General features: G+C 40.5%; 2 protein-coding genes across 2 annotated transcripts; one reads left to right on the forward strand and one right to left on the reverse strand.

The window, feature by feature from the left end:
* Positions 1–11,586: 11,586 nt before the first annotated feature.
* Positions 11,587–38,689, forward strand: SLC18A2 (solute carrier family 18 member A2). Its single transcript, XM_021545198.2, has 15 exons — positions 11,587–11,795; positions 13,564–13,915; positions 21,192–21,250; positions 23,328–23,411; positions 25,705–25,797; positions 26,194–26,283; positions 26,389–26,432; positions 26,507–26,567; positions 29,692–29,787; positions 32,581–32,659; positions 32,900–32,951; positions 33,366–33,429; positions 34,482–34,601; positions 35,135–35,268; positions 37,121–38,689. Exons 1-15 carry the CDS (start codon positions 11,675–11,677, stop codon positions 37,229–37,231), a joined length of 1,560 nt encoding a protein of 519 aa, XP_021400873.1. The 5' UTR covers positions 11,587–11,674; the 3' UTR covers positions 37,232–38,689.
* Positions 38,690–39,779: 1,090 nt separating this feature from the next.
* Positions 39,780–91,588, reverse strand: PDZD8 (PDZ domain containing 8). Its single transcript, XM_031505283.2, has 5 exons — positions 90,690–91,588; positions 74,655–74,777; positions 70,575–70,677; positions 45,434–45,596; positions 39,780–44,373 (listed from the first exon to the last, which is right to left on the reverse strand). Exons 1-5 carry the CDS (start codon positions 91,571–91,573, stop codon positions 42,179–42,181), a joined length of 3,468 nt encoding a protein of 1,155 aa, XP_031361143.2. The 5' UTR covers positions 91,574–91,588; the 3' UTR covers positions 39,780–42,178.
* Between the last annotated feature and the right edge of the window lie 52,591 nt (positions 91,589–144,179).

Raw genomic sequence — 144,179 nt, forward strand, 5'->3', positions numbered from 1 at the left:
TACACAGGAAAATGGAAGGAAAAATGATATAAAAGGATGTAAAACTTTATATAACTTTAAACTATATATAAACTATATACTAGTAATTATAGTATATAACTATATAACTTATAAATTACAATAATATATACACCCAAATATACTATTTGCAAATATATACAAATATAATATATACATCCAAATATTTTGTGTGTGATTGGCTTTGTTTACATAGGAAAATAGAAGGAAAAATGGTATAAAACTATGTAAAACTCTATATAACTTTAAACTCTATATAAACTATATACTATTAACTATAGTGTATAACTATATAACTTATAACTTTAAACTATTTATAAACTATATATAAACTTTAAACTATATATAAACTATATACTATTAACTTGAGTATATAACAATATAACTTATCACTTTAAACTATAAATAAACTATATATAAAATTTAAACTATTTATAAACTATATACTATCAACTATAATATATAAGTATATAACTTATAAACTATATAAACTTTATATAACTTTAAAAGAAGTTATATAAAGCCAGGATTGTATGACAAAAAGACACTCCATATCACAGAACCTTAATTTTACATAAGTTCTCTTTGCTTTTCAGAAAGGCAAAAATGTTATAGAGTGAAAATGTAATACCTTTGCTGTCATGCATAGAGGAATCCCATCCCTCCCTTTGCAGAAATACTCTCCTGCTCATGGGCTGCTCCCTGGATAAAGATGGATGTACTGAAGGTTTTTCATTGCACTGTTCAGCAAATCACATTTTTTGATTTCATGGCTTCAGTGGTCTTATCCATTTTGTTATATTAAAAAAAAAAATCTCTTGTTGCCAAATGAAACCTTTTTAATGCTGTCAGGGAAAGCTCTGGCTTAAGCTTAGTTTTTCCAGTCCATGGCTTCTCAGCTTGAGGAAATGCATCTTTAGATTCAGCACTGGCTCTGTTATTTGGAGTTAATTTTCAACACCAAAGTCCTGACTCTCTCCCCCCCAGGACCCTGAGAGGAAGATTGGTGCTCCAGGGACTGAGGGGAGCCTCACCTGAGAGCTGCTCCACTCCCCTCCCCAGGAGAGCCCTTGCTGCTCTTTACTCACCCGTGGGAAGCTGATGGCATTCTGCTCACTGAGACCTTTCCACATGCCAGACAGCACCAGTTCCTTGGAATTGCAGCTGTTAATTCCTGGTTTTTAACCATCTGACACCAGGCCAACTTTGCTCCTCTGTTGCATTGCTTGGATGAAATAGCAAAAATGAAGGCATGTGAGAAAGAACAGATATTCTCTTGAACTGAAGATCCATGGAAATCCTCTGTGGATCCTCCTATGCCATTGAGGGCTCTGCTAGGACTCCTGTGGCTCTGAGAAGCTGTCACTAACACATCAGAGAAGTTTTGAGCCTTAAAGGTGGGATCCCACATGGAAATATGCAGCAAGTTCACCAATGGCCAGAACTTTCTTCACTGCTTGGATACCTCTGGCTTATATTTGCTTTCTCTTTTTCTGAATGCATTTAACACAGCTTCGTGCTTTTATTTCTTGTGTTCCCTTGGAAAATGTCCATAAAGACACCAGGAAAAGCTCAATCAAATATGCTGCAATATAAATGTCCATTTGCAATGTATACATGATATAGTTTTTTTTTAAGTAAGATTGAAAACAAAACTGCAGAGCCCAGTTTATTAATATATTATATCCACACCTACACATAAATACATGTGTTTATACATCAGTGTGACATTACATGTCTGTGCTCATGGACCCCCACACATACTACACAAAATTATCTATCACATTAAGACTACACAAGACTCACAAAAGCCTGAAAAACTGAAAGAAAACAGAAGGAAGCACAGCCAGTTTTTATGGCTTCTGACAATAAATAGCAACTTTTATTTTTCACTTTAATAGCACAGGCCATGCATTACATCTATGGGCAAACCCTCTTATAGCTAATGGAGATATATCCATTAACAACATCAATTTACTCTCCTTTCATTTCACGGTTCTACCAAGCAAAATAAAATATGAAATAAAGAAAGCTTTATGCTAAGGGAAATGTAATTTTGAATTTGAATTCATTGATCAGGAATGAATAATTTGCCCCATGTTTTGGGGTCATTAGTGTGGGAGATAGTGCAGCGCAGTCCAGCAGAGTCTAAGTTTAGCAGTGGTATTTCTCATAGAGCATGAAGCTAATTAGTCCCTCTGAAAATTCCTTCTCAATCCCTTGTGGATTTCTTTCTGGAAAACCTCAGAAAGTCAATACAGAAGTTTCTTTTAATGCTATGCATCTCTAGTTAACCCTTTATTTTTCAGTGTAGGACCAGGACAAGTGTGGCAGTCTTGAAGGTTGTTCACAGTTGTTACAGTGATAAATACACACACTTTTCTGGGCTTTAGTATTGCAGCCATTAATAAGGAAAAAAAAAGGTGGGGAGAGGGTTGTCCTGCTTGGATTTTCTGTTGCTAAAACCAATGCTGAAGAAAAGAGGCTGTGTAAGAACCCCAGGATTTGCACCTTCAGGCTGCAGGCACCACCAGCACATGAACATTGGTGATAGATACGTCATGGATTTCAGTGGATCCCCAAAGAAACCAAAAGCTGTACTCCCAAAAAAGCAAATTTTACACCAGTTTTCTGCTGTTTCCTTCACTTATGATTCTTCCCTTCCCTCCTCTCCTTCTATCCTGCCCTGCTTCCCATGTCCATCGTTGCTTCCGCCACCTCAAAGGCTTTTGGAGAACAACCCTTATGAGGACATTTCTGCCAAGAGCCCAGACCAGGAGTTCCAGCCCTGTTGTAAACTCAGTCCCTCAGAATTTCACAATTTCCTTAGCACTGTCATGCTTCCCCTTCAGCTGAGCAGCTGCAAAAAATTACAGGCTCTGAAATCTCTGGGTATTGTTCCCTGTGTGAGTGGTAGGGATCTGCTGGAGCCAAGTTCCCTTCCATATGTGCAAACTGTTCTCCCCATGAACACTCCTGCTAACTCTGCTCTAACCAGCCACTGCCAGATTATTTCTAGGCTTTAAAAAGATTTTCTTCAACCAAACACATTTAGGATTTTCTAATAGCAATTTAAACCTAATCTGAGAATGTCTGGAAGTGGAAAATGACTTCTACATGCTGAGGATAGTGTTCCATTACCAGTAATTTATTGTCTTTAAGAGCATCACTGGAACATTTATTGACACAACAAAACACAGACATTTCTGGTTTATTGTAAAATCTCATTGTGCTCAGCCATTTGTGACTAAGCACAGCAGTGCAATTTATACTCCCAGGCAGGGCTTCCTATTTTTCCAAGTGTGTTTAGACTCATATGAAGATTGTACAGTCCAAGGGACAAAAAAAAAATCTCCTGTTGGAGACCAGTGTAAAACCACAAGCAGTATTGGTGGAAGAAAATCAATTAAGATCTTTAGGAAGGAATTTGGCTGAAGAAATTTACTGCAGCATTTTCAGTTGTGTATGCTGGTATCTAAGAGGTTATGACTGGTTTGTTGAAGCAAAGAATCTCAGTCATTTTAGATTGTAAAAAATGTTTTTCTGTGTTAAGAATTCAACAAGCTCATGTAAGATATTAACTTAGTACTTGTATCTTCATTGACTCTAGAACAGATATTTCAGAGAAATATAATTTCTAATTAAAAGTTACACAAAAGAGAACTGTTTAAAAGTTTGTTGGGTTTTTTTTAATAAATATTTATAATTATTGCTAAGACATTTTAGATCCAGTCCTGCAAAGTCAAGGATTAAACATGTGGGTAACTGTTAGGACTGTCAGAGTAGAAATCTTTGAATTTCATCCATTAGCAGTGGGTAAGAGAGCAAGTCCAGGGATGGTTCTAGGTGTCTAAGGAGATCTTGATTGAGTCACACATGGCTGAGAGGTGCAGCTCATGCACCCCACATTTCACTGACTTTCTACTGCATTGTTCAGAACAGCCTCAGAACTGTATTTTGCAAGGATTCAGAACTGTTCAATGTCAATTTTTAACCTTCAGATATTTCAGAGGCTCTCGTGCATTTTTATTTTGAATATATTTATTCTTTGGTACATTTCACCAATTATCTTGACCTCTATCACCTACTAAAAGAAAAGCCCATTGACTTCTTAGGTTTGTCTGGAATTGCTCCTACTTGCAGATGCAGGTGGGAGGCAGAAACCTCTTTTTCTGCCTGCCCCTCTTTCCTGTAAACCAGGATATTTCATGTAAGGCCTTGTCCTGTGAAACTAATGTGATTTTCTCCAGACCAGGCAGTTAACATTTTTCATTCACTGCACTTCTATCTAACATATTGCATAAAGCTCTGAAGAGATTTCATTTATGCCAGCAATATAAATAAGGCCACACAAAAGCTTTTTGTCCCCCAGCTGATATAATATCTTTGTTCCTGCATTACAGTTGTTTGTTTTCTTGCAAGCTCTGAATGTTTCTTTGTGCTCTTATCCCATAATTATTTCATTAGGACCCACGAGGCTGCTGCCTCAGCACAGCACATTCAGCCCAGGTGTTGCTAAAATTATAATCTATGGGAGGCAATCACAGTATTCAGCAGCCTGCAGGTCACACCTGCTCAGGGTGGTTGGTTTGTTTTTCATTATGAATTTTCCACAGGGTTTATTCCAGGATAATACATTTAGATGTAGGTCTGGCAGGCAATTCAAGGATTTTAGAGTGGATTCACTTTTCCTTATGGATGGGATTTGCACTTAAATGTTAATTAAGTAAGGCAACTTTTTGAAGCCCCTTTCACTGATGACTGTGTATTTGAGGGACTCTACTGTGACATCATAATTCCGTAAAATGGCAGATGAACCTTATTTTATTTCATTATTTTATTTTATTTTATTTTATTTTATTTTATTTTATTTTATTTTATTTTATTTTTTTTCACTTAACTTGCCCTTTAAAAAGATAAAGTTGCAGCTTGGTTTAACATTTTTAAAGCCAGCTGCACTGAAACTGTGTTAAAGAACAAGGAACATCTCCACAAGAATTCCCAGGGTAAGTGGTTTGTGCACTATTACCTGAATTACTGATCTTTATGTACATGTGTCTGTAAACACAAACTCATTCTGCATTCTTATTGCTAAAAATTTTTCTTCATAAAAGGAGTTCACAGTTTATGCCTGGAGGGAACTCTCTTTTATTGTAGAGTCACCTAGAAGACACCAGTTTCAAAAGACATGTAAGCAGTCAATATAAACACAATTCACATCCAATGACTGAATTCCTCTGAGCTCCAGGGATAAGAGGGACTTTTTTTTGTCCAAGGCTTTTTAGTTTCAGACAGATTTCTGAAGAAAATAATTAGATTTGTAAAACTGAGACCAGCATTTCTTCCCATTGATCACAGAGCTAAGAGGGGCCTCAGGGCTGTGTTCACTCCAAAGGGAAAACCAGCTTGGAAAGAACAGAAACAACAAGGTGTAATTTAACCTAGTTATTTTCCAGCTTTTAATGTGCTTTGCAGAGCCTCTTTTCTTGTCAGATGAAACATGTCAGAGCCAGATCTCTCCATCACAAACCTGTGCTCAGTAATACCAGAGTACTCAGACAAAGCCTGCATGGAAATGCTAACAATATCTTCCCTGGTTATCTTGCAGGGTGATGGTTCTCCTGGACTGCTCATGAGGACAGAAACATCAAATCCTCTGCCCCCTCCAGCTCTTGGTAATGTTTGCTCTCAGGAATGAAAAACATTCTGGGTGCAAGAAGCCAGCAGAGAAATGCTGATGTTGTGGGGTGTGGGATGGATGGGCACTGCCTCTCCTTCCTCTCCTGGTGCTTGAGGTTAAATCCTCAAGCACATCCCAAAGATGAGGATAAACCTGGCATACCAGGCAGCCATTGCCACTGATGAAACATTCCTGGTGTTTATTCTGTCATGGCTTTAGCTACCATGTATGTGTGCAGACAAATGTTTTCCCATCTATAGCTAAACACTCTTTTCACACTGTAACTCGTTTAAGTATCCCAGGTGATGTGTTTTCCTCAGGGGTTTAGACAGGGTTAAGTGGTGTTTTTCTACTCAAGCAGTTCCCCAAGTGCAGAACTGTAAAATGCTTTTTTCTAATGTGGTTAGCAGAATACTTTAAAAAATAAATTTAAGAGACATTTTACCATAGAATACAATTTTCTAAATTTGAAATGCATTGAAAATTTCAGACCTTCATTGAAACCCTCACAATATCGTATTTTTTGACTAGTTTTCAGTGTGAATTGTACAAAACAAACCTGAAGGAGCACCATCTCAGACTACTACTACTATTTTGGGTCAAGACTATGTATGAACAATATTTTAGAACAAGTGCCCTAACTTGAAAATATTTTAGAATAGTGTCCTAACTTCTTTACTTTTGAAGAAGTTAAATTATTTAATGTGTATAGATAGCCTATGCCATTATGTATACAAGTCCAGGATTTTGCCCATGACACACACATATATATATATTTGTATAGTCCACCAAAAGCATCACAATGAAGAATCACCTATTCCTGTTCATATTTTCATCTAGGTGGATGGGGAAGTGTCTGCCCTGCATTCTGACATTAAAATTAATATTGTTTCTATTCAAAGGGGAACAAGTGATATTTTACTCCTTTTTAGCAGAGACACAGGAGCTGTTCAATCTCTTTTCTTCTTCCGCACCCCCTTTCTCCACCCTGAGCCTTTCCAGCTTTAAAAATTACCCCCTCAGAGCATGTCAGACCTGGTTATCACACACACAGCTGTTCAGCCAAATAAATGTTTAGCATTATTGATGAATTGGTCAGTGATTCTCTTAAAAGCAAAATTTCTGCTTTTTTTTCCCCTCTCTCCTCTGAACATTACATGCCATAGTGAGTATTGTATATATAGAAATACACATTCACACATACACTTTCTGTGGGTTATAATTTCTGCAGATTAAAATACAATGCACACCCTCTGTGCCTGGAGAAGAGGAGATGCATTATTCAGTGGAACTAAGTACCACACAGTCCCACTGCAGAGTAATTAACAGCATGACTGTCGGGCACAGAGGGGGAAAAAAGGTCTGCAAAGAGCTGCAAAGGATAAAAAAGCTGGCTAAGTGTATCACTTGCTATTAGTAAAACATAAGCTGCTAGGTATGGCTTCCAACTTAAATGGTAAGAATTATTCATAGCAGGAATTTCCCCCTAGTAGCAATAGCTGCAAATGATTAATTCATACAGAAAGCTAAGTTAATTATGAAGTATTGCAAATTAAAACTCCAAGCACCAAAAATAAATGGAAGTCTTAAAAAGAGACAGCTTTAAAAGGGATTACTTTTCCTAAAGAAGCCAGCAAGATAGTACATTTCTCAGACTGGACTGTGAGAAGCAGGAGGGCTTTTTTCTAAATTTCAACATTTAAGGAACCTGTAGGCAAATGAGCAAAATTCTACTTCTCCCTGGTGCTTCAAATGGAATCATAGAATGCTTTCAATTGGAAAGGGTCTTAAAGATCATCTCATTCCAAAGATCATCACCTTCCACTTGACAAGATTGCTCCAAGCCCCATTCAACCTGGCTTTGAACACTCCCAGGGATGGGAAGTATTTATAAGTCCTGAAATTTTTTATTTCTAAATAAATATATGCTTTTGGAACTAATTTCAGAGTTTATTTACTTTAAAATTTTCTTATTAAAAGTTTATTTCATATTAATTTCTTATTAAAATTAATGAGGTGATCACATTATTAAATATTATTCTAATAAGCATGTGTATAGTTAAAGAATCAAAGCAAATAAAATGTAGCTGACCAGCATTTTTCAAAGCATGAAAGCATTTTTGAGCATTTTTGCTCCACTGTTCTGTCGAAAGCTAAAATAACAAACTTGAATAAACAACTCCCTGGCGTTCCTTCTCTCTTTTTTTTTGACAATTTTTTTATTCTTAATTAAAATACAGAATAGCAAAAACTTGAAATCATCATCAGCAGATTTGGCTGTGATCCTATTCCTTTTCTGCTCGTTCTTCAGCAGACACAGAGATGGCTGGTTAAAGACAAGTGGGAATTAGTGAAGGAATCATTCTTTGCCTGGATGCAGTTCACACCTGCAGAGCAGCACGCCTGGCAGGCTGTGCCCTGCTCCTGCCTGGGGGAGCCACAATTCCATCAGCTGCCTGGGTAAAGCAGAACTATCCATGTACCAACAGGCATCTTCACATGCAAATGGATATTTTTGAGTGCTCTTCTGTCTACCCATGCTAAGGGCACAAGCATGGTTCTGCATTTCTATTCCAGCATATTTTATCAAACAATCAATTAGCTGAAGGCAAGAGGAGCCAGGAGAGCAGGAAAGGGGGGTGGTGCAAAACTCCAGCAAAGTGAGCAGATATTGTCAGTGTGTTGTAGCACCACAGCAAGAGAGGGGTGAGGAGGAGAAATATGCCACAAGAAAGGACTAAGAGAGGAGGCAGGAGGAAGGGAAGGTCCCCCAGTCATGCCATTGATGCTGAGAGATAGAAACAAATTGCTTCTACAGTCATATCCCTCTTTAGGAATGGTTAGAAAAGCCATTATTCCTCTCCATATCTGCTTTTTGACAGGTGACAAAGCAACAGCACTTCTGTCAATTCACTCTCCTGTGAACTGTTGGGAAAAAAGGATACCCAGGCCCACACTTTCCTGGTAGAATATTGCTATTGACATTCCACTGACATGCATTGCATATTAATGCTGCTTCTGCTGCTGACCAGAGCTGGTGCTGCCCTCCTCCTACTGCTACCCATGCAAGCTGTCAACTAAATAATGTCACTTTTTGATTAAGTGCCTTCAGTATCTGACACTCAAAAGATGAAACATTTCTCCTCACTTCAGTCGAGTTGATTGTATTTTTCTATTTCCTCTGAATATAGAAGTCCTGTTTTGGAAATTCAACTTCAAATGTGAATGTGTCCAACTCCTGAAGCTGCTGGTTAAAAAAGTTTAGCAATCCCAAGCCAATTATAAGCCATCATTCAAGAATCAATAACATATTAATAGATTTGGGAGATATTTGTCATGTGCTGACATAATGGGTTCTATATAGAAATAATACATGGGGGACATGTCAAATAAAATCAAAGCTACCTGCATGCAAACAAGAGAGTGCTGAGCAGTCAGCAGATCCTCTCCCACTTTCCATTTTTTTTTTTAAATCTGTGTATATATACAGCAAATTACCCGCTGTCATGAAAATTTATTCCCATTCCCAAGACCTGTTAAACTTCATCCAGAGACGGGTTAGGACCCAAGAGAGCAATTTAGGAAATAAACATTTATCTCCTACTATTACTGACATTGGCAAAATTCCAGTGTAAATGTCTTTTGTTCTCAGTCTGGGTGTTTACAGCATGAAAAGGCTGCTGCCACAGAGGCACCAGCAGAAGTTTGAGCACTTTTCTAAGAACCCTGTATCAGCAGTGAAATCACATCTCACCAAAGATGGAAACCACTAAAGTGATTAAAATGCACTGCAGGCAATGTAGCTACAGAAATAAATGACCTGTGTAGCGAGGATGGCATTCTCTTCAGCATGACATTTGGATCTGGGGCTGCTGAGCTCCTGAAGAGACTTCCCTCCCATTCAGTGGGTTTTTCCAAAAGTGAAGCTCTGTCAAGCAAAGAACAGTTCACAAAGTTCAGTATTTAGTGACTAAAAGAAAGTAGTGTGCTATGTGATATGAAAGACAAGTTTTACAAAAGTGGAAACTTTTGTTAGAATGTGTTTCTTGGCCAGTTCAATGTGGTTAACCTCTTTTTTAATATAAATTGAAAAGAAATTGATAAGGCTGAGTCAAACACTTAGAATGCCATGAAGAGATGACAAAAAAATTGACAGGAGGCCTCATGGTGGTCTTTAACAACTTCATGAGGGGCAAATACTGCTCTCTTCCCTCTCATCATCAGTGACAGGACTCAAGGAAAGGCATAAAGCTGAGTCAGGGGAGGGTTAGGTTGGATATTAAGAGGAAGTTTTTGTCCAGTGGTTGGTAAATCACATGGAACTCTATTTTCTTCATGGTGGAAAAAGGCCATTCTTTATTCATTCCTTTTTTACACAGTTTTGCAGACCTCGTTTGGGACTCTAATTGGTCAGTAGCTTTCTTGCCAGTTACTTTTATTGGTTAGTAACAAGTTGTTATTCTGCATTGACTGGTCACTCAAACCCTTGGTGTGTACCTGTAGGGACAGTTTGTGAAAGAGTTTTCATTTTTCTATCTAATGTATAAAAACAGTTTATGCAGGTGCAAGTTATTTTTTAAGAAATTATTTTAAAGTTTATTTATTTTATGCAGGTGTTTGTTTTTTTTTTTTTTTAACAAGCTTTTAATAGCTTGTTATGTTAATGAATTGCTCCCAACAGGATTGCTTTCACATGGGAACTTGCAAAATGCTAGCTTTGCAAGTTGATTCCAGGAGACAGGCTTGATTTTGTGAAGCCTTTCTTTATGATTTTTCTACTTTACTGCAGCAGCTGGGCACTCAGGCTCCACAGGACAGTGGGCACAGCACCGAGGCTGCCTGAGCTCAAGAAGTGTTTGGACAATTGCACACAGTGGGACTCTTGGGGTGTCCTGCACTGGGCTGGGAGTTGGACTCGATGATCCTGGTGGGTCCTTTCCGATATTCTATGATTGTATGAAATCCCTAATTTTAGGCAGCTGTTCTGTGTGGCTCGCCAAAGGCGGCACTGATGTGCTCTGGTGTCTGAGCAGCAGCTTTGCTGGGCACACAGGGGTTCCCTGGGCACATCCCCTTGGGCACACAGGGGTTCATTGGGCACACAGAGGTTTGCAGGGCACATCCCGCTGGGCACACAGATGTTCTCGGGGCACACAGAGGCTCTGACATATCCCGCTGAGCACACAGAGCTTCTGGCACATCCCGCTGGCCACACAGAGGTTCCCTGGGCACTCAGAGGTTCTGGCACATCCCGCTGGGCACACAGAGGCTCTGACATATCCCGCTGAGCACACAGTGATTCTGGCACATCCCGCTGGGCACACAGAGGTTCCCTGGGCACCCAGAGGTTCTGGCACATCCCCCTGGGCACACAGAGCTTCTGGCACATCCCGCTGGGCACACAGAGGTTCCCTGGGCACCCAGAGGTTCTGGCACATCCCCCTGGGCACACAGAGCTTCTGGCACATCCCGCTGGGCACACAGAGGTTCCCTGGGCACACAGAGGTTCCCTGGGCACCCAGAGGTTCTGGCACATCCCCCTGGGCACACAGAGGTTCTGGCACATTCCGCTGGGCACACAGAGGTTCCCTGGGCACACGGAACTTCTGGCGCGGCCCCGCAGCTCCGCCCCGGCTGTCCCGGAGCATCCCTGCCCGGCGTGTGGGGACAGAGAGGGGAGAGCAGCAGAGGGGATTCCCTCCCGTGCCCCGCACCGCTGCCAGCGCTCCCCGGGCTCCCACGGGGACCAGAGGTGCCGCCCCTCTCTTCCTCCTCCTCCTCCTCCTCCTCCTCCTCCTCCTGCCGCTGCCGCTCCTCCTCTCCGCTGCTGCCGGGGCCGCGCCGGGAGCGCAGCGCGGAGCGGGGCTGCAGGAGCGCGGTGCCGCCGCTCCCCGCCCGGTCCCCGCCGCTCCCCGCCCGGTCCCCGCCGGTCCCCGGGTCCCGCCGGCCTCCGTGTGTCCGCAGCCGGGCCGGAGCATGGCTTGGGGCGAGCTGGGGCTGCTCCGCTGGCTGCGGGAGAGCCGCCAGTCCCGCAAGCTCATCCTGCTCATCGTCTTCATCGCGCTGCTGCTGGACAACATGCTGCTCACCGTGGTCGGTAGGTGACATGGGCTCGGGCTGCTTTGCCTCCCCCGGCTTCTGCCAGGAATGATGTCCGGCGGCAGATGTGCTCCCTGAATGCCTGATTAATGCTCTCAAACCCGGCATTTTCAAACACTGATTAATTTTGGTTTTAGCCATGAATTCTATCCCAGGCGTTGCAAACGCGCCGCAGTGGGCATCAAAGTCTTGCTTTATTTCCATGTTAATTGCAAGATAAGGAATGGTATAAAAAGGTCTTAATAACTCCTTTTTTTCTCTTTTTTCTTATTTTTTTTTTTCCTGCTAAACGCCACGAACACTTTGTAGAACGACAGATAACAGTATTTTTAGCTCATCTTCGTTTTTCCTCCTGTGGTCATGCAACTGAAACAACAGGCTAGATAACATTGGAGATGCCTGTTTCCTTGTGATAGTTCCTGTTTCCCCCACATTGGTCTTAAAATGATAGGTTAATAAGAAAACTATCTAAGTCACTTTTAAGAAAAGCACTTCCATGAGTTAGTTTAACAAAATAACAAAAGTTTTGATCAAAGTCTAAGATCCAACTTTTAACGGCTTCAGTGGCACAGTGTCAAGATTCAGAAATCTACTCGAATAAAACAATTTAATATTTTTCACTGGTAGACTGAAAACTCCTCATATTCAAATGTTCATATAAATTGAAAGAAGATGGTCCAGAGAAACCAGTGGCTCGTGGATGTGCACACAAACACACAGGAATGCACATGGTTCTCCTGGAAGTGACTCGGTCTGTGCAGAGCCAGCTCTCAGGTGATGCTTCAGACTCAGTTTCTGAATCAGACTCCTGAATTTCTTGAAGAGGTTTCAGCTTAAAAGTTGATGCCACAAGGTAGACCTTAGTTAAAAAATATATCTATTTTTAGCGAGTTGATGTTGGATTTTTTTTTACATTAATATACTTCCTTATAGGATTAGTAATATTTGATTGCTTGTTAAGTAATATGTATGCTAGATGCCCTAGGAATTGTTATAGTTTGTAGATTTGAGGTGCTGGACTTTTTCAGGACAAAATGCAAGATGAGAAGGGCTGATGCTGTCACTTATATTAAAATTAATGAACCTGACATCTGTTTTTACAAACTCTGAAATCCTAATGTCTGAGATACATATTGATGCAATTAAATTGCAGCCAAGATCCTAAAACATATAAACATGGCTCCTTTTGGATGATATTATCTATGTAAATTTTAAAATAATGAGACATGAAAATATTGTCTCTTATTGCAAATATGTCTATTATTTCTGATTCTTTGATATAGGTCTGTTATATTTTTTCCTTCTTCTGGCTAGTACCTATCAATATTTTGGTGGTTTATTTTAGAAATATTTTATATTGTATTTTTTATATTTTGGTTTAATAATCATTCCAATTCTCATTATTCACACTTTTGGAGCCTAATAAAAGGACTTTGTAGCCACATGCAACAAAGAGGTTTCAGACATGGGTTTTGACACTTCTAATATTTTACTTAATGATGTATGCATAGAAAACCTTATGGGAATCTTATGAAAACTGGCAAAAAATTAAGAACAACGTAAATTAATTTTTTGTTTTAAACTGCACTTCTGAGTTACAGGTTTGTTTTTTTCTGGTAGAAAATTTCTTTTCCAATTCTGTGTTTCTGAACGTGCTCTGTAGGAAAGCCTTGTATTTCCTGATCAATGGCAAAGCAACAGCTCGGTGATTCCATTTACAAATAACCTGATAGTAAGATGCCAATGTATTCTGTTTGTTTTTCCAGTGCCAATAATTCCCAGTTACCTTTACAGCATCGAGCACGAGAAAAATGCCACAGAAATCCAGACTACTAAACCTAACCTACCCTCAGCCACCATGGACAGTTTCCAGAGCATCTTTTCCTACTACGACAATTCCACAATGGTCACTGGAAACGAATCTGACAAGACACAGCCTGGGGAGCTGCATCAGAGCCAGACAGAACAAATGGTTGTGAGTGTCACTGCTTCCCCCTCTGACTGCCCCAAGGATGACAAGGAGCTGCTGAATGAAAACGTCCGGGTGGGTCTCTTGTTTGCTTCAAAAGCAACAGTGCAGCTGATGACCAACCCCTTCATAGGGCCTCTGACCAACAGGTATGTCACTGCTGCTGCACCAGCACTGAGGGTTTCACCCTGATCTTTAAGCCCAGGTTAGTGTTTCAAACAGGGTTTTCTTAATTCTCTTTTGGATTGCTGCCTTCTTGCTTTTTCTGGAGGAATACTCCAGTGAAATACATTTGGTGAGCAGTTTTAAACGCTTACAGCCTTTCCAAAATAGCTGCACATCAGCCATCAGTATCACACACATTTCCTCCAGCTTCTGAGACCTTGGGTTTGTATAGAAACCTTTGCTGAGATGGTGTTGAAACATCTCCCATCTAGGTACAGGAGAGCAAAAGACACTGCAATGTAGTATTCACAAAGATTGTGGATTGTCAATATTCCTGTGACACCCACATTAGGCAAAGAGGATACTGAAAGTGTAGGCAGGGTTCAGATCCCTTCCCTGCTCTCACTGAGGTGAGCAGCTCTTGGTGTGTGGTGGCTTGGAGTTGTCTGAGGAGAGAATCAGTGGGAAAATTGTGTGAACTCCAGGGAAAAGTGAACAAATGTCCAACTTTGCCAATGCCATGTTCATCACCAGGTTCAGTGGGTCCCACATTCCCAGCACTACATGACTCTGCCCAGCCTTCCAATTGCTCCCTCTAAATTCTTGCAAATATATGATGCCTTGAACCAAATATGTTTAAATGGGACTTCACAGAAAATTTATTTGGGCCAGGATCAAGCTTATAAACATCAATAACTATGACTTAAAGCCCCTCTCCAAATCCAAGTACTGATGATATTTATATGAAGATTAAAAAGTATATATAATATCATTTAAATTTTTGATGTTAATAATACATTTGATTTCACTGTTAGCATTTTGTGTAACTGCTCCCCACAGAAGCAGCCTCAGTCCTCCCAAACAGACTATGAGATCAATCTCTGCAGGAAATAAACTCCAAATTCTATTCATACATATTTCTTATGTAAACTGTTTTCATAGAGAGTTATTCCTTTCAGAAAATAGCAAGCAGCAGAAACTTGTACTTCTAGAACACTTTTCAAGCAGTCAATGTCCATCATAGGTGACAATATTTAAAACAACCAACACACTACCAAAAATATGCCAGATAATTCAGGTTTTGAAGCCAAAACAACCTTGTTTAGGTTTTATAGTGTGTATATATATATATGTATGGTGTATATGTATATACACTATATATATATTTATAGTCTATACATATACTATATAACCTAATAGATACATATATAGTCTAAATGTTTCCTTTCAATCTAATAAAAAGTATCCAGCTGAGGGCTAAGCAGCATTTGGACTCACAGTGTCAGGTATTCCAAACCTGTGTTTGATCTGTGGAACTGATCTAAACACAAAAGCTGTAAATGAGAGAGAGAGTTTAATTTCTCCCTCATTTCCCCTTAATTTCCCCTTATCACCAATACATAACACCTCCACAGATGTAAGTACAGCATCACAAAATTACTTTTGCACAAATATTGCTGCAAGTTGAGAAGGATTTTTCTTTCCTGTATTGTTTAGTGAGGATGTCATAGCTCCTCTGCAGGTAAAGTAACATAACATCAAATAATGTTTTTATAAGAGTTCTTTGGATGTGTTTCCAGGTTTTCCTAACTGCCTAAATGGTTGCCCCATTGATATTTACTATTTTTCTGTTAGCACCAGCATTTCCAGAGCCTGCCAAAACAGGAGAACGGTGTGTGGCCACACCTCTCCCCTGGAGCCAGCTCCTGGGATGTGTGTGATGCATCCCTGGTTTGGCAATGAGGCAGGAATGTTCCTGCAGCATCCCCCTTTCCTCTTAGGGGCAGGGTTGGCACCACACCAGTGTGAATTTGAGTGCTGGGAGCTGAGGTTTCCTCCTGGAAACATCCCTCAGGTTTTTGCCTGGGGCAGGGTGTGTGACTGCAGGCACAGGGACAGGTTTGTTTTCATGAGTGAGAGAAGGAAATTCAAGGAACAAGTCATCCCATCATCCCCTCATCCACATGACCAACTCTTCTCTCACACAGCTGAAGTGAGCGCCTTAGTGGCAAAGGGGCCATAAATTAATTTTAGGGTTCACTGTTTTTCTTTCATGCAGTATTTGTATCTTGGTACTGGTATCTGCCTTTCTTCTGAGAAATGTTTAGTGGGAAATATCAGTTAACACATTTATCAGTAGAAGTTATTAGATACCCTTCCCCTCTTAAGCTGACAATTTCTAATAACGATGATCAGCTAAAATTTGTGATTGTATAAATCAAACAGAAAATATCTTGGTAATCTATAGAAATACTCTTCCTTACCACTGATAAGCTGTTTCATCACTGGTAAGTTATTGCCTTTATTACTTCTACAGAATTCCCGCAAAATATAAAAGCTTACATAGAAATGATTGCTTGTTTCAAGATCAGTGTGCACAGTTAATTAAAATGCCCAGTAAGTTTATTTTTCAAATAAGTAGCACACTGTGTACAGTGATTTTTATTTTTCAATCAAATATAGCTGTTCAACAGTGGTTTAGAGTTTTAGTCAAGTGCTGGTTTTCACCAGGAACTGGCTTTGAGTTTGTACAGCCAGCAACAAGATGTTCTACTCATATGATTCTGCAAATAATCACTATTTTTTAAGGTTCTGAAAGTTTGGAGGCCTGTTTTCCCTTCTTTTATAATTACTGAAAGTATCAATTTGCAAAAACAAATCCCAGAATTGGTTTTATTCAAGGCATATGTTCTGTAAAAACCATTTCTTATTTAAAGCCCAGCTTTTTTCATGGAACACCAGGCACACCTGGCTCAGAGAACAGGTTTGCAGTTCCTGAAACAATACAAGTTCCCTCTGCCCTAACAAAGTCCTGACAGAGCAAACACTGGTGATGGCTTTGCCATAGGAAGTCACCAGCAAACTTCCCACCCTGGCACGGTTTCAGGGCAGAGCTGATAAGATTTTGTGGGTCAGAAGAACACGATGTTTTTCCTGGTGGTGAAATTGGTAAGAAGCTATCCACAAAGCACAGCATCTGACACAGGTTTCTTTGTGAGGAGGATGCACTGGCAGGGGGAGAGTGAAGGCTCTGCCTAAAGCTGTCCTGTGGAGAGAGTGGGCAAAGGGCTGCCCTTTGGAACCAACAGCTTCATCCACCTGCACTGGCTCAGGTGCCAGAGGAGCTGTGGCTGCCCCATCCCTGGAAGTGCCCAGGGCCAGGTTGGAGGAGGCTCTGAGCACCCTGGTCCAGTGGAAGGTCTCCCTGTCCATGGCAGGGGGGTGGAAGGTGATGGGGTCTAAATTCCCTTTCAACCCAAACCATCCTGTGGTTCTCTGCTTGACCCCACTGCTTTTATCAACCTCTCACCAAGCTCTGTGCACCAGGCTGTGAGCCCAGCTGTGCCAGCCTCTCAACCAGCAGAGCCATTCAATGCCTCTGCCATGTGTGTCCCCTTCTTTTTTTCATTAGTCCGAAAAAAAAATTGTAGTTTTAACCTTGTTCCTATTCATATCAGCCTCAAAAACCATTAAAATGATTAGCCATTTTCACCATCACCCTCCTTTTGACACCATCCTGGCTACAGCTTTGAACTCCTTAGCATGAGAGAGAAAGGGGACCACAAAGTGTTTGTGCCCAAGACACACACAAAGAAGGAAGCAGAGGAATAAATAATGTTTGTAACTACATATTTACAGTTCAGTTCCTGTGTGAGCTTTCCTTTCAGGTTTTGGCAGGAGGCTGAAGTGACCTGTTCTGTCTGCCCTGGTCACTCTGTCCCTCTGCCTTCCCCGTGCTCCAGCATGGGGGTGGGAGTGCAGGGACCACACGCCCTGTCCCTGCTGACCCTACGTGTTCTTTCTGAGCTCCACACATATTCAGTGCTTCGTTGGTTCAGAACCTCAAGGAACATATTCTTGCCATAAATCCTCCCCAGTCTTCACTGCCAGTGAAGAAGAGAGCCAGAGTTCCAGGCAGGACAGAGCTAGCAAGGGGTGCTCACATGGAGCTGTGTAACAGCAAGGTTGGAATCAGTGGATTTACAGCACTAATTGATAATTAGGCTGTAATAATCCACAGCTGCTCACCTGGTCAATGTAACCTTTATTGTGCTGTTGCACAGGACAACAATCTGCTGTCTTAGTCTAGAGTAATCTTGTTAGTGGGTATAAATGGTTTCCTGAGAGCCCTACAATCTGAAATGGAGTTCATTTGGGTGTTCTCCATCAATGGCAGCCTTTCCTTTCCCTCCTTCAACTAGTGACTCAGACTTTTCCAGAGACCAGAAATACTTGTAATAAGCACTTTTAGCTGCAAGTAGCCTTGGTGAGACGTGCTGGACTCTGCTTCAGAATTGCTTGGAGGGTTTTGAAAGCAGTACCCAAGAAAATTATATGTTTAGCCATAGTAACAAGAAAAGATAAGAGAGAAGACAGGCTGTAATATTCTTTGGTGCTGCAAACATGCAGAGGAACAAAATGCAGAGGTAATTGTGATGGAGGATGCTATGTCATGGCTGAGGAAAAACTGCACATTCACTTTTCACCTGGCAAGAACATGAATGGCCCAGAACCGAGGGGCAGAATAGGCTGCTACAGGCAGTGCCTCTCCTTTTTATGATTATGTTGTGTAGGGCACTTGTTCAGCAAAACCTCCCAGTCTGTGCCCTCAACAGCTGTAGAACAGACAGGCAATCCAGCTGCAGGTTGGACATTTGTGGTAGCACAGCTGCCAAATAATTGTGCTGCTAGCTCAGGAGGAGCAGGGCTTGTTGAGATTGCCCAGGGAAGGACAACCTGCATATCCAAGGAAATGTCAGCTGGATGTGAGAAAGCCCAAGCACGGCTTCTAGAGGTTCAGCAATTCCATGCAGAGGCAGCACTCCAGAATTGTGCATCTCCACATTTTGGGGGATGCTCTGGGCAATATTTTCCTTCCAGAGTATTTTAATGACTTGTTTAGCTCCAAGCTTCTCCTATGTGTCACTTTCCATCTTGCTGTGGCCCTGTTTGTCCAAGGAAAAGGAAGAATAACATCTGCAACTGCAAAAATTAAGAACAATGCTTGAAAAGCATTACATTGAGCATTAGAAGTGACTTCCAAAATGCTTGTTTTCTTCCTGCCTTCAGCCACCAGAAAGTTCCCTGGTGTAGGAAGCCCATTGGAAGAGTTGAAACCTCCTTTATTTAGCATGATGGCACTGCTCTGTGTTTAATTTGTGAATGTTTGTGGAAGATCTCACAGCTCATGTCTCTGATGTAATGAGAGAAATGTGGACGTGGGAGCCAATTTGGATGGCATTTCTCTTCATGCAAATAACTGAATATTATTTCAATGTACTTGTAGCAGAAGCAAATTGCAATCTCACAGGCCCTGTGTCAAATCTATGAATTGCTTGATTCCTGTACTGAAATCAGAATTCTCTCTCACAGTGCCCATCCTAGATACGTCTGGGATGGCCTTGAAAGACCCAGCCCTACTTTACTTTGCAGTGGGAAAAGCCATAAGGACATTCATCTTCTTTCATACCCCAGAAAAATCTGATTATGCCCACCATCATCAGTATCCATACCTGCAGGGTTTATTTTTTTTTCTCAGTGCTTTCTTTAATTAAAAAAACTCAAAATCAGAGCATTGTGATCAAACTCTCCGTGGCCTGTTCTACCTGGGCCCACTAGAAAGGGAAGTGCTCTGAGGCAGCTAAGAAGTTGGCAAGAGGTAATTTTTTATTTCCTCATGCACACAGAAACACCAGGGGAGACCAGCATCCCATCGTGTAATGCCTATTACACACAGCAAGGGAAAGGCTGCCTTAGAAAAAATCATTCACTTTAAATAAAGCAGACAAAAAAAAGTATTGTTCTTTTATATATCATGTGTGACAGTGCTGGGAGATTAAAGTTATTATCCTAAGGCCACAGGGGAAGTTGTGATAGGGATTTAATTTGCTTTGGAGACATCAGTTCAGGTAAGTTGCACATGAGTGACCAATCTCTGCTGTCACATATTTACAACACCCTCTTACAGATTTCAAATAGGAGAATCTGTGCACTATGTTTTTATCATATTTTAATGCAGTGATGATTTAAGGCAAAATACCATGTGAAAGCTCATTTTATTTCATTCACAAGAATGATACAAACGATGAATGTTAAGCTCTGCACTCTAGGGAGTATTCCATTATCAAAGGTCCTTGATTGTATAAAAATATTAATACAAAACAAAAGCTTGGAATAATTATATTGGTTTGTCTATTTCATGACTACTGTTATTAAAAGGGCCATTTTTGACCCTTCCATTATTTGATTGATCTGTTTTAGCCAATGCTGAACCATTTAAATGCACAACACTGTCAAATCATTGGAAACTGAAATCCTTTGAAAGTGCTCCTCTGAAAAGCAGGATCCATTGTTGAAGAATTTGGCCACTAAATAATGTCCTGGCACATACATTTGAGATGCACAATCCTACAAAAAATGAAACTGTGAACAAGGTGTGCTGGACAGAATATGCACACTGTCTTCAGAGCTACCTAGGTTTTGACTCTAGGGTAGATTTTTATTTGCGTGAAAAATAATATACTGTGATTTTTTTTTTTTTTTTGGTGGTTGAATTTTCAGTTTTATCTGCTCAAAAAATGTAATTGCTTCCCAGCCAGGAAGTTCTTTATTTCCTGGAAACTTGAAAATACTTGGAGAAACCAGGCATTTCTACAGACTGTTTAGAGTCCTAGTGAAGAAATGGGCTGATGAAGAAAGCTTTGATCAGCTCCATTTCTACTCCTAAACCCATGGAAAGCAAAAGTATTATTCTCAGGCTCTTTGGGACTCTTCCAGTGCTCCTGAGGCAAAACTCCCAGAAAAGCTGATGACAAATTTTTTCCAGTAAAAAAGCCATTGGCTTGACTATGTCTCATTATAATTACCATCATTGTCTGATGAGGATGGAAACAGATGAGCACTGAACCACGACTGGGGTATTTCAGAATTCAGCACACTCAGGGAAATCTTCCCTTGGCATATCTTTGGAAACCTCATGGAGGAGTTTTATTGGGAAAAATTAAGTCAGAATGAGAACAGGGCAGTCAGGGCAATCATGAGAAGGATTTTTTCCCAGGCATTTCAGATAAAATGTCTGCTGTGTCAGATGAAAAGAAATTTGTAATGTGGACAAATATGGCCATGTGGTCCACAATAAATAGTTCAAAGCCTGCCAAGAAACTACAGGTTGGGTTTGTGTGGTGTGTGAATTCATGTAAGACTAACTCAAAACCTCAGTGGGACAACCTCTGAAATGTGAATACTCATTTTGTTTTCCAGAATAGGCTACCAGATCCCCCTGTTTGCTGGCTTCTGCATCATGTTTGTTTCAACAATCAGTAAGTGTCACATCTTACTTGGTCTGGCCCAGGCAGGCACAACTTTTAAATAAATGGTCCATAATAATTATCACTAGGAATTCTTCTTGTTGATGTCTGGGGACTAGTTCCCAAGGAAAATTTGAGGGAGTCAGCTCCACGTTGATGGTGGTACTGATGAGATTGAACAAGTGCTCTCTTGGGAACGTGCTCTGAGGAACCACAACCCTTCATCCCACCTCAGCGGGTCTCTTCCTTAGCTGAACCTTTCAGGCTTTTCTGAGCTGGAGCAGTGCTCAGACAGTTTTGAATAGCCACAGGAGAGCTGCCCTGCCAGGCCCTGCGCAAGCAGATCTCATGGGGGTTTTATCAGAAAGATGGTGAGGCTGCAGTGGCTGATGAGTCAACAGGATCTCAGCGTCCCTGAACGTCGCCGTGGGATGTGCAAACAGGAGATCTGCCTGCAAGTCAGCTGAGATAACTTGCCTGCTCTAATGGCAGTGATAAGGCTTCAGTTGCTGTTTTATGTTTGGTTTCGGCCTGACATTTAAAGCTGTGGCCCAGACAGAAAGAGTACAGAGAACATCAGAGTTCATTAGAAGCCTGTGAGGATCAGTAAAAGAATCGTTTTTGCCTCGGAAGGCAGGTGTAAGGATGTATTAGAACAGGTGTAAGATGCATTAGAGCCTGTGACCAAAACTAGGAAGGGGACAAACAGATCTCCAGGTCCACTGTACATAAAAGAAAGAATAATGAGAGGTTTCCCAGTGGAGATGTGGATGGCACATCCCTGGAAGTGCTCAAGGCCAGGTTGGAGAGGGCTTGGAGCAACCTGGTCTGGTGGAAAGTGTCCCTGGCCATGGCAGGGGATTGAGCCAGCTGATTTTTAAGGTCTCTTCTCACCCAGAACATTCCATGATTCTATGATCTTAAAACTGTATCACCAAGGGGACTGAAGTACTAGAGAAGATGACCTGGTCTTAGAGCCGCTGACAACTCTGTGTCTTAGGAACAGAGTTAAATATTATTTATGTTAGATAAATTCTGGTTGGGATGTAGATAAGAGTAGGGAGCCTAAATGAGAACTGCTGATCTGCTGAAACCCTTTTTTCCTTTATTTTTATATTTAAGTGTCCACGCAGTAGGGAGTTTGTAAAATGTGGTGAAAAGCCCCAAGACCACAGGACAGGTGGGAGGAGTGCACATGGATCCCATGTTTAGCTGGTGCATAACACCTTCCTGCAGCTATAACCTGCCCTGCAAATTTCCTTAGTTGGCCAAGAGATGGGAGCTGAAAAAAAAGCCCTTTATAAACTTACTGTAGATTTAATGACACTGACAACAACATGGCCTCTACAAGCAGAGACGTGGTTTGGTTTCTGAGAAATTCCTATTTTCCAGCATTGTGGGTGGGAAATTTAGCCAGGCTGACTGCAGCATGCAGGGGCTCTGTCCTAAAAGGCTGAGAATGAAACCTGGGGTTAAATCTCTTGGGAAAAGAAATAGTGGCCCATCCATCCTCTGGTGCACTTCCTCTGCTAGTGGGAGGAGAAGGAGCTTGCTGAAGTTTTTGAATGGGGGGATCTGGCTTCCCTGCACCTTCAGCCAGCTGTGCTCCACACATCTGGCAGCACCAGGGGAAAACCTCTCTCCACCCACTCATTGCTGGAGGAAACACTGGTGAGTGTGTGTTACAGCCTGCCCTCCCCACGTCCTGGAGCTCCAGACTGGGCAGCCTTAAATGAAGCAGAGTGGAGAGGTGAGGCTGGAAAGAAAAGTCTTGTTACTCCTCTTGTGTGCAGCTGAACCTGAGCAGATGTAATCAAATCCTGAGTAATTAGTTAAAACTGCTTGGGCTCTTGCATCCTGTGTTACCTGGAGGCTCAGACACCTGAGAGCAATTCAACACTGACACATCTAAATGCAATAAGAGAAAATAATGCAGTTAGCATTGAAAGTGGCACAAGTCACTGTAAATGCTTGACTAAATTGTAGGAAGTTTTTGTGATAGTTTCAAGAAATCTTAACTTTTTAACCTAGTTATAGTTAACCTAATTTTAAAAATTACCTCTGTTTTAATTTTTTTTTTTTCCTGCAGTGTTTGCCTTTTCTGGAAGCTATGCACTACTATTTATTGCCAGGTCCCTTCAAGGAGTGGGTTCCTCATGTTCTTCTGTGGCAGGTAAGAGATAATAGAGAAAAAATGTAGATCACTTTCAGTCTTTTTTTAGTTAAATTTTGTCACCACATTCAATAATTAATACAAAAATATTCAATTGAATCCTCTTTTCTTTTTTTCTGTCTCTTTCATACAAAGTAGCTCAAAAGCAAATGCCTTTTAAGACTTCCTTGGTATTTGGGTTGCAGTAAGGTAGAGCACTAAATGAACTGCACTCTCCCTGGGATTTCTGCACCTGTGTCTTCAACACTTTAAATTCATTTTTAGCCGCTTTAAAGGTCACTGAGAACTTATGTTGGTACTTATTACAGTTAGAACAGCAGCTCTGTCTGTTACAGAAATTTCTGTTATCAAATGTTGTTTTCAAGGGCTTACGATGCAGGCTGCCAGTTTGGGCTCAGTATATCCATACCACATTTTTAAACAAGTAGGTGAAATGGAATATGGGCTTTCAGCCCAAATTATTTGAGCATTCTTGAGGCTGAGGCTGGAGAAAATACATTTTGTTCATGCTGAACATTCCAATCTTGGAAAAATTTCCTGCAAGGGCAGGAACTGACATCAGTTAGGGTTGCAAGTCAAGCTTTCCCAAGGGAAGACATGCCAGAATCAAAATTATTGTTCAGCTGCATCTCAGTCCCTGTGCAAGGGGGCACTTGAGCTACGGGCTCCTAGGTGAACACAAGACTTTTTTATTTCTCAGCCAATGAGCACAAAAGAGCAGAAAAGGCCAAGGCACCTTCTAGTCCACCCCTTCCTGAAGGCAGGATCAGCTGAATATGTCATTCCTCATGCACACTGGACAGGCAGGACCTCAGAAGCCTCCAGAGCTGCCGTCAGCATCCAGCTCAGTGCTTAAGTACCCTTATGTTCAGGAAGGTTTTTTCCCCTGGTATCTCATCTAAAGGCTCTTTACTGCCATGTGAGCTTATTTCTGCTTGCCATCCTTCAGAGAACACAAAGAACAGTTTCCTTTCTTTATCTTCCTGGCTTTCCTTCGTATTGCAAGACTGTTATCACCTCTCCCATCAGTTTTATCCTCTCTGGTTTTGAATTGGAAGCCCTGCAGGTATTATTCTGAGCCCTTACTCACCCCCTGCACGGGCTCCAAGCAGCCCCAGATTTCTCCCTGTGCTGCACCAGAACCAGCCCCAGCTCTGGGGAGAAGCTCTGACTCCTTTCAGGCCACCAGCAGAGAGAGTCTCACACACATCTCCCAGCAAGGGAAGTTCTGTGTGCCACTGCTGGCAGTCATTCATTCCCTCCCCTGCCTGTCTGTGCAATCGTTCTCATCTATGTGAGAAATTTGTGTCACTGTCTTCTCATTTCCCCCTCTTCCTTTTTTTCCAGAATATTTCCCCAAACCCCACATTCACTGTGAATTCTAATGCAGCTCTCTAACAGCTCTCCAGCTGTTCATGCAAACAATTTGATGTCATCCACTCGTTTCAATAACCCTGGTAATGCACACAGGACCTCAGCTCTTTTGATGATGGATGGTATTTACTGATTGATCAACCATGCAATCTATTGTTTTCCTTCTTTGTGTAGCTGCAGAACTTATTTATTGAGTCCTATGTGAATCTTGATTTGGAAACAGAATTATTAATTTCTATAAGGACTCTTCTGCAGCATTTACGTCTGCAGTGTCTGAGTGCTCCACAAAAAGACAAGCAAATTAGGCTTCATGTCTCCTTTTGTGAAATGAAGGCTCATAATCAAGTGCAGATATAAGACATGTGAAGATAAAGGTCAAAAGGATCCTTTAATTTTTTGATGCTGAACTTGAAATACTCATTTACAAAGCAATCAGCTCTGCACAATACCTCATACCCAGAGCACTGTCCACAATTGGAGCTAAGTGGTCACCAGACCTTTGTGCACTCTGAGTAAAAATAAATTATGGTGAACACTTGTCAAAAGCTCTTTGGAAAGCATCATCAAAAAGCTCTGTGACAAAGAGATGCATAAAGAATCTAACAAATAAGGGCATCACTAAATTACCTGACTAATACTGCACAACAGTATGGTCTTGGTGACCATGGATGGTGCCAAAAGCATTTTTGCTTGGAAGTTAATTCTATGGGAAGGGAGTATATGTGTGTGTGTGTGTGTGTATATATATATGTACACACACACAAAAAAAAAGAAAACCCAAACCCTTGGTCATTTCTGTATAATTATTAGTAGGTGTGGCAAATGATGACCATAAACTGTAGCACACAGATGCCTAATTTTGTGCTGTGCTTTTTTTTTTTTTCCTTTTGTCTCTTTATTTATTTATTTTTAATTGCAGGGATGGGATTGCTTGCCACTGTTTATACGGATGACGAAGAGAGAGGCAACGCAATGGGAATTGCACTTGGAGGCCTGGCTATGGGAGTATTAGGTCAGTGAGGTGGAGGCTCTGCTGGCAGAAGAAACCATCCCCCAGCCATCCCAAAGTTTGTTCTTGGGACCTCTGAAAGCAGCAGGAGGGTGTCACTGGGTGCAATGGGGTTGTGCAGCCTCCAGACTGGATTCATGGTGCATGTGCAGAGCAGCTTTTCCCACAGCAGCCATTCCCAGTGTGCACACACACACCAGTCTCTGAGATGTTTGGGGTTTGTTTACGTTGCACATTTGGGGAATGAAGAATATGGTTATTGCCACGATCAGTGATCTCTGTGGGGCTTTTCAAACTGGGTTTTTGGTTGCTGTGTGCCTGTAGCAGGATGCCCAAACACTCGCAGGGGTTTTGTTCAGAGTCAGAGTGTTCACAAGTGTCCTTTGCTTTCCTTGGCAGTGGGCCCCCCTTTTGGGAGTGTCATGTATGAGTTTGTGGGGAAGAGCTCTCCTTTCCTGGTGCTGGCAGCCCTGGCTCTGTTTGATGGAGGTCAGTAGATCCCTGAGTCAGTATCACCCTGAGGCACCAACCTTTCCTGATCCTGCCATCCATCCCCTCCTGGAGGAGAGTTACAGCATGGATTTCTTTTCACAGCTGTTCAGTTACTTGTTCTGCAGCCCTCCAGAACACAGGCAGAAGTGAGTACTAAAGTAAAACACTGCAGGAATGGGTGTCACTTTGCCTTTCCTAATCCCAAGCTTTTGTTTTGCAGAGTCAGAAGGGGACACCTTTACTGACACTTTTGAAGGACCCGTATATCATTATTGCAGCAGGTACCAGACCTTTTTCTTCCTTCTTTAAACCAGCCATTGATGTCATTCCTGGCCTCTTGGCATGTCTTGGGTTGAGCTGCTTTAACAGCATTGTCATTTTCTGGTTTGCTTTGCATAAAGATCTAAGAATGTGTTGGTGATACAGGATGAATGTACCAACAGAAGCACAATAGGCAGAAAATTTGAAATAAATGTGTCTTTCCAAATGAGAGGCCACTAATAACTTCTAGGTGCCTGCTGGGGCAATGAGATGTGGCCGGGAAACTTCCTGAGAGCCAAGTGACTTGGGCCAAGGCTTTCAGAGTGAGGGATTGCCAGCACATCACAGGCAGGCACAGGGAATAACACTGAACTTTGTTTCTGTTTGAAGAGGGAGTAAGTTTGGTCTCTTGAGCATGAATTGTTGTATTTCAGAAAAGGTCTGGTGGAATGGTGAATGGTGTTTGGTATTATATGTATCTGTTTTCAAATGAGCCTTTCTGTCTCAAGAGAAGTTTTTCTTTTTGCACATTTTTGTTTATTCTGAATTCTGTAATTAAGCCTGGCCCTTTCTAATGTTGACAAAATACCTGGAAACAGAGAATTATTTTCACAGTTCTGTTTCTTCATCCTAACTTGCTTGTCTAACAGAACAATTCTTCCAGGCATTTCTGGAAGTTTTCTGTTCCTTGCTGATTTTTAGGCAATTATCATAACCTTAACTCTGTGACTTGGTTGAGCCGTGACTTAAGTTATACAAATCCTTTTGCTTGAGAAATTCTTGGAGCATGAAAAATCCACTGAATAAAAGTATTTTAGGGAAAAATATAGCAGTGACAGTACTTGTAAGAGGTCAGGTTTGTGCTTTGACAGTGATGCTGATGTTCTTTAACCTCAGCCCCTCCTCCTTGCTTTATTTCCCTTGCAGACCAAATTTGGTTTTGTCAGAGCTGAATGCCAAATGCCCTGGTTTGTGTCAGAGGTGCTGCTTCAGAGTCTGTGCCATCAGTAGCCACTGCCTAGGCAGAGGAAATGTCACTGACATGTTTTGTCCCTGCTGGTGAGAGCTCAGGGAGTGAAATCTGTGCCATTCCTGAAGCCAAACCTCACTGACAGGGATTACAGGAAAAACAGTGTTAGCCTGACACAGCTGCATGCACAGACAAGTTGGTTTAAATGATCAGATGCAAAAAGCAGAGCTGAGGCAGGTATCACCTTGGGAAGGCGTGGGACAGCTTTTCACTGGGTGCCTGCTCTGTCCCAGGAAAATGCCAGTGATGTCTGTGCCACTCTGCCAAAAGCTGGGGGGGCTCTTGGCTGTGGAGATGGGATTCAGCTGCCAGGATGCACTTTCACACCTTCTGGCCAGCACAGGGCATTTAATGTCATTCAAGGAAGAAAAGATGTAGGATACAAGGCACTTTAAAAAAAGGTCAGCTCCATGCAAGACTGAGGAAAAAAATAATGTATTTTCTTTTGGAGAAGCTTTGCTGAGGTAGCAGGCTCTTGGATTTTGCCCCAGATTAGAGCTCAGGCTCTCACTTTTCCCTTGGGGCACATTCTCTAGGTCTGAAGCACCTTTATCCCCATAATCCTGAGCACTTTGGTAAACTCTGGTGGTGCTGCCTGGCCTAAGGAGAAGCAGGTGCCACAACCATGTGCAAGCACACCTGTGAGGTTTGCTCACCTTCCTTTGTGAGGTTTGTTCAGAATAGAACCAATCCTTTGCTGTTTAAGCTGTCTCAGTCAGAATGGTCCTGCTTCCTCTGCCTGCACTCAGTGCAGCCTGAAATGTTTTTTCCAGCATCAAAGCAGCTGCTTGAGCGTGGCTGATTTTGGCCTGGGAGAGCCCCAAGGTGTTTAACTGGGGCTCCTTGCACCAAGTGGAAGGGTTGGCTTCTGTCTTTAGGGCAAAGCAGTGCTGAACTGTTGCTCCTTGCCTGGGGAAAGGAGAGAGCCAGCAAGTTCATTTTAGGAATTGTGGATACACAATCTAATATATTCTGACAGGTTTGAGCAAAGAATGGCATCAGTGCTCATTTGGTTTTGAACCTTGTGATGAGGAACTCCCTCCGAGAGAAATAATGCTTCTCTGACCTCTGAAAAATCCAGCTTATTTTAGGGAAAAAAAAGAGTAAAATTTGTATAGTAAACGACTGAAAGAATCTAGAATATTTTCCTGAAATTCAGAGATTGTAAATATTACAGAGAAAGGTGGGAACACAAGTTTGAGGCTGTCACTTCCAGCAGTGATTCCCAAAAGCCATTTTGTAAGGGATTAGCAGAGGGGACATGTCCTGTTGCCCTGCATTAAGCTTTGAGTGCCTGAGGGTCTTTTGAGTAAGCCTGAAAGGCATCTTGAACCCCAAGAAATACCATGGGGTTTCATAATCCCTCCACTGAGGCTGAAGTGCAGCACTGAGGAGGGATGAACACAACACAAAGCCACTGGAGCCTGGCTCTGCAGGCAGCAGTGCAGGGCTGAACCAGCATTTCCACCCCTTGTTATCCTTTGTGCCTGGGTTACTGAAGGTCCAGGCACTCAGAAGAGATTTGTAGGTATTTGAAATTCATAGGGCTGTGTGAGCTCAAAGTCAAACCCATGTTTGCTGCTCACTGCTGCCTGTGGGATCTCGAGAGGAAATTCCCTTTTTTGGGGAGCAGACCTCCCTGTGCTGTATCTGGGTATTTTCAGGACCAAGAGCTCCCCATCCTGCCATGGGAGGTAGGTCTGGTCTCTCAGATGAGAGGCACAGGGTCAGAGCCTCAGCCTCTTACACAACAGGGCTCTGCTATTGCCCCAGGAGACCAGGTAAAGACCAAGTGGTTGTAGTTTTAGTTAATCATTTGTACAACAGACCTCGTGAACTTTCCAAATGTCATCAAGCTCACTGCAAACTTTCACATTATGAAGCAGCTTAACCTTTATTGTAGAATTTCTAGAATAGAAACATACAAAAAGCTAGCCTTTGGTGATTTTACATTGTGTTCTATTTAATGTTAATCACCATCTGACACATGAAAAATAGGGCTGTAAAAAGTGCAATATTTTATGTAAAAGCATTCATTCTTTGCATGGTGTTTTATTTATAGTCAAAAGAAATAATTACTACTATTATTTTTCCCCTCCCCTTCTTTCTTTAAGGGTCAATCTGTTTTGCAAACATGGCTATTGCTATGCTTGAACCAGCTTTACCCATCTGGATGATGGAGACCATGTGCTCAAAAAAATGGCAGCTTGGTAAAGTACAGTGTATTATTTGCATCTCTATATTTTGTCTATTGAATGTCTGAGTTCTGGTCCTGTTAAAGATTATTTGCTTCAAGGGGGGTAATTTTTATGGTTTTTTTTTTTTTTAATCTGTAAAGTGCCAGCGTTTAAACCTGCACAATTACAAACACTGGTATGTAAGAAAAATACACTGGGGTGATGTTATTGCAATAGAGGCTCCTGTAATGGGCTGCACTCACATTTCAAGGAAAAACAGTTGTAGGCAGCCTCAGGACTGGTGCTGATCCAGCTCCACTGGGAATGCCAGCACTGCTCTGGCAGTGAACATTGGCCAGGGCAGCTGCAAGGTGCCTGTTGAGTCCCAGAGCCAGCCTGGCAGAGCAAAACCATTTGTTCTCTGTTCTCCCTGTGGGAATCCCCCCTGAGTCCCCAGCCTGAACTGCCCCGAGCAGGCACAGGGATCTGCAGCAGCTGCTCTGTGCTCTGGCAGCACACCCTCCTTGCAGCCCAACACGTGGGACAAGGATGGACTGCTGCTTAAAGTGTGCCCACAGGGACAGCAGGAGCACTTTCCCTTGCATTTGATAGATTTGGCTTCCCTTAGTGCTTATTTAAACATCCCTTTCAACAGAAAGCAATGGGGAGCCCCTGCTTGGACCTCGTTGGGACTTTTAGCAGGGACACAGCCTTGGGAAACCAAGTCCATAAACATGGAGCATGCCTCACGTGTCCACTCCAGATAAAGCTGGAGCAGTCACTTTCTCTTTGAGGTGAGCAAGAGCAGGAAAAAAACACCAGAAAGTGGATTAAATTCCACTTTGAGTGACAAACCATATGTGAGAGGTTGATGTGAATCTTCTTAAGTGGGGGATGCCCAGCCTTCATCTATCTCTGATTAATTTAATCATGGCATGAGGGTATTTTTTAATATCAGTGTATAGTTTGAAAGAAGAAAATTCCTTCATGAAAATGATGTTCAGCTGATATCCCTGCTCTGTGTTAATGTACACATTACACCCTATAAAAAGCACAAATCTTTGTTCTAATTAATGCAATTGAAATCTAGAGTGGCTACAGATGCAGTTCTTAATGTACTGCTGAACCTGGAAATAACTTCTAGCCTGTAATACAGCAGAATGCAAACTTAGGGATTTTGAACCTCAAAAAGGAAAAATAAATATTGTCTATCAACCTCCCTCACCAGTTTCATATTACTGATGCAATAGAAATGAGATCTACTTCATTGAACAGAGGTTACTAGAAGGAAAATATCCATTTTAAATGAAGACTAATTTAACCCCCTTAATGATACAGGTAATTGACTCCATTTCACTTTGTCTGATTTGACAGCATTAATGAAAAATTTTAAGCCTCTTAAATTGTAAATTGAACTGCAGGGTTTTAAGCAAATTATTATTTTATGCAATTGGAAGCCAGCTGTTTGAAGCATGATCTGAAGAAGGTATAAAGAACCTTGATTTGACCAATGAATATTACTGTGCATAAAGCCTATTTAGAAAATTATGGTTCTGCCTCAGTATACCACAGCTTACAGACCAACCTGTGCAAGTCTTATTTAACAAGCCTTTGCAGTATAATTTCTCTTTTCCAGCTGTCAAGGCCTGCTCTGTGTGACCATTTGGTATAACCAGACAGCTCCAAACAGCACTGAAGTAGCTCTGGTTACACAGGCTAAAATGAAATCTTTCCCCAGCACCACCACTGTAACCCACAAGGTTTTTAATCACAGGATATTGCTGTGCTAAAAATTACCTCTTGATTTTTTTCTTATGAATATATCAGAGAGATAGGAAGGAAGATGGATAGGCAGGAAATGAGAAAACCTATGTTGCCCTGGTGAAAGATGAGCACACACACACGTGAAGGCAGAGGCTGGATTGTGTACCTGGCACCAGGGCTGCTTTCTGAATCTCTGGCTGGCTCCTGCCCTGGGACTTCTGTGTAAGGAGAGGATGAATCCTCCAGAACAGAGAGTAATAACTGGATTTGAAACCAGAGATGTCACCAGACTACAGCATCTACTCCAGATACAGCCACTGCTGTGGCAGCTTCAGGGACAGAAAAACATTGCTGGTGCCAACAAATGTGCTTTTCCCAGTGGAGGTGGGAAATGAGAGAGACAGAATTTACTCAGGTGTCTTCATCTGCAAGCTATTACAGTTTTATTAAAACTTCATTTTATTTAAACCAATATGTGATTTTAAAAAAAATTAAAAATACATTGGCTAAATAATTTTGATATCATTTTAAAAGCTTTTCTACCCTTGCATTATTGATACACGCTTGACCAAGGGCTGTATCACAGTACAGACATGCCTGTAACAGGAAGCTTAAAGGAATTCCCAGGCTTAGAGGAGGGGACTGTCACTTGCAGAGCCACAGCAGCCCTGCTGTCCCCTGCTGCAGGGGATTCACCCACCCTGGGCTGGCTGAGCAGATGCTCCACAAGCCCTGAGCTGCAGGAGAGTCGCTCTCCTTGACCTCTCCCAAAGCTTATTGCAGTCAGATAGAAACTTTGTGCTCTTTGTTGTTCTGTCCCCTCTCCCAGACCAGTTCTTGGATCTCATGCTGAAAAACTCTTTTCAAAGGCATCACGTTGCTCCTGCATCTCACAGATGATGTCCTTAGATTTCACGGGAAGGCTGCAACAAACCGGATATTTGATTCTTGGGGCTCTATTAGATGTGTCCAGATCAAAATTGCAGTGTCTGGCATTTATTAGTTTCTTCTAACACTTCACTGAAATCCTTGCTGATAAAACATCTCATTCATATTTTTCAGGCGTTGCTTTTCTTCCAGCTAGCATCTCTTATCTCATTGGGACGAATCTTTTTGGGATACTTGCACACAAAATTGGAAGGTATGCCTAATTTAAAAATACTAATCACCTTCCAGTCTCTTCATGCACCATTTCCAGTGTTTCCCAGGGCAGTTTATTGATAGTGGAAATTATTAAACCTTGTTCTATAGGAGCAAAATTGATTTTTTTTGAACACATTGCTACTTTGCTGTTTAACTCAGCGCTTCAGACATGGCTTTGAAACATTCAGCTCTAATATCTCATGATCACCATCTCTGAGTGATGTTTTTTCTTTGGTAGGTGGCTTTGTGCTTTGCTCGGGATGCTAATCGTGGGAATAAGTATTTTATGTGTAAGTAGACAATCACACATCTTTTAAATCATGTCAATGTTTGTGTGCTCATCTTCAGATATGTGCTTTTCCCATGAGAGTTTTATGACACGTTATTAAACAATGTGTGGTTAATAGGTTCCAGATCAGAGTTTTGAGTGCTTTCCAATTTCAGTGCTTCAATTATTTTTAGAAATGATGACTCTGAGAGGAGCATGCTCCTCTGTTGAGCTGTCACTCAGCAGTTTATAACAGTAAGTGTGTCAGTGGTTTAATGGCACACTTGTCTGAAATAACAGCTCAGAACAAGGATCAAACTCTCAGATCTGTACAAAGTGGGCTGTAGTTTCTTGGAGAATTTATCTCAGAAAAATAAGCTAACCTCATTAGCATGTGCAGTGTGATATAATTAACTGCCTGAAATTTCCTTTATAGGTTCCATTTGCTAAAAACATTTATGGGCTCATAGCACCAACTTTTGGAGTTGGATTTGCCATAGGTAAGAACATTTGCAATGAGGTCTTACAACCTGTTATTTCTGTAAAAATGGTTTGATATGAAGTTACACAGAAAATCAGTTTTTTTGCCATTCTGATCGAACAGTGCTGCAGCCTGAGCTGTAGCCCAAACTGGCAGGCAGAGCAAGAAGGATTAAGGGACAGTTCTTATGGGGTTTGGACCAGACTGCTTTAGACCAGCTGGACCCCCAGGCCTGTCCATCAACCTAAGCAGATCTTTCAACCTGTCCATGAATGTAAATTTGTTTTTAGAAATGCATCTGTGCACTGCCCCAAACCCACAGCCTTTCCTGTAGAGGAAAAGGATTTATATAGACATCTGCACTGAAAAAAAAAGGCTTAAACTGTTTGTATGTAAAGAGGAATTCCCAAGCTCAAACACATGCACTCCTCAAGTAACATGTGTGACATTTCCTTACCCTGGGCTGTGCAGGCAGGCTGCAGTGGGGACCCTGCCTTGCTTTTCAGTGCTTGGCTGCTCAGAAAATGTTCTGGGGCACCTCCACATGAGGGATGTGTAGTGAGGAAAAAAGCTTCAGGCACTGATTCAGACCCCAAGTATTTCAGCAGTTTTGTGAGCTGTTTGTGCTGTTTCTTGCCAGAAATGAGGGTGTGTATCAAAAGACAGGATAAAAACACCATAAATAATTCTGATTGACTGGGGGTGAATGCTGTCTTTTAGGCTGTCAGCCAGGGTAGGTTCACACCAGATAACTTTCCCCTAATTACTTGGCAGATAATGGGAAGTGGGAGGTTTGCTCAGTTGCTGGGAAGTGTGGATACACCCTAAATTCACATCTCTCCTGTCCTCTGGCAGGTGCCACATGTACACCTGTACACACGTCCACACACGACCCCAGACACGGCAAAGACCATAAAAAACAAAGCTAATACAGACTATTTTTACACAAACCTTTTGCTTTTTGACAAGCATCCTTTTAGCTGCTTTTGCATCCCTTCTTAGCACATAGCTCACCAAGAGGTTAAAAGCAGGGGAAGAAATTGCAGCGTTTCCCTGGCCTGTGTTTTGCAGGGATGGTGGACTCCTCCATGATGCCAATCATGGGCTACCTGGTGGATCTGCGCCACGTGTCGGTCTATGGCAGCGTCTATGCTATAGCTGATGTTGCCTTCTGCATGGGTTTTGCCATAGGTAAGTCCAGCCTTTCCCAGCCTGGAAAGCACAGGGGAATCTGCTACAATTCAGAAACCCAGTGGTACTTGCAGGTTTTATGAGAAGACGTTTTTATTTTCTGCCAGAAGTCAGAGCAGGGGGAGTTGTGTTTGGCATCTGTTCCCCTCCTCTGCAGCAATTGGTGCTCGCTCTATGAGCTGGAAGAGGCTTGAAGGCACTGAACACAAATGGGATGTGCTGAGAAAAGAGGCCTTGGAACATCTAAAACCAACACCAGAGCTGTGCTCCAAGGGTCTGTGAGGGGAATCCCTCCCCACTGACCCCCTGCCTCCTTGAGAGCATGACACAGATGCCCTTAGGAACACCTCTAATCTCCTCCAGGAATTTGGGCTATGGAGCCAGGAAAGTTTTATAATTACAAACATGTCTTTACATTCCTCAAATCCGTTTGTAAGATGAGGGGTTTGTATACAGAAGTACTATTGTTTAAAAGGATTGCTGTAAATTTTGTGTCTGAGCAATCTCCAGAAAAGGGCTTTTATCTGTACAAGGTCCCTCTGCTGGTGGTGCCATTGCCAAGGCCATTGGATTCCCATGGCTCATGACAATTATAGGAATTGTGGATATCATCTTTGCCCCCCTGTGTTTTTTCCTTCGAAGTCCACCTGCCAAAGAGGAGAAAATGGTAAGTGTAACTTGATGTTTTTTTTTTTTTTAATATTGTTTTTTTTTTTTCAGTGAAACAAATGATAACTTACATTTGCATCTTTCCCTCTAACTTCCTCAAAATGGGACCAGCACAGTGTATTTCACCCTCAGGCATTAACTTTGGAATTAACTCCCCCTTCTTTATATGTCCAAGATGTATAAAGGCAAATCCTTTATTGATGTTACAAAGTCACAAATTTGATTTTTATGAAACAGGGTCTTGCAGATATTCCTCTGCATCAGCATATGCTGCAGTGGAGTCAGTAGAGAATTTATTTCTCTTTTCCTTGAGGAGCCAGAACTCTATTGGCCAATTGACCAAATTATTCCATGGTGTGCCTCAGCCTATTGTTTTCCCATGGTTGTCTGGGAAAAAAATATTTTAAAAACATATATCACAGTATATTTTGAATATTTTGGATCATCTTTTTTCCTCCTTCTCCTTCCTTCATGCAGTTCACCTTATCCCTACAAACTAGTGCCTTCTCTTATCCAATATGTACCACAGGGCTTCTCTTTCTCTTTGTTTTAAATATAAATTTGCCAAAGGCTTTTTTTTTTTTTTTAAATATAAATTTGTCACTCTGTGCTCTCCAGCCACTGTAGGGTGTGTAAGAACAGTGTCACCATCTGTAGATTTAGTCTACTCAGCACTCATCCTTACTCTTCTTGAAGAAGGCTGATCTGGGCCCAAAATGTAATTGCTGGTTGTTTATTTGGGTGAAAAGTAACTAATTCTGCATGGTCATGGTCTTATTCTGCAGTGGCACAACTCTGCAAGGTAAGGACAGCATCTGATGCTGGTGCTGCTCACTTTGCACTGGCAGAAGGTGGAAAATTGAATCTTGTGGAAATAATGGTGTGTGTGAGGCCAGAGACCTTCTGTTTGGCTCCTATTTGGACTGCAGAATCCCAGTTAATCCCTTGTCATGACCTTTGCTGAATGCACTGGTTTAGTTTGTTTTGGGTTTTGTACATTAAATAAGGCTGAGGAACAGAAAGGAAAAAAATATCAGCTGCTGTTTCCTGGCAGTATAAAATTTATCACGTACTTCTATGGCCCCTGACAGTTTCATTTGTAACATCACAACCCCTGAAGGGACAGGATCTCTCCCCATGGCTCCAACACCTTCCAGCATCTGCCACCTCTAATATACCTTTAAATTCAAAATAGCTCCAAAGTGGCTCATGGCTGTAAAGTGATGTCCCAAGTCATTCAGGCTGGAGGAGAGTCAAAAGGAGGGTCCCAAAATTGTGGTCTTTGCATAATTATTAATTACACTCAGCATGAAGAACACTACACAGCTGCTCCAAAGCTCCCTGGGGAATTTCGGGCCAGAGAATTTAGTATTTTATCTGGCCCTTACCATGAGTACCACTTTTAGCTTGCTGTAGGGGTCAAAGCACAGTATGGGGACAACCACCCCTGGCATTACCCTCAGTTATGCTGTTCTGGATCTCCATGGAAAGAGGGGACAAAAGCAGTAAATGAGAATTGGCTCGAAGCAGTAGGGCTCCTCTTGACCATTCGTTAAGGTTTTAATAGATGGAAATTAATTATGGGAGGGGTAAACTACTGTCTCTGGAGAGCAGGTTGATATAGTTCAATAATACCTGGGCTGAAATACTGGAAATAGAAATTTTCCAGAGCTGTCTTTAGCAAGAAGATCCCCACTCACACAGACCTGAGGACTCCATTTGCCCTGACTGCAATCAGTGTGGGCTCTGCCCCAAGGGAGGAGAGGGGAATCCCTGAGTGGTGCATGCAGCACCAGCCCCAGCCTCGGCTGGATGCTAAGCAGAAATACTCACACTCTGTTTTCTTCCAGGCAATACTCATGGATCACAACTGTCCCGTGAAAACAAAAATGTACACCCAGAACAACATCCAGTCCTACCCCATAGGTGAAGAAGAGGAGGAATATGAAAGTGATGAATAACAGAAAAGCCATATAACATATTTAGGTGTATGAAATGCTGTGGTTCATGTGAAACATCTCATCCAGAAATAGGTTTTAGTTGTACTGTACATTGAATAGTGAAATGGTCAGAAAAACCAAAGGTATATTATTTATTGCCCGTGACTATAAAGCAGACTGCAAACCGCCTTATGGGGGGAAAGAGCTTTTATAGACCATTTGTATAGTGTTACTCCTTGTGTATTTAATTTTATTGAATATTACACTCTATTTTTTATTAAATGTGTAGTATAAATCTGTATAAAATGTGAATTTTAACTATTTGGTTTTTAAATTCACCTCATTGACAGTATTTCATATTTTATTTGCAGTTATGTGTTACTGTCAAATTCAAGTCTTTATTATTTAATTGGAAATTTAAAAAAGCAACCCTCAAAGAAAACCAAATTTGCATCCTTTCAAGTGACACCCTTGTAAATGCATTGAGAGGAGCTGGAATTCAGAGTGTGGACAGCACTATCACTTTTTTCATCAGCTTCTGGTCATAATAATATATACAAAAAACTAAATAAGAGGCACAACTTCTCTGCCAGTTTAAATACTGAGTTCTTGCTGAATCACCAATGGTGAGGAAAACATGCTGTTAAACAGATGAGTGCATTGCTATTATTGGTATTTAATGAAGTTTTAATCAAGCAGTTGTGCAATATGAAGCCCCCAAACACAAAGCAGCAGGTAAACAAGTGGGTACGAGCATGCACTTTTCCTGTCCCTTAGCAGGGAATGTAACAGCATGAGGATACTTTTTGTATTTCTATATTTTGGATCTTTTAACATATTTCAACTTTATTTTAGTTGCATCTTCAGTGACTGGTTAGGAAAAGCTGCAGTATTACAGTATTTAGACTTAGCATGTGCTGAAAGTGAGCTGCTAACTGGAGCAGTTCAAAACAACTCTCTTACATGTATTTATGTATACATCTAAAAATCCAATGTACATTTATTTTTTTAAATTAGTTCAAATACACTCTTTGCTTAAAAAATGGAAGAAACAGCCTGCTTGTTGCCAGTTTTTCATAACATCTGGGGACACAGCCCAATACAGGTGAAGTATTGTATTAGGCAGTCCCTGTCTGCACTTAGGAAAAACAAGACTTGGAAAGAAATAATTTTAAAAACAATCCCAATGTCCTTCTCAACCATGGTGTATCATCTCATTTGTAAAATGAAAATCTTTATGTGCCTTCTCTCATGTAATTGCAGATGTTTTATGTACTACAGCATAGATACTATGTTTACATATAGTTTTGTAAAGCGTATATACTATGGTCAAAAAATATGAAAAATATAGTGGATCAAACTTCAAGTATTGCTCTGTCAATAATTGCATTCAGAACACATCAAAATAAAGTTATCTGACAGAAGTTCATGATCTATTGTAATAAAGTGAAAAAAGGATTAAAAAAGAATGACCCCCCATCATGATTTGCCTTATGCAATGTGCTTTACCAGTGTGGAAAGCATTTCCCAGAGCTCCTTCAGAAACCAAGAGTCTGTCATCTGATGAATTCTTCCTCATCACCAAGTAAGTAATAATTGTGCAGATCAGTGACTATTTACACGAGGCTCAGATTTTACTGTGATTTGCACACTTGAAACTTTGCCCCAAAAGATGTTATTCTACTTAACTTCCCTGAAGTCTTTTGGTCAACATCAAATTGTTAATCTGATCACATTTGAGACTGAAATACCAGTGCAAGAATTCTGAATTATTAGTGTTCGTCTTTTTGCCAGCGGATGTATTTCTTCAATTCACTAATATATAATTCAAACATAGCAAGTCACATTTTTTAAAAGCACAGAAGGGCTTTCTTCATGGCCTGGTTTTGAATTTTTTAGCCCATCAAAACCAAGGAGTTTGCATTAATCTGCAACATGAGTAGGAGGAGGAGAACCAAGGAGAGAGAAATGGATCACATTCCTCTTCTGCAGCTGGAGCCAGGTTTCTGCTGGGGCTCAGGGAGCAGCATCTTCCCAGGATTTGCTGAGCAGATCAGTGCAGTGCAGTGGCTCCCTTCTCTTGCTCCCCTCCTGCTCCTCCAGAAGAGGAAGATTAGTTAAAATCCACACAGACAACTCATGTTTGTAATCTATGCACCACCTTTCTCTCCACTGCCAAACAAAAACTTGGCAGTTAAGAGTTTTTGAGTAATGTGTAACCAGACCTTTTCTGATAACAGGAAGAAATTTTACTCAGAAAATACACAAAAATATCCCTTCTGTCCTGGAAATGTGGATTTTTCCTATTTTGTATATTTTGATCTGTGTCAATTCAGGTGTGATAAAGACATTTTATTCATTTGCTCCCACTATTTATTCCTCCTCTGCAGCTGTAAACATCCACACATGCTTTGTTTCAAATTTCTCAGCCCAAATAATCCACTTATCAGTAATTTTTTATAATGCAAAATGTGTTTCTCCCCTGAAGTTCCTTCCTTTAAGAGGTGCCTTTAGATGATAAGCTACTGCAATAGAAGTGTTTAAAAAACACTGACACAATGCAAGAAAGTTGATAATTTAGCAAAACTATTTTATTAAAGCTTATTCTCATGATAAAATAACAGCCAACAAAATCATATTAGGCAGGTCTTCTGCAAATGTGTGTAGCTGCCACCTATTCAGATATCATTAAGTCAAGATATTCTTGTTTTCTGTGGTATTCTTTATTTTCAGCTATTTACAGTCACGCATGAAGCAAAGATTACATCAGGAATGTAGTATTACAATTTCCCCCTGGAGATTCACTGCTTATTGTAAATAATGCCAGATAGGAATTCATGTTTTCCTTCTTATCACTAAAATACAACTATTTTGCCCTTTTTCCATTCAGTATATTTAAAAATATTGCACTACATTTAATTTACCTCTTACAATCATCATCATTAGCAACACTATGCGAGGAAAAAGATATCCAGCTTTTCTTACCCACTGTGTTACACCAGTCAATTTAAAACCATGAATGTGTTTTTTGAAATCAGTATTTGCATTGTTTTCACAGCTCCTTCCTGTGCACCAGGGCTTAAATGAAGCACTTGGATATATTTGAAAACCTCTGTAGTAGTCTGTAAGAGCAAACACTGATGGCATTGAATGCAGATCACCACCAATGGTAAGCTGCTGAGAAAATGGAGTGGGGAAGTCTTAATATGCATCTCAAGCAAGTATAGGTTAAATAACTTTTAGACAAGAAGGGAAGCTAATTTTGTGCGATTATTTGCTGAAGCTTAATTTCAGAAGTGTGTCACATGCCTGTTTTTAGCATGGATAGTTTTCCATACATCAACTAAGTAGTATCAACTGCCCAGAACTCACTAAAAAGTGCAAGTAGTTGCATGACTGGCAGTAACCATTTTGCTTAGAAGCACAAGCACGCTGTTCCGTGGTGCAAACCACTGCTTCTTAATTTTGCCCATCACAAACTAAACCAAGAAGCAAATTTAAAGGAGAGGTACATTACTGATGACCTCAAAACCTAAAGCAGTTATTTTTACCATCTCAAACTCCACTCCGACAAAGGCTTTTTTCTTCTACTACCAGCAATACCAGTGATAATGATATGAGTACCTAGCACAGTACCTGAAATAAAGATGATATTTTATACAAAATTTCTATACACAGAAGATGAAACAATGTCTACAGGAAATAAATAAGAATGATGGCCTTAGCCAGGTGATGCTAAGATCCACAGTTTACACATAGCACAAGACCAGACAGTTCTTTTCAAAAGCAGCTGGTTGAATTTCTTCCTCATCTCTACTGGACTCACAAATTGACTCAAATAAAATATGTTATATACACTATAGGACATTTTGCTGACAAAGGTGATCCTTCTGCTCAGACTCTATCTTCTGTCTGAGAAGCTGAATGCAATTTACCATGCTGTGATTACTCAAAAGTGTGGAGAAAACATTAATTACTTTGTATTTTGCACCTTAAGCTTTCCAAAATGATAGTCTGCAGCAAAATATTAATTTCTTTATATTACTTACACCATCATTGCATGCTTTTTCACAGAAGGCAATGAAACCTCCAACTGTTGTGAAGAACAACTTTCCTTTATCAGGCTACCAGATAATACAACATCACAAACATGATTTCGTTCTGGAAGGCAACGAGCCTGTTACCTTGAAAATATTCCCAATTTCATTATTATGAGATACCAGTTCATACTTTGATATCTAACGACAGTCCAAAGTTCTAAGGAGGATTTTCTTTAGCATAGCATTACTATATTTTGTGTTAAATAGAAACTACAAAAAGTTCTTTTATTTAACAAAAACATGGAAAACAAATGATATGCAATGGTAACTTCAGTAATATTAATAACAGACAAAATGAAAGACCTTTTGCTTGCTTTCATGATATGTTTGGCAAAAAATACACAACTACCTAGAAGACATACAATTAAACTGTGATGAACATTTAAAAGCCTGGCCCCTTGGTGACTTCTGAGTCAGTCATCAGCTTAGGCATGCAACAAGCTTATAATGTTTTCATCATACAATGGATACTAAACATCTTGAAAACCCTGCCTGTTTCCCATTGAAAACACTAGCTAAAAAAAAAAAAATCTGAAAAAAAAAAATAATGCAGAGAGGGGAAGCGGGGTCAAGTAATGTATTAAGGAAACCACACACATTGATGTGAAATGGTAAGGTTACATAATTAGAAAAAATAAAAATAAGTTATTAAAAATAAATTTCCAATATAAACCCCAAAGTGTAGTTTTAACCAGCTAGTTTAACAAAATGACGGTGCTGTAGCTGGAGAAGAACCACTATTAGCAATTAACTGTGGAGAAGCAGGACACGCACATTATACCAGTGTTTTAATTTAATTTGTGTGTGTTTGGAGTTAAGTGCAAAGTATTCTCTTAGTCCATTCCTTCAAAGACTAAATATGTAAATATCAGTCTACTGATTGAGGTGGATCAACTGCTTCTTCTGATATGATGTTCAATGTTGGAGCCTCTGTCAGACTGCCATCTTCGCTATCCACTACTTCTGCTATACTGGGTTCCTCAAAATCTTTAGTCACTTTTTTGGATTGCCTCTCTGAGAAAATGTTCTCCAGGGTCTCTAAATCCTCAATGCCTGCCTTGTAGTGGATCATCAGCAGTGTGAGGGCCTGCAGTCTCTCACCCGACTTAGCCAGCGCAGCAGAAATCAGGGCTTTTTTCCTCACCTCGGTCGTCTCCTTTTCTTCTTTAACCAGCGAATTATTGTTCTCCAGCTCTTGGTCTATTTCATTCTGCAGCTTATCCAACATAAACTCCAATTTCTGAAAACGCTCCTCTGTGGGTAAACTTCTGTAGAGATCACGGCCGATTTCCTTCACGGCAATGAAGACGCTGTCGTCGAGGCCGCCCTCCTTGCGGACCAGCTTGATGCCGGCGCCCGCGGCGCGCTTGGAGGGGCTGCTGGGCCCGCTGAGCTCGGTGTCGCTGCTCTCGTTGTCAGACGTGTTCGGGGTGTGCTTTGGTGAAGGCTCGGCCACGTCCGGCCCCTGCTCGGCCAGGCGGCTTTTGGGCACTTGCCGGAGGTTCAGCAGCCGGGTGCTGGTGTTGATGATGTGCCGGGTCAGCCCCGTGGTTCTGTTAGCAGACTTGGCCTCGGAATCGACCCGAGGGGCTGCGGCTGCAGGAGCCTCCTGTCCCTCGGCTCTGCTGCTGCCCCCAGTTCGATCGAGTCGCTTTTCAGCCCCTACGCAAAAGGGCATCTCTGTTAAACATTTTTCTTGACATTTTTTATGGCAAACGTAAGCACAGAACATGCACTGTGAAGCTGCTTTAGTCCACACTTTCTTTTTGCAGTAATCACACCAAGTTGGATTCTGAAACTGAGTATCTTGAAAGTTATGCTTGTTCTCTGTGAGAACTTGTCCCATGAAAGGATCGTCTTTCTGAAGGGCACGAGCTTCTTCTTCCAAGTGACACTCTCTCTCTTTCTCCAGAAATATGCTTGAATCATCAATTTCACCTTCTTTTAAATATTTGAATTGTAAAGTTACATCACCGTAGCAAAATTTTTCATTGAAACCTTTATGAGTTGTCAAACTCCGCAACGCTGTCCTGGTGACTGCCGCTTTAGGTGTAGGAGCATGCAGTTGAAATTTTCTAACAAATTCCATTGAGGATGTAGCTAGACAATCTAAAGCAATTTCTTCAAGTCTTATGCTTGCATACCCTAAGCAGATAAAACCACCTGCTTTGAAAGGGTCTCTGCACCACAGTGCAACGTTAAGGTACTTATGGTATTTTTCTACTTCAAATAGACAGGAGGATGTTCTCGCCAGTGGCCATTGGCCCTGACGGTTTTTATAAGGAATTTCTGGTGACTCCCATGTTCGATGATCATCGCTATCTTTACAACTACGTGCATTTTCTGTGAGTCCATCTTTTAATGTATCTTGCTTTGGTGCTGTTACTACTTTTGATACTGCTGGGTCTTCCATCTGATCACTAATTTTAACTAGCTTCTCTGTAGATTTTTCTCCATTATTTGCAGGTGGAGGTGGCCTCTCTGGTTTATCAGAACACACACCACCAGTTTCTAACACAGTTTGGCCATCACTAGTAGACAAAGTAGGCTTAATTTGTGGCCTAGGTGGCACAGGAGGCTTAGTACTAGATCCTTGTGACTGTTTACCCGATGGCTGTGGTGCATCTGAAACCTCAACATTTTTAGGTGTTGCCACTTTAGCCCCATCTTTTTGTTGCGTTTTTGATGTTGCCTGGTAATTTCCTAAATGCAGTTTTCGATTCAGGATGGGGGATATAGTTCCAAGAGGTTTAGCAGCAGCAAGAATTACTACTGACCGTTTGGGACTTGGAGATGTTGGCAGATCTTCTTTTTGGTCAGGTGCATCACAAGCTAAGTCTTCAAATTCTGAATCAAAATCTCGGCTATCAGTATCAGCTGCTAAATTATTCTGGTCATCTTCTGCCTGTGCCAAGAAAGCTGTGTCCTCCAATTGTCCAAATCCATCCTGCAGTGCTGAGCCATGCTGATTATACCCAACAGGCCTTTCATAAAAGACTAAAACTCTGTCCCCAGCTTGTCTAATAAGCTTCAACACTTGGACAGTTGATGTGATTTTAACACCTATTAAAGAAAAGGACAAACATTATTAAGTTCTAATTATGATAATAATCTAAGTGACCAGAAATAGTCAACAAACACATTGTTGCTCAGTAACAAAGGAAGTCAATTATGACAGAAGAGCTTAATTGAAATGTAACAGATGGATTCTCTCCATTGTGTTCATATAAATATGGAGCTGGAAAAAATAATTACATAAATACTCCAGTTTGCTGCTCCTAATAATACTGTAGTCTTACATTGTAATGTTGGTTTGATATGGAAAGTTTTAACCTTGCTCTTACTGTAAGTTTGGACTTTTGAGCAGTAGAAATTTAACAAAGGACTCAAAAAAGTTGGTATTTTTAAACACAGTTATAAGAGAAACAGGCAAAAATGAAAATACTTCCAATATGTTAACAAAATATGGGCATAATGCTACATTATCAGTGTGGTTGGAGTGAGCTGAACCATCTTCCTGAGCAGAACTTTCAGAGCCATTTGATGTATCTCCAAATTACACTCAAGCCAAAATATCTTAATGAGCACACAGTCCAAATACAGTCCTGCAGGGGATAAAATCACATAAAAATTACTTTTCCTTTGTTCTAAAGCTATCATCATCTATATATTGAAAGGAACTGAAAACTCTTTTAAATTACTGGAGTCCTGCAATGGGGATTTATTTAGGCAGTACCTAAGCAAAAGAACTTATTGTAGACTTTAAGCTCTGGTCTGTACAACCTCTGTAAAAGGTTAAATTTACTGCTAGCCCAGTCACATTAATGTTTTGGCTTGTTTGGTTGGTTTTTTGGGGTTTTTTGTTGTTGTTGTTTATTTGTTCTGTTTTTAATGTTGTTGCCAAACATTTATTCAAGCTTCTTTTGCCTTTTACCTAAGAAGGAGTAAATAAATATGCAGGAAAATAAATCAAGCAAACAAAGACCTTAAGTGACCATAAATACATAAATGTTAGCTTTTGAGTGCCAAGCACAACTGTAGTTACTAAGGAAGGGAGATTAGCTGAACTGCATACACAGGACGACCCTCATTCCCTCATTGTGAAAGCTGACATATCACTCACTGCCAATTGCCAGCAGTCTGTCTCCTCTCTGTAGATCAGCAGCTGCAGCAGGTGAGTTTGGAGTGACAGTTTCGATGACAACGTGCCCTGCATCCTCCTCCTTGGACTGCACAAGGCGCAGCGTGAGCCCAACGCTTTGCAGATTCCCTTTCACAAGTTCTGCCTGCAGACAAAGAAGTCAAAAGTATCTCAGTAAAGCTGACTGCAAGGATTCATGGCTAATAATTTAAATAAAATTATGCCATTTTGATATTAAAAACAAATTATTATTTTAACAATGCGTTAGGATGTCCATTGACTTAATCTAATTGATTAGCTGTCTGCCAACTGATTTTATACCTTTGGAGATATTCACAAAAAGTCCCAGTTCTAGATAAAATACTACTATTAAACACAACCTCATTATCCATTTTATTAGGAGCACTGCATCATCAACCTAGGTATCACTTTAAATGCAGCACATTTGTGTTATAAAACATAACACTATGAGCAGCTTTCCCGTAGTCTGTGCAAAAGGGTGTTTGGAGTAACAAACTCTTATGTACTTCCAGATTGCTTAGGTATATTTAGAACAAATCTCAATTAACAATAGCATAAAAAGTTTCTTCAAAGAGGGAAACCCTTTTCTCATACTTATCTTGCAAAATAAATACTATTTAAATTTTAATTCAAGTAACCTCAAATACCTTTTTAAAAACAAACAAAAAACCAAAAAGGACAACTGAGGTGCAATCCCTGTAGCTAACTTTCATATGACAGACCTAGGTAGGGATCAATTATTTACAGACCTCAGTGTCTGAGATCTGTGGCAACTTTCTTTCCTAATAAAAGCAGCCCTTAATAAATTTAACAATATAATTTTTTTCCCCTAAAGCACATTCCTTTTAGACTATTTCAAATAACTGTCTACCATCATTCCATCAACAGATATTCTGTCTGAAAGGAGAACTCATATGTTTCAGCTTCAAGGATAGAAATTTAATTTGTTTTTTTGATTCCCAAGAAGAGAGAGGCCGACAGTGTAGAAACCTCCACAGGAAATTTTATATTTGGTTTCAATTTACTGAGTTCAGGTAGACAGCCTCCTCCTTCAGCCTTCTGCATTTACTTTGTTGCTATTCAATTGTGGATGTTTGAACTGTCTGGAGCTGAGCCTCCTCTTTGGAGGATGTGCTCATTTACTCAGTTTGTGCAATGGCTTTCCACAGATGGAAGTGGATTACTTAGCTCAGTCCATGGCTCTCTCCTTGGCTGCATAGCTGTCACTCCTTTCCCATAATCTTAATAGCACTGGCTCTTTTCTAATTGCAGTTCACTTCTTTACAGGAACAAAAATGCTATAGAAAAAAAAACTGCTCAGCAGTTTGCTGTAGAACAGCACTGAGTTTGAAGAAGCAGACTTGTAATAACTTTCTAAGCTTTGTCACTATTTTCTGCATTTCCCACAAGCACCTACTCTTTTTTTCTCAGACTTCTATTGTTAACGCCCAGTAATGTATGTAAGAATAACAAGACCAATATAAGCTTAATTGCAGTTCCAAGACTTAAAGGTTATTCCAGAATGAAACAAGTAAATAGCTGCCTACAAAAACAACCCTGATGGAGTATTCAAGTTGATTTTTGTTCATTTGTTTGTTTAAATGCCATCCTCATTTACACCAAAACTACTGTTACGTAATTAAATTTCAAAAAATTTAAACAATAAATTACTAAGTATTAAGATACAAAGAAGTATTAGAAATGTCTGTGGAGGAAGACAATCTTTGTTTTTTTAAAAAAAATTGCTCTTCTGCTTTAGTCCTTTATTTATATGTAATATAGCTTTAAGCTAGCAATTCACACATGTTGCAATGTGCTGTATGGAAACAACATGAACAATTACTGCAATTTCAAACAACACTAATTGAATAGTTTAACTGTCAAAAACACAAATGACATGAATTTGCTTTGGCAGCAGGCAAAGCTGCAACAAAAACAACATCCAAAGATCACAATAATATAACTGCACATTCTTATCAAACAATGAGGAAACCATTATTCCTGAGCTTTGCTCAGAGTCCAAGTACTCAAATCTTGGTTTTCCTATGATGGTTCCTTTGTAAGTCTCGCTCTAAGTGACTAAGCTCAAAAAAATATTTCCAAATCATTACGTTTGAATAGAAGAACTATCATAATGAAGATCAGGAAGTAAACTTGCATTTAAGGAATGCTGACAAACATGAAAATTACAAAGGGCTGAAAAACAAATTATAACCACTTTTCCCCCTAATTTCTGTTAGTGCACTGAAGTAGAAAGCTGTTTAGTGAGAGAATTCCAGGAAAGAAATGGATGCTTAGAACAGTGAAAAGAAAAAAAACCAACAAAACACTCAAGATGGTTTTCCTTTTAACACCCTGTTATTCTGGCCATTTAATTATACTCCTTTAGGAAGTCATCTATTTTGACTGTATATAGCTTCTTCTGAAATCTTACATTAGTTCTGTAGCTCAAAGGCCAGAACTGGAGCTCATTAGCAAGACAAGACATTTGAGAGTCAAGACCTGTCCAGGGTGGGCATTCTGTTAGCTTTGCATGGCAGCAGAAGAGACATTACTGAGAGTTCATTCTCAACATAAGACAACTCTTGCCCACTCCAGAGCAGAGAAACACCCAACTACTGAAGGAAGGTGGCCACCACAACCCTGTCACAGGAAGGAGTAGGTCGGCCTGTTACCTCAGGCCAACCTACTCCTTCCTTTTACCATTGGTGTTTTCTCACCAATTCAAAAAATGGTGATAAGATTTCTCCAGAAAATCTTCTCTGACAGAGACTGTCAGGGGGAAGAGCTGGTGTTGCAACATCTGACTTTTTGAAGAAAGGCAGCAATGACCTCTAACCATTGTTGATACTTGCAATCATGAAAAAAGTGCATGGTGAGCAGATATGGAGAAAGGGCATAATTAAACAACAAAAAGGAATAAAAAAATTACCAAAAGCTCTTTTTTAAAGTGCTTGTCAGTACAGACTCTGATGCTCTTGAGTTTCCTTTGAATCCAACGACTCCTTTGAGCAGAACTACACAGTGGATGACTTAACAGCGGAAATATTCTGTAGTGCAAAGACTAGAAACTCCTGAGGTGATTCCCAGCATTTCACCCTTCCCTCCTCCTCCAGAGAGAGACCACATGAAAGAAATGAGGGACAGCTGGGACCCAAGATATGTAGGTATCTCTGAACATTTGGCTCCCATGCAGGGACACAGCCTGCAGATTACAACATGTATGACTCACTGATGGCAAGGAGACTTCCCATATCCCAGCAGTATCTGATGGAAAGCTGTTTTTGGAAGGAGAGTGCCTTTGAACGTAACAAGCAAAGTTCATCTCAACTTTTTATTAACTTTGGCACAGTCACAAGCTTTCTCATGAAGTAAAGCGGTTTTATTTATCAACCCAAACCAGATGAACAGTTTCCTTGATTATTCTTTCTGGCACCTGCAAGAAACACCACTCTACCTCTCAGGCTAAGATGAATGCAGGTGAAGACCATTTGGAGCTCTCAAACATCCCCCACCACAACAAGTTCACTCACAAACCCAAACATCTTTGTATACCCAGCACAGCTACTTTAAGCCTTTCTGTCTCTCCCTTAAATTAAGACTTGATAATAAATGTGAAGAGCCAAAGACCTATTGGAACACAAAACACAAGGAGGATGAAAATCAGCTAAATGACACAGAAGTTAGAAGAAAATTGCTAATAATGAAAGAACATTTATTATCAAGAAACCTTGATTTAAGGGATAAAAACTTAACCCAGGAGAAAGGAAAATTTTAACCAATTAGCTATATCATATTAAAGCAAGTTTATTTTAATTTGATCTAATTAATAGCTCTGTTTTACTAGTTCCTGCAAACCTTAGTAGTTATTTAAATAAGCAGCAAGACAAAGCAGATATTAGTACTTCATTGTCAGCAACAGGTATACATTCAGTGTATTTTATACTGAAATAGTTTAACTGCGTCACAGTGCTTAGTAAATTTACCTTTTTTTAAAAAAACCTAAGCAATCCTGAGACTATTTATTAAATACTTGTTGATATTAAGATGCAACAAAACAGGAATGACTATCCTAGAGAGAAAAAAACAAAGAAGTACTTTCCTTAGCGTTTTATTATTTTAAAAATCCCAACAATAAAATAAGAGGACACAAGATGTCCATCAACTTTAAAATTAATAGAACATTTTGATATGGAGCTGTGAATACTTGGCTTTTACAGGACGAAGTCCACAAGCATTGATTCCACAGAGGCTTTAGTTTATTTGTATGCACCCGTGTTTGAGGCACTGCAGAGCACAACCCCACTGCCACTTTCAGTTCAATACTGCATGTGTGCTATGGAAACACAATGCAGGAGAAAATCTTCTTGTGTCTCACAACTTTTCCTTGCCTCAGCTTGTTGTTCTGAAAGCCCAGCAATTGAATGTCAGTGAAAAGAAATTTTTCCAAACATACTGAACTCCACAGCTGCACAGTGAATAATCAGAAATTTAAAGCTTGAGAGTATAATTTAAATGACCAAGTATTTACATGAATATCAAAATATGATAAAGTTTTAATCTTCAACTGCTTCATGAAATTATCAGTCTGAAATAATTTACAAATACAATGGGATGATAAATAAACATTCCTTTTACAGGCAACAGACAAATGTAATGCCATCTCATTTACTGTTTATTCCAAAACTATATATATGAAGTTAGATTATTATTTGATTCAGAGGTAAAACGCTAAGAGTGAGATAGAGTGGTAGTGTCATAAGTAGAATCTAAGATAACATTAGATACAGCACTTCCATTCAGAATTTCTAAGACAACACATAATAAATTATGTCCATTAATAAATACAGAGGTTACAACATCTAGGAAAGTGTGTATGACAATCTCCTACCAGCAGTGCAACATTGTTCAGCTAAACTTAAAAAATTATTAGGTGCATACAAAAATAGAAAATGACAAAATTATGCCATAGCAGGATAATTGGAGCAGAAGAATTTTGCTCTTAAACTTAACTGCTTATTTTCAGGAACTGAAAAGGAAATAGTTGTTTTTGTAAGCTTAATTTTACACTGTAAAATAATTTCTAATAGTCTAAATTTGCTTAACTATTTGTAAGCATTAACATCATAAATCTTTACTAGAATTTAGTAAGCATGTCACATTCTTTTGAATAATTGTTAAGAAAAGCTTGATCGCCCAAGCACAAATAAGAGGTCTTTTTTTACTGACTTTACATCAACTAGAAGAATACTGTTTTTCCAAGTTGTTCATACATCAGGGGTATGTAACAGATTCTATATATCAGAAACTGAACCCATGTCAGTGCTGTACTATGGATAAAAATATTTCTTTTCGGCCGAACTATCGGAGTTGCCAAAGGGGATCTTAAGTATTCTTGCAAGATATAGTGTAATGCCTTTTGAGAAAAAAAGTGAAAATGTCTGTGAATATGTCTGTAAAGTATTACATTCTCCCAGACAACCCTGCACATTGTGAGGAGAGGAAGGAATATTTCATGTCAAACCCCCCCCAAAACATTAAAGTCCAAAACTGGGAAGCAGTTTCTTCTCTTCGGAAGACTCAGTTCTTCGCATTATTGAAAAAACATTTTTGGCAAAGCATTGACTTTAGTATTATTATTTTTTTCAAGCCTATTACTGAATAGAAGTATTATAAATGACCTGCACAGCAAAGAGGCTGTGAGATTATTTACAGGGGAGAGGAGGCAGTGAAAGGAAATAGGTATCACCAAACTCATGGTTTTCTCCTTAGAAACACTGGACACAAAGGAAATAAAATAATTTTCTTGTAATGTTCTGGGAGGATTTCAATCTATGGTTTTGAAAAGGAGTAGATGATTTTCTTCTCCTTGTGACACAGCCCTGAAGCCTAACAAGAGAGCTTGTGCCAGTGTAGCACAAGTCTTTTCCAAACCTCTTCTCCAGCCCTCCTGTCCACGGGGCACAGTAACCGCAGACGGGTTCAGATGCAAATCTGGATTAAGGAATCCACGATGACAGAAACACTTTCATTCCCCAGGCATTGAGAAAACTCCCAATTACAGAAGAGGAATGTTCTCTGAGCATTCAAGAGCTACCCCTGCTCTTGGGATGCTTAAATAGCTCAGTAGTCAATAAAGTATGCCCTAACTATCAGTTCTAAACTGTATTCACTGTTACGTCTTCCACATGCACAGGTGCAACGATGCACACGTGTGGATGTGCCTCCACCTCCAGATTTAACCTCTGTACTTCCTTTAGAGGGTTTAGAAATGTTCAAACACACTGACAGAAGAGTTAAATAAAATAAAAAAGCTGTAGTAATATTTACACAATAACTACGCTATGCAGTATAACAATGAAAATGAAGGAAATAGTCTCTGCAATCAAATTAAATCTACATAGAAAATTGACTTCTTTTCCTCTTCACTGGAAAGAGGCATTAATTACAAATCACTCATTGGAAAAAGACTGATGGTAATGTAATGTAAAAGACTGTATACACTACAGCTAGAAGCAATATGCCATTCTAAGAAACCAAAATATACTAGAAAACACATTTACAAACTTGGAAATTAATTTATGATTTGTGATTATTTTTTTGTTTCAAATGATTAACAAAAGACTGCTTGAATAAAATTCTGATTCATTTTTTTCCATAATTGAATCTAAATCCTAAATCTAATAATGCTACTGTTCCATAATTTGTATCAAGACTTCTATGACAAAAACTAACATACTCTTCCTTGCTATGTGATCCTTCTTCCATACCAAAGATATACACATCTTTAGTATAATTCAAGTGGAAATTTAAATGTATTTTTCCACCATTCCTAGGTTTATATTGATTCAGTTAATTTCAACAAACATTTTTATTTGTCCTCACTGTTTTTTTAATATTTTTACAAAATATATCAGACAAATACCTTGAATGAATATGTATTTCTTATAGATATATAGAATGGTAGGTGAAAGGGGAGTTGTATAATTTTTTTTTTCAAAATAACTAAATTTATTAATACATTTAAACATTTAAATATATATATATATATGTGTGTGTGTGACTAGAACTTCCAAAAAGAAATCAAAAGGAAATTATCTGCTGCTTATAAAAAAATTCTTGTTTAACAGCAATCCTAATTATCATTTTTGCACAACTCCTTTTACAGTCATAACTGAGCAACTGCCAAAAAGATATTTCTATGCTTATTTTGTCTAAAAGAAGAAATTTGATTATACTATTTAAAACTTAACATACAGAACCAAAATGAGTTTGAAAAAGCTACTAAAATGGACTTTTATCATTAAGCGATATCACCAATAAAAATAAAATTTCAACCACATTTTTGTAATTTCTCTTTCTGTTCTTTGCCACTTATTTGATAGCTAAACCATTCCTTACTTGTACCCAATGTTCACTGGAGTGTTTGTAGTGGGTTTCCACATCAGGCTGATCAAATTTTAGACATATTCAAATTTTAGACAATTTTAATTAATTGGTTGTTTGCTTAACCTGGTGTTCTGCTTTCCTCCACTGCAGCTCTTACTGTGTGCTGAAACCCTGCGAGTCAGGAGGGTTTTTCTGTACTCACAGCTGTCTGAGCAGACCTCCACTTGCTTAATCCTCTAAAAAAAGAGTCAACTTTTCACACTGCTCACTTTTCTCTCCAAAACCTCTGAACAACACACCCTGTCCTGAAAACAATTTTAGTCAGTGAAACAAAGGAATCAGCCAACACTCAAAATTATCTTGAGACTAAGTATTCACACACAATTTTTCTAGACCAAATATCAGAAAGTATCTAGTGTCATATCAGAAAATAAGTTCTTCAGCTTCTTTCCTTTGATTCAACACTGCCCATCTTGTAATTTCTGCATTTTTTATATATATTTACATTCCATACTCTCTCAGCTGGAGCAGCTTTATAGAACTGGATATACCTTGGTGTCTCCTTGAGTGTTACTTAATGAACAGGTACCGTTTTGTGGAATATTAGGAAAAACAGGTTTTTGATGACTATAAAACAGTGAAAAAAGGCAAGTGGGATGTTCTACATTTTGCTGTTAATCTTTGCAGCCTTTTGAACTGTGTTCTATACATGGGGAGACACAATGATCTCAGACAAACTCTGCATTTTTCCTGTTTGGTTTGTTTTACTTTTAGGAAGGAGTGTACTTATGGACAAGGTCTTGATATTTTCTTATTAGTCATCCTAAATAGCAAGCCAGTGGGGCTCATTTTCTGATCTACAGGATAACTTGTAAAACCCAAAAAATACAAGTTACAAAATATGATGATAATTTTATTCTGAAATGAGTTACTTATTGCACCAAGATCATATTTAAAATAGCAATTCATTAATACCACAAAATGGCAAATGTTATGCACATGTCTAACTTCACCATCATAAACTACTTGTCTGAAAAGAAATGTGACAATTCATTGTAGGAAAATTAAACATCTGCATGTCTGCCTGATGAGCACTGAAAATGTTACATATCAGCAAAATCCAGAACTGGCTTGTTACTGAACAGGATGAGAGAAGCTGTATTTTGTTTTCCCAAATACTTCTGATACATTGCAGGCACTCTTTGGCTAAACTACTCCTAAAAAATTGCACCTTCCAATTGCATGGTGAAGCAGGTTACACGACATGTAAAAAGCAAACTGTTTAGCAATTATCATGAATTGCTGGGGCATTCTTACAGCAATTACATGATTTGAATGGAGGAGATAAAGACAAGGTAGCAGAAAACCTGCATTTAACTTTGAAGTACCAAGAGCAGGTAAAATAAAGGCCTTCAGTTTTAGGTGGAGCTCTTTGCAGAGCAATTTAGCACAAACACCAACATAGCTTGTCTTTTAAGTGCTCTTATGCACTGACAGTTTTTATTAAACTCAACTTTGATGATCTCCTTTGATTCTGAAGAAATGGAAAAGATCAATTCTTTTTTTCCTAATGTTATGATAAGAAAAAGCCTTTCTCCAATATTGCTTAAGCATTACTTGGTCATCATGTAAATATTTTGTGCAAAACTGAAATAAGGTTACTAAGTTCATTAATAATACCATGTGTGATATCAAACCAATAAAAACTTTACCTTGTTATGAATCACTGCATTGCAAATTACAGATAAAGGGGATTGATGAGAACCTATGAGTTTATGCACTGTGAATATGTGCACATGAGACAGGGCAACCCAGGGATTTGCTCATCTCTGAGACAGAAGGAAAACAACTGAAAACCTTCAAGTGTATGCATTAAAAGTAAACCCTCTAAAACAATAATTATTTACATGCATCTTGGAAGTATCTAATCAATGGTGATAAAACAGCTACTAGTAATCTCTTGCAATAAACTCAAAATATTGGAGTTCTTTATAATGGAACTAACAGACAGAGTGACGAGTTTTTTCCACACAGAGAAACTGCTTGGCAATTTTCACTATCAGACTCAGCAGCATTAAATACTTGAATACTGACATGGATATTGCTATCAAAACTAAAAATATGAGAGGTTATTATACACTGTGATTACAATAATATGCATCACAGATGCTAGTGTCCATGGAAATAAGATATACAATATAATTTATATTCACTAAGTAGTAACTCTTTGATTTCAATAAGTCACATTTTAAAGGGTTTAGAAGTTACTTTTCTGACAGAAATGCTACACTCTCACAACCAAAGCATTAAGACTGCAGGTAATACAAATGACACTCTTATCAATAACACAGCCAAAGCAACAGGGACCTCACATGCACCTAGAAGTTCCATAATCATACAATTTGAAATATCACAGAACTTAAGAGAACAGTTTGGTTTTTCTGCACTGCAGAAACACTTTTTTTTTGGCAACTGGTACATTTCTCATCAACATTAATGGCTAGATGGCTATTAAAGCAAAGCACAAGCCTGAATAATATCCTGTGTGACCCACTGAGTGTTCAGACTCCCACATTCCCACTGAACGAGCTAAGCCCAAAGGAACTAAAGCAGATGTAGTAAAATGATTCGTGATCTTAACAGCTCTTCAGAGATTAAATAGAAGACCCATCTGTACCAAAATGAAGTTCCTGTTCCATACAAGCCCCAACCCCACCCTTTGCCCGGTAAAACCAGACCAACACTTTTCTGAAATCCTATGTTAAAACATGGCCAGAAGAAATGAGGATTTATATTTAACTTATTCCAAGTAATTGCTGCAAGAAGGCCAAGGTTTTCTGTATAATAATCTTTCTGTACCTAGAAAGGCAGCCAAACCACACTGAGTTGTTTTCAATTAAATTCTGGACAAAACGCTGCAGTACAAACACACAACTATACAACCAGTAAAGGTTTCCATGACCATACATCTATTTCTGGTTATTTTGTTGAACACATCACATCAAATCAATCAAATAAATTTATTTATGGTTATAGGGCACAAGTCCCTGGCAGGCAGTGAAACAGCAGCTCAATGTCACATCTAATTAGTAGCACCAAGACAACAGCACACCTAGAAACCAGATTTTCATTCTGTTACCGACGACCATCACTTATAAAAATTGCCACAACTATTAAACTGAAAATATCTTTACATCAACTCAAATACTGACAATTCACTTTACAAAAAAAAAAAAAAAAATCAATACCCAGCTCTAGCTTCTCTGCACTTGAAAAATAATCCAGATTATTTTTAAATACACATAAAAATCAATTCCAAATAGATTCAAGGAATGCTTTAAAAACAAAATGTTAGCTGTAAATTGGAATCCACATTCAAGCCAGCTTTGCAACTGAGCTTCTAAAAATGCTTTATAAAAATCCAAACATCTGAACTTTTCATAGAAGGGATCTTTGTCTTCAATGTCCTCTTCACTCAACCAACGTGACCATAACTGCCTAATATAAAAGTGGGATTTCCTTTCTCTATAGTCAGCTCAATGACAAGAAAGCAATTTGTGTAACCATGTCTTCTCCAGAAACTGATTTTAGATCTCAAACCACTAGCACTAAGCATGTAAAAGAGATAAAAAGAAATATTCTTTCAGAAACAGTTTATTAGGAGTAAACCCCAAAAAAGTTACAAGAGAAGCGGACCACTGCTTCCACTCATAGTGGAAGTAAAAGTTCATTCCTTCTGACCCTTTTTTTTTTCAATACCTTCTGCTCAGGGAAGTAATATATACCATTTCCTCATCTCTCTTTTGTAAGCTAAGTGAAAGAATGAATAGGAAATTATGTCAAGCTTAAAAACTTCTGTTACTTCAGCACTCACTATAACTTCATACACTCTGGTTTTATGCTCTATTATTTTTAAATTAGCAACATATTTTATTGATAGTTGGTGAAATATATGTGAAAAATACGTACGAGATTTCATAAAGCAACATCTTTCTACTTCCCTTTTCCCCTTCTCTCTTCTGTCACCAGAAACCCAGCTTGCTTGGGACTGTGACCAATTACCTCTTCCAAAGAATTCAGAACTCACTCGTTAAATTGAAAATTCAAACAAGGATTAGTCAATACCATACAAGGCTTGAGAAACAAATCTAACTTTAACAAAAAGCTATACTGAAGAAGGTAGGAATAATTCAGCTTACTTAATAATTTCAATGACCCTTATTATAAAAGAAAAAGCAAATTGCATCCAAGAAGTTAATAAAAACTTTTGAAGTAATTTGAATACTCGGTTCAGACCACAGTACTGCACTTTTTTGATCATCACTGTAAGGGCATTGGTGAAACAGCTCAAAAAAAGGTCATTGTTCATAATTGGCACATTCAATACCAAGTATTCAAAAGTCTGAGGTTTCTCTTTTAAAGTGATACTTGTAAAAATATTTCATTTTAAAATCTACAGGCTTAAGACATTAGGACTCTATAGAAAAAAACAATGTGCAATGTGATGAATGATGAAATACCTCACAGTAAAAAGAAGAGTAAACCCAACAAAATTCCCAATAGCAAAGCTTCAGGATACAAAATTACAAATTTAATCATCAGCTTGCTCCCAACATTATCCAGCTACTTTCCTCCCACTAGAGTTTAGTATTTCTTATAAACTATACAACATACAAAAAACCTACCAGAAAAATTATATTCAGTCAGGGTTTAGGGAGAAAAAAATAAAGGGGTAGAAAGACTGTATATATAGAGATGGGAAGGGAAATGAGATTGGAGATGGAAAAAATAAAATCAGAGCTGGACTGGAAAATAAGTTACTGTTAGTAAATCCATAGCTGCATTATGATGGCAAAACACTTCTAATTTTCTCACTCCCTTGACCTCTGATTAATAAAACTTAATTAATTCACATTAACTACATGAAACCATGTAGTTTGGATTTAACTTAAAATTGATAAATTTCAATTATTTGTGTACAGTGTTACATTTTGGTAGAGACAATCACGCATATATTACAATATATTAAGAAGGGAATTGCCTTTTTCGCATGAAAAAGAAAGAAAAAGACAACTTGGGAGCTAAAAAAGTAAAACTATAATTATTTTATTTCCTTAGGAGCTCTACCAGAAGAAAATCATAATGCATAAACGTGTGTTCACCATGCAGAGCTTGCCCTTCTTCATGAATTCCTGAAGTTCACAAAACCAGCCTGTGACTTACATACTTTAACACCATTTGATCAAGAACATTGCAAAGTAATTAAGCCTCAGGTAGGTAAATCTATGCTGTTAAGTCAGACAAACATAAAAGTTAAGTGCAATTTAGATGCTTTTAGCAGAAACATCATTGATTTTTTACCATTTTCATACAAAGACACATTTCTGAGTTGAAACACTATTTTGAAAGAAAGCAGTCCAAGGTTAAAAATGGCATGCAAGGATCATAATCAGAATATAATGATAACATCACCTAATGAGTCATTAATAATTATTGAAATTATTGAGTCAATAATTATTGATAGAGCTATGGTTTTACTACACAGAGAGTGAAGTGCTTGCTACCATGGAGAATATCTACTTTATTTGCAGGCCCTTCTCCAGGGCAGCTGCCAGAGCTGTGGTCACAGGGGTAAAGCCAGCCCTGATGGGGACAGGGTGGCCCCACAGCAGCACCGTGGACACCATGGCAGCAGGACTGCTGGGGAGTTGTCCCTGAGGTGTGGGACCTGAGAGCCACCTCAGCCCACAGAAAGCCTGAGCTTTTTACCTGGGCTTGCTGCAGCTCTCTGCAAAGCACCCACCAGCTTTCATAGCCCGACATCTCTTTGTTTCCCTTTCCTGCTTCTCTCCTCTGCCACCAGAAACCCGGCTTGTGTGGGACTGTGGCCAATCACCTTCCCCAAAGAATTCACAACTCACTCATTTAATTGAAAATTGAACAAAGGATTTGTCAACACCACACAATGCATGAGAAATAAATACAACTTAAAAAAACTCATACAAGTAGTGAAGCTCTGAGGGACACTAACGAGGACTAGAGCCAAGCTAGAGGCCACCTTCTTGGTTTAAGTCTCTGCCTGGGTAAACTCTTTTCCAACAGAAGTTCAAACTATTTTACAAATAACTGTGCTTTCTTAAAAAAAACCAAAAACTTTGCACAGGTATACAGACACTCAAATATAAAAAGAGGAGACATAGCTAAAGTAATACAAAGATGAGACTTTTTCAACGAGCAATGAGACACTTTGAAATGGGTATCAAAATTATGCCTGCAGATTTCAATGACACTCATTCAGTTGACACACAAACCTTAAAGCAGCATGGCTAAAATATGATTTTTCAAAAAATTCTTAACAAAAAATTGCACTATTAACAATAACCAATTTTAAAAAATCTATACACTGGATAAGGCCACTAGACAACATTCACATTACAGAGTATTCAAGACAAATGGGAGTGATACTTAAAAATGGAACTAAAGATATGCTGGGGAAGAGGTGAAATGATAGAAACTCAAAAAAAGCTTGTCTGCATCTACAGTGCACATTGCATATCAGCCACACGCTCTCCCTTACAGAAGCCATTGCATTAAGTATTTCTGACCAACTGGCAGTTACTGGCTGCCTGCTCATTCAGCACTCTCAACTGCTATTCCTTCCTTAATAAATGCTATATAGAAATGCATGATACCTATAGATTCATAAAGACATGACTGTACACTTCAAGTTCATGACTTACTTGCAAAATTTTCACTTCTCAGTAATGACAAATTAACCACTGCTCTCCTATTCTGGGTTTATGCTGCTGCCTCAAGAGAGATTCCACTTAAAAAAAAAAAAAAAATCAATCTGTTCTATTGGCAGTAGAAATTTATACTCCTGCACTTTGCATTTGTCAATACAGAACACTTGAAACTTACCTAGTAATCTGTAGGACTGATAGAAATCAATCATCAGGAAAGCACATTGCAAGAAAAAAAGAACCTAGCTTTCAAAAAGAAGAATCTCAAAGATTTGTTTCTGGTATGGACAAAAGAGAAGAGAAAGGAATTTTCTTGCAGCTCTCCCATTCTATCACTGCTTTGCTGAAAAGAAGTCCCAGGAAAAAATCTGTCAAGACCCACACAGCATTTTTCCCTATCATGTTTTTGCTGCAGTCACAGCAGCATTCCTTGAGTCTTTTCTATTGTAGATTTAAATACCTGCCTCAGCATTTGAAGAGTTATACACTAGGTTGAGGATTTGGCAAAATCAAAAAAGAACCTTTGCTCCACTAAATTATTTCTGAATGTGCAGAGAAGCGTGTATTGCGTCCAGGACACATTTCCAGTGTCTTTATAAGTTACTACTTCCATCTGTTAAAACAAATTCAGAAACAAACAAATCTCTTTAGAAGTAAATTTTTTTCTTCTTAGTGAGGATCAGGTTCTTAATTTTCTGGTAAATCTCTTTTATTTTCATTACAATTACTAGATATGATATTGCTTTAATGACCTGTCATAAAATCTCTTCCTCCTAGCAGCTATTTTTAAAGCTCAGGAATTAATTACAACTCTTGGTTACCTCAATCATATGCAACCAAGACTTTTGGTTCCTCATCCACTTCTACACATCAATTGGCAAGAATCTGAATGCTTCTGCTCACAACAGCAGCCAAGAGTTTGCTCCTAGTTATTACAAACATTTTTAGAATACTTCTTATTTCAGATTCTCTTCCAAAAGAAAAAGCATCAAGAACTCCAGTGGAAATACAAATGTTTATCAAGATTGGCAAAAAACTTGTTTAAAAAAATGAATTATTTTCTCAAATATTGTTTTGTATGGAGTAAAAATCCATCATAGATGTTCCCATGTTTTGGCTAAACACCTGTTGTAGCCAAAATGAAGAAGTCTAGCATTATTTCCTCTCTCCAGCAGGTCTGTACCTCAGATATAATCTTGATGTAATTTAATTAAGAGTTTTTAGGGTAAAACTGCCTCCAGACTGGACTGCCTGCTAGACAAAGAAAGTTTATTCCATCTGAAGCCATCCCTACAGATACATTCTTAGGCTAGTCTGAAGACTAAATTGGTATTTTTGTGAATTATTTTTATTTAACTAGTTGAACTGAGATAGCTCTGCTCCTCTCCCCTCCCTATGTAACAGCATAGTCTGTCATGTACTATTTACCAAATTGAAAATACAATTTGAAGAAAAAAGACTTTTTTATCAATGAGCACAGGAAAATGGTCTGAACCAGCCTGGAACTGACTTGGTTAGAGCTGGAAGCAGATTACTTCCAGAGGTCCCTTCCATTCTAAATTACTGACTCGACTCAGATACCTTGTCCAGATACCATTTTAATCTTCTTTTATACTACATATAATGATAAAAAAAAAATGCTTGGAATCAAGCCAACTTTTCTGCTGAATGTTTCTGGTCGTACAACCACAAATTTCCTGGGAGTTTTGCAAACCTGTAAATGACATACATTAATCAGGCACTTTAAAGATTCCATACTAGCTAAATATTCACAGCTACTCTACTCCCATGAGCTGGCTTTGCTGGCAGTGTTATTCTTGTCCTACTTCCTCTGCCCTCTGTTTATGCAGCAGAACTGGTGCCCATGGTCTCCTGCACCAAGCTGACAGTCACTGTTTGCTCTTCCTCACTGCTGTGCACAGACACAGCTTCTCAGCTCAGGCCAGCCGTGTGCTCTTGAGCCAGAGCTCCCCATGGTCCCCACCTCCTGTGCTTGGATTTGCGTTTGGAAGTGCTCCTGCTCCTGGAACACACCAAGTGCATTCCCTGCAGAGGAAGCTGCGTCAGCAGTGGTGCTAATGCCAATCCTGATGGGAGTGCTCCAGAAGCAGAGCCCAGCAAGGTCTCAGCCCCGAGGCCATACCGCTCTAATGGGGCAGCCTAAGCACCCGCTGTCCACTTTGCTTGCAAAATGCACATCTGTTTCCCCAACTTTTTTTCATTTATTTATATGTACATGTTCATAGAGAGAACTTGATCTACAGTCTATACACAAGTCTTGAATCCAGAAATAGACTGTCACATTGGTGTGTTTCACAGTCCCCAAGAACAGACTGTACAGCTCAAACAGAATTGGACTCCACATTTCACAGAAATGACTGAACAGCAGTTTGTGACTTAAGCAAGTTACTTGTTATACATTTAACTTAACTAGTCCAATGAAATCCTACTGTAAACATGCATCTGATTTAAACCAGTGCAAATCACTGGTTTGAAAGGGGGAGATTTACAGTGGAGATGAGTCACATGCTTGTTTGCATTAGAAGTTCTGAACACTATAATCCTATGCTCCCTTCACATGTAGCTCACATTGTTATGTAAAGTGGTTGTTTTTAGTTTACAAGCTGCTGCACAGACTATTCCTGATATATTCCCACAGATGTGTGATTTAACTACTGTGGAACCTAGAAACAGATTTCTGCAATTGCTCTCTAAACTTTGTTCTTTCTTGACTCTGCTGATGAACTTCAGGCGAGTCAATTCCAGTTTCTCAAGGGTCACATACTGTATTTGCAAGTATTTACATTTTTTTTTAATGCATGGTCAACTTGCTGTTCATATATATTCAACTGAAACAGAGCAACTGATGTTTTTCATTATATATAAAGTGCATGTACTTATATGCACAACTTAAACATAAAAAGTGCATATGCATATTTACAATATATATGCTTGCAGGTGGCTTTTATAATTAAAAAAAACCCAACAAACAAAACACATGAAAAATATTTCTGTATATCTGTCTCAGGTCTTTAAGGAATTAGGTTTTTCTTCTTTCCTTCAGCCAAGAAAAATCTAAAGCTTTGATTAATATCAAATGGATCTGAGGGTGCACAGACATGATATTTGTTCCAAACTAAGCAACTAAAAATGGAAAGAGATGACAGAAGTATAGATCTGAATATACTGACTTTTGGGTAAAGTATCTGTGAAGACACTCATAGTTCATAAATTCTATTTATTTCACCCAAACTCTGACAGAGACAGCCTTTACTGATTGCATTAAGGGAAATGCTCCATTTTCTAATGATTATTTACTCCTTATCACTTCTGATCTGCAGGTGGCCTTTGCAGAGCATCACTCTGCTCCCTCTAACCTTAATACACCAGGTGACCTTTTAGTCATTTCATTTGTATGACAAGAATTGGCAATTCCAGGTTTGATCCCCAAGGCTTTTCCAGGACAATTGCTGCACTGCCCACTCACATTATTCTCTTTATTGCTCTCTGTCATCATTACAGAGCTCTGGAAGAACATGCACTGCACTTGTCTGAGGAGATTTTTGCTTATAAATTTTTTTTTAAATTATGGAAATAATTTTTAGGATGCTTGGTCACCAATAAGAATCACTTATCTTGCACTGATAATTATCTTAATATTCACTTTTGCCTACAAAGTGAGATCCTGCTCCTGCTAGTCTACAGACAGAGAATAGCCACAGTCACGGCTAATGCAGCAATCACTGAAAATTATAACAATATAAATACATCACTGTTCTCATTCACTCTGCGTGGCCTCCATGTGTTGAGCTCCACCAGACCTAGAAGAGACTTGTAACACTGAGACAAGCACCTTATTTCTGGTTCAGCTTGTGATTGAAGAGGGAGAAAGGAAGAAAAAATATAAACAGTTGATTTGAGATAAGGTTCAGTTAATAATTATATTCTAGGGAGGCAAGATGTGACACATGTAACAACACTGCATTACCTTGAGTTCAAGAATCTGAACTACTTAAAGCATTTGACTTCATAAAAATAGTCACAATACATTAGACTGCACTCAGAATAAGTAATTCCTCCCACAAAATTAAAGGCTTTCTTTGCAGTCAATCAGTACATTTTATGCCTGTATTTTGACACTTGAACCATAAAATTTAAAATGACTAGACATCAACTAACATTAACTAAACAAAAAAAACGAACCAGAACTAAGCAGCTCAGATTCCTTGTATGGTCTTCTGGGTAGTTATTAATGCACTCCAAGTCTATAAACAGGTGAGATATTTATGCTTGGAAGCAAGGACAATATCAGATTCCTGAAAGGCAGAAGTGAAACTCAGCTTTTCTGTGACAGCTACAAGCACTTGCCTATCCTTTGACAATCTGCAGAAACTCCAATGTAATTTTCTCTTAACTGCAAGATGAACTTCCAGATGATGAACTGCTCGTGGCAATAACACTCAGACAAGTTCCCACTGAGGGACTTGCAGTCAGAAAAGAACAACTCTGCAACTCTGATGTGTCAAACCTGCACACATCTCACACAGATGTTGGGAGATAACTGGTTTTAGGAGAGTTTGTGAGCACCAAGTGCCAATACCTTGCTACTTCTTAACAAGATTTTTACTCACAGCCATGAGCCCCTTTTCCACAACTTTTCACCCACCCCCAGGCTTTCTCTCTGGAAAATGTTTCTGTTCAGCAATTACACATTCAAGCACAGACTCCTCTTCTTCATTATTCTGGGAGACTTAACTGTTCACTAATGGAAGGAAAACAGCTGTCAACCTGCCCAGCTTGATGAGGTCTTGATTTGGTAGGGAAACATTGCAGCATCACTAAAATCCATACACATGAGTAAATTAGCTCCAATCCAGTTACTACCTCTTCAGTAAGACCCCAGCCCCTTAATCTGAAATAAACCCCCCCTACATTAGGAAAAGGCTAACTATTACAAAGTTAGCAAAGAAAATATATTTTAAAAGTAAACTGGAGGGCTGAAGACAAAAACAAGCTAAAAACCAATGAGAACAGAAATAGCTTATTTTCCCAAAGGTGGATGAAGATATGTGTTTAAGTGCCTCCCCTTCCACTTCAGCCACGTGAGGCAGCCTCCAAGCTGCCAGCTCATCATACAACTTTGCAATAGGATGTAACAAAAAAAAAAAAAAAGATAAAGTCATTCCAGCAATACTGAATTACCCAGGAACCACTTTGTATACTCTGGTCAATAAAACACTGTTATCTCTCTTACAATAAGCCATACTGTTTATACAAACAAAGTTAGCTTTCCTGCATCAGCTATCTATTTAGCAAGATCAGCTATCACTGTAAATCAATTTCTTTGCAAATGAGAAAGACAGCTGCTGTAAAACCTACTTAAAGCTCTTTACTGCATTCAGTCTTTGGACCAGTTACAGAACAGGTGACAAGAACAGGGAAAAAAAGTCACCAGCGCCACATCTGGTGACACTCTGAAACAGTCTTCACTTTTACAAGCATTTCTAAGGAAAAGGTATAATTTACTCTTTACTTAATAGTTAAATATCTTTAAATATGAACCAGTACATTTAAAAGTATGACAAGAAAAGCTTACAACTGACAGTCAAACTGGGTACTATCAGGATGATACATAAAATAGCCAACTAAAAGGTAAGTCATAGAATCTCTACTACCGGTTGGTAATCCGTGAGTATAAACACAGCAAAATGTGGATTTCTTTTCAGATCAGCTCTGTAAAAAAGAGGACAGAACTAACGCTTAGTAAGCCTGAAGTTTCATGTAGCTTTTGTCCTAGAACAGTCATACAGAAAAGTCTTACCAAGGACAATTCACCCAACATAACCAACTAAAAGGCTGGAGCCTCTTTAATGACTCTCTGATTAATCAGGAGGTCACTGCTATGTTCTCAGAGGTCAACACCTTGCAAAAATCAGCTTGGAAAACCTCAGCTGGATAGACAATATCACCAATGGCATCTGCCAAACAACTTGGCTACAAAATCTAATGGAGATTCCAACTGGAATTAGGTGGCTTCAAATCAAACTTATTTCACTATACAAGTATCTGGTTGCAGAACTCCTAAAATCCAAGGACCATGAATCAGCCTTGCTGGCAATTTTCAGATTAAGAGCTGGGGATGGGGAAATGCAAGAACACAGAGAGCACTAAGCACTGCTCAGCACAGCTTTTCCTCACACCATTTTCTTTTCATCTACTATTTTAAATTTGAGGCTCAGCGAGTCAGATTTGTTGCAAGCAGTCAATATCTGTAGCACTCCAGGGAAAATCAGTGTTAAATCTGAACAAAGGGAGAAAAAGGAAAGGGAAGCCCCAGACTTGGATACACGTGTTGCATTTAATACTCTCTGCTAACAAATGCCAGAGTGGAGCAAGCTCTACTTTCTGCCTGCCACAGCAATGGTGTTCATGGCCAGGATGCAGCACAAGACAGCTTCTGATGAGCAAGTAAGAAGTTCCACGTCAGGCTGGGACTGAAAGAATTGGGCTCTAAAGAACTGTCCTAATATACACTGAAATAAACCCTGCTGTCAGTGTTTTTTGGTTTTTTTTTTTAATGTTCATATTCAACAGTTTCTAAGTAATAAAGAACTACAGTGTATTTTCACAGAAGGTTGTTCATTAAATCACAGTAAAGCTTTCTGAAGCCCCAAGTCAAAAAGCTTAAATGTTTAGGATGAAACTGAAAATATCCTGATGGCCTTCAAGTTTATTTGAAAGACAGATTACAGAATATTATGTAAGGCACAAATCTCAGAACTATTCCCCATTGTATTTACAAATATTACCAAGTTTTACAAGATCATGAATTTTCATAAAAAGTGACATTTTCAAAAAGCTTTTCTTGCTTTAATCCTCCTTCTTTCTTTTGATAGGATTAAATGCTGAAATGGCAGGCTGTTAAATAAGCACAGTGAAATGCCAACTGTGAGGCATTTAACTCCATGTATTCACAAATTAACATTTCACAGTTGCTTTAAATTTTGACATTATAGTTTAGGACCTTCAGGCAACTCATTTTAGAAGGTGCTGGATTTGATTTACATTATTTTTCATTTTAGATTCATATGTTAAGGTACTGGAATACCTTGAAGTTTCCCCTAATCCCTGATAAAGGAAATTTAATTTTACAAAAAGCTCAGAAATATTGCTTTTTTTTATAGTGCAAGATTGAAAGATGGTGTTACAGGTCCTACCCTTGAGTTAGTCCAGCACTGATCACAATATTCAGAATGAACTGAAGAAAACATCAAGCATAGTCATAAAAAAGCACTGGGATGCTAATCTTAATTCTTTAATTCTTTCTATTATTAGATTACTTCAGGAGATATTTGTGTGCTTCTGAGACAACTGCTGCAAGAGTGAATCCTATGGGGTACCAGACGTGGCATTTTAGATGGAAATTTTTACTTTACAGAATATGAAATCCAGTTTCAGTATTGCTAAAATTAATATTTATAGAAGGAATTTCAAAACATCATAATGAAAAGCCCTACCAGCAATAAAAAAGCCCCAAGACTTACTGCCTGTAGAAAAAAGAAATTGGGGAGAAATATGAACACATGGCTATTCTTACAGTACCACCTCAGACAACATAGCTGACACCAAGGTTTAAAATTGTCCCCTCAAATTTTTCTTGGATTATGTAATTTATTTCATGATCAATAATGGTTCTCTTTTGCTCCTGAATTTCTATAAAAAAGGCTTTAAGAGAAAAGTTGGAACAGATATATTTTGGTGTGCAGTGGAGGACCTCTCCCCATTAGTTTGGATTCTTACAACCAATAAAGAGCACAAACCATTTACAGTTTACATATGTATAAGATTATCAGAAGATACCAATCTCTTTGCAATAGTTTCTACAATTTCTAGAAAACTACTTAATCTTTATTAGAAAAATCAGTGTAGATAAAAGTAACATGACTACAAAGATTTGCAGAGCAGTTGAAAAGAAACAAGATTCTCACTTCAATACAACTGCACTTGAGTCATTCTTCTCTAGAGGCAAATCCAGAGACAAGCACCAGCATCCATGAGCAGTCAATGCACAGGGTACTTACAAAGCTACCTCAGGTCTCTGCTACTCATACTTCAAGTTCATCTCCATGTCCATTCTTCTGCCAGTTCTACAGAAAGCAGACTATTTTCCTTTTATAATTAAATAAATGTTTATTTTTGCTGCGAAATCATTCTGTTCTTTCACAACTCTACACAAGATGTGCTGACACTGGTAAAGAGTCTCACCAAGGACCCAGGGTTCACTCTGAACAGATGTGCTCCAAGGGAAAATAGAACAATTTTTTTGGTTGTAGAAATCAACCTGGTACTGCAGTCCAGTGGACACGCCCATCACATTTATGACATAGCTTCCACTTCATATCTACAAGCATGTATCTCATTGTTTAGAGACATCTCATTATTTAACCACAGAACACCTGTCTGGCAATCCAATGCTGTTAATGCTAATTACTGCATCCTAGCCATACATCACTTTTACACAGCAATGCACTGATTAACCTTAATTCCAACAGCATGCACTACTACTTAAGGTATTTAAGGATGTTTACATGTTTCACATGGGAATGTGCAAAATCACTCTCTGAAGTCTTACTCATGTTTGATTTGACAAACATAAGCGTGAGACACCTTTGTATTGTAACAGACACTTCAATAATGCTCCAGATATATTCAATAACACAGCATCTTTTTTCAAAATCAATTGTGACATCTACTAATGTTCCATAAATTCTGGGATCAGATTAAAGTCTTCCCAAAATTCATTACAAAGTATTAAACCTGTCTAGTCTTTTATCTCTACTACTAACACAATACAAAGAATGAAAATGTCAGAAAGTATAAAAAGTTATGAGAATTTTCCTCAGGAACATTGTAAAACACAGTCTGAATCAGGGGATGTATTGTCATGCCTTTGTGAGGCTTGTATAAATAAGACCCTGTTAAACCAGAATGTGTAACTTTTCACTACAACTTTGTCTGTTACTTCTCTTTTGTAGTTTCTGAAGTTGTTATTCATTCTAACTTCATCTCAAGTACTGCACATGTGACCATCACAATAAGGATTTAATATAAAAAAGATATTAAGTATTGCCATCAGCTGCCTCATGGATAATATTGCATTAAGGCTAATAATCACAACTAAGGATAGAAGTAAACTTTTTGTTTGGAAAAATAACACATTTTTTTTCATTATAACTTACTATTTAACTACTACCACAGTTAATATTTCTGAAAATAACAAAGTTCCCATGCTAAATATGTAAGCAACACTTCCTATTCTGTTGAGGACCTTTGAAAGTACTCTAGTCACTCAGTGAGAAATCCTAACATTTTGTAACTTAGCAGACTTCCTAGGGAAAAGAGATTTCTATGATTTTGCTGCATCTGTTGAATATAAATTGAGAACCAAAAAGTAGCTCTGCAAGTTGTTAATTTTCAGTTTCCATATTGTCCCATATTGAGATTTCAAAAGCAGCATCTTGAAACCAGGCCACCATTCCAGGGGCCTCAAGTTCAAGGTGGTTGGGCACAGTGAATTCTTCAGTGCCAGCTGAGCTCGAGATGCAGCAACCCAAAGGAAGGAGTCTCTGCTCTGGCAGTTTGAACACACTGAATGAATGACTGCACCATGGATGCATAGAAAACCCTCTGTACATTGAGGGCCAGATTTCCAAAAACAGAATATTTTTTTAAAATTGCCATTTCATTTAAAAACCTGCCATTTCACTTTAGATACTGACACAGAAGATGAGTTTTTGAGAGCCTCTCCGTGAGCACTTTTCCATAGTTTTAAAAGAAGCCATTCCACCCTCACTCCTCACTCCTTTACTGCCATCTGCTGTCACAAACACATCAGTGCCACAGTGTCTGCAGTGCGTTTTTCCTCTCTGTTAGAGTGCAAAAGAATGTGTTCTACTCAACCTCTAAAAATAATCACACACTAATTTGTCTTGAGGAGTGCACTGGTAAATAATGCATTGCCACCTTCACTGCCAGAGCAGTAACCCTGCAGATTTGTGGATGATTCCATACACAGGTGTTGCTCAGCCATACTCCCTTTCTGGCAAAAATAATATACAGTAAGCCGAAAACAAGTATCCCAGCATTTCTTACAAGGATTTTAGACCCAAAGCAAAGTGGAATTTAATGGTGGAAAACTGAATGAGATGTTGAAATTCTGGATTCTTGCTGCTGCAGTGGAAAACAATGCTGGTCTCCAAACACAACTCCAGTCAGGCGTAAAGAAGGCAAAGGCTTAAGTTAGTGTACTCAGCAGAGGGTAAAACTCAGGACAGGAATTTTTGTTCCAGTGATTTCTTTACACGAGATGAAGTCCTTTTAAAGCTTTGGGGGGGTTTTCTTCAATAAGCACACTACTTAATGCTCAGCACAAGCCCAATTCAATTTGATTACTAACACAATATCCCTCTAATGTGAAACTGAAAAGCTCTTTCATAAATCACACTTCTTTGAAGAAATAGAAAAAGGTCATTCTCACCCTCACACACAAAAAATAGGCAGGCAATCTCCAGGCTGTATGCTGCTAAACTCCTGTAATCAAGTGCAATAATTAGTAAAACACTACCTTACAATACTGGCCAGACAGGACAGGTGAATCTTACTGCTTTCTAAACACTGTCCCACCCAAATATAACAGGACTATAAATGCATATTTTCCACTATTTGTTTAATGCAGCTGGAGAGCTGGATGTATATTCAAACCAGGTACAGTTTCAAGCACAGCTGTGAGAACTGAACGTGATGTTATCCATGCAAGGTCATCTGCCAGGGGACTAAAGAGTAAATAACTGGTTTGGTTTGGCTTTTTCTGTAATGTCATCCATTTAATTGCCTAAAGACATACTTTCTAGACAATGTATCAAGTGCATAAAACAAAGCACAATATGCAAAGATGACACCCTTTTTTTTACCGTTTTAATAGAACTTCTTGATTTTTCTTCCCAAACATTACTGCTCAGCTCCATTGTGCAATGAACATTTGTTTCTCTTTCATAGGATCCAAATACCAGTAACCTGAAATAGAAAAGCCTATGGTAAGAACTGTGATATCATTACATATACCCCAGATATCAAATTAAATTCCCTATTCCTCATCTATACACTATTATTACCTATGTGCATACGTAGAAGTCCAGAGAGAACAGATTGCACAGGCACAGAATTAAACCAAAGGAAAGACACTGCTACCCTCTAGTGGAAGAACTCCAAAAGTATATTTTTTAAAAAACAGAATTTTTATCTAAGGGTTTGTTTTGAGTTGACTTTTTTTTGGGGGTGGGGGTTGGTTTGTTTTTAAATAAAGTGTTAAATTGGCATTTCCCCATAAAGGGCTTTTGTTTTATTTTAAGAAGAGCAACAAGAGCCACCAGAGTCTTCCACTTTAGTCTTAAATATCACAATGTGAAGCTCTTGTTGGTTTAAGAGAGGGCTATTGTAGATTAAAGTCAATTTACTGACTTTATATTTGTATTTCACTAAACTGGGATCCTCTTATCTGTGATTTTTGTAGCATTTATAACAAAGAGTGGTTCTTCATGGACGATACCCTATTCCAGAAGGCTACAAAGCTTTTCAGACAGGTATTAGCACTAGAAAAGAAAAAAGAACGCAGACTATAAACTTTAGGCTATAGAACAGCAATCAAGTTGTTCACAGCTTATCTCACAGTAGCTGGAAGCAGATAAATAGTTTGGAATAAAAACTTCAAATAAACCTTACTCATTCAAAAGAGCTGTTATATTTTAATCCCTCCTAAAGTTTCTATACACATTTGACAAGAACAATTTCTAAGCTTTCATCTCAAGTATCTTATTTGTGATTGTCCATGTGTTGTACAACTCTTTAGGTGATACAGACAAAAGCTGTCAGAAAAACATGTCAATTTTCTCTGTTTATCTTGACATTGTTAAATAATGTTTCTAGGTTAAATATTTATAATAAAAAAAAGTCTCATCTTTCAGATGTGGAGATTTGTAATAAACATCCTTTGAAAATGAAGTAAAGCTATTGAAGCTATTATTTCACAATAATCAGAACTGGTAAAATTAAGACAACCTGAGGGTAAACACCTCCCTAACTGTGATAGCTCTCAAGTTTGCTTCTGCTCACTTAGACATACTCTTAGGGAATTTTTCAGGGGCACTTGTGGCTGCTCTAAAATATCAGCACAGGAGCTATTTTGCTATACTGGATAGAAAAACAAGCAGTAAGACAGCTCAAAACAGGAATAGAACAATTTTTAGCCAGAACTGCAACATAAAGCGCTAGCAAAACAAAGAGCCATATTGAGATTTCACCTTACAGCAGGTCAACAGCACCTCCTAACCTGGTGTAAGGTGAACAAACACATTACAGGACAGCCAAACTACACAGTTACATTTCAAAGAGCTCATCATGCTAGAAGTTTGGAGCTCAGTTTCCAAGTTCAGAAAGACAAAGGCAAAATTTTAACTTCTGCTACACTAAGAAAATTTTTGTTCGAACAGTATCTCCATTAATTTGCAAAGAAAGGTGCTGCACATAAAGATTAACATTATTATATATGAATATATATTAAAGAGATATCTATATCCCACAGATTGAAAAGTGCTCACTTGAGGGCACAGTTTTGGAAGTGTATTCTTGCCTAATAAAATCAGAGTTTTTTTTACCTTTGTTAATTTTTTCACAGTGTTTCTTGATTACAATGAGACAAAGTCAAAATTTAACAGAATGTTGCTTTGTTTTTCCCTTTTTCTTAAAAGTTTTAAGATAATTACAGATAACAGCATTTTTACAATAATTAAGTTCTTTGAGAGCATTGTACTTTTTGAAAACTTGAGTTTTTTCTACAGGTCAGATAAAGACTTGCCAGATATATTCCTTATTATTTCTTTACACCAAAGTTCCCATCCTTTCATTAATTTATAAGCAAATTAAATTTTTCTTTCAACAGCATAACAGCAGAAAATTGCTATGGTCAAGCCTGCAATTAGAAAAGAAGTGTGAAAAGTGCAAGTATTTGGTCATGTGAAGAGTATAATTTAATGAAACAAGCCATTTATAACAGAAAAAAGTTTGCTAAACATTTTACCATTGCAGTTTCACCACTGATGTACAGACTTAAATGGGAGAAGCACCAGAACCAGATTAGATGGAAGAATTCTACTTCCAAATTCTGTAGAGAAGTCAAAGATCATCTACTGTAGTGAGAAAATATAAAACCTTCTGGGGCACTGAGCAAAACTGAAAACCACTCAGAAATTAAAGTGATCCTTCATTCTGGAATGAGAATGAGAAGATGAAAAATGCTCAGGTCCCTGTGGCAGATATAAGTGCAAAAGCCCTGGGTGTCAGCACACAGTGCTGCACTGGAAATTGGCTCAGCCAACCTTCACACCACTCACAGAGGGTTGGTGAAAGGGAAATTTGATCACCGTTACTTCTGTGTATATAGTGTATGCTTCTTCTTTCACTTCCAAATTTCTCTATTTCTCTTCCTACCTCATCAATACCTTCAGATGCAAATTAAACAAGAGTATTTACTCACTGAGGGACTCTATGGACAGCAGTTGTAGCTCTTTAATTCAAAAAAAGAATGGGACAACTGGAAGATCTGAAGAATTACTGTGGGTCCAACAGTCAGACATCCTGGCTGAGAAGTGTCTGTTGAGACAATTTCCAAGTGTGTGTTGAAAAATTCCAAGCTACATAAAACACTTGGATTATGTCAGACCTGAAAAATCAGCAACTGTATCCTCTCCCAGCCATCTGATAAGCATCTGTGACAGCTGAAAATACTGAGAGTTCAAAATTATGTCAGACTGAGCAACCTGAGTTCTCAGTGAAAAGAAACTCAAGAGCTGATGCTGCACAGTGTTTCAGAGTCAGGAAAGACAACATTTAAAAGATTACTTCCCAAGCCAAGAACAACTGTACACAGTGCAAGGTGGTCATTTTGGCCCTCATGATAAAAACAAATGCACCACTGGGCTGAAATTGGAGACTTGCTATGAAGAGAGATCAGAGTTCTCTTACTCAGTACAGTCAAAGGGGAAATGCTCCTGGTGGCCAAGGAATGCAGACAGTTATTTATCATCTTTGGATCATCCAGAGAAAACACCACAAAGATAGGGAGACAGGTAAGCAGGAATTTTATCACAAAAAAACATAACCACTGCTGCCACCACAGGACCCTTAGAAACAGAAGAATATCTTCAGGAAATCCTGACCACCGATAAACTACATTAGTACAGGAAATACAACTCAAATGTTGTACAGTGCTACAGAAAAAAAAAGTGCAAAGAGGAGTTGATATGGGAATAAAAGCAATGAAAAGAACAGGTTTAAAAAAAGTCTTTCTGCAAAGCAGTTTAGTTCATAAAGAGTAGAACTGCACATGACTAGATCAAAGCCTTAGCACTACTTGGATAAGATCTAACATAAAATAAAGAGGCCTGACAAAAAGCCCCCAGCAAACCAAGTGCCCACACACCTTTTCTCTAGCTTTGAAGAGAATAATATTCTCTTCAATGAAGGAAATAGATTTTATTTCTTTCCATTATTTGTTCAAGACCAAGACAATAAATAATGCCTTATAAAAGTGATTTGGATTAATCTAAGTAAGCCTGGGTGAAACTATTATTTCTCTTTGCTTACATAACACAGTAATATAATTACAACATTTATAGTGTCCTGGAAAGAGACCCATAATTTGGTGTGGCAGAAAAGCAAACCAAGCAAATAAGAGGAGGCACAGATTAGCTTGTAACCAGGCAAAACTCAGAAAGGCAAAGGCTTGCCCCCACACAAACCCAAAGTGCCTCAAGAAAGTAACTGCAACTCTCATTTGTTCATTTTTACTTCAAGTACATTTTGTGGTTAGAGTGCAATCATAACACCAAAGCTGCCACTTTGCAAATCAGAACTAACCTACAACTATAATTACTACAAACTGAGGAAACACAGGCCCTTGCTTAGTCAAGAATGAGCAAAAGTGCACAGAAATATACCTTGTACATTCAATTAATGTGACCTTTAGTCGACCTTCTGTCAACAGAAAATCCTGTATACAGAGGTCTCGATCTTCATATTCATCAGCTGGCAATACTTGACATGGAAAAAATGGCTTGAACCTGAAAAACACAGAAGAAACTTCCCTTAATTCACATTACACAACATGAACACACAAAAATATAAAAAAGGGAACAAGACAATAATGAATCTTTAACACTCTTTAAAAAGAGAAATACTGCCATTCCTATGTATTCATTGGTCAAAGGAATGAGTAGGAGCTACTAAAGCCTTTTGAATGCAGCAGACTGGGAAATACAAACAAAAATTGCTTCACAGAAATAGACTGAGTTGCATTTACTAGCACAGATAATTTTTAAGAAGTGGGAAGCTGGTAAAAATCACATGGTATTTTTATGATTGCAAACATAATTTAACACAAGAGTCCTACTGGAGTAAATATCTTACCAGGTCTTTAAGAACTGCATAAACACCACAGCATAGAAAGATGAAAATATGCTATGACCCTAAAGCTTAAACTTTTTATGAGAGTACTGTTGGTACACCTTAATGAACAGTTCACTTTAGTTACACAGATTGATTCTTCTCTCACTTTGTAAAAAACTTGAAGTGGCTCTTCTTAGTCGGTTTTCTTGAATAAAGATACAGGTATTTTAAAAATTTGCTCTTGAGCTTTATTTCCCTCACTGCAGCATGTGATTCACAGGAAAAGCAGTTCATGTTCAAGATAACGTGTGCAAAACACCAACTATCTCACCACATAATTCTCTCTCGTTGATTAGAAAATGCTGAGTTATAAATACCAGTTTGGTTTTTAAGTGATAGTGCTCTGGTGTTGGACACAGCCCTGATCTGGAGGGGGAGAGGCTGCACAGCTGCAGCCCCATCACATGGCTGACACACACAGGCAATCCCAACAGCAAGGGCCACAACCCTGCACAAAGAATGATATCACAGCATCTGTGCTAAAGTTTTAGAAACAAAAAAAAAAACTTCTTACAGGGTATTCCTTCTTTCTGTCTTTATTGCTCTCGTTTCCCAGCACTGCCTTGTGCCTTGGTTTCCATCCTCTGTCACTGATGCAGCCTCCCAGCAATTATTTGTGTGGAAACTCACAAATAGCAGGAGAGGAGCAGCACAGCCTGCAGGATGGCTCTGCCATTTCATGAGAAAGAACTCTTTCATAAGCACTGTTTGCTCAACCATCAGAGGCATCTGCTTGTCACATTCAGAGATCACAATATGTTCAGGAAACAGTCACATGGAGCTGAACTGAAGAGTTTCAGAAACTCCAATAAATAATTAAGCATCCTTTAATTGTCAGCACACACTTTGGGAGGGAGCTCCATGCTCTGATTCCAGACACTTCGGTTCTGTACGAGCAACAGCCTCTTACAGAGCCATGAGAAAGTAATTTCTTTTGTTCTCTTTGTGAATAAACACAACTCAACACTCCAGCTATTTTCCTGAAATCCAATTCAACTTCTAACTTTAATTTGGTTCCAAGTTTCTCCCCCATTAACTCCTTCATAAAGAAAACCATTTTGAAATATGTGACATAAAAATAGTCAGTTTTAAATACATTTTTTTAAAAGTCTGGTGCATGAAGAATATGAGGCTATTAAATAACTTTGGCCATGGTTTAGGTTTATGAGTATACCACAAACAACTAACTCAAAATATGCCTTGTTCAAGTACTGACTGATCTGTTACTTTACTCAGTCTTCCTTTGTAGTTCTTGAATATATAAAGTAACAGCAAGCATCATAAGGGTAGGGGAAAACCCACCAAAATGACACCACTGCTTCCATTCTGCATGACTTTGTCCCACTTCAGGGCCTGGTCACCTCCCCACTCAGACCCACCTCACGTTTCTCACTGTAAGCACAAGTGGCACCCTGCTCCTGTTAGGAATGATTTTACCCCTCAAGATACAGACTCAGGATTTTGTTAGGTGGAAAAGGATAAGTTAGGCAAGCACACCGGAAAATAATAGTAAGTTTTGAGTGAATAGGTACTTGTAGGTTTGAAGATTTTTAAGCACTAATAAACTGCTTTTCAGTTAGTACCAGCAACTGCCAATACATGTGCTTCCAAATCTATTCTAGTTCTCCATGGGAGCATCAAACTAACAACAACCATTCTGAGTTTCAGTGGCTTACTGAAACAAGAATTCTGTCAGGGAAAAAAAACAAAGGGAGAGGATTCAGTGGGTTACCATTAGCTCTCCCAATTTCTGCAAATACCATGCCTAAAAGCGTTGGTATTTCATAGGTCTTTTGCTTACCTATGCATACATCCTGCAGGCCATTTACAAGAACACAAACTTGGACAAATCTATTTTATATGCTAAAAGTAAGAACAGAAAAGCAAACTAACAGACTTAAATATTCAAGTAAGGATGCAGACATATCCACCTACACATTCAAACTAAGAACATCATCCTCAAGTGACTTCAGAACAGTTTTAGTACAACACACACTGCAAGCCTTTGCTGCAGCACAATGAAACAATCCCCAGAAAAAGCTATTTTACTTGCTAGATTAAGACAATGTTAATGTAATTTTGATTTATATTTTCAAAATCCTTTTTAAAAATTTATATAAAAATTAATTAAAGAGGAATTAATTCTAAAATACCAATACAGTCATATACACTAATATATAAAACACTTAGCAGTGCATGGAGGACTGTGTGCAGCACTACTTAAATTTTCTACAAACACGGGATTAAAAGGCTGTCTCAACATCATGCTTAATTTTCAACAAGCACTTATGTTCACATTCTTATCGCAACTAAATTGCAAAATCATTAGCAAAAAAAGGAACACGTCACCTATTTCCATTGGCGCTATCAACATACAAAGAGCTGAATATCTCTCATAAAATGCATTTTTAATGTTTTAGTGCTGCTCTGAAGCCTTCCAAATTTATAACACAGCACTTATCTATTTAATTTACAGAGAGTTTGTGCATTTCCAAAATTAAACATTGGACAAATTACTATTTCCTGTAGATTTCAATTACATACTAGGGAATTGAACAGTTGTCGGAATATTTAAGTACAAGGCAACATTATTTATTTGAAAAGACTTTCCCACTGGGAGTTGGTGAACTAACACAGACCCAGATGGGGACTGCTGCTAACAGGGTGGGACCATTCCCTCATGTTGTAAAACCACACACAGCCTCTCCCATCTTTTTCCCCATGGTAGGAAAAGCCTGTGAACTTCCCCACCTTTCAAAAGCAGAGCACACGCTCTTACAGAGCCATCATCCCTCTCCTCCTGTTTGGCAGGACTGCAGCAGGCCAGCAATGGATTCTCTCTCTGCAGAAAGTCTTTAAAAGTGCTTTTTATTGAATGCTTATAGTGCCTTTTCAACTTGTTTTTGAATTGCCAGTCCCTCCACAAACTCGTCTTACTCATCCAAAGGTTTGAAATTCATACAGCACACTCCTAAGAAAAAGCTAGCTAAAATTTAGCTTTAATGTGAAGAGGAATATCCATCAATCAAACTTCATGTGACATTTTAGCAACTGAAAAAACACAACACTACAGAGATAACACTTAAAAGAAGCTGTAGCGTAGTGAGCGTTTCTTAAATATTGCAAGATACAAACAGCAAAAATTCCTCCTTCACACGAGGAATTAGTCAGATGATTACACTGAAAGTAATTAAGATAAAGTTACAGAATTAATATATAGGATTAAAGGTAGACACTAAAATAGCACAACACTAAGCCCTTCCATACACAAAGCACAGCAAAAATGTTTCCAGCCACTGCAGGCAATGTCTCCTTGACGTGAAGGACTTCTACACTCCCTTCATGCCAGACTTCAGAGTCACTTCAGTGGCTCCTTTGCTCTTCAGTGACTCACTCTCTCTCACCACCACTCCCTCAAAGTCTAGATCAAAAGTGTATCCAGAAAAATCCCGAGCACATCAAGCTCCTTCCCTTCATTCTGAGTGCTTTCAGTCCCGGAATGGGGAGAATTCTCCCTTCCAGCGGGCAGTTCAGGGAGGCAGAACTCATCTACTTGGAACAAGTCTGGATTTGGTGATTTAATTTTAAAGATGTCTGACCTACATTCCCTTTAATTTAAATTCACTATTCTGTGATGATTGTTGTGTGGTCCTTTACCCAACTTTTAACAGAAAAGAGGACAGAAGTCTTTTATACCTTAGTTTAATTAACCTAATCCCCAAATAAACTGCTTGCCTCTGTACCTACTTAATGATATTTTTAGTTGTATGAGGAAATCTATTGAGAACTAAAAAAATTAGGTATGATAACCATATGCTTCTGTGTCTGCTCATTGCATCAGTTAAGACTATCCAAAATCATGGTAAAAAACAAAAACAATTGTTCAGAGCTAAACAGAGCCAGAAACAAAATTCAAAAGCTCTCAGTATTTCATCTCCTATTTGGAGAAGTAGAAAGTCTTACCGGATCATTTCTAAGAACAGGAGGAGGTGGGATTTTGTAGAGCTTTTGCTAAGAAGTGGCAATATTTTTCTAGAATAAGTTTCAGGAAAAGTTTTAAATTATTCTCTGGTTTTATAACAGAAGTTTGGTATCTAAAACAGTGTTTAAAATTATTGAATATCAGTTTAAGACCACATTAAACACTTGTATGATATGAATCCCAGCACTACTCTATTGATAGGAAGATAAAACTTTTTCAGGTTTGGGAATTTTTAAGTTACATTAACTGAACATTTGAATTTTAATACAGAGCAAAAGGATTTTAAACCTCAGAAGAATCAATCAACCAAAAATGCAAGCATGTTCCCCATAAAGCTACTTTGAATGCATTGCAAGTCTTAATTTTCATCCAGAATGTTAAGCAAAATTCTATCACAATCTAAAGAGAGACTGTGTTTAGAAGATTTCAATATTGCAAGTGCTACTGTATGTGAAGATTCTTGTATCTAAAATACTATTGAAAGAATAACTGCTGGATTTATTTTCAGTCTGGGGACTAATCAAAAGGTTCAACTAACTACACAACAGACTTGAGTCATTTTTAGATTGTGCTTTTCACCTGAGTCAGAAACACAAGTAAAGCAAGTAATTTCAAAGAGGGATTGAGATCAGATATTTTAAGATATAAAGAAGTAATCTATTCTTACACTGCATGTAATTTAAGATGAAGCTTTACATCTACAAAATTCAAAAATATTACAATCCACTCCTAAAAAGACATGATCACCTAAATAAGATTTTAAAGTTCTTATCAGCTAACATTTGCACTAGTCAGATATTATAATGTAAACAGTTTATGTGATTCTTCACACTGAAGATATAAAAATGAGGTTTATCCTTATTTTGAACAAAAAAATAGTAGCAGTACTGGTTTCTCTATAGATTGTTATAGATTTTACAAAAACAATTTTCCAGCTTCCACTAATTTCTAAAGGAACAATGCTGCTGAAATGTATCAGTATTCATACTCAGGGACTGAAAAAACCATTGAAATAAGATGGTGTTTATTTTCTAGGAAGTTTTATGGCAAGCTACAAATCAGATCTAGTAATCCACCCACTATCTTACAGGATATTCTGCCACACACATGTAGGAGGCTCAAACACACATGGTCTCAATATATGAGCAGTCTTTTTTTTAACCATGACCTCAAAAGGAAAAAAAAAAGGCAATGATTTTACTAGCCTTTTTTTTTCTTCAAAGAAGTTTCACACTTTTCCAGGTTCTTAAAATAGTCGTCTTTCTTCTTAGTAATTCTGAGGTATATCTTGACTCATACATTTGGGACAAGACACTTCTCAAACTTCAATTTGTTCCTGACTTCCACAAGAACAATAATTAATGCAAACAGTCTAGCAACTTCTCCAAAAAAGATCAGATTTCTTCCTGCTTACATGACAGAAATTGCAAATACAACATGGACAGTCTTAATGATATGGTTTTACTGCTTGTATTAGAATAGCCACAGGTAAAAAATCTTACCAAAACTTCTTATCAGCACAAAGCAGATCAACTTGAACATGTGCAAACATTTTTGCATTTCAGGAACACTAGCTTCTCAAATTCTAAATTCCAAAAATACTGAAACAGCTTTGTTAACTCAATGTAGTCAATGTCTGTTTGATCCCTAAGTTTTCAGGTTCTGTTGATTCAAATTAAGGGATGAAAATCCAGCTGTAATTCAGACAGGATAAAGACAAAATTTCCCTGTCTAACCAAAAAGCCTGAATTGTTGTGGCTTTGCTCCAAATGGGACAGAAAATACAGAATGTGCTTATGTTCACATAGAGCTGAAAGAAGTAGGTGTGGTTTAGCAACCAGCTTTTAGGCATTCAAGGAAAATAGCAGCAGGAAAAAAATAACAAAAATTAAAAAGCACACATACAAAAAAAGTAAATAAAACCCAAGCCACCCCAAAATTCTACCTTCAGCCAGCTGGATTAGAGGTTGGTCACCTGTCTGCAGTCCTGGTTAGAGCAAAAAGATGATGTTCTATAAGGACGTTCTATGAGAAGTCTAAGCTCTGAACACAACTCACTCATTGAACTGAAGAGTTTTAATCTTCTGCTTTAAACCCTAGCCTATATCCACATGAAATATAGTGACATCTCTTAGGCTGCTTAGACAGAAAACAACTGTCTTACTGCTGAAACCAGTCTCCGACAGCTGTAAACGAAAAATGAAAAAATATTCTTATCTGCTGTGAATTCTAGGCAAGAGAGCTTCCCAAGGTTTATCCTCACTCCTCCAGTTAGTTTTAAAATTGCTAAAACTGTGTAAGCTTCTCCTCAATCTACATTTATCAAGTCACTTCTGGCAGAAGATGCTCCAATTCACAGCCCAGGCTTAGCAGTGGCATTTTCAAAGCTGAGATGACTGACAGCTCACCCTGGAGCTGTGAGCAGCAGTCATTATAGGCCTGGTTTGCAGAGAACTCAAGGGCTGCAGTGGTGGGGAGGGCACAGTTGGACCCAGGGACACACCATGGCCATGCCAGCTGTCCCCCAAGCAAAGATGACACCACAGGCAAGTCACAGCATTTTATTAATAGACCCACACTGTAAACAGGATCAGGTAACACACAAGCTCAGCCTGAACATGACCTGTGGCACCACTGATGACAATCAAACACAGGAAGGGTTTGTGAGGTTAATTAACAGGAAGGATTCCTGCACTGACCAAATCCTGCATCACTCATGGCACGTTACACTTAAGACTTGTGATTGCATTTAATAGAATTTGGATACTTTTGCTAATTTGCCTTTCATTCAGAGGCACAGAGGAAAAAAAAAAACCATCTGAGTTTTTGCAGAATTGTTTTAGAACAAAACTGCTGCCTATCACTGCTATTCCCACCCCACCTCTCTTTCCAATTCACTGGGCTCTTTGCTTGGAAACATTAGGCTTGTTTTGTTTCTTCCAACATATTGCACCAAATTTTGTTAGCAAGTATGCAGTTATTCTTAAAAGAAAAAAAAAAAAACAAACAACAAAACCCACAAAACTGTTGAAGTTTCTGGAGTAATTTCCCCATGCTAATTATTTAGGAACTATTCACCAAGCCAGCTCCTTCACAGGTGATCCAAACACCACCAGCAAGCCCAGTGCCATGCCACCACCAGACTGGGATCTTCCATTTTTACTCTTCCTATTTCAGCTCAGGCAAACAGGAATAATGGCTTAATAATGGTTTAAACAATTTACTACACAAGTGACATTCATTAAAAGGTCCATTTTAATTTTTACTACTCAATGGGTTTCCTTTAAGACAGTGCATACAAAACCTGTGTGACAGGATATTTTTCACAGGTTTAAGTACAATTTAAAGCATTTTACATATGTGGTAGTAGTTACTACCAGTATTACTATCTTCATTTCACTGGCAAACACCACATAATCTTGTACTTAATGCCACTACAAAAGTATATTTTAATATTTGTACACATTTACTTCTAAGTGAGCATTTTTCATAACTATGTTGCCATTGACACAGATGTAGGAAAATATCCTGCCTAAGCATTAGCTCTCAGTAAAGAAAGTCAGAAACAAAGTGTTATGATTTCCATTAGATATCATCTGACAATTTTTAAAAGAGAGAAAGTAAGAAATAATGGGTTTGAATTTACATCTCAAAGTGTCCCTATAAGTTTTTCAGCCAGAGCAACAAAAAACTACCAAAAAATTAATTCCCAAATGATTATCCTAATTTAATTTTATGCTAGTCATATCTGGCAATTAATTACTGCCTTTGAGTGTGTGTAACAGTCTGATTAGCTATCACTAGCTAATCACTGTAATACACTCTATTTCAGACTATTTCAGAGCTTTATGGCATCTGGGAGGCCTTCAAAAATTGTAGTAGAGTTCCTCATGAAGCAGCTTTAATGGAGAGGGCTGGGGACACTGCTGCTCACAGGCCATTCTGCTGAGCTCCAGCAGCATTGAACAGCAGAATTAAGATGTTATAAAGGTAAGTTGTACCCAATAGCTTTAAGACTAAAATGAATTAGAGCAGCTAGTAGGGAAAAAAAAAAAAAAAAACAAAATAAAAACAAAAAACCCAAACCAAGCAGCTCTCCAGAGCCCAACTCAGGGATTTGTTACCGCACAAAATTTAAAATTTAAGGTTTTCCCTCTCTTTCTTTTCTTTTATTCTCTGCTACACTCAGCATCTCCTGGCAGTTTGCAGAGCTGTATTAGGCCACAGAACTCAGGCAGGGCTCCACAAGGGTAGGAGTCCTTCCAAACAGAAGGGTGCTTAGGGAATCAGATGTACCCAAATGGCTCTGGGCAGGAGTAGCAATCTTCATCATCACATTGGATCATTGCTTGTTTTCTGGACAAAAAGATGGTTTGAGATCATCACGCAAAGTTTTTTGTAGTTCCATAACACAGGGATTTTAACAGACTGGGGTGACACAAATTATCTATTAATGTAACCTACCTATGTGGGTTGCTAAATAAAGCTTATGAATTCTAGAAGTGTTGCATTTAAAATCTTTTACTATACTCTAAAGAAAAAATAATATCAAGAACACCCAAATGTTCAAACAAGTGTGAACATGAACTGCAAACACAGGAGCATATTGGGTGACTTTGGGTCATCTCTGCAGGAATGCAGAATAAGCAGTTTCCCACAGAAAGCCAGAACAGGAAAGGAGAAGCTGCAATAGTGAATCCAGCAGCTTGAGGCTGAGCTTCACCAGCACTGCACTGCCCTACCCCACTAAAACCCACTGTCCTTACCAGGCTGCTTTTAAGAGTTTCCTGATCAAGTGCCATTTGACAATAAAGGATTAACTTTGTCATGCATTTAATACATATAAATATGTTTGACAAAAAAAACCTCCTACATTTTTACACCCAATGAGCTACTGAGAGCTGTATTAGCTACATATCTTCACAGATAAATTCTGTGTCTTTTCCTTTGAATTAATCTCCATAATTAAACCATACTATCTATCACAGAGTCTAAAAATCATAACACAGTCTGGAGGAGGTGGTTCAGAATAGCCCAATTCCAGAGCCTGAACACACCTCCCTGCTCCAGCAGACAAGCTCAGAACCAAATCCTCACATTTCTTAGACTCCACACACTCCTTAGGTGCCTACAGTTCAGTAAAGTGATTAACTCCTATATGATCTATATTTTGAAAAAAGTTACCCTTAAAAAATAACACTACTATTGCTTATTTCATATTTATTTAAATGCATTGAAAGCAACACAAATTAGGACAACTGAATAAAAATATCCATATTTGTGTTCACTGAGTAGCATGATCAGTTCAAGGTCAGGGTTCAGATGAACAGAAATGTGGTCTCAATGCTGATGCACGCAAAACACCATCAAGTACTAAATAAATCTTAGCACATTTTTTCAGACTCTTTATCCACATGAAAGTTCACTGCAGAACTAAGATCAAGTAACTTCTAATACAAACCAGCAAAAGATTAAACCAGGTAATTTTCTTTACAGTATTATTGTACAGTATTTTATATACTGGTGCAAGGAAGAAAAGTTGAAGGAGGTCCTGTTTTCACGTCAGACCAATTATGCCTATTGGATTTCTACCTGCAGCAGAGGCAGATACTAATGACCAAAATGTATTCCCTCATCTTGTATATTCATCCATCATTCCCTCCAACTGAGATTTTCTTTCTGTCCCATACCTCTGGTCTCCCATTTTTTTCACTAATCCATCTCAAGTCAGTGATGTGTTAGTTCCTCACCTTTGTAGGAGAAAATGGAAAATACAGAATTTGTTGACTAACCACAGAAAAAGGCTCACTCTTAAGCTGAAAAGAATGCCACCTGTATGCTGGGAAATGTCTGGTATGTAGCTGGTCACCCATTACTTCTGACTTTACTATGAACAAGTTTCAAACTGGCATTCTTTCAGAATTCAGTCTTTCCAGTGTGAAAACTCATGAAGTGCTGGAGATGGGGAAGATGACTAAAAATGTTTCAAAACCCTTAGAACAAATGGATTTGAACTTGCTAGCTACGTAAAATATACACACAGCCATTGTACCATATAATTTCATACAATCTGAAGAAACTTGTACTTAGTGACCCTCCAGAAATAATGTATGCCTGAGATGGAGCCCTCTGAAAAAAAAGCCAGTAAAAAGCTCTGCACTACCAAAATCTTCCTTCTACATGTAGCACCCTTGGGAAAAAAAAAAATTAAAATATTTGCTGTTCTGAGGTTTGGTTGTGCTCTTTCTGTGTCAGGTTGCCTAAGACCCATTATCCAATTCCTGTAAGACAAAGTAAAACTGCTTGTGCACTATTAAGATAATCTTCCAAGCATGGAACTACTGACTACAGACAGATCCACTGAGTGAAATTATCACCACTTTGCAATGAGCAAAACAGTCTGTGCTGGCATCATTCAGGGCAGTATCTCTGGGACAGCTTGAGAATCACAGTGCTGCTTTACCATCAATTTTTGCAGAGCAGAACAGGACTCAGATCCTGGAGGGTTTTTTTTAATACTTTTGTACAGTAGATAATTTGTGTCGCTAAAATAGGCATGGCATTAAAAAATCCAATAAATAGCACAAACAAACAAACCACCCATCTTTCCTATCAGTAGAAATGAGAACTTCAAACAGGAGTGTCTTACAGATTTAACTAGTGAGAGATCCCTATCAACTACTGTAGAAATCCACTCAAAAAGAAATCCTCCCTTTGCAACAGCTACAGAGAAAGGTCTCTGAAGAAAAGACATGATCACAGTCCCAAAATCTGGTTATTTCTGGTACTCCTGCCTCATGATATGAATAATACATGCTATTTAAAATTTTATTCTTTTTCCAATACCTCCATTTCCTCATTATGAAGTAATTTCTATTGTAAAACACATTTCAAATCAATAGCTATTTACATTACTTCTAGGCTTAAGTTTTGCCAAAAATAAGAAACTACTATGTAACTCTCAAAATGCATTCTATAATGGTAAATCAAAATAGGCTTGTTTAATTGTTCTTCCCAGAGAAATACAGTATAGCTCCAGCTTCCAAATAAAGCATAAAACTATTTAACATGACTAAATATATTGCAAATGATCAGTTCTAAGGATAATTAATGTTGGAAGCAGCAAGAGGAGGTCATCTAAACACCCAATACAGAAATAGTAGAAGCAATGCTTTGTGAGAATACTTACAAAGAAAAGAATGTTATTCCCCTCTGTGGTAGCATGTATTAAAATAAAGCAAACAGCATTTCTCAAAGCAGACTAGCATCAATACAAAATAGTTGGGTTTTTAAATGTAACAAACCAAGAAACAAAGTGTTCCTAAAATATACAGAACTGACCCACTGCTTAAGTAAGCAACACCTGGTTTGGTTAGAATCTGAATGGATGAACTTGTGAGGTGTTTAATTTAAGGAAAAAAAAAAAAAAGGCACCTGTCAGTTTTTTTACATCATTGTTTGAGAAACACCAGGAAGTTAATTCTGGCAAAAGGACTTTACATATACACTTTGTATCTTCATTGTGGCAAAGTGTATTTTTATTGCCTAGAAGGAACCCAAACCCCAAATCGCTCCAAAATCTAAAGGCAAGATCAAGAGCTGTGCAAAAGAGCAAAAATACACACCCAACTATTAAGAGCATGCTGGACACAGTACAATCAGTGTACTGATAAGCCTGAGGTGAGCGGGGGCACAACAAGGCTGTTACCATCAGCAACTTAATAAAAGGTTAATGAGCAAGGTAGAGCTCATTAAGAACTAACACACATGAGCCCATCACTACTGCAACAGCACCATCAAGCAAGGAGACAGACACCTGAAATAGTCCTTACTCTGTGCCCCTAAATCCTATTAACCACTTTAATAGCCACTGTTAAAAGGACATGATAAAGTTAAAACCAGCATGAACAGTGTCTGTAGCATTAAAGAACTGTTTGAGTGCATACAATGAAAAATCAAAGGCTGGACTCATGTCACAAAATAAACTTCACTTTGTGCTGATAGCATTCACCACCCTGGTCTATTAAAAGAAACCTATATGAAAACAAGGTTGTATTAGGTTTTTCCTACATCTGAACAAGACACTCTCTGACATACCAAAATGTTTGCAGAAAAGCTGTTTGCATTTCTATTATAAAGCAAAAAATACATTAACATTAGATACAAAAAATTAACTATTGCTATTATCAACAGAATTGCATAAATCCTTTATCAATTATGACCAGAAATAACCCAGCCTACATTCACTAGATTTTACAAATAGCCTTACATCCAGGGATTTCCTCAAATTCTACCACACAAGACAGCAATTCCCATTCAATGGCACAGCAGCTACAAAATAGGGTGTTTTGCCAAACACAGACACAAACACATTTATTAAAGAGACAGAGAAAAGTGATTACATGCTATTAGAATAAAACACAAATTACTACTTATTAGTTTAGACATAAAGCACAATCCTTCTTTTTCAATTAGTAGACAATTGCTTTTATGGAGAAAAATGTGTACAAAATTCTAGACAAACTTTAAATGCACTTACTAGGCTACACTGCTTTTCCCTATAGACTCTTAGGAGTGCAGTATGAATGCAAAATGCCTTTTCCTACTTTCAAGGTACAGTTATGCAGATCACAAAGTCTGTAGAAATGGATCATACAAAATATGACCATACTCATCACTGCTGTGCTGCATAAATTTTGTACCTAACTAGTAAGAATACAAAGTACTTGTGTAGTAATTTGGCTATAGCAACAGACAGTGCACATATGAATATACATTTTTTAAATACAGTGTTTTGTAAGTGATTAACAGAGGAGGCCAGGATTTGCAACACAAACTTAGTTATAGGATGTTCAAAATCAACTACAGGCAAAAGTTCTCTTCATATGCCATTCACCACCCAGTAATAACCTCTAGAAGTCGCCTAATACAAAACACAAGGAAAATGGCATCCTTTCAAAACTAATTAACACCTTGAAACAAGATGAAACTCTTCTGTGGGCTTCAATGTGGAAGCCAACAGAGTAGCAAAGTGCCTTTTTAACCAGGCGAAGAGAGAATTCCCCACACTCCAAGTACTTTTGTTTACAAAGTTGCAATCACTGTTATTCAAAGTTTTATTTACAAAGTTACATGAGCAAGAGTAGGGAGACGTCAAAAAGGTTTTGAACTACACATGGAAGCAAATACTATGTACTTAAGCACATTTAGGCAATAGGAAAAAACTGGGAGAGAATAATCACATTCCATGTAGATGAGAAACTTTTAAGCAAAGAAACTTTAAGTAAGGTAAAAGGTTATTAAGCAGTTGTGAAGCTCCCTTCTCCTACATATTCTTTGCTAAAAAATACATTAGCATACTATAATCCCAAATCCAATGTAAACTTACAATTCTGTTTAACTTTTGCCTCTTATCAGCAAGGGACTTGGTTTTCCAAACCAGCTTTTAGTAACACCTGTACTCTCAGTTCTGCCATCACCTAAGAGTGTACTGTCACTGTTCAGCTGTTACCAAGTTTGGGCATTCACCTGCCTAAACTCAGCTTGGACACACTGGGGAAGGATTTGTAGTTTTAGTCTGTGTTCCACAGAACCTTGGGCCCCTGTGGACAGCTCAAGGTTCCCACCTGAAGCTGTAAATGCCATGTTATGGACAGCTGGGACACCAATGAGCCAGCCTTCCTTCCTCAGGACAATTCCACTAATGTGCATTGAGCTCTGTCCTGCCTCAGTGTCCCCTTCACAACATGTGGGGTTGGAATGACACATTCAGTACGTGGCATAAAATGTAAAGGACAAAAGCACCACAGCAGAGTTGGACACTTTCACTGAGCACAGTGGGCTACCAGCCCACTATCTAGTGGGAAAATCAGCTATGATACTGCATTTTCCTCTGAAGCATTCATGGATTCCCAACTTCTTTAACCACAGAGAGCATTTTAAGTTAACTTTAAATTCTTCTTAGTTTTATAATTATTTATGTTTCATATATCACTCTTAGTGTCAGTTACCTCCTATCATCACACTTCTCATTTCTGTTTCACTCTGCTTCTTACCTTATTTGCCCTTCCAGTCCCTCACACATGCCTCATTCATTCTTTATGGAGGCAGAAAGTTTGAGGAACACCTGGAAAATTGACTATCTCCAACTAAATGATGAGAACACCCCACTGTCCATGTGCATCTCTCAGAGACAAAGTGAAGATGTCTGTCTTCATCTGCTGGAGGGGAGGAGCACATAAACTATCACAGGTTGTACAGGAAACCCCAAAACTTGTCTAGGAGGGCAAAGTTCACTGGTTCTTTCTAGGTGTGCTCAGAGTGCTGACTCTGCACCACGACTGCGCTATCCCAACCTCTCCTTCAGGCTCCTCTCCACTTTACAGCTTCACACTTTGCAAAACAGTAAGAGAAAGGAATCAAACCTGCTGTGACAGCTTGCCTGCTGTTCAGGGATTGCTCTCTTCTGGAGAGCAGTTCAGTACCTCAAACCTTGAAAGAACCACTACATTTCTCAAAAAAACTACTTATTGTCATGTCAGAATTATCCAAATCTTGGATATTTTAAAAATCCACTTGCATGAGAGCACTTATAAATTCAATTGCAGGGGAACCAGCTGAAAAGTCTTCAAAAATTACACCACTACAAAGTTAATTACACTTCAAAATTCAAACAGGCATTTTCAGTTAGTCATCTCTCATTAATTTCAAGGAAAAAGCTTATTGCAGAAGAATGTTGTAAACAAACCTAAAATCCTTACTTAATACATAAAAAAAAGCCAAAAAGAACAAACAAAAGAGAAAGGAAATGTGGTACCCTAAGAGGGATAAGACACAACAGAAAGGAAAGACACTACCCTGAGCAGTGGCAAGGCATTAAGTATCAATATCAGAGGACAGAAACCAAGCAAATATGTCATTTGTCACTTCTGCTATAGAAGTATCAGTGCACATTTCATAAAAACCCAGAAGGTCCTTCAAAGTTTTAGCTACCGCAGTAGTGACAGTTCTCTTATCAACTTTCAGACTTCCCCCAAAATTACTGAGGGAATTAAGCAGACCAGAAAAGAAGCAGACTGCCTATATCACGGGATCTCAAAAATATTCCCCAGACAGTGAACTCTACCCTTTCTTATATTAAGTAATAATCATCTCACCTCTAGAGGTAAGCATCAGCCACAAGTCTTGCCCTGGTGGCTCACCAGCAGCAGAAGCTTGGGAGGACACTCCAAACACACACACTCTCCGTGGAGCCATCCTCCTACCTCTTCCAAAGAGGGATATCGTGGTCCTACTGTCACACACCTGACAAGATCCCCAAACTTTTCATACGGATTAATTGTGCCACTTAGTTACACCCAGATGAGGGTAACAACCTCACTGTGCAAGGGCTTCTTCACCTGTTACAAATGGAAAACGATCCTTCCTTTCAGGAAAGCTCCTGCCAACAGACAAGCAATATTACGTGCTAAATACCCATTAAGAGCAAAGCAGCAATTCTGCTGCACACCACCCAAAGTAATGCTGAGGACGCAGGACAACTCACCTGATTTTATAATTGGGTAAGGTGTGCTTGCGCTTAATTACTTTCTTGAATTGATTCACTATGATGGAAGTGAGCTGGGGCATGGGCCTCCCTTCAAACTGAGACCTCACCTCAAAGAGTATCACGGGGTCGTCCATAAAGGAGAAGGACCAGTGTGTGAAGGGCAGGCGTGTGAAGACCAGCTTCAGCCTGCCCATCACCCGGGAGATCTTCACGAACAGGTAGGCGGACTTGCCGAACACCAGGTCGGCATCGATGGCCAGGTGGAAGCCACCATTGTATTCCAGGTCTACCTCAAAGGCCAGCTCCTCGGGAGAGCCCTCCTCATTGCAGGCCACCGGCCGGATGAGCTTCACGGATTTGAAGACAGGCAGCACATCGCCGAGAGAGACCTCCCTGAGGCTCAGCCCCTCCAGCACCTTCCCCGTCATCTTGGCCTGGAGCAGCTCCTCGAACTCCACCTTGATCTTCTTGATGACCCAGTCCCTGACCAGGGCAGTGTCCCTGAGCTCCCTGAAGAGGAAGAGGAAGATGGCATTGAGGAAGTGGCACGTTTCTTCGCGGGAGGACGGGGCTGGAGGGGGCTCCGGCGGCTGCTGCTGCTGCCTGGGGCCGGGCTCGGGGCCCGGGGCGGCGGCGGGCGCGGAGGCCGGGGCCGGGCTGGGGGCAGGCTCCGCGGACGCCGGGCCGCCGGCCGGCTCGGCGCCCTGCAGGTATTCCCTGAGGCCGTGCTCGGGCGCTACGCGGGCGTAGACGATGCCGCCGTAGGCTCCGTCCTTCCCGGGGGGCTCGGGCTTCCTCCTGTAGACGATCAGGAGCTGGAGCAGGAGCGTGAGGCAGCAGCCGGCCAGCGCCGAGAGCAGGATCACGTAGAGCAGCGGCATCCTCGGGCCTCCGCGCTGCCCCGGGCGCGCCGCCCTCACCGCGCCGCCGCCATCGCGGGGGTCGCGCCCGCGCCCCGCCGGCGTTTAACGGCCGCGGCCGCCAGGGGCCGCCTCATCCGGGTCCCCCCCGCCGCCGGCCGCGGGGCGGGGCGGGGCGGCGGCGCCAGCCAACCAGCGGCGCCGGCCTCGCCCTCCTCGCGCTCCGATTCGCGAGGGCGGCGGGTTACGTCACGGCGCCGGGCGGGCGCGTGCGCGCGGGGGGGGGGGGGAGAGCTGCGCGGGCGGGGCGGGGCGGGGCGGCGGCGCGCGGAGGGGTCAGCCGCGGCCGTGAGGGGCGGCGCGCGCGCTCGGGAACCGTTCACAGGGCGCGCTCCCGGGGACAGCTCTCCCGGGGACAGCTCTCCCGGGGACAGCTCTCCCGGACCACGCTCCCGAGAGCCGTTCCCGGGGCGCGCTCCCCAAACCCGCTCCCGAGAACCGTTCCCGGGGAGCGCTCCCCAAACCCGCTCCCGAGAGCCGTTCCCGGGGCGCGCTCCCCAAACCCGCTCCCGGCGCACGCTCCCGAGACCCTGTGCCGGGGCGCGCTCCCGAGACCGCCCCCCGGGCACGGTCCCGACCCCCGCTCCGGGGCGCGCTCCCGAGCGCTGCGGCCGTGCCCGGTGTGGCGGCGCGGGCAGCGTGTCCGGGCACGGCCGGGGGAAGGTGACCGGTGTCGGCGGCTCTTGGTCGGCCGAGGAGCAGCAGAAGAAGGACACTGAGCATCTTCAAAAACCGGCGGGTGGGTGGGGATTGCTGCGGTGAAATCGCTCCAGAGAGGGCGATGACATAAAGCCTGTTTTCGTGGGCGTTGTGGGACTTCCTAGAAACCTCCTGTTTCCTGCTGATGAGAGATGCTTTTAGCACGTTAAAAAAACCCTGCCTAGATGGCATTTTATCCAGCTCTGCTATTATTGGTGATGAGATATAAATCTGATTCCGTCCCCTTCAGCTATCTACTTATGCTTAAAAGTTGTCGTTGAGTACATGAGGTAAAAAACCCCTACCAGATCTGTGGAGAAAAGGAGCATGAAGAAAAGAAAGCTGAGAGCTTTGCGTGATGTGTGTGAGACCGCTGCTGTCCTGTGGGTAGGACAACCAAGGACAGAAGTCTCTTTTAGGACAAGCTGGCTTCGATGGGATCTCAGAGGAAAGGAGAGGAGGGATCTCCCTGCCCAGGCTGCTCAGAAATACAGATGTGGTCTGTACAGGAGGCACAGCCTGTGACAGCCATCAAACTGGGGACCAGGGGGGATGGACATTACAGCACTGCTTTAAAATCAGTGAGCGAGCATAGAAAGAAGAAACGTGACATGAGACAGGGCTGTAGCATGCAGGGAAAACGTGACTCTTCAGAAAGAGTAATTTTGAACTTTCTGAGAGCTTAACTCGCAAGAGCCATTCAAATTCGGCTTACAGAATTGTAATAGGAAATAAGCATATTTTACCAGAAAATATAAACATATATCCAAAAGAAACTCCTGTTATTCGAATACAGCAAATTCATTTAAAGACCAGATCAAGGCTGGATTATGCTAGAGAATGTACTATGTCAGCTGTACACTGTTTTTCTAGGTGCGTCTCTTTGTCAGGGGTAGTCTTTTCTTTCAGTCTTGGAATAGAAGTTTTGTGATTTCTGAAAGGCAGCAACAATTGAGACAAAAGTTACTTAAATGATTAAGCTTGTTTATTACACTGATTTTTATGTTTAGCTGAATACCTAGCTAAAAGTTCTTTGATTATGTTATACTTTAATAGAATAAAAGAAAACTCATGCTCACATTGCTGGCTGTTCTTTTCCCCAATCTCCAGAACTGCTTAAAAAATACAAACAAGAGGAGAAGAAAATGCGAAATTTTATTACCAAGAAGATAAAAGCTCTCTTCCCCAACCCCCTTGGTAAAGTGTGTGGGGTGGGAGGATTGAAAAGCTCTTAATGATGTAGTGCTGTGGTTTGAAACTAGAGATTCAGAGTATGAATTTTTTATAGGTCTTGTGACTGAAAGTTGAAATGCCTGGGTGTTTAACAGAGCACTTCTATAGAGATACCAGAGAGGTCATTAGTCCAACATTTGAGCTGCTCTGTTACGGGCCTTCACCGTGGCTAACACAGGCATACGTGGTAATAATGGAAAGGTTTGGGATTTGCAACAATAAATGGCTTTTCAGATTAAGATTAATCTGCTCAAAAAGGCAATAGCAGCCTTGCTTTTGGGTCAGGAGGAACAGCGGGAGGATAAAAAATAAAGTCATGTTGCAGATGTCTCAATTGAGTATTTTCTTCTGTTAGACAAGCAGAATAGGGAATTTGGCACATTCTGTGCACCTGATGGCAGCTTAAGAGCCTCTGAAATGTTCAGCTCAGTAATCGCTTTTCTCCTTCTTCGGGAACATTTTCAACAGGAGCTGTCTTATCTTAAAAGACACGTTATGAAGCAAGAATCAGGCATGTTTTAACATTTTCAATGAGATTGGGAGAATGAAGGGAAATAGCAAATGTATTAACGTGAATACAAAACGATTGTGCAAAAATGTTATATAATGTAGGATGGAAATAAAAGAAAAAATATTTAAATTTGTCAGGTAGAGGAGAAAATGAAGACTCATCTTAATACCACCTAAAAAGGGCCTTTAAGAACATATTTTACTTTGGCTTCCATTTGGAAGGTCTTATTTGCATTTTCTGAAAGTCTAGATAAATAGAAAGGTTTATGTAGTCTCACCAATTTTACCTGGGTTACACAGAGCTTTATAAAACTTTGTAGAATGTACTCAATTGTTTACTCTTTGAATAGCTGGAAATCATTAAATTGGGCTCAAGACATGCAAAATAAAAAGGCCTGTATTTATAATGATCTTTTTAAAAAGTACTAGGAAATAGTTTATTAAAGGGATATTTTACCTGTATTTAAACAAGGAAAATACTCTTTTTGTTTGTAAATCAATTTAGTACGTGATGGCAGCAAATCACTAAGTACAGAGCCTCAAAATTAATTCCAACACTTTGTGGGAGATTTCAACAATGATAGTGCACAAAGATTGCAAAATATGTAGAGTTCCATAATTGATAATACAGAACGAGTGGCATAAATTCACAGAAGGGATATGTTTGAAGCACCTGTCCTGTTCTAAGCAAGGAGTGGTGGGCCTTGGGAGCATTTATCTCAATTCATCTCCCTCATGCCTGATCCAAGGATCACTGGGCTTTAGGAACATTCTCAGTAACCCCAGGCAGCAGGACCAGGCAAAACTGCACACTTTAAAATTCATACCGTGGCACCAAGGAATGAAATATCCACATCACAATCTTGGAAAGGCAATTACACATGGGGTGGGTTTTATTTCTTTCAGAACTGCAAAATAGTCTAAATAGATTGTTTTTCAAACAGGATGTTTTGTAATGAGTGGCTTTAGTAATTTTCTTCATCACTGAACTGGAATTGTTGCCTTCTTTTGTAATATCTGTTGGCAAAATTGTTTCATTCTTTCCTGGGCCTCCTATTGTTTTTGTATTACATCTCTTAGAGACCAAAATTAGATTATCATTCTCATGGTGCTGCATGAAATAGGATTTAGAAAGTGATTAGGTAAATTCATGAGGAAAAACCAGTTGAAGGCTACGAAACACAAAGATTGCTGGAAGTTACACTGTGACAGGGAGCTGGCGGCTGTCTTTTCCTTTTGACTGTCCTCAGGCATCTACAAATTCAGACAAGATATGCTTCACAGAGAGCAGCTGGTCTGCTCCAATGCTGAAGATATCTTAAAACCCAAAAAAAAAAAATAGGAAACACATTGATCAGTACTGCTTCCAATTCTAGTTCTGAACTCTGCCAAGAACAGTGTGACCTTAATATCAGGTGATTCTGCATTTTATTGGTATAAAACTCTTTAAAAACACTGGGATTTCAGGTGAGATTTCCTTTGATGCCATCTCAATTCCTACTTTTGTTTTAATTCTGCCTTTGAAGGGGCTCACGTTGCACTGTGAGTCTGCTCCCAGAGCTGACAGAAAGACCTCACCCTATTTCTAGCTAGTCCCTGGGGAGATTTGCTCAATTCACCTGGAGGAATTTTTCTCATGTCCCCTCTGAGCTCATTTCTTGTCCAGAGGAGAATCCATTGCTTGGGGCTCCATATTAATTTCCAAATCTCTCAAGTACATTTCACTATTATAAGCTAAATTCCTCCCCTTGGAATTTTATGGGAAAAAAATAACAGTTTGGGTGACTCAATCATATTTAGGCTGGATTGCTGCTGCAGAGAACCACCAGCATTTCGTCAGCCAGAAAAAAATCATTTGCTTTATTGCGTTAATGCATCCATTTATCCTACTAAAAAATATGACACATGCATCCCCCAACTTATAGTTATTTTTAAGGATGGAAGCTGAGAAATTTGGAAGGTTTTATTCCTATCCTAGAAATGTCTCACTGGAAGGCTTATTTTTTTCCAAGATGAGAGTGCATATTAGATATTGCTTTTTGGTGGATCCCACTTGAGATACCCCTACCCTCAGTTTTCAGAGATAACATGAATCTACAGAATTTACTTTGGAACTGTGAATATTGTGTGCAGCAGGAGGAAAAAACCAAAAGAACTCCATTGTCTGAGTAAAGATGAGGATGTCCCAAACCGACACTTCTGAAAAAGAAAAGGTTTTTAGCTTTTTGTCAAAATTTGCAGATCTGCTATAATCTGTCTCAAAACAGGGATACTGTCATTTATCAATCTTACTTGCAACAGGTACAACACTTGAGCTGTTTGGTAACAGTGGCTTAGAGCCCAACCACTTTGGATCAGAACATGTTAAAACAACAACAAAAAAAAAAAGACAGTGAGGGTTTGCATCCAAGATTTAGTTTGGCCCAAATACAAACCCAGTATTTTCACTGAAGCTCATCTTTAATTATCTTTTAAAGTATGTTCTGCTTGTTTAATCAAGAGCTTAACATTTTGGATGTAAAGATGCTTTGGATACTTACTTTAAGAGGTTCATCATACTCAAGCTTAAAGTATAGTGGTTCTTAATTAGGGATTCTTTTAATATCTTACACAGACTCTGGTTTTTTATTATATCGTGAAGGAAGATACTCCTCTTAGGAACTGTAGCTCTCAGATAACTTTTCCGAGATTAAAAAAAAATTTAAAACGGCTATTTTAATTGTAAATATAACAAATTCAGGTTTTTAATATTTACCAGTATGCAAGGCAAACTGAAGATTTCCTTTATTCCCTGTCTGCTGTTACATCTTAAGTCCAGAAACTGTTACTTAATTCGCAGATGCGGGTGAGACTTGTCACACATATTACACTTTTTCCTGCATTTACTTTGCTGACTTGTGGTATTCATGTAAATGCCATATTGCTTAAGCTTTAGAAAGTGATATGTTTGGGACAGTGTTTATCATATTTGTCATTTAATGCTCACTCCAGTACCTTTTCCTTAGATGCTCTGAAGCACATTCACATCCCTATTCAGATTTGCAGGCACCCTCCCCGAGGCCCTCTTGCAGGCTCACAGATTATCTTTTTCAGAGTGGAGATTGTTTTTGCTACTTCCCCTAATCCATTTCAAGTATAATTACACTGTGGTCAATATGTTTTTGATGTTCCATAACCTCACATTATTTTTTTTTAATGCTTGGCTCATTTCCTGGATTAGTCCAAAGCAGCCTCTGGCTGATGGAGAGGCTTCAGGAAACTGCATTAAAAAGCAATTTTGGTTTGTACAGGGATTCATTGGCTAAAGGGTTAATGCACACTTCAGGGATGAATGTGGGGTTTGAGATGAGGGTCCCTGTGAGCCTTTGTGCCTCACTTGCCCTTCATTAAAAGTGTAATTCCCTGCATCAGTCCACAGGTAGTTGGTCGTGTCTGGCAGCCACCGGTTGTGGAGCATCTGCTGTGTCGTGTTAGCCTCCAGATAAGCTCGGCCAAATCAGGCCACGGTGAGAAGCTTCTTCCCTCCCTCCTTCCCTCCCTGCTGCTGGAGGTGATCACCCCTGCAGAAAGGTCAGAGCTGCACACGTGGCCAGGCTGCAGCTGCTGCAGCACAGAGAGAGAACCTTCATCTGCAGAACCTCCTGCATGTCCGACCCTTCATCAGCCTCTGTATCTAACCCTTTATCCCTTCCTCAGCCTCTGTATCTAACCCTTTATCAGCCTGTGTCTGAACTTTTATCCCTTTATCAGCCTCTATATCTAACCCTTCATCAGCCTCTATATCTAACCCTTTATCAGTGTCCATGTCTGAACCTTTATCCCTTTATCAACCTCTATATCCATCTCTTCATCAGCCTCTATGTCTGACCCTTTATCAGCCTGTCTGACCCTTTATCCCTTTATCAGACTCTATGTCCATGTCTTCATCAGCCTCTGTGTCCGACCCTTTATCATTCTCTATAACTGACCCTTTATCCCTTTATCAGTCTCTATGTCTGACCCTTTATCAGTCTCTGTATCTGACCCTTTAACCCTTTGTCAGCCTCTATATCTGACCCTTTATCAGCCTCTGTATCTAACCTTTATCCCTTTATCAGCTTCTATTGTCCAACCTTTTATCAGTCTCTATATCTGACCCTTTATCCCTTTATCAGCCTCTATATCTGACCCTTTATCAGCCTCTGTGTCCTGCAGCAGGGAGGGCAAAGGGCTGCACTGGGGGCAGTGGGAAAGAGCCACCTGGCACTGCCACAATCCCAGCCCGAGTTCATGTCCTGGTCTGGGGAGAGGGATTACTGTGCAAAGACTCGTTAATCCAATTCCAGCAGCTCCAGCCCTGGGATGGGTGACATGCTGTGGCAGGTCCTGGATTTCTGTAGCTGCTCACACCCCCTGTGGATCCTGATCAGCTGGAAAGAGGAAAGAAGTAGGGGAAGAGGAGATTTGAGGGAACCTGCTCCAGCTCTTCAAGCTGGAGGTAGTATCTCAGAAATTTTAGCTCATATTGAAGTTTTCTTAGAAAAGGAACATTCTGGGATTTCTCCATTATTCACTTTAGTGTCTCTGATTGCTGCTAAGTTTCATACAAGGTTTTGAGCCATTTAAACAAAAAAAAAAAAAAAAAGAAATTACTGTTCAGCTCATGCATTTATGGAGAAGGTGTGTTTGGTGTAAGTGCCGTGGGCAGGCATGACTGTATCCTGTCCCCCTGGCATTCCTGGGACTTCTGAGGCACCTTCACAGGGCAGTACATAAAGCTGTCCATCTCAGCATCTGTAAATGTGTTTGTGGAGCTGAACCAGTCACTAATGCCTGAAGAGATCCTTTCATCTTCCCTCTTGTTTGGTCAGCCCTTCCTCCCCTCAACCCAGTGGTTTAAATTAAAATGAATATAACTTGTTCCAAGATTCAAAAGCAGACCAGGCATTTTGATGTAAATAAATCTGGGGGGAAAAATACCTTTTGTACTGGCAAGACGCTCAGGAAAGGTAAATGGAAACATTTATTTACATACTCTTATTTCTGTTTTGTCCTACTAACTAGGTTTTCACAACAGTCTTCCCCTGCCTGTATTGATGCTTTTGTATTCAGAGAATGAAAATATGCATGTGGGCTCCCAAGGCTAATCTATACACACGTAGTTTTGTTCCCTTCACTGCATATTTCTGCACAAACTCAAGTAGATTTTCTCAGAAGATGTCCCAAAGGCCATGTTTAATGACAAATTATGATCATTGCAACTATATCTGAACTATAATTCTAATATATGTACATATGTTTGTATTTTAGTACATATACATATGAATTTGGGCTACGTATTTGTAATAGAATGAGTTTGTTTAACTATGTAAGACAAATAGCTATATTATTGAAATCTCTGTAAATGGCATTAGTAACACACTTCAGCTGAGAAAGCATAACATTACAATTCCTGCCATTCTCCCTTTAGACTTTATTTAATAGTCTGGTTTCATACCACTCTGTGCTGCTGCTGTTCAGAGCAAGCCAAATTTAAATTCAGCCAGGAACACAACCTCACCTTTCACACTCAAGTGATACATTTGAGAGGACAGAAGCAATTTGTAGTGTCACAAATATTTTGCAGATTGGCAAACTGTTTTTTCTCTGTAGTAACAGTGAGATCTGGCCTTATCCTTTGACACAGAGTCTAGGCCATATGTTTTTAACACTTTCTTTAACACTCTTTTTTTTTATATATACATAAGACATTACAGAGGAATGGGCTAAGTGAACCACCTACACAAAGGAAGTGACAACAATAAGTAAGAAAAATAGTAAGGAAAATCAGCAGATTGGGGAGGCTGTAATAAAATTTGGAAATCTCTGACAGAAAGGCAATTTAAAACAAGGATCTTCATGCTCACTTCGAAACATCTGACAAGGCAAAAATTCCAAATCCCTCTTAACTGAAGAACAATTCCCCCTTTTCTGGGCAAACTGTATTCCTGTAGTGTCATTAGGCCAGAAGGCAAAGCTCATGAAAGTTTGTACAGTTTTGGATCTGTTCGATTTCCACTCTCTTTGCCTGGGCACTCAGTGATGCTGAGGATGCTGAATTGAGTGAGAAGGTGAAATTCCAGTCTGCAGGCTAAAACAAGTGAGGAACCTGTTTGTTGTTCTCAGCATCACAGCAGATTGGCATTTCCTCCCACTCCCAGCCTACAACTTTTCAGTTATTTCACTAATTTAAGAAGCATGTCTCTAAACCCACAGCTGCCTGAAATGCAGCCTATACACTTCTATTTGAATTTACTGATTGAGCTCTACATCTAACAAATGGAAAAACTGAAGCAAATATTTTCACTATGAAATTTAAAACTTCTCTGAAATAAGCCTTAAAGAAGCTTGGGTTCCTGAATAATTTCTGCTAAAATATGTCATCTGTGCAAGTTTATTTAATCCAAATCAACATTAAAATAAAAAAAAACCAAAAAAACACAGGAAGATGAAAACTGTCATCTACAAAGTGAAACTGAAGTTCTGTGAAGGCTGTATTTCCAAATAATATTATTTTTATTGGAATGGCTAAAGTTTAGAATATGGTAATAAAAACTTGGAGTTTTTTTTTTCCAAGATTTTGACTTAACTGCTTTTGATCAGCAACATTTTCTCAAGTCTTTGGGAAAGAGCAGTCCATGTAACTACATGAGTACCAGCAATACATTTTCTGCCATTGGTACTGTGACCCTATCAGCTCAGCTTAAAGGCAAATAAAATCTTTAATGCAGCTGATGCAGTTTTTATTTGAATGCCGTGTGTTGAAACAACTCAGATTTTACTGAGGGAGCTCCAAATGCATGCACTGCAAGCCAAGTGAATGATAACCTTTATTTTTATAATAGGATTGCTGCATTTATCACCCCAATTACAATGATCCTAAGCACTGATCCTAAGCCCTTCTGCTTTAAAAAAGGCAAAAATGTATTAAACAAGGGATAGCTGCAGAGGCAAAAAACTCTTAATGGAGTGCTGCAACTGTACATCCACAAATTTTTTAGGGTTGAAAAACTGAGTAAAGCTCTTCTCAAGTGCTGTTTAGTTCCACAGCCTGTGTACTCCCACCACCTCGTACAAGTGGGAGTACTGTCAGTTTTTAGTAGCCTGAGAGAGGAATACAGTGGCTACAATAAAGGTCTCCGTAGCAACATTAAGAACAGATTTTTTTTTAATGCTCCTAGTCTTATGTTCATTCCTTTTTTAAATACAGCTATTAACTGCTTCCACTGCAGATGTTGCTGTGAGCTAATAATCCAGCAAAACTCCTTTGCTCAGGCATGAAAGGATGCTCCCTGCCTTATTTTTCTGCAGATCACTACAGGCTTGCTTTCCCCTGCAATCAGTTAATTTCCACTAAATTTTGCATCATTATTTATCAACAGGCAGCTGGTCTGAAAAATCAACCTGTCAGAGTTTTCTCTCCTCTGAGAGGAGTCAGAAGAGCTGTGGGAATAGAAAGAATTTCAAAAGGAAAATTTGAGCAGGTTATGGCAGACAGTGCACCAAAATGATAGAAAACAAGAGTCTGGGGAGGTTCATCATGCCTGGGAGTGGGGCTGAAGGAAGCAGAGTTAAAAGGTAGAGTGGTGAGGAGAAGAAGGAGGAGGAGGAGGAGGAGGAGGAAGCTGGAAAGCTCCTCAAAGCCTGTGAGCTGTGTCAGGTGCTGCAGCGGGGGAGCTGCTGTGGGAGCAGAGCTTTATTAAGAGAGGAGGAACACCAGAGAACAGTTGGGTTTATCTCAGGGATCCCAAATGGTTCCTTCTGCAGGAGGAGCAGGAAGAATGCTAATATTTTTCTGAGCAATGAAGCAGCGTGTGAGATTTTCTTGCTCCTTTGGACCAGTGTCCCCAGAGCTTCAGCCCCTACTGATTCCAGCATAAAGACTGACTTAAGACAAGCATGGATTTCCTGACTTCCTTGTACCCAGCATTTTTCTTTTTATCTCAGAGTAATCCTACTGTTTTCCCCTGATTCCTCACCCCTACAGTTTGAGAGGAGAATGTAGATTTCAGGCAGGTAAAACAGGTAGAAAAAGGCTGAGCTCACCCCTGTGCTGAGTGATACTGGGGCTTCATTTCTGAAAAAAACAGAATGATCTTCCTTTCTACTATTAGCTTCTTATGGGAGAACTAGAAAGGACCAATAATAGCAATAATTTATAACTGCTGCATTCAGGAGTGATAGAGGCATGTACTACAAGCCTTAGACTTCATTAATTATATATAAATACGCATACTGGGTAAAAAAACAACCCTCCTAAGTTTGGTAATAGACTTCTGATATGCTAATCTTTGCTTCATCAGCTTAAATGCTTAAAACATAGTCTGGAAATACTGTTTGTACCACGCAGAATTGATCTGCTTTGGAGGGAGCACAAACCAGGGAGCATGAGAGTGTAGTCATCCATTATCCACTCTGTTATGTACACAGGGTTCTGGTCCATCTCTGGAGCAGCTTGGGCACAAAAGATGTCAAAGGCAGGGGAAGGGAATTACAGGTAAAGATGTAAAATGCATGTTGAGAAGGATGGCAGGAAAAAAATGAGTAGAGGTTTAAGAGCAGGCCTTGTCAAGAATAAAGTGTGCAGAAGGGTAGGTAAAAGGATTGAATTCTGTCCCATTCTAAATCTCTTCAAGGGACACCAGAAGAGATTAACAGATTTAACAGGGACTCACAGATAGGCATTTGTGCAACAGAGTTGCCTGGGCTGGGCAGAACTGGTTTATTTGAGTGTTCCTCAATTTTCTATTAGGATGGGAGCACAGATTCCTTCAGCTAATTCAGCTCTGTTCCTAATGGCAATTGTCTGGGAAGTTCTTCTTCTTCAGGACTATATTCCCCCTTCACTCATGCTGTTTTGCTGGGAAAGCCTGGGAAACAGTCTATTAAAGGCAATTTGGCTGAGCTGCCCATATCTCTAGGAAAAGGGCAGCCATCAGCAGCTCTGTGAGTGCTTCATGCAGTCAGTCCAGCTCCTGGCTGGGAAGGAGCTGAAGATTTAGGACTGACTGTGAGGTCTGTTGAGGATCTGTGCCAAGGAGCAGCTGGACAGGCTGCTGGCTGAAGCCTGTTACACCACCATGGTTCATAACCGAGGTAATTGTCTGTGTTTGATTTTACACAGGAGATTTGTGGGCATCAATACTTCCTCCACACCAGCTGCTCGGCATATCTGATGCTGTAACCTGAGCTTACTGGCTTTCTTCTTGTCAGAAGGGCACCATCAAGGACATTTTCAAAGTGTTTGCCAAATTATTTGTGAAAACCTCTCAGAACATTGAAAATATTGCTTTTCCACAAGGCCAAGTTCTTATTTGATTCCTACAGTTACCCTCATCAGCATGACTCTCCCACAGTAACTTTCTTTTTCATGTCTTGTCTTCATGTGCATTTACTGGGGGAAATTTTCACTTGACACAAGATAGGTGCCATTAAGAGCAAGCACAGGTTCAAATTTAGGTGAAGAGGAGGTCACACAGATGCAATGAAGATTTAATAGCATGTTATTGCTATCCTTCTCACACCATTGATTTTCCCCTTCTGCTTTCCACACTTTTTACATTTAGTAGAGTTAGCAGTAACAATCTGTAGTTGTTTTGCATTTTGTATTTCATTTCATTGCTGTTTTGGGTTTGTTTTTTGTGTTTTTGTTTGTTTTTTTTTTTGACACAAATGTTACCTACAAATAGGTTTTAGTTACAATTCATAAATAGGTTTTAGTTACAATTCATCTGCACAGTCCTGTCTTCTCTCTTTGCTCACAATTCTGGCTCTTCTATATTATTCTGTGCCTGGGCTCAATATGCCCAGCTCTCAGGGTGATTTTCCTTTGATTCTGACCCATCTTAACATTTAAGGAAGGTATTTTAATGCTTTGGGTACCAGACCTGGAGAGAACAGCCCTGTGAGACAGCAATGCCAGGATTCCTGCCTGAATTCTCACCACAGACATCAGCCACGTTGCTTCATTATCTTCAGAGGGTATTTAGTCACCTGAATCCTTTGAGATGAAGCTTAGGTCTGCAAGCCCTGAAGTCACATGTGTAATATCAGGATAAATGTGCTTACTAAAATTACAGGCTGGTTAGACAAGTGGGACATGTAGACACACATCTGGGGCAGCTGGAATAAATATCCCTCCCCATTATCCACACTAGTGAGCTAATTTAGCTCTTGTTGGAGGCCAGGGCTGCAGGAAACTGCTTTAGGTGCTGTGGAAGGAACAAGGGGCAGTGGGGGTGCTGTGGTCACCCTCACTACATTTTCTCTCTGTGGTTTGGTGACTCATGTTTCACACTTCCTCATTTGGCCATTTACCAACAATAAAAAGTGTCCTTTTCTAACACAGAGGCATTTAGGAGAACTGGGCTTGGGTAAACAGTATAAGAATGATTGTTGGTAGCTGTGAAGAGTCCTGGTTCACAGCTTTTCTGAGGAGGGCTTGTCTTGATGCAAACACGACCTGTTTTACACAAGAGCCAGCTGCTCATGGTTTGAGCAATACCCCTGATGTACTCAGTGCTTCTGTAGTCCAGAATTCATGATGGATGATGAGAATTTGCAATGTCTGATCCTCTTCATCTGAAGATTTCATGCTCAGTAAATCACATGTATTTCTTTTTCCTTATTTTCATCTGTGAAGAAAACTTCCAGTGTCTTTTCTGAGATTGCCTTGGTTTATTCTGCTTTAGCTGCACTTGTTTCCAGGTCCTGCATGGGTCTGGCAAGCAGTGTGTATGTTCCTGTATGTTGTGATGAAGTAGCAGGTGGAGAACTTGAAAAACAAGTTATTTGGAAATGCAATTCAGATGCCACAAAGTAACTTGCAAGATTTTGCTGAGCATATAGACCCAAACAGGCTATTGCTAAATAGGTGCTGTAGACTAACACAGCTGTGTTAGGAAAAAGTAAATAGAGAAAGGAAAAGCAAATAAAGAATGGTCATAATAAAATGAAGTAGATGTTCATGTAGGAATGAAAGAGGGGATCCTCTTTCTTATATTGCAGGTACTAGAAGTTTGTTATTTTATTTTTAAATTTTTTTTGTTTTTTTTGTTAATTTGGTTGGGCTGGTTTTTTTTCACTAAGTGTGAAATATAATATTTCAATTAATTAAATGTCTCAGGAGTTAACTACACAGAGATTCATAGCTGCACCCCTCAAATTTCCTGTGGCATTAAAAGCTTGACCAGCACAATAAAAATATATTATCCTTTGAGCACTTCCTCCTGAAGATACTCTCGGCTTGAAGAGACAAAATATGGTCCAAAACTTCATCCTCATATGTCTTCTGGGAAATAGGGCTCTGAAACTTTGTTCTTTTTGAATAGCAAAAGATGCAGAGCCAGCCTATGGTTTTCTCCAAAACAGATCAGCATCTGCAGATCAGTGTGTAAAACAACAGCAAAGAGTATGAGGCCATTAGATCTCACCAAGGTTTGTCTAGTCAGGCTTCCTGCAACGTGATACCAAATCCAGCAGCAGAGGAATACTGGAAAACCTAAGTGCAGAGCCTTCCTTTGCAGGCAATACTTATTGATGTTAAGAGAAGAACTTTGCAGTTGTGTTGACATACTCAAGCAATCATTACAATGAAGATTTTCAATTTCTTCACTTTTTTGCCCCCAGACTGAGCCCTTATTGAGGCAGAATCAGCACAAAGAGGCCTGAACTCACACATAAAAATATGCAGCATTGATGGCTTTTTTTTTTTTTTTTGTCTCTTGCTAATGATAAAACTATCTTTATCAGGGAGCAGAACCCTCATTTCTTAACAAATTTTGAAGACCATGAGTACATTTCTCACTATGCAGTTGTGGTACCTCACCTATAGATAATCCACAATCCTCACCTATAGATAATCCAAAGAAAACAGCTGAGAGAAAAAAAAAATACAGCCAGCAAACATCACAACAATGTGCATCCAGATCCTGAGGGAGATCCACTTAAATCCAGCCTTGAATCCAGTCATTGAATCCTCTCCCCTTGGGGAATCCACTTTTCTGTGGTGCCACCACCACCACAGAAGTAATTGACTTCCTGGCTGTCTCAACACTGAGATTTCTCTGGACAGATGCACAATATTTTTGAGCATAATTTAATAAAGATTTTGGTATCTTTCTCTGTATTTCTCTTATGTCTTCACTGGTCCCTTTCCATAGGATGCATGACAGCCTAAGGGTCAGTGCAGTATCTGCTCCACAAGGTATCTGCTCCACAAATATTGTTTGCACTTCCATAGTGTAAAGTGAGACCATTCCAGCTCAGGGATGATGAAATACTGTAGGGGGGAAAAAAAAGCATAACAGGTCTTGCTCATGTATTTGGACAATGCCATAACATTCTTCATTTTGAGGAGGCAGGAGAGGGAGTGGGATGGGATGAGAAAAGTAATTAGGAAAGAAATAAAACTCAGTTTTCCTTCAACAAAGCATACTTTCCAGGAAGCTCAAGGGATTCCACCTTTATTTCTTGCTACAGGAATTAAAAATAATAATAATAATAATAATAAATTTTTAAAAAAGGAGACACAGCACAACCAGCAGTTGCTGTCTGTGCAAATGGATCTGCTTCCTCTTCCACACATAGTAGGGGTTAAACCCTTATGCTCACTATCTCCAGCAGCAGGTAGCTGTCATGAACCCCTCACTGTGGTTGTGCTGGTGATCTCAAGTCTTGGAGAGAGACCAGGGCACCCCAGCAGACCCACACCACACTCCAAGACAGGGCAGCACTACATGACCAGTGCACAGCTGGTTTTCCTTTCAGCCACCCTCTGCACATATTCCCTCTTCTGCACATGGGTCACCTAACAACCTTATGCCCGCCAGGGATTTTTGGACATATTAATAATAATTATAGTGACAAAATATACTCCAACTACCCCTTTTAAGGTTTTATTTCTTACTGAAGTGCCAAACCTCCAAATCTCAAACTTCTGAGAAAGCAAATCTTACTATTTGCTCTGATTTCAGCCAAGTTTAATCCTATTGCACTCTGTTAACTCCTGCTAGACTTACACTGCCTCATAAAGACTCTGCTGGAAACCAATACTGTCACTTACTCACTTCTTCCTTTTTTACAACCACTCTGCTCTGTCACCCACCTGGCACCAATGACATAAAGCTTTCCATTTTTCACCCCTGCCTTGCAGCCTGATATTTTTCTTGGATGTGATTCTGATATCTGGTAATCTATTCACTCTCTCCTAGCTTAGAGGATGTTTCACATCCCATGACAGGGGGTTACTCAGAGAGTAGCTCAGATTTCTTATCAATTCAGGCACTGCTTACTTGCCCCTTCTGTTTCCTTAGCAGGAATCAAACCTCAATAATGATGGACTTGTTCTGTTCAGAAGGTTAAGCAGAGGTGCTAGACACACTACTGAAGTATTAGTAAGCTCTTTGGATTTGGTTTAGGAAAGTCACCCCAAAATTTTATTGAAAGATCAGAATTTGAAGTTACTACGAATGACTGTAAGTACAAGATGAGTATAAATAGTTGTTTGTGAACAATAGGAGCTTGCTGCCATCTGGGCAGCATTAGAAGCCTTAGCATCTTTTAAGCATTGGCAAACAAACATTACAGGAAATGGAAGCAGGACAGAAATAAGACAAGAACGAAACTAGAATGAAACAAAAAGTGACATAACAGAAATGTCAGTCATCATCATGATGTCCTTAAAAAACCACCCTGAACAGACAAGCAGGATGTTTTATCAGGCTGCTATCTAAGATAAGGCATCAGCAGGATCTGAAAAGATGGCTTATGTGCCTCTGCTTTTTAGTTTCAGTACATGTGTTTTTAGACTCAGCTGTCATTCCTTGAAGCATCCATATTCTAAAAGTAAGCAAAGAATAGTGAGCAGGGTTTTACTGTAGCCCTTTCCACAACTGTGAATTAAAGGTTTGGATCTCTGTGCAAAACATGTTGCTCAAGTGCCTAAATATAAAACCCTGGCTCAAGCACAAATCAAGTACACCAGAGCCATAAACCAGGCAAGAGCATTACCAAAGCCCAGGGCTCAAAAATGAGTGAGCTCTTGCAGTGTAATGAGTTACTTACTGAGCATCAGTGGAGCCAGATGTTCATGGCCTGTCTCATATTTGAGGAAAAATGTGTTCATTTAAATGTCAGCAGAAGAAGATTTAAGATAATACATTTTTGCTGAGTGTTTGTGAGAGTCTAGAAGAATGCCTGTGGTGGAACCCCCAGCCTCGAGGAACACACAGAAACTCTTCAGCCAACAGTAACTTGATTATCTCCCTCAACCCTGAACTGAACCAGAGCACTGGCTTCAGATTAGAGCTGGGCAAGAGGCACAGGGCTGCCAGAGAAGGTGTAAATTCAATGTCTTAAATTGCAAGTCTGGTCAAGTAAGGAACAGTGTTTTACTGAGGATTTCCTTTGTGGAGTCACAGCACCAGCACTTCTCTAAAGAAAAGCCTATTGTCTCTGAGGGAGAGTTGAGCATTTCCTAGTGCACAGTAGTTAAAAAATAGTCTGTGTCTGGCTCACACTGGGCAGGGCAGTATTTTTCTAACACACCAAGAAAGAGAATCAAGGTGTTCTCCAGTTCCCCAACTCATCCAAACCAGCTGATGCACTCCTTGGTGGCCTGGCTCATATCCCCCATGAGGAGTGACTGCAGCCTGGCTCAGCAAGAAGTGAAGCAGAGTGGCTGCAACCCTGGACAGACCCTGTGTCTGCAATCCTAATCCCAGACAGTCCCTGTGTCTGCAATCCTAATCCTAGACAGTCCCAGTGTCTGCAATCCTAGACAGTCCCTGTGTCAGCTTGTTCAAGGCCAGGAAGCCATTTGGATGCCTGAAGTATTCCTGTGCTGTATTTAACTCATTGTGGGTTGGAACATGATAACATGATAAGAAAAAATAAAAAGCAATCATGATGTAGAAACAAATCACTCACGATGTAGGATTGCTGAGTTGGACTTGGACTACCTGGATCTAGTGGCCATCTAAATCTTGGGAAATGGGGCTGTGAAAGTTTTAATAGGGGTCTGCACTGTATTACATACACATTTTCTTTTAAAAAAGCATTGACAGCAGATCCTTCACTTATCATACCAAAACCAAGACATCTGTATGAATCTCCCAAGTGCAGAAAGCCCCTTTGTTTAGACAGCATCAGCCAGAAATTGCCGAAGAAACCAAGGAGATGAATAGAAACCATCTGAGAGCCAAAAAGCCCTTGGAAAAAAAACTGATTAAACAAGCTGACAACCTACATAGACACCCCAAGTTCATCCATACTTTACCTTCAACTCCAATATAACTTATTGAGTGAATTAAGCTTATTCTGAAGTCAAATATGTATGGGTATTTATGAACGTTGTGTGGGTCAGAGCAGAAAAGTGGCTCCTACTACAAGATGTGGGTGGATATGTGTATATAAATATAAATATAAATGTATATTTATATATATATATATAAATATATATAATATATATTATATATATATATTCTTCATTCCCTGGATGATGTAATTTATAAAATCTACAAACTTTTTTTTTTCTGAATACACAACACTTTTAGGAGACATATAATTAGTGGTTAATCCAACCCAAACTGTTATATCCCAAAATTACTATGGCTGTCTCAGTTTGTGACCACTGGATGTCACTACTGATCCATTTCAGAGGACCAGCAGATTTTTTTTTTTTTTTTTTTTTTTTTTTTAATGCGTGCAAAACAAATACCCTCCTAATTTGGAGAAAATGAAACATTATTTTACTTCTCATTATTGTTTATAAGGACTTGACAGACCATTTTCCTAAGTCAGCATAGCACGCCTGTTTCCTTGTCTCTAAGTGTGAAGGAGCACAGGCACAGACTGTTTCCTTGCATTGCCAGACAACTTCTTCTGGTCAGGGAAGAGCTCTTGGGCTCCAGGGGGAAACTGCAAGTTTGGAGTGATGGTGCCATGTCCAAATTTATTGGAGAAGAAGCAGCTCCTTTCAGCCTGGGCTCATGAGCTGGGGATGCCAGGAGCCTGGCAGGAGGCAGGGGAGGGTGCTGGGACCCTGCTCCACACTTTCCTGGAGCTGGTGCTAAATGCCAGCTCAGCACCACCCTCATTCCCTGCCTCCTCTGTGGAAGCAGGGCAGATCTATTTATTTTCTTAGAGATAAAAGACTGATCCCAAGTATTATAAATTTTAATAAACAGTAGCAGCAAAGCACCTGCCAGGTCACTAAAGATGAGCTCTCTACAGATCCACCCCAGTGTGTTGGACACTCTCATGGACATCAAGTGAGAGCTGGGTCTGCTTCTGAAGCCTTGCAGGTAGCAGAGATCAGAGGACAAAGTATTCTGTTCTGTTCTGTTCTGTGACATCTTTGCTCTGCTCTTCTGGCATCCCCACAGACCAGAGGAGAGGCAATCTGAGAGAAGCAGATGAAGTGGATATCTGGGGAGGGAAGAGAGAAGATGACATCAAGATTTGGTTGAGAAGAAAGAGTTTTATGGCAATGAAAGGCAGGTTAAGGAGATTCTGGAGCAATCACATCAAATAAATGAAACAAGGAACCAGCCTTGCTTCCTTGAGACCTCTGGGCAGATCATATACATTTACCCACTCAATGCAGTGCTCTGGGGGTCTGGCACAACCACTGGAGTGCTCTTCTAAACATTCTGTGAGTCCACCCTGCTCTGCCTGAGTCCCACCTCATGCCAAGGTTGCTCAGAACTTCCCAGGAAAAGATCTTATTTGCCATTCAGTATATCCTCACAAAACTTTCATCATTCACGCTGAAAACTCCTGTTAGATTTTTCTGCCTCAAGCTGAAAAACAAGAGAATTAAACTATGAATCTATTTCTAAGAAAGAAAATGGAAAGAGAAATCATATACTCAGTAGGAACTTCTAGAGATTAATAATTGGACTCTTCCAAGATTTATCCCCTTTAGGCACACAGGGACCCCCAAGCCACTTAAAAACTGGCTGAGAGCCTGGGAGGAGAAAGGAGAACAGGACCAGACAGCTAAAGGGGTGGAAATTTTTTTTAGACAGGGTCAATTAAGTTGGTATACACAACCCAAAATTACTGCCTTTGAGCTCCTCCTGTCCACCTGAAAGTGTTTTGAATGCTTCTTTGGAGTACCTTCCCCTTGTGACCCAGTTTGTGATTGGGTGTTGTTTGGGGTGATTCAGGTATTTACAAATGCACAGTTTTTGGAGCTGCAGGGTTCCCGAGCCCATCACAAGCTCTTGAAGAGCAGAGCATGGCCTTACATCTTCATCATCCAAGCCATGAGCTTGGTCCAGGGTGAATTACATCAGCTTGCTAATCTCAGTGACATAACCAGATAAAGATAGTGGTGACCAACACCCAGTTATCTCATGGAGCTGTGGCTCTAACAGGGCTGAGCCAGGGCTCTCCCCATCACCAACCCACTGACCTCACTGGAAACCTGAGGAACTCCTCAGATTTCTGCAGGGCTGCGCATTTTGATTTAATCTGTCTGGCTTTTTGCCAGCATAAAGATTTCCTCTCTGAGATTTCCAGTCTGTTTCAGTTAGAACTAATGGATAAGCCAAGGAGGTCTTCAGGAGCTCCTCTTTTTCCTCATTTCTTTATGTATAGATCCATATTAATGCTGTGGGGAAATAGCACCATGTGCAGAGTTGTGTTCATGTCATGAAATGACATTATGAAACGAAAGAAATGCATGGAACAGCAGAGGGGGCACAGAGCAGGTACTTCACCTAACTGGCTGACTTTGTTCAGGAAAAGAAAAAAGAAGCAGCAGGACCATGTCCATGAGATCCACCCTTTACATCTGCTAATTAAAAAGCTACTTTATTTAAATCAGGGTATCCAGTGAAGTATACTCACTCTACCAGTGTGACTGGGAAATTGGCTGGAGGGAGGAGGAAAAACAACAACAACAACAAAAAAACATAATCAAAAAACACAATCAGAAGAAACAAAATGGCTTTTTGGACAAATTTGCTCCATCCTTTCTGGCCCTGGATTTCTTTATGTTTGCTGGGAGAACCAAGCAGCCAGCAAAGCTCAGCCATGGCATCTCAGTCCCAATATACTGCAATGCCTTTAGGGCATTTAAAGTTTTTTAATACATAAATAAACAAGGTGAATGGGTGTTTGGAATCAAAGCTAGGGGTTTCTACACCATGCCAGGACATCTTTCAACTCCATTGCACTACCACTGGTATCAGCACAATTACTTGCAGAGGAAGAATCTGCTCAGACTGAGGGAGAGAACCTGATCCCTTCTTTTCAGCTGAAAATGTCAACTTTGGGACAAGGATAGCTTCCATTTTGCAGAGGCTCAGTTTGGCTCTCTCTTCAACCATGCTGTAAAGCAGCATATTATAGGAAAGCTATTTATTAGTCCAAACCAGGATACTGGCTTGAATATCAAATTTAAATAATATTTTAGCATCATAGAATTATAGAATTTCTTAGGTTGGAAGTACCTTTAAGATCCCTGTGTCCAACCAATAACCCAGCACTACCAAAGCCACCACAAAACCCTGTCTCTAAGCACCACATCTATTGAACTTTGAAATATTTCCAAGGCTGGTGACTCCGCCACTCCCCTCCTGGGCATCCTGTGCCAGCATATCCCCACCAGCTCATGTTTGAGCACATGGGAACAGCCTGCTCCTCAGCCTTGAGAGTTTCCTTCCTGAAGAATGCCCAGCCTTCCTGAACTCTTCAGTTCTTCTTCCAAGGAACTCCATGAATCTGTCTCCTAAAGAGGACTGTCTTCTCTCCAGATGACCAGCACAGCAGTTCTGTGGATCCTTCTCACTTCTCTGAGAATCAAAATACCTTTCATTCCATGATCCCTGTGCCCCAGGCAGCTTCCAGCCACATCCCCCACCAGTCCTTCTCTGGAGACACTGGACAAACAGCAGGTTCAGTGGGTGCCTTTCCTGGCTGCTCCCTCACCAGCTGTGCCAGGAAGTTCTCTCCTGCACACTCCTGCCCTCTTTTCAGGGGACAAGTCCCAATTCCTGCCTGACAATTCTCAGGTGCTTCCACCATTTATTTCTAACATATCAATAACCCTCGTGTCTCTGCCGCTGCACAAATCTCCATCCCTTCTTTCACTGAGAGAGAAGACCAAAGGACCTCACCAGCACCCTGTCCCTCAAATTTTGGGGTGCTGGCCCAGGCTTCTCTCTAGCAAGCCTGGGTTTATCCCTTCCCCTTTCAAATCTAGTTTAAAGCTGTCTCAATGAGCCCTGCTAATTCCTGTGCAAGATCCTTTCCCATTTTGACACAGGTGTACCCCATCTGCATCCAGCTCGGTGTTGTGTAAACCGACCCATGATCAAAAACCCCAAAATTCTGTCAATGACATTGGGCTTGGAGCCAGCTATCGATCTGCTGGCTCTTCCTGTTTCTTCCCTCATCATTCCCTGCAACTGGAAAGATGGAGGAGAACACTGCCTGTGCTCCTGATCCCTTAACTTGTTGTCCGAAGCCCCTGAAGTCTCTTGATTGTGCTTGAAGTTCTTGTCACAAATTTGTCACTTCCTACCTGAAAAATCAGTCATGGATAGAAATCCAACACTCATACCATCTTTAATCTGAACTCTAGGAAGGCAGTACACTTCCCTAAGAAATGGGTCTGTTTGGCACAGTGGGCTTTCTGAGCCCTTCAGGAGGGAGCCTTCTCTGACATGGACCCATTTTCATCAGCTTCATTTCACAGTCTCACTATATATTATGCTACAAAACTTGAATTTTCCCAACAAGAAAGCAAAGTGGGAAGGAGCTGGCCAGAGCTTTCTGAGGCACTTTGGCAGCATCCTTCCTTCCCCACTCCACTGCCTGCAGATGACTCCCTGAATGCCTTAATACCCACTGCACGCTTCTCCTTCCTTTCCTGAAGTGTTGCTTTGTGCTGTGGAAACTCAAATACATATGATAATATGTAAGGAGATCATCCTAGCTCTTTTTATGAGCACTGTGAAAGATGTCAGATGATTATCTGAGGCCTCCCTGCCAAACCCATTGCTTCAGGGGGACACATGGAGGCTGGCAAGAAAGGGAAATCCTATGGCCAAAAGCTCTTGGAGAGAGCAGCTTCTCCTCCCACTTGCAGAGACCATGCTTAAATATTTGTGGTATCATAAATATGCTCTTTAGTGCGTGCACTAGTAGATCTCTGGAACACAGATGGGTTTGGACTCTTGGCCTTGTGAAAGGCAAGGTAAGAAGTGTCCAGTGTGTGTGTGGGGGTGTTGGGTGAGTGTCTGCTGGGCTCAGGGTTATTCTGTTTGACCCCATCCTGGTACTAAAGCAGCCTGCTGCCATTACAGCTGTGGGATTTTGAAAATAACAGTTTTTTATCACTAACCTGGTTGACTATAGCATAAACATTACATATAGGGAGGAAAAGTTACTACCATGGGGAGAAAATGTGGCAAAACAGACCTCTAGTGCCTTATAGGTTATATATCCAGTCGTGCATGCATGAAATGAATATAAGAACATACAAAATTATTATATAAACATAGCTGATAATATTCTGCTTACTCTCCATACAGTGATTTTATGCTAAAAGGTGTCACTTACCTAACATGGTGCTAAAGCCTCAATCTGAAGTCTTAATTCCCTTCTTCAGTCATGTTAAGCCCCTCCTTTGGGAGCAGAACTTCCCTTTTCCCCCATGCCCTTGCTTTCTCATGCTGTTTGCTCATGGCTTCAGAGAAGTCTCTTCAGTCTCAGAAGCTGAGGTCCTTCCTAAGAAAAGCAGAGTTAAAGACATGCTGAAGCCTTTACCTGTAGTGGTTTGGTGTAACAAGACAGGGCAGAGGGGTTGAGGTTGATTTTAATGATTTCCTTCATGTCACAGGGGAAGTTTAAATAGATTTCTGTGCCCTGAACATGAGACCAGTAAGAAGTGATTTCTGTTTAAGTAGGTGTTAGGAGGTAGGAAAGAGTGTTGTAATAACAGCCTGTCTCATAAGCCAAGGAAGTGAGATGTTGAATCTGTACCCAAAGAAAGAGTGAACCTGAGTTACAAGAACATTTTGCATTTATAGGGCAGCTTTCACTGGAGAATTTCAGCCTGTTCCAGAGTGCTTTGCCTACCTGGAGAGCCGGGGTAAACACATGAACTTACACCAAGGGCAGCTTTCCTTGGTGATGTCATGGAGCCAAACAGTCAAGGAACACAGAGCCTGGGACTGTTTCAGTATGAGTAAAAGGACAGAATCTGCCCCCTTATGCTCAACTTTCACATCTCCTTTCCCTTGTAAATTAAGCATTCATTTGACTTTATAGATAGGTAACTGATGTACAGAGATCCCAGGGAGTTTGTCTAAAGTCACAAATTGAGGAAGGCAATGAAAAAGGACCCAAAAGTTTTGGCTTTGTGCTCTAACCCCAAGGAAAACTTAATTTGGCACTAGAAGCTGCTTGATCTTTAGGGCTTCTGCATGAACAGGGAGTAGTTTGGTTAATGAAATAATATCCCAGGCACATATGAAGAGCAATTACTTGCTCTCATATAAACTCTCATGTATTCATCTAGAAAAAATGTTCATGACTCAGTCATCTGGGATGGTTCAGGCTGCTCACCCTCCAGCATGAGGCGTAGGCATTGCAGTGGTGAGGTTAAAAAGGAAGACACGTGACCCCAATTACTCACAAGGAGAAGAATTGTGATCTCAGATACAGTGGTATAAATCCAAAGCCATTCCTCCCTGAAGTAATTGGCATCATATTATATTTTCTCTAACATACAGGAAATCAGAATGCAGTCTGTAATCCCAGTTTGTCTGCAGAGCTTTGTTCAGGGAGAGGCTTTGCTCTCCTGCAATGGATGTAAAGGGATGGAGAAAAATAGTGCTGGAAAATGTGCAAGAAAGAAAATTATGCCAAGCTTCCCTGTAGCAAGAGCAACAAATTACTACTTAGTTTTAACAGTGTACTTAATAAAGATTTCACTTTTTAAATCAGGTTTTCTTCATTTTTAATAAACAATAAAAATGAACTGATATACAGAAAGACTATCTAGTTGACCTGTATCTCAATTTCCCCTTTTTTGCTCTGAGGAAGGAAGGTGTTGACTGTCAGGAAAGGTGAAGAAAATTACAAACTTACAAATTTACAGGTGGAATTTGACAACGAACACAAATCTAGTATTAAGGGCATTGCAAGTTCAGAGAAAAGATTAATTAATATAATGACCACAGTAAACTGTTCCTGTGGGACATGGGAAATTGCATTAAGCTGTTTCCATCAGTGCAGAACAAAGGACTCAGGACTTGAAGAGTGGGGACTGGATTCATCACAGCAGGAGATCACATAGAAAAATATTCTAAATAGACCCTTCATTTATCATTTTTGAGATTTTGATAATTGTAATATTCTCAACTTCGTGGTTTCAGTAATTTGGAATTGACAGATGAGAACTTTACCCCTTGGGACTACAGAAAACCTGGCAAGAAGTGAACAGGAAAAAGATTCAGTTTGAAACATTATAGGCACCTAGCAAGTTTCCAGCACATCAGCCCAGAGTTTTTACAAATACGTGTGCTTTTAACATTTTCTAAGACCACAAAAGCAGTTCAAACATATGTAAAATTATATTACTGGCAAATTGTCCCAGCAGGGTACAGGAGTTATTCCTTGAAAACTCTGGATGTGCAGGAGGACAGATGGGGTGCCACCACAAAGCATCCTGCCTGCCCCATGCAGCTCCAGTGCATGTTACAGCACTTTATGGGCACTTCTTGAAATTTCTGGCTGGTCACCTGGTTCAGATTCCTTCCTGAAAAGTCTTGGCACACACAACTTGTTGCTATAATTTCTAAGTATGCAGAGGACATGCTTGTGCACCAGTAAAGCTGCAGATCTTGTGGGCTTAGGAAAGTTGATACCTGTATTACATGCATGAATGCAAAGCATGTATATTTACACATGCATAGAGGGCAGATGTATTTTACATATGTGGCAGCCTGTGTGTAATGGAGTGTAATACAAGGTCCAGGGGTATCATTAGGAGACACTTGAGTGAAGGTGGTGAGGAAACTGTTTGCACTGGCACAGCTGAAATACTGGAGCCTCCTGCCTCTTCACAGGGAGAGGCATTGTAACAACTTGAAATGTTTTTGTGGCAGATCCAAGAATAGTAAAACCTTTCCCAGCATCGAGTACAGTCAGAGTGATGGTTTGCAGTCGTTTGCTGTGTGTAATTAACAACTCTCCATATCTGCATCAGTCAAAACTCCTGCTGTGGAACTTCCACGTTTCTGGTAACCCTGGCAGAGAGGTGGCCCCAAACAGCACCCAGCACAGCTGGGTGGGGCCAGCTGCTCTGTGATGCTTCATAATCACAACTGTGTCCTGGTCTGGGTTGAGCACCCTGAATGTGCAAAAGCATAGAGAAAAAAATGAACTCCTTAAATTAAGTATCCTTTATTACTAAAGTAATGAGTGTTTTTGGAGCAATTTTATACACTTTCAGTTCAGGAGTGATTTTTTTACTGAAATAGTACCTCAGCACATCTGCAGTGTGTCCAGTGTGATCAGCAAAGAAGGTGCTGTACTCCAGAACAGCAAAATCAACCTCCCACAATAAGCTCATCTTCCCTCTGAAGAGGTTGCTCTGCTTTTCTCATGGAGACACTTACAAAAGCTGCCCCTCAAAGTTCTGCTCTTCCTCTGGGACCCTGATGGGAAGTGACCACTGGTACTTTGGCTAACCAGCAGCATCCAAGACCCTGATCCAGGGAGAAGAAGCTGGACACATGGCACATTTGTGAGATGAAGGAGAATGTGAGGGGAAAACATCTAAAGGACCCTGAGAAATTAAAAGCTATCCTGTCAACAGTAAGAGTCTGCTGAGATCTGTGTTTTTGGCAGCTGGAAAAAGTCACACAATGTAGTCTTCACAAACACAAGAGATTCTGGTTCTTGAGAAGCTTTAAAGAAAAGGATTCTATCCAGAGTTACATGAGAAGAGAGTATTGTCTCCAGAGGTGACACATCTCCTTTAATTTTGTTTAGGGACCTTGAGTCTCCATCATAGACACAGTCCCTTACAGGCTCTGATGTGAGCACAGGGCTCTTTTCCAGCAGCTCCATCCCAGATCCCAGCCAGGACCAAGTCTCCAGGGCTCTAGGGAAGCTAAATCTCTAAAATTGCATGAAGATTGCTCTGCAGCCCTATTTTCAAAAGTGTTGATACTCATCTAGCTCCTCTCACTTGAAAGCTAGCTAAAACACTTTAGTGAGGGTTTTGTGGATGTAGCAGAGCACTTTGAACTGCATTTTCCTCATTCTTGGTGAATAGGGAAATCTTTAATGGGGTATTTATTTAGTGTGCCAGAGCCAACAGGTGTAGATAATTTGGAACTGCCAAGGACAAATCACCACATGTAATATTAAGACAGTTACTCCAGGGAGGAGAGAGGGAGGAGGGAAGCTCTGTACATTAGCATAACTATCTCCTCACACATCCTCTCTCTTCTTTGCATAATATCCTAGTCTTGTGGGCCCCTGCCAGCAAAATAAAACAATGATCCCAGCCCTGTGGGCCTGTCACTATTGATTTATAAAATACTTACAGTTAGTTGTGTTAAATGTGTCCTTCCATTGCAAAGAGGAATTACTGGGCATCCAGTGGTGTAAGACTGCACCATTATTATCATGCTTTAGGAGTTACATATAAAGATATCTTCAAAATGCCTTTTTTTAGGCATTTTGACCACTCTACGGAAACCCATCTGGAAATGAACGTAGCTGGCCTAATGTATGTAATGAATCTAATGTGCTGTTCTTCCACATTAAGGATAAATCTAATAGGATGATTGAGTGGGGCCAAACTTCTCCAGGAAATTCCTTTATAATACATGATTGAATTATTGTTTTTCTATTAGGGAAGCCAAAACATTCAGTGTTCTTGACAATGCAGGATGTGTGCTGTAACTTTTTTGCCACTAAGCTAGGCATACTGTATCTGGACGTATGCCCAGGTTTTTTGAGTATTTCCAGTTGAGTGATTTATTTATTTTCCAAAGAAAGGCTACATAAGTTATCCAGAACTCAGTAGACTTCTTTTTGGGTCAGACGACAGAACTTGGTGCCTGGCTGCCAAATGGACAAAATCTTAGGAATTCAGAGGTGTTTCCAGCAAAGCTGTGATTTTCCTAATGGATACCTAGAAGTTGTATTTGAGGAACTGCTAAGCCTTTTCTCAATAGAAATTGTGCTCCTAACTCCCTTTGCAAATCTCTACTTCAAGTCTGCTTTCAAGCCCCTAATTTTTTTTTTTTATGCTGATTTTCAGAAATGTCCTTCCAGCTGCAACCCTGGAATCTAAGAGAAGCTGAATGTAGCACATGTGAAAATTTGGTTATTTATTTATAAGCCAAATGTGACTCTAGAAGCCTGACATCAAATGCCTTTTAAAATCTAGATTCAATGATCTTAAAAGTCTTTTCCAACCTAAATAATTCTGTGATTCTATAATTTGAATGTGGATTGTTTAGTCTTTATGGCACTGTGTATTTGAGATACCTACATGCACTCCCAGGGGTAACAACCATAAAATGTGTGTCATTATTAGTGCACATGATGAGAATATGCTGTGACTCTAGGACATCCTGAAACCTCAAAAATATATGGTTATATACAAAAGGAGAAAGGGAGAATCTATGTTTTTTCAAACTACAGTTTTGGGAAAGGTGGTATTTATTAATGCAGCCTCCTAACCTTGTCTAAAAGATCTCGTTGCTCATTTCCTGTAGCAACAGAGCTTCTTCCTTTCAGTCTTCTTAATAGGGGAGGGCAATTATTTTTCTTCTGTGAATAAAATACTTGACGCCATCCCCCACCCCTTCCCAAGTAGTCTCAGGTCAAATCAGTCATATAGTTGCAGCTGGAAACTATTTTTGGCCTAGGTTTACAGCTCTGCAGAGGATATCCAGATACTCTACCAAATATTTAAGGCACTCAGCCAGGGTGTGGGAGGTGGCAGGTTCAAATCTCTCTGGAAAAGTGGATTTGAATCCACCCCCCAGGAGGCAGCTATCATTAGCATCTTGCTGTGTAGGAATGATGAGTGAATGATTCAAGCAACCTAAGTTTGACCAGCTACTTGTCTCACTTGAGGCTTTCCTCAGGTCTTGGGCTGCAGGGAAGGTGGGATGGGGAACAAAACCAAGCAGGGGCCTCCGTTTTACCTCTCAGGCTAAACCAAACCACTTTTACATCCAACCATCATCTGTCTCAGTCATGCAGAGGTGAGGCTGGGCTTGCTTTCACCCCTACCCATCTTCCAGAGAATCCAATGTTTCATTGCTGTGTTTGATTTCTTTTTAATCCTCCTTAAACTGAAAGTCAGAGATCATCTGCCACCGAGCCAGGATCCTTACTCATCCTGGCAGAGATCAGGTTCTGACCTCCGGGACACCAAATAAAAGCAAGGAGGGGAATAATATTTGTCAGCTTTGTTAGTAACAGAGAGTGAAAGACACCCAAGTGGGTAAAACTGGAGTGGCCCAGTACCTGCTCTGCGCACAGAAATTGCTGGACCTCTCGTGGTGGTATTTCTCTACATGTGCCCCACAGCCTTGCTCCTCAAGTGTATCTGGAGTTAAATATCTCTGCAGGTTAACCCATACTTCTTGTGCAGCCGAGTGTTTATCATCCTTGAGGAATCTCGCCTGTGGAGGTTTGATTAATTTTTTTCATACACACATAAACAGATTCAAGATGTTCTCGCTCAGCCAGAGGATAAAGGTTTCTCCTGTCCTATCTCAGCTCTCCATCAGACAAACAGCCAGTCCCAGTGTGCCAAGATTCTCCCAAAGGCGTTATTGCCGTCATCTGCGCTCATGAACACGGGCTTGCAGAACTCCTGAAAAACAAGGACACTGTCCTTTCCCAGCATGAGCTCTGAATTCTGGACAGCCCCAGGCTGGAATTGCTTCTTACATGCCCTAGAGCCAGGAGAGCTCTGAGAGAAGACCTGGAGATGCCATGCACACAGGAGAAGTAACAGTGGTCAGCTTTGAACAATGGCCCAGCCTCTCCAAAGCAGAAGTATAAAACCTGTGATTCCAGTTTGGACAAGTGCAGAGCATGACCTAAGCCTTCTTAGTTCACTCAAGAGTTTTCCCTTTCCCTCCTAAGCTGCCAAATCACCCTGCCAGATATTGCTCAAGTGCTGATGTGGGTTTGCACTGTGTGTGCCACGTGTGAGTGGATGTTAAAGACAGCCATTATCATTAGAAAATCTGCATTTGCTATAAAAACTCACTGCAAAATCACTGAAACCTCATCAGAGGATTGAGCTACATGCACCCACAGAGAGCTCCTTGGGATGCTCCAGACCCACTCGTCCTTTCCTCCAAGTCAGAGGGCAGGCTGTGTGTCCAGTACAAATCCAACCAAACTCTAAGCAGTCTCTAAGTGATTTCATTGATCTTGAATGAAGAAAATATTATTTGGTTTAGGATTCAAAAAAAGTGAGAAATTTCCACCATTCCACCCTTTTTTGCCAAACCCCAGATATTTAATTAACTGCAACTGGAGCTTAAAAACCCCACCAAAATGGAGTCCTTTGATTATCTGGGATAGCAGCCTTCTTAATGAGAAATAAGGTTACAGAAAATGAAAAAGAAAGTACATTTTAGAAAATCCTTGACCCCAGTGCTACAGCCTTGCCCTTGTATCAGTGTCCTAACATGGTGAAAGGCTCTTCTGACCAATCCTGTTTAATCCTTTGGGGGAGATGTCTGCCTATTCAGTCTAGTACAATCTGCCTATACTATCTCATTGCAGTCTAATCATCAGCACAACTATATTCCTGCCTGGCAGCATGAAACATCCAGGTTCAGGATCTCTGATTTCTTCACCCCTTTTGTTTTGCCTTCTAATTTGCATGTATGCACATCTACATTTCATATACACCCCATGATATCAAGTTTTGCATTTCTCCCACCATTTGCTATCTCAGACAATTGTGCAAACTAGAATTCTTAGTTCTGGAAGTCCAGAGCTTGTCAAAGCTCTCCTCTGCACGACTTCCTACTGACATGTTTTCATGTTAACAAAATAAAATGCCAGGGATCCCCTGTAGCATGTTTCCAGCTTTCTGAGGAAGGAACTTGTTCCCTGATTGCCACAGCTACACAGTGTCATAAAATGTCATTATTAATGTATTTCCTTTATTAGGCAGAATAATATGAATTATTCCCTCATAAATTTTTACAGTAACTCCTCCCTACACAGGGCTATGGTTAACAAGAAATGTAGGTCTAATTATTGGAACATGTGCTTTAATGTGTTTTAATGTCATGTTTTCCTTTAATTGTATTATATTGTAAGCCTGCTCTAGAAATAACACTATTAAAGTTCCCTTTCAAAACAAAGATCAATCAAAGAGACAAGCAATTATTTCATTATCCTTAAGAAGCTCATAACATAATGAAAGGAATGTTAAAAATAAACTAAATGGGTGTACTTGATTGAAAGAATAGATCAGTCCTAGTGACTTTTCTCAGAGAGTAAAAAATTATCCAGGATTACATTTTCACAGCTTTGAGTATATTATGGATTGTCTGTTTCTAATAATTAAGTAAGGAAGATTTTTTTTTTTTTTTAATATTAAACTGAGAATGAAATTAGCAACAGATGTATCTGAGGAGAAGCAAACAGGATGAAAAGCCAAAACTGCAGTTCTGAGGGATTAGGTGGTGTTTGGGTTGACTGAGTCCTCCCCTGCCTGCCTTGGAGGAGACTCCCCTTGTGACTCCACACCATCCCTGCTGGGGAGCCCTGGAACCCTCTTGAAGGGAATTTTGCAAAGATTTATGGGCCTTCTTTGATTTTTTTTCCCAACTTTTTGTAGTATTGGAGCCTTTCAGAAGCTCAGATACTGAAGGTAGAAGCTGTGTAGAGGAACGTCAGAGAAAAATTTTTTGCAACAGAAAAGCTTTCCCAAGAAATTGTAAGGAGAAAAAGCTGGGCAGGTGGGATGTGGGTTAAGGGAGGAGCTTGTCTCTCTTCTCAGTCCTCCATCCAAGTCTGACTTGTCTGGCCTTTAGTCTAAAACAGACAGCTGTTCTAGACTAAAACAGCTGGAAATCACAGCTGGAAACCACGAGGCAGCCTGGCAGCAGAAGGTGAAGGCAGCTTTGGGACATTTGTCACGTGTCACTGGGGCCAGATGAACTCTGCAGCATGGAAAACAAAGCTCAGAAGAGCCAGAAAGAGCAAATTTCTCCTTTCACAGGCACAGCAAAATGCCTTGCTTCCTGTCTGCTTTCCTCTGCAGAGGGGGAAAACCAGGTGGAGGATGAGGGGTCTCAAATCAGCAGCACTGGGCAGGCAGGTGAGCATCACTGCCCTACCCTGTGCCCCTGCCCAGCAGCCATCAGTGTTGGAACTCAAAATGTCCCTCAGACATTTTTGGAGGTTCCAGGCCCTGGTCAGAAGCATTTGAGACCCTGGCAGGCAGCTGGAAACAGCCGTGATTTTGGATTTGAGCCATGGAATGATTTACTAACTTTGAAGGTGGGACAAGCAGTCACAAAAGTTTATATATTATAGTAGAAGTAGTTACAAAGTAGAGAGAAGACTTTTTTAGTGTTGTACAGGGGGGTTTTAACACCTGTACAGGGGGGTTTTTACTTTGTACATGGGGGTCAGAAGTTTTAAGATGGAGGAATGTAGGCTGGTCCTGTTCCTCCTCTTTCTTCTTCCTTACCTCCATGCTCTTGATGATGTTGACACTCACAGATTGGTTTAGAGTAGAAAAGCACCATTTAATAGAGGTAGTAGGTATTGGGGGAAAACTGTAACCATGTAACACGTAATGTACCATATAAAAGACAGCAGCAGCCCTGGGCAGGGAGAGAAGTACACAGCAGTCAGAGAGGATGTCAGGGTGTGTGTGTGCCTCTGCCTGAGCTGTGAGCAAACCACAGCAGCCAGAGAAGAAAATCTTTCAGATAGCTTACAACAAACTGCCTTGAGACCAAACAACACGAGGCTGCAGAGCTTTTCTTTGGAAGCTCGGGTTGGAAGAGAGACTTTTCCACCACACGGAGCCCCTGACCCAGGCCAGGTTCCAACAATCAGGACCAGGCAGCCACCAGAACTGCTTTTGGTGGGGTCACTCTGAGCCAGCTGCACTGGGAGCAGCTCTTTGGACAGCTGCTCTACCTACACAGCCATTTTTACAGCATAACTCTCCCAGGGGGATGTGTTTTTACTCCTCACAGCACAACTGGGCTGGTAGTGCCCTCCTGCTGTTGGTTGGACCTGAGCTTGAAGCTGGAAGTAGCCCAGTCAATGCTGCTTACACTGAAAAGTGTTAGACACATCCCTGCTCAGAATTCGTTTAGCTGCCTTTGTTTCCATTTTCCTGAGCAAGGAGAGGAGTGAGAGCAGCTGCAGGTGGCCATGGCACCAGGTGTGACATCCCAGGTTCCAGGGCTTCATTTGCCATGCTGACAGCAACAATAAGGGTTTTGACATGACTAAACTGGGTCCTGACTTCTAGAAAGAAAATCCCTCTTGGCATCACTGCATCCCAGCATGGCACCACCTTTGGTTTAACCAGTTTCTCAATCTATATAACCAGTTCATCCTGCCTCAGGTGTATGCACCAGTATATGGCTTGTGTTTGCTGAAGAAAAGTCTCTGCCTAACACTTTTCATCCTTTCTTTTGCTGTTTCTTTCTCTGTGGTGGGAGGCCTTGCTGTGGCAATTTCTTTCACATGTTAAGACTGCTATTTTTCTAACACAAAACACTATACATTTCAAAAGCTTAGTAGGAAAGAGATATTTCTAAGTCATGTTTCTTGCCAGAGGAGTAGTGAACACTAAATGTTGGCTGTAGACAGTGGTAGACTTGGGATTTGGTAGTTAACCAGTAAAAATATTAAAACAGGCAAAGTCTGTCATCATGTAAGAGACAGCTTTCAACTTTACTAAATGTCTTTCTACTTACAAAGTTAATGGAAACCAGTCACAATGATAAAATCTGTGATTGTCTTAAATAGAAAGAATTTTTGGTTCCTTGTGGTAGAAAGACTGGAATTTAAATTCTTGGGCTTTCCCTCCTCGTTTCTAATTCCTTTCATTTGATTAAAAGAAAGTTTTTTAAACAAACAGGCCAATGCAGGAAGAAAGGAGAAACATACATCTTAGCAAGATAAGACCCTAACCCTTTAATAAAAAATACCCAAACCGTGCAATTATGAGAAATCCAACAGCCCCAAAACATGTGGGCCCAGAGCAGATAGAGAAGGTAAACAAAACCTTGGGCAAAGATGGGCAAATGCAGGAATGTTACTGGAGAAGGTCTGATGAAAACATGACAGGAGAAACCACCATGCAAACCACTTGCAGCAAGGAGGCAGAGATGGGACCTGCAGATAACGTGTGGAAAATCTGAATTTTCTCAGAGAAATCAGGGAGAAAAGCAAGGGCAAAGAGAAATCTAAGAGATTCAGATGTGCTGAAATGCCAACAGAGTAGTGAAGATCATGAGGGAAAGCAATTGTGAGAACATGGAGCTGAGAAGCTGTGACAGCTCTGGAGAACCTCCCCAGTCACTGAACATTTCCAAAGGAGGAGAAACAGCCCAGATCTTCTGGCTTGGCTTGACCATCTCTGCCCAAAGTCTGTACTATGACATAGTGCTGCTCTTGCAGCCCTGCTGCAGCTCAGGTCTGGAGGAAAACCTCAGCTCTTGATCTCTCTTTGTGGGAGAAACTGTTTTTCCAGCTCTTTTAACCTCATGCAACACAATCCATGCTCAGGCCCCTGCTCAGGCTCTGAGACAAGAGCAGTGACCAAATAACAAACAGCAGAGTAAAGTCTGAGTCTCACAGCATCAAAACTGAATGGTCTGACTCTTGTTAGCCTAGGAAAGATAATATTGGTCCCTTCATGGAAGCCAAAATTCAAAGTCAGCTGGTGTTTAGTGCAAATTTTTGTCTGCCCTCTGGAATAGTCTTTTAGAGTGATGAAAGGGGAAGTAATATTTTCTAGCCTATGAAAATTTCTATTGTAAAAATGGTCTAATCTGGTCTGTGCTAGAATGAAGCCATGACTCCCTGATGTTTTACATTAACAAACAGAGAAAGGCTCACATCACAGCACACACTACCCCAGTGACCTTGACACCTGCCTGTTCAGACCTACAGGTGGGGTCAGCTCTCCCATAGCTCAAGGGGGTCACCACAAGGTTCTTCTGTTTTAATTTGATGTACTGGAGGCCTTTTGTAGTGGAACTTGAAGTATCAGGAGTCTAACCCAAGGAAATTACAAACCAGGCTGGAATTAATCTCTGAGAGCTTTGCCAGTATGGTTTAACAACAAGGTAAGTAACAGGTTACCAGCTAGGGGCATTTTCTCATTCATGGAGAAGGAGTCTGCAGTGAGTGAGACTGTGAGAAACTCAGATTCAAGCCACCTTGAAGCAGGTACCTACAACAGGGTGCATGGCTGCTTCTCTCTTGCTCCATGGACAGAACAGCAAACTCAGGATTTGTTCAGCTTTAAACATCCATTTGTGTTCAACTAGAAGAATCCACCCAGAGGACTTTGACATGTTTAGGTCAGGTCCTACAAGGGCATGTGCATTTGGAAATAAAATTTGATGGGGGAAAAAAAAAATCAGTTAAGCCATTTTATTTAGAGGAATGTCTATATTGATGCTTCTTCAAATTAAAAACTTTTTCTTTTGGTCAGGGTAGGGGAACCATGTTGGTTCTAACAGTACCTGGGGAAAGTGTCTCAGTCCAGGCTAGAATTGTTATCAAAATTAAGAAAACACCCCAACCACGAGAGCTGAAAGGTACTGCAGTGATGATTGTTCTTGTTGGAAGAATCTGAGCTCTGTTTGGGAGGCCAAAAGAACATCTGAAAGCCAAAGACACGGACCTGTCAAAATGGCATTAACCAACCCCGTGGCTCCTCTTTGTCTCTCCTTCTCCTGATGCTCTCCTGCATTGAACTGAGCTGTATCTTAGCAATGTTAATGTTACAGTGTTAAAATAGGCTGGTTACCTGTCCAAAAGTTTAATTTGACCTTAAAAAATGCCTTGGCAAGTGGTCAAGTGTAGTTGGCACATGTTTATGCTGCAAAAGAGCCCTTAGATGATTCCTCTTAAATGTTTAAACTTAGTCATTCCAGGCAATTTTGAGAAATATTTGTAGTTTTACTAGTTTTTAGTAGTAATGGACAGTACATAATTACTAAAAATGTAATATTTTTACACCTGTGTTCTTTTATGATAGTGTTACTCCTGTGCAAAATTAAAATGTCAGCAAGAGAAAAGTTATTCCAAAATGCAATTTAAAATAAATGTATTATTGCACTAAGGAGGTAATATGGTGACTAGTCACACCTGAGTAACTAAAGAGTTTGTTTTAACAGGGAAGCACTAAGTTTTCTAAAGGGAGGGGAAAGTATTTTATTACAAATAGATTATCTCGGTGCTTTCACTCAGTTTGGTGCAAAACTTCATGTAGAACCTGAGATTTGACAGAAGTGTAGCTGGGGAAAATATTTTTTAAAATGCAGAGGAAAAAAGTTATCAAAGCAAGGTCACTAAACACAAAGTACTGAAGAAGAGAGCAGCCAAGGACCTTCCTCCACAGCTGTGGATCCATGCTCTGCACTAAAACCCCACAGGAGTTACTGCAACAGGACCAGGGCACCTCACCCCTCTTTGGGGTGAGATGGGAGCTCTCAGGGCTGGAGCATCTCCACCACTGCCAGGATTCACTGGACTGCTGGCTAAAGCCACTCTCCACCCACTGGAATTTATAGGGTTGGAGAATTCATGATAGCTCATTTTTAAAATTCTGTTCAACCCAAGAACACCAGGTGCTGGATGAATGCAAAAGAAGGTTATATTTTTTCATCTAGAAATTTCTAGAAGGAAGCTAATTTACTGACACTGTAAATTCAAAAAATCAGTGTCATGAGTACGTGGTTAATTGGAGCTAATTGCAATGCTGAAGTTCTTATTCTGGCTGGGAAAAGTTCTGTTTCACTTGTGGGTTTTTTAAGGCAAGTTTGTCCACTGTGTCCTCCTTATGAGGACAGAGGTGCGAGAGGCTGCACAACTGAACCACAGATCAGAATGTGTCATTTATGTCATCCTCAATTTTTTATTGTTTTTCCTACTTCAACAGCATGAAAACTATGCAGGACGTTTTGGGGAACCTCAGCCCAATAACAGCAGAAAAATTCTGGGTGTCTTTCAGGGTAAAAAAACCAGCATGCATCTTCATTCTACAGAAAATTATTCTGCTTTCTCCTGAAATGGCCTCTGTAATTTTTTTATAACTTCCTTATTTTCCATCAATGCAGCCTCCCTTTGCTGATTTCTTGCATCAGACTATTCACTAGATAGGAGGATGCAGAAGAGAATTAAAAAATAAAGAAAAAATAAGGATCTGTTCCCAAAGACAGTGAAAACAATGGGAGTCAAAGAAACTAGCACTGGCAAAAGATTTTATTTCCCTCAGGAGACTAAGAATGATCCTAGGCAAAATTTTAGAAAACAAAGATTCCAGTAATAAGTCCAACACAGCAGAACATGAACTGGCATCACATTTAGGTTCTTCCTTCCTTGCTAACAGTGGTACACACCTCACATTATGCTTAATGAATGTGGTAAAATTGTCATTATTGTAATAACTGCATACAGCATGGTCTTTAGTCTTGCTATGGGATTTTAGGCTGACTACTGTACATATTGCTTCTGACTGCTGAAAGCTGAGGATAACCCCTAAAAAAAGATAAAATCTTCCCTTTTTTTCCAGCTTTTGAAATTACAAACAGAAGAGCCTGTGATGTAGAGACACACACAGAGGGAAATTATCTGAGAGAGGCTTTAATAAGCTAAAGAAGTTCATCCTAATGTAGATTCATGTCTTCATTAATTTAGAAGATGATTTTCAGAAGAGTGAGCTTCTCTTCCTCTGGAGTAGGCAAAATGCAGCTAAACTCACCCCCTGCTGATTTGCTGTGGGTAAAATCATCTATAAATCACTTACTCTGAAAGCAAAAATCCTCTTATTTGGAAAAATACTTCCTTGAATAAGCCGGGCGTAGGCAATGGTGTGTGGGAGATGGTGGCTCAGCTGAAGATTTTCCTGCAGCAGATTTTCCTGGGAACACAAACCCCGTGAAGAAGGACTGAGGGAGCTGGGGGTGCTCAGCCTGGAGAAAAGGAGACTCAGGGGTGACCCCATCACTCTCCACAGCTCCTGGAAGGTGGCTGTGCTCAGATGGGGTTGGGTTCTTTCTCCAGGCAGCACTGACAGAACCAGAGCACACAGCCTCAAGCTGCTCCAAGGGAAATCCAGGTTGGATATTAGGAAAAAGTTTTTCACAGAAAGGTGATAAAGTTCTGGAATGGCTGCCCAAGGAGGTGGTGGAGTCACCACCCCTGGGTGTGTTTAACAAAGCCTGGATGTGGCACTGGGTGCCAGGGTTGAGTTGAGGTGTTGGGGCTGGGCTGGACTCAATGATCTTGAAGGTCTCTTCCAACCCTCCAGTGATTCTGTGAAATCTGATGAGAGGGAGCTGTCCCATGGGCTCATAGAAAAGAAAAAGCAGCACTCAGGAAGCAGGCATGGCTCAGGTGCCAAAGCCCTGCTCCTGAGGAGCTGACTGGATGGCAGGAACAGCCCTGTTTCCATCCCAGCTGCTCCTGTGGAATGCAGAACAAGACAGGGAGGGCACAAGAGCTTCAGCCCAATCCATCACCCCAGCATCCTGTGTGCAGTGCAGGATGTGCTGGAGCTCTGCAGGGAAATTCAGAGTTGTAAAAAAGTGGTTTTTAAAAAACCCAAAACATATTCTAGTATGGCAATATTTGGCTAAGGGAAATTTAATGCAAAATAACAGTTAGCTTGGATGTTTTTATCTTCTCTGGAACCATTCAAATTTGGGGAAATGGCTGCCTCTGCACTGTAATAGCTTTAGGGTAGCTGTTGGGTTTGTTGAGAAGTTGTGGTCAGGAGGGTTTTGTTTGCAGGTGCTGAGCCACAGGTCTGAATGGAATTCTCTGAATGGGGTACTTCATTCTCCTTATTGCACTTTGAGCATAGAAAGTACACTAAACCACATCAATTTACTTAAATAAACAGATCCTATATCTCAATGTAATCTAAGAGTGCTACAAACTCTGTTGTTTAACAGCAGCCTAATTGATACACTTGCTTTTGGGAAGATGGATTTCAGAAGTTCATTTCAACTTCCCAAGTACCAAATATTGCTCTTGCAATTAATTTTTTTTCCTTTCATTTTTTTTTCCTTCTCCCAAAATTTTTTAAAAATATCCCCTGATTAAAAGGTGTCACATTTCAGTATTGATTATCCATTCAGCTTGTAACTGACATTTTTATTATTTCATGGTTTTAACAGGATGCTGGACATCTACATTTGGAGGCTCACTAAAAACCTGCAATCTTCTATTTGATTGCCAAGATTTTTTTTTCTGATTTCATAGTCACTGAAAATGATCAAAAATAATTTAGCTGTAGTACTTGCCTACGGTAAGATAAAGATATTTTTCTGTGCAATGCATACTCACATGATGGTCTTTGCTATATGGCAGGCAAATATCTTTGCTGGGATCTGATATGGGAATCTGCATGAGATTATTTAATCCTCTGCTCTCATTTGATCAAGTTAAAGACTTTTTATCATTTAGTGGCTCATTTGTGCCTGGAATCCCTGTAGCTGTAGCAGCAAAGATGGTGCTCTGGATTAACTGGTGAATTAGTATCAGGCTTCAGTAGTGAAGAATAAGAGTTTCTTTATCCCCCATCACAGTCTTTAAATGGTGTTGCTGGTCCAAAGCCATTAATGGTTTTGCTGCCATCCTCCAGCAACGTGGGAAAAAGAAAAGACAAAGACTATTCATGTCAACAAGAAATCGAGAGGAGGGAACAAAGCAAAACCAAACCAGGCTTTCATAATCAAAGAAATGTCTCTGTCCTTATACAGCGTAAAGCCAGATGAAAAAATGAAAAGTATTTATGATTCCCCAAAAAGAAATATACCTGTAGTGTGAGAAACAGCATCAATAACACAGAGAGAGCTGACATGCCATTTTAACTGCATATTTCAGTTTTGAGAACTCACCAAAAACCCTCCCAGTCTGAGGCATACAGAGCTTGTGTTCACACTGCCACATGATGGATGCCTAATGGTTTCCTCCAGACAGCCAACCTTAAAATATCTTAGACCTATTGTGTTGTTGGTGTTTATAGTTTCTGATGCACTCAAGCCTAGGAGCAGAGGGCCACAGCTGTGCTGGGAATGGCAGAGAGAGAGAAAAAACAGACCCTGCAGTCTAAGTAAAACCTCATCTCTCTCCTGTCCTTTCCTCTAGCTCCTGGTTTGTGTTTTCTACAGCCTGACTCTTCTGTGAAACCCCTCTGAGATAAGAACAACTTGTTGCTGACACATCTGTGTGTCACTGGTTTTTAAAGGTTGCTGAATGAATAAACAACAATACACTGAGTAGAGCTTTATATGTGCCTGTTTGGGTTTTTGGGGTTTGGGGTTTTTGGGAGTTTGGGTGGTTTTATTCCTCAGACAGGGAAGGGACTCCAATGGCTTTTGGAGTATTTACACTCAGCTGAGTTTTTTTGGAATCCACAAAATACAAGCCATAATAACCAATAAATTATATCTTCTGTGCTGTTGTGTAATTCCATTGTAATTCTCTGGAATTCTATTGAAATTCTGGGAGATGCCTCTGTCCTTCGCTGGATCTGGCCAAGGAATTGAATGTGGGCTAGTGAGGAGCACTAATACAGTGATGGAACATGTCCACTCACTCTATTGTGATTCCAGGCAGCCAGCTTCTTTTCCAATATCTCTCTTAAAGGCTGTGGCACTTGAATGAACCAGCACCAGAGTCAAGCAGGGCACTAGAAGCCAATTCACCTTCTGCTGCCTGATTTGTGAAATACATTTACCTAGAACCATAGAATCATCAAGGTTGGAAAGGACCTTCAAATCATCCATCCAGCACTGCCTCTGCATCCCCTAAACCACAAAGCCTCCCCTGGGCCCTGGAGCTGCTGGCCATGAGGAGGAGGGGGAGCCTCACCTGGAAGTGGATGTGCTCCCTCTGTTCCCACCACGCTGCTTTCATCTGGCTGCTTCAGCAGTGGCTGCTTTACCCTAAACCTCTCCACTGCTCCCTGATAGCACTGACAACCCCACTGCCAGGGTTAGGAACACCAGCAGCACTCTTCCCTCAGCACAGCTGAGTAGTGAAATTCACTCCTTTAAAAATATGATGCAGGAACATCTTAACCAAATACTTGAAAAATCAAGGCAGAGAAAGCCTTTTGCTGACTCCAGCCTGAGGCCAGTGCTTGTTTTTGGTGCTGTGGGTTGTGTGGCACATCAGGCCCTTGGGATGAACTCTTGCATGAAGCCCCATCCCCACTGCTGGTGTAACCAGCCCCACCTCCTGAGCTCTCCCCTGCCTGACTCATATGGCAAACTTCACCCCAAGTTGCTCTCTCCAGATTTTTGCTGCCTGATTCTGCCCCTGCCCACTCTGTTTTTACTAAAACTGCCTGTGAGTGGCTCAAACCCACAGAGTCTGTTTCGTTTCTTCACTCAACCCTGTCATGATCAATTGTTTCAGCTACTTTGAGTTTTCTGTGGAACGTGTGCCAGTTTTATTTCCAGGAATGTAACATCACCAACATTTTTCAATTATTCAGATGTGTTTCAGGCTGTCATCATCTCCATCTCCCTGGAAGGAATTACTCCACTTGCCCTACCTCTGGTCCCGCTGACACTAATGTGATGACATTGACACTGCAGAGGTTACTTCCAATTTCAGCAGGGAGGAGAGAGCAGGATCCATCCCTACAATGCTGCCTCTCCTGCCATGTGGAGCAATGCTGAGCTGCTCAGTGCATCTGGTTTCAAAATAAAACCCTCTACAACAGACAAATATGTTAAACCTTTGAAAGACTTATTTCCAGGTTTCAACAACATTTTCTTCAGAAATGAGCACTTAATGGAGTTCATTTAAGGTTGTTGAAGCCACAACTTGCTGTCAGCACTATTTACCACTTCAGTGGCTCAGCTAGAGCCTCAGCTGTTGTGAGCCAGTTCAGTGCTAATAACAGAGTCCTCCTGATTTACATCAGCTGAAAATCTGACCCAGCTCTGCCAGGCTGACAGCCTTCCTCTGCTGGGTTCCAGTAGCTGTTTACACGCTCACTCCGTGCAGACAGAAGTAAAAGCAGTTTTTCTTCTGCCACTCCTGTCTGTGCCCTGTTTTTAAAGTCAAACCAAACCAGCAGATGCTGCAGAGCAGTGTCCTCTCCTGGCTGGGCAGACCAGGACTGGCTTCCCCAGCCCTGGAATGCAGCTGGGGCAGCTCAGCAGTGCTCCCCTCTCAAGGGCTGCATTCAGGGTCTCTTCTCCCCAGTCCTCTGGGATCTGGTGGAAGCAAATCTCCATCTCTCACTGCAATCCCTGCTCCTGCACTCCTTGGCTTTGCTCCTCTGGGCTGAGAGGAGGGACCTTCATTGTTTCAATCATTACTTTTTAATTTGATTTTCCAGGAAGAACAGCTCAGTTCCTTTACATCCATTTGCCTTCTTGCTTGCTGCTGCTGTAATTTCCACTCCTGCTCCCAAATTAAAGAGCCACAGCTCTTGCCAAAGCCATGGCACTGGCCCATTTCCAGCTATGCAGGTTAAAATTATCAACATTTTTTTACTTCAAGCCTTTTATCATCTTCCAGGGCTCTGCCCTGGCTAATTCTGTGTAGCCTCTAAAGCCTGTAAAAAAATTGTATCATCAACTCACAGAGCCAAAGCCATGCAAAATGGCAGCCATCTGCTTCATGGTAAACTGGCAGTGCCCAGTAAGCTGAGAAGTGAATGATTTTAGGGAATAAAACCACAATGCCTTCTGTCATTTATTTCAATAGTAACATTAATTTTATTATCTTCCCCCGCAGTTTGCCACAGAAATTTGCTGAGAGCCATCACGGGAGGTTTTGACCCTCTGAGTTATTAGGTTGATAAAATGTCATTTTGCACCTCCTGCAAAAACCCAGCTTTTTTGACAGTGGGGAAGGGCTGCTTGCAGGCAGATCCAGACGTCCTCTCTTGGAAGGTACCAAGGGAATATTAATTTCCTGTGGGCTCATGCCCAATATTTAGTAGGTGGAGAATGGTGGCAGCACCATTCTCCTGGAGCAGAGCTCAGGGACACCACACCAGAGGCCCTGGGGGACTCTGATATATGATTTATGTATATACTGTCATATGGGAGAGAGAGAGCTAAAAACTGTCCTGGGGTGGAGAAACCAGCCTGCAAAGGGGTGGGGAGATTTGTTCATTCAGTACATGGCCCCAAAGCAAAAAGCTGAGAGGCAATTTTTTGAGACTGCCAATACCAAAATATTTTAAAGAGAAAAGAGTGAAATCCACAAAGACGTGTGATTAGCTTAATAATAAGACCATTGATTTGTGGTTGTGCCTAATTTCCCTTCTGAAGGGTGCCTTTTTACAATTTTAAAAGATAACTTTATAAAAAAAAAAAAACTCCTTTAAAAACACAAATCTAAGACTTTCTCTTGATTGCATGCTTCCCTCAGATGGAGCTTTAAAGAGAAGTACTGTGTATGACATGAAAAAACTGAGAGCTGACAACAATAAATCTTGCTTAGCAGAGCTGCTACCACCACCACATTTGTGATTTCTGAATTTAATTTTAATGTACAGATCTCACATTTTTGTGTCAGTTTTTAAGGGCATATCAGGATATTGTGCTCCAGCACTGTATGTAAATGGATTCCTGCCTCCCTCCAGGAAAAATGGAATATTTCTTCTCTGAGCTTTCATGCACTCTTCTGCCAAGTCAAAGCAGAAAGGAAAAACTGTGTACAATGTTTTATTAGGCCAAATGTCAATTTGTTTTTCTGAAATCTTTACCAATCTCCCTGGCATTTAATATTAAAACAGAGAAAAAAAAAAGGCAGAAAAATAATAAGGTTTTTATTTCAGTCAGCAGTGCCTGAGACATCCAACAGGCCATGGTACATGGAGCTACATTTCTCTCTTATAGAGGAAAGGGGGGCAGTGAAAGATGGTGGAGTAGATGGACAGAATCTGGGTAAATAGGAAAGGTACAGAATCACATTGTAATTTTGAGCCTTTTAAGCCAGCTTTCATTCATTTTTGCTGAATCTGGCTAAAGACAGCACACCTCCCATTTGGTCAGATCTGTGTCTTTCCCCCAAAAGATGAGTTTTTTCCATGTACAAAAGGGTTTCAGTTCCTACCTCACTTGGAAACCTTCCCACATTTCCAGCTCACTAGACAACGCAGCATGAATGTAAACTGATCTTTCTCACATATTAGCATTGTTTGGTACTCGGTATTTGAAACAAATCACACTTTCCTGGCACTTTGATCAGCCAGGAAAGCCCAGCTGAGCCAGGTATTTCATTTGACATAAGAGCTCAGGAGTTTATAAACTTCATTTCCAATGCAGGGACCACTGCTTGCTCACCCCACTGGGAGCTGCTTCCCTCTCCTGAACCCCAAACTCCCACAGCAGCTCTCTCCTGGCCAGACTGGATCCTGGCACAGCCTGTACAAAGCCTGGGCATCCCAGTGCCACCTCTGTCCTTGGAGCATCCTTGAAGCACCCCAGGGGCACATGCAGACCCTGCCTGCATGACCAGGCTGCAGGGCTGCTCTGGGCATGGCCAGGTGTCTCTGAGTTTCAGCTCCGAGGAAAACTCTGCCTGCCTGTCTAGGTAGCCCCTTTTATCAAAGAGAGCCAGAAATAGATTTGGTTTTGCTTCCCAAGGACTGTGGGGAGACTTGGATAAGCATTGCTCCTAAGGATTTAGCACAAGAACTTGTATCTAATCCAGATTTGGGTTAGACAGGGACAGCTCTGTGCCCACAGTTACCTGTCAGCAGGATTTGTGTCATATTAAGAGGTGCCCAGCAAGGCTCAGAAGCATCAGCTGCAGATTTAAGTGACTTCTATGAGTTGTGACTCTTTTGTATTTTTAGTTACACTGTTTTTAAGCAGGAAAAGGAGCCTGGATTTTACTTTAAAGGTCTTTACTGCAGAGGCTCAGTGTGTTAGCAGCTTCTGGGATAACTGGGTATTACAAAGGGATTCAGTCTGGGATCTTAGCCCATGTCAGGAGCGTGTGGGAAACAGAACTCATCCTGTTTCACCATGAGCATGACACAGGCTCTTTTCATTAATGCCATGCCCAGATAGTGGATTCTTCCCAAAACACCACTGGGCATGAGAAGTTCTGAAAATATGTTCCATTACCTACCAGGCCTAAGTGCTATATTCCTGGTGGGACTGTGAATTGTTGCTGCTGGAACACTTCTTTCCTCTGCCCTTGGAAAATGGGATGTTGTTGCTTTGCCTCTTGGTGTTGGCTTCCCCTGCTGTCGAGAGGGCACAGAGGCATCTCAGTGACAGCACAGCAGAACAGGACAGCAAACAGCATTAAAAAGTGAATTTATTCACTTCCCTGAGAGTTATTCTTCCCGATGAATAGGAACATTTTTCCCCATTGAGCTCCAGTTAAAAGCCTACAGAACTCTTGCACTGAAATCCCAAAGAAACCTGATGTCATGGATCATCTAATTAATTTTTTTTTCCATGTCTGTAAAAGCATTAACTCATCAGAGAAAGGTTAGAGGTACTCGAAAGTAAGATATTCACCCTGATTCTCTATCACTGCTACCTCCCCATTCCTCCGCCCATCTAAATATGAAAAAGGTGCCAAGTCCCTACAGACCTGGTCTGAAATCAGCCCAGAGCCTGCAGGGAGGGCAGGGACAGACATCTCTGTGCAGCTGAAGCACTTCCCTTGGTCGCACAGACCCAGCCTCACTGGAGAAGGAAGTTTTTGAGAGCTAGAAAGAATATACATCCATGACAACAAAAGCAAGAATTCACAACTTTTCCTTTGAAACAGCACAAAAATATGCACAAAAGATGGAAGTGCTCCTTTGCCTAACACTCTACCTTTCTGAAATTCTTTCACCCAAAAGTGCAACTTCCAACAAAGAGCTTTTTGCCCAGCTCAGATCTTTTCCATCTGGTGTGGTCTGTGCAGGATCCATTTGTATTTGAGCCTTCCTGGCTATTAGCCCAATGAAGTGATCTGGCTAGGATAAAAGAAAATGGTGAATTTACATTTTCCCCTTCTGGCATTCTCACTCTCTTCTGTATTTTTAGTAATAATCCTGTTTACAGAAGAGAGGTTCCTAAGGAGTTACTGTATGTTAGACAAAAAGAATAGCCATAGGCAAAAAGTTGACTTAAAATGTATTTCAGCAAATACTTATATTCTACATAAAATTTTCTCATAAAATATCTGCTTTTCTTTATTCAGGAGAGGAAGGGATCATTTGAGGAAAAAAATAATTTAATAATTTCAGCCTTTTATTTTTCTGCTAAAAATACCCCTGCATTTGGCCAAAAGAAAAATATATTTTCAACAGAACATCAGTGACCTCTCCAATACATGGATAAGTAATAAAAGGATGGCATATGGCCTAAACAGTGTGCAATCAAAGAGATCTTTAGGCATTTTTAAAGTCCTTTCTATCACAGGAGATAGTGTTGATTCAAGTTCCCTTTCATCTTTTCTTTTTCCCCTATGCTTTCAGAACCTGGCTAAAGTATTATCACAGATGATTGAGGGAAGAAGGAAAGGTACATCTCAGTGGGTTCTGGCAATGAACCCTTTGTCACCCTGAGCTTTTCTGGAATGTCAACATTCCTGCAGGAGATTAAGAACCACCAGGCAGGAGATGGGGTTAAGCCCCTATCTTCTCCTTGAGACTTCAAGGCTTGCATGGAGACTTGTGTTTTTCCTTCTGCTTTCTGCAACAACGCCAGCTTTGGGTCTGAGTTCAGCATTTGGCCCTCTCCAAGGTCTGGAAACGTGAGGATCTGTGTTTGGGTTGGGTCTTCTCCTGCTGGAGAGATGTCACTGCCTTCGGTGAATGGTGATCAATGTGTATTTAATAAACCACAGGGAAGCCTGCACCTATTCACTGCCTTTCACCAAAGGCCCTGAAGGTACTTCACAAATAAATAGCCCAGTTTTATAGCAATTTCTCATTCCAGGTTTTCTAGATAGTAGGAAAGCTGATGTCCAAATGGTTTTCCCACAATCACACATCAAAACTGCACCGACCTGTGAACAGAACTAATACATCCCAATTCCAGCTCTAGTTTCATTCTCAAACAAGATTTGTTATTTCTGCACTTCTTATTTGTCCAAATTTGCCATTCATGCTGGGCAGAGATAGACTTAATCATTTACACCAATGTACCTTTTTTTTTAGCTTGAGACTTCTTCCTCTTCAACATGAATCAATGAAATGGAAAAATCTGAGCAATCAGAAGAGAAGGTGTGCAAGGAAGAGGAGCAACAGGTTCAAACACCAACTGATGTCCCAAACCAGTGCTGGCTGCTCCTGCCCTGGCACATCACCTTGGGAGATGATGGCTGCAGCCATGCTGATCATAAAGCTGAGATGAGTGGCAGGAAGGGTGGAAAGCAAGAGGCTGTGTCTGGAAAAACTGGAGACAAATCCAGTCCTGGTCAAAGCAGATGTAATTTGTGATGAGAGGAGCAAAGCTGAGCACTTTCACAGCAAAAGTAATTTTGTTGTTTTTCTGTGGGTCCTGAATTCCTGCCCTGCCATGTAAGAATGATGTCCAAGGCCAAATAGTTATTAATAATACTCATTAGTTAATAACAACAGTAGTGCTATTGGAAAATTTCAGGTCCCATACTCACAACTTACTGCCAAGGCAGTCACTTCCCAAACTGACTTCTAAAATTAGAAACAAACAGGCCCCTTCTAAAAGCAATAAACAGCATTTTAATTGGACTAAAACCTATAAATCTGTCAGCAGCCAGTTACCCTGGCTCCCCTGTGTGATCAGCAGCTTTGAATGCCCTTCTGGGTCTTTTCCAGAGGGCTCTGATGTGATCTGATGTCATCACAACAAAGGTGTGACCAAACAAGGCAGCGTGGCTCAGTGCAGGGGCTGACGTGGCCCAGGGTGGGCTGGACAGAGGGTGACACCTTCAGCAGGACAGAGGGTGACACTGACAGAGGGTGACACCATCAGCAGGACAGAGGGTGACACCATCAGCTGGACAGAGGGACAGCCTTGTGCTGCACAGCTCTGACTGTGGGCTGGGAACACATGGGCATGAGCCAACACCTTGGGTAACTCTCATGGCAGGGCCACATGAAATGCATGTTACAATTAATTTTCCTTATCTGAACAAGTACATTTTCATCTGTTTGTTGTGTGATGGAAAGCTTTTGAATGAATTCTCACACATCTCAAAAATATGCCAATGTCACCCTTGTGATGCAGAAGATCCCATTGAGAGAAATAGTGCCTGGCAAGAACATGCTTAAAGGAAAAACAAATAAATGCTCACATAAATAATAAACTCAAACAAATAAATACTCAAACCTGGTGGGATGAGGAAACAAGCCTTTTATGATTGAGCAATACTGGAAAAAATTAATGATACAGTCTCCAGAACATTAGAAATAATCAGCAGTATTTGCTGATCTATGCTACTGTTTACATTTTGCTTACTTTTTATTGCTATAATTTTCATTTCTGAAAGAAAATGAAAATATTTCACTAAACAAAACCGAGTGTTTTACTCTAAACTACACTGGCCTGAGGCTGTCATAGAGTGCAGGAGGAGACAGCCCTTTCCATGCTTCCCAGCATCACCTGTCACAAGGCTGTCACCTGGATGTGACTGGGTGACCTCCACCGAGCCATTCACACACTGCACAGCTGATCCTCAGCTGCAGATGTGCTCAATGCCAAGCTCCAAAGGAAAATAGTAATAAATTTCAGCAGCGTGCCTGTGAAAACATCTGATTTGCTGGGCCCTTGAAATACTCTGTATTTATAAACAAAGGAGGGTTTTAGTTTTTCTTGTCCTAGAAAAATGCACTGGAACATTTCACCACTGTTTTCTTTCACTTTAATTAGCAAGCAAAGAGGGAATGTCAAAGAGCAATTATACAAAATATATACTGTGCTGATTAGGGATTTCTTTTCTGTAGCATGAAGAAGGCAGCTTGAAGTTCACATGAAATCTCTCTCCCCCTCTAATGAGATATACCTTATCCAACCCAGGAAGATACAATTAACTCAGGAAAGAATGCAGCCACTTTCTCAGGGGGGAAAAGCCAGAAGGGAGGGAAGGAAGGATTCATGTTAAAAGGCGAAGCATGAAAGGCTGATCCTGCAGATCCTGAGTGTGTATCTGACTCAAAAGAAACCTCCTGAGCAGCTCCAGACCTTTAAATAAGCCCACAGTTTAACAAGGGTCACTCCTGCTCCTGAACACTTGTGGGTTCCAGCCCAAATCACCTCTCTTTCTGCCTAGAAGTGCTGGGACCATTTGCTCCCCCTTGCTGGGACAATGGTTGTTTGGGGACCAGGAAATCAAAGAATTAGGAGACTGAGCAGGGGCTTAAAGGGACCCTAAAGGCCACCACCAGTGCAGGCTGTGCTCTCTGGGGACTGCAAGGATTGTGTGGGTCCTGGCTGACCTAAAGCAGCTCTGGGAAAGCTGACAGGGACCCTTGACAGGGGTATGCAGTGATAGGACAAGGGGGAATGGCTTGATGCTGAAGGGGGGTAGATTTAGGTTAGATATTAGGAAGAAATCCTTTACTGTGAGGGTGGCGAGGTTCTGGCACAGGTTACCCAGAGAAGCTGTTGACACCCTGCCTCTGGAAGTGTTCCAGGTCAGGCTGGATGGGGCTTGGAGCAACCTGGGATAGTGGAAAGTGTCCCTGCCCATGGCAGGGGGCTTGGAACCAAGGAATTTTTAAGGTCCCTTCAACCCAAATCATTCTGTGATTCTATGACCAGCCAGCCCCAGCTGTACCTTGGCCACCCAGCTTCCCACAGGGAATGGATGCTCCCAGGGGCTGCCCACCTCCCTACTGCTCATTTGTGTAACTTCAGGGTGTTTTGGGTTGTTTTTTTTTTCCCCTCATGACATTTATTCTTATTTTCATTTGAAGAGGCACGGCACCCCTCTCTCCCCTTGCCCCTGGCGATGGGCAGAGGGTCCCGGCCGGAGCGTGTCCTCCTCCAAATCCCTCCTCAACGGAGAGCGGGGGTCACAGGGGAAAAAAAAAAACCCAGCAACAACCCAGGAGCATAAATTGGAGCCAGCAGGGCAGATGCAGAGCGAGCAGGAAGCGCGGCCCGAGGCGAAATGAAACAGCTGTTGCCATTGTTCTGTCTCTGCGCGCTCCGCGGCCGGGCCGCGGCAGCAGCTGCTCGCAATTACCGCACATGAAAGGGGGGCACGGCATTAGGCGAGTGACGAAAAAGCGAGGGGACCGCGAGATTTATCACCGAGCGGCCGAGCAGCCCCGGGAGCCGCCCGGGATGCAGCCGCCGCCGGGGATGCTGCTCCGGGGATGCAGTCCCAAAAATGCTGTGCCGGGGATGCTGCTCCGGGGATGCTGTGCCAGGGATGCTGTCCCGGGGATGCTGTCCCAAAGATGCTGCCCCGGGGATGCTGATCCGGGATGCTAATCCGGGGATGCTGTCCCGGGGATGCTGTCCCGAGATGCTGTCCTGAGATGCTGTCCCGAGATGCTGTCCCGGGGATGCTGTGCCGGGGATGCTGTGCCGGGGATGCTGTCCCGGGGATGATCTCCCGGGGATGCTCTCCCAGGGATGATCTCCCGGGGATGCTGTCCCAAAGATGCTGTGCCGGGGATGCTCTCCCGGGGATGCTCACCCGGGGATGCTGTGCCGGGCATCGCGCCGATTCCACAGCCGGGCGTGTGCCCAGAGCAGCGTCTGTCGGGTCCGCAGATCCTTAATTGTCCGTACAATCCTCCCGCGAGGGATCCACCGGGACCGGGCAGAGCCTATGGGCAGATTCCATCACTTCTCTTGGTGCCAGCAGGAAAGCAACAAGCGAACGAGATGCAAGTTTAACATGCCTTGTGGAATTACTTCAGCTCTCCCACACCATCAGAGTTGCAAAATAAAAATAAAATAAATAAAACAATACTAATAAATACAAATAAAACAAAACAAACACTCACAGCTTTTCTCTTTTTTCTTTTTTTTTCAAGGAGTGATGAGCATAAGAAAGGTTTTTCAGAAGGTGGAGCATGTGTTTGCCATCTTCACTGCTGATATGAAAACCATATGCCTAAATACCCCACCAAACAAACGCAATATAACACTCTTTTTTATTAAAGGTGGTTTTATAAAAGCTATCCACCTTCTGTCCACTGGTGACTCCCAAAGAGGTCACATATTCTTCATTGCAACTATCAATACATATTTGGGATAAATTAAGCTCCAAATAGACTGTTTCTGATTATTACTGCCAAGGGAGCAAGAGGCCATCTTATTTTCCCTCACTGATAAATTAAAAGAACTGTAATGGGTGATTTCTGCAACCTGTAAAAGGGCAACAGCATCTGTGACTCATTTAGTGTCACTTTAAAGAAAATTTATTTTATTAATTTGGGCAGAGTATAAAGAGAATATTCTTAAAAAAAAAAAAAAAAAAAACCCAAACTCTACTGCTAAAGAGAAAGAAGCAGCAGCAGATTTGCCCCATCCCTGAAAGTGTTTGCCCCATCCCTGGAAGTGTTCAAAGCCAGGCTGGATGGAGCTCTAAGCAACCAGCTCTAGTGAAAGATGTTCCTGTCCACATGATGGGAGTTGAAGCGAAGTAAATTTTAATGTCACTTCCTACCCAGGCTATTCTATGCTTCTAGAAGAAAACCCTGTCTCAGAAAAAATATTTTTAAAATAAAAATTGTCTAAAATGTTATTAAAAGTGCAGAAGCTCCTTACTCCCTCTTAACTTTGATGTTTTTTGCCCTGGCAAATAGAAGATCTCAACACAAGATGGCTTTAACTTAGTTCCATATCATTGATGAGAAGCAAAACATGAAAAAAAGCAGAACTGATATTGAGGCTGCTCCATTGCTTCTCTATTCTGGAGTCAAAAGGAATTTTTTTATAGCTGCATTACAAAGACCCATATAAGAGAGCAGCACCATTTTGTCAAATGGGTTTTTTGTTAATGCAGCACCCAAAAACACCAAGAAAGAAGAGTTGGGAGAGGGAGAGAGGATGGTAATTTCCCATTCTTCGAACCAGAGGTAATGGTAGCAACCACAACATGACCACCTTCATCTGGACTGACAAGCAGGAAGAGGAGGAAAGATCAAAAGCAAGTGGAAATCAAAAGGATTAAGATATTGAAATTCTTCTGTTTTGCCACAGGCTGTCACCCTAGCTCCACGTATCACTCAGCCAGACAGGAGCACTTCATGCAGAGCAAAGAGAAACAGCTCTAGAAGTCTGAAATCTTGCTCCTCTTGAAATTTAATTGGCCTGCAGGTTGCCCACAACCTCAACACCCCTGCTTGTAATTCAGAGAGTAATATTGAATATGGTAATATCTAATTATTAAATAATACATAAATTTTTATAAGTGATGGCAAATTCTGTGGGGCCTGCCTTGTCAAGAGGAGTCTGCCTCAACTCTGGAGTGCCAAATTACATCTTTTCTGCTTCAAGCTTTGAACATGGACAAAGTTGTTGTTTGCTCTTCAACCAGGCTAAGTTGTTTTGGAGTGCTTAAGCCCTCTGCAAGGATTGGGCATTTTAGCCCTGTACTGCTGCAAGGACCAGGGCCCAGCACAGTTATGTACCTCTAAGCATCTGGATCTTCCTTATGATCTGTGACTCAGCCAATTGCATTTTTGTCACCACTAACATGGGCCCTGTGACAGTTCCACAGGCAGTTGTCCATCCTGCACAGCCAGCCTGTTCCAGCTGCTCCTCTGAGCACTTTTTGAGTCACTGGGGCTGGATCCCTGAGGCTCTCAGGTTTCTCACTGCTCTCTCCATATCTCAGACAAAACCCCCCTTTTCCTGGTGGAAAGATTACAAGGGTAGTGCTGTTTTCATGACTTGCTGTGGAAAATATGGATGGATCTCCAAGTTGTAAATGAGAAAAG

This window comes from Lonchura striata, chromosome 7 (genome assembly GCF_046129695.1).
Source record: "Lonchura striata isolate bLonStr1 chromosome 7, bLonStr1.mat, whole genome shotgun sequence".
In the NCBI taxonomy this organism is placed as follows: Eukaryota; Metazoa; Chordata; class Aves; order Passeriformes; family Estrildidae; genus Lonchura; species Lonchura striata.

What these genes read in the sequence shown, in the direction of transcription:
- SLC18A2 (XM_021545198.2), top strand. Translation starts at nt 11,675, where the DNA reads ATGGCTTGGGGCGAGCTGGGGCTGCTCCGCTGGCTGCGGGAGAGCCGC. An exon ending in CATGCTGCTCACCGTGGTCG is followed by an intron (nt 11,796 to 13,563) that starts GTAGGTGACATG and finishes TTGTTTTTCCAG; the next exon opens with TGCCAATAATTCCCAGTTAC. An exon ending in GTATATCATTATTGCAGCAG is followed by an intron (nt 26,568 to 29,691) that starts GTACCAGACCTT and finishes TCTTTCTTTAAG; the next exon opens with GGTCAATCTGTTTTGCAAAC.
- PDZD8 (XM_031505283.2), bottom strand. Translation starts at nt 91,573, where the DNA reads ATGCCGCTGCTCTACGTGATCCTGCTCTCGGCGCTGGCCGGCTGCTGC. An exon ending in TTACCCAATTATAAAATCAG is followed by an intron (nt 74,778 to 90,689) that starts GTGAGTTGTCCT and finishes TGTGTTTTTCAG; the next exon opens with GTTCAAGCCATTTTTTCCAT. An exon ending in CAAGAAGTTCTATTAAAACG is followed by an intron (nt 45,597 to 70,574) that starts GTAAAAAAAAGG and finishes CTTTGTCTGCAG; the next exon opens with GCAGAACTTGTGAAAGGGAA.